Genomic DNA, 142,657 nt, shown 5'->3' on the forward strand with positions numbered 1-142,657 from the left:
TGCAAGTATAAAACAAACAGAAATGGAAATTCTTGACCTTAAGGTGAAGAAAAGGGTTGTGGTTAAAATCGGCAGCTTGAAAGCTGTTGGAATGGAACGGAGTGGATCCTAAGTTGTAATGCTGGAGGAGGAGGAGAGCCCATGGTTGAAGAGAATACTCTGCGACGGAACTGGTCACACTGAAACTAGTTGGGCTTGGGCCACAACAGGAGGACCCCACAACGATGATGGTATCGGGTGGAGAGTCTGATGAGGACATTGACAGAAACAGCCTTCAGATTCCAAAAACAAATAAATTAATAAAAAGCGGAGGAGGGACAGCTGTGAGAAAGAGGAAGGGTAGGAATAGAGGAGGAGAAATACTACACGATACTTTCTTCTGTCCCTCTTCCGTCTTTTCGTCGGGATAATGTTTTCATCTATATTCGATTATAAATTTATTCTTTTAAAATGCACGTGCCTGAGGTGCCTCTGGTATGAATGTTTAATAGAGTAAGTGATTCTCAAGTATTAAAAATATATTTGATAATTATATGTATTTGAAATGCGTGTCAATTTAAAATATTGAATTTGATTTGTTCAAAAAATAAATATTGAATTTGGAAAAAAAAAATTCAACCAATTTAACGAGAAAAAAAAATAGTCTTATTTAATAACGGTTGTAATTGATATTGAAATTGAATCATTTTTTTTTTTTTTTTGTATAGATATATTGAAATTGAATCATCTATTTTGAGGAAAGGATTTCTTTTCTTTTCTTTTTTTAAAAAAAGAGTGAGAATGGACAACACATCTAACATATGGAAATTGGAACCTATACACCATGTCAACCTTGGCCACGTCATTCATTTGGGTGTCTAGGTAATTACTTGCTTGTGAGAGCCCAAGAAGAAGAAGAGGCGAAAATTTTTTGAGGTTCATTTTTTTTTCTTTTTCTTTTTATTATTATTATTATTTTTATTTTTCGATATTACTTCAATAACTCTTTCAGTGGCCCTTGCTTATTTGCTTACTATTTATTTGTATTTTTTATATGTAATTTTCGTTTTAAATTTGCCGTTGAGAAGTCTCCTTTTTGGGTCTTCTAATTCTTTATTCTTGTATCCATTCATAATTTGCTTAGAAAAAAAGAAAGAGTTTGGCCCACGGTAATTGCCCCGAAGTTTGCTACTGGAATTCCCTTACGTGAAATTACGATTGCTGGAGCCCACAGCATCGGTAACGCCTCTCTTATCAAACAGCCGTCAGCGCTCGTTCCAGTCAACATTACCCCCCATGCCCCATGTGACCCTCGCTCACGCCTAATTCTCATCCAACGGCCATTTCCTCTCAAATCCCAGCACCAACGGCTGAGATCTCACCTCCCGAGGATCCAAAGGGTTCGCAAAATCCAAGCCCCATTTCCCACCGTTGATCATACCCCCACCCTTCCAAAAATCACATCCAACGGCCCGATCGCCTAGTACCGCATATCAGAAAGCGGTTGGCAAAATCAAAGGCTTGCGAGAGAGAGAGAGAGAAGACTGAATAGAGAGTTGCGCAGAGAGAGAGAGAGAGAGAGAGAGAGGCGATGGAGAAGGAGAGAGAGCAACAGGTTTACTTGGCGAGACTTGCAGAGCAAGCCGAGAGATACGATGGTATGATATCTGTGGATCTCTGTCGGTTTTCTTTTTGTTCTTGATGAGGAGTTTTGGTAATTATTTATTCATTTCGATTATTATTTGTCCGATCGGTGTTGTTTAATCATGTAAATAGTTCTGATGTGTTTTACGAAGTGTTTCCCTAATGGATTTTTTACTACCGAATCCAACATAAACTAAAATTTAAAAACTAAGATATTTGGTGAAATCTGATTAAATCCTTAAGCAAAAATCTCTGAGAAGACGACTTGTAGCTTAGTTCATCGTAGCTCATTTTTCGAGATAGCAGATGAGAAACAACTCTTCGGTAAAGTGAGCATTATGGTTTCATTTCCGTTTGGAATTTGAGCAATAATAGGTTAGGAGAATACTACTACTATAAATGTTTGAAGACAGCTGAAGAAAAGGAAGGTATCGTCTATGAGTGTTTTTCCTCTCCCTTGTCTTTTTCCAGAACAAAAAGAAGCGTTGGTTATGATTTGTGATTTACTTAGCATTTGACATGAGTTGATGTAGATGTTGGCGAGTCGCACCCAGTGAAATGAGTCTGTTCATCATACTTCACCTCCTTAGAGAATTGTTTTGAGTATGGTTTTGTGAAATCTTTCCTTTTCGTATTTTGGCGCGGTGTTGTTTGTGGCACAAATATAGCTATTGTTTGTGTTGATAGTTTTTATCTTTTTCTCAGTGATTACATCTATGAAAAACGAAGTTGGGTCTTCCAATATACTTATCAAAAAAAACGAAGTTGGGTCTTTATGTTATTTGGGGCAATAGCGGGCGTTGCCTAATTCTCTGACTGTTGATTTTATTGTATGTTAGATGTGATGGTCTATTTGTTTGTATTTTATTGTTGCAGAGATGGTTGAAGCGATGAAAACAGTTGCTAAATTGGACGTGGAGTTGACAGTGGAGGAGAGGAACCTGGTGTCTGTTGGGTATAAGAATGTTATTGGGGCAAGAAGGGCATCATGGCGGATATTGTCTTCCATTGAACAGAAGGAGGAGGCCAGAGGGAACGAACTGAATGCGAAGAGGATAAAGGAGTACAGGCAGAGGGTTGAAGATGAGCTTGCAAAGATCTGCAATGACATATTATCAGTCATTGATAAGCACCTCCTTCCATCTTCCTCAACAGGGGAATCAACTGTTTTTTACTATAAGATGTGAGAATTCTTTTACTGTTCTTCTACTTATTTTAGGTGGCAGAGGTACTTTGAAATAATGACCTATTGATTATCAAAATAATAGCATTTTTGAGTGGAGATTAATGGTTTCAAACCATTGAACACTAATTCATGCAGCACTTAATACAGTTTGATTCTTGGGCAATGATGAGGATGAAGAATTTACTTGCCTTTTTGTGTATACATTTTCCATATTGAAGGGGATATTGGTTTTGGAAGTGCTTTATCTTGATATTCTATATTTCTTTCTTCCACATATTCTGTGATTTATGCAGTTTTGGTTTGTATATGAAACATGTGTATTTGTTCGTGTCTGAAAAATACATCTGCACTGTGATCCTTATATTTCCCTGTCACAGGAAAGGAGATTACTATCGATATTTAGCTGAGTTTAAAGGGACTGATGATCGTAAGGAAGCTGCAGATCAGTCACTGAAGGCCTATGAGGTGTGTTTAGTTTGCTTCTCTTGCTGAAGCTCCTTTGATCTCCCAGTATTTCACTTTTTTCCCCCTTTTATGTTTCCATTATAGTTATACATTGCTATCTGGGTTTCCTCTTATGCTGCAGGCTGCTACAAGTACTGCTTCTTCTGATTTGCCTCCAACTCATCCCATCAGACTTGGCTTGGCTCTGAACTTTTCTGTTTTTTACTACGAGATTTTGAACTCCCCTGAGAGGTTGACATGCATCTCTCTCGATTTCTCGTCTTTTACTAAAAGTAGTAGTGCCACTTCTGAGTTTGTTTAACTGTGTCTGGATTGCGCAGGGCCTGCCACCTGGCTAAGCAAGCTTTTGATGAGGCTATTGCTGAACTTGACAGTCTCAATGAAGAATCCTACAAGGATAGTACCCTTATTATGCAGCTACTTAGGGATAATCTCACGTTGTGGACTTCAGATCTGCCAGATGAGGGAGGTAATTGTCTCTAATCTCTCTCTCCCTCTCTCTCTCTCTCTCTATCTTTATCTCTGTGTGTGTTTGGGTGGGGCGGATTTTGAGCCTTGTCTTAACTTAAGCATATTTTCAAATTTGTTGATTCTTTTTTGTCATAGTTTCTGTTATTGATAATTTTAAGGTTTGATGGAAGGAAACTTTACCAGCATTCAGCCGAATATGGGTTCTAGCATTACTTATGTTTGTTGTACTCCAATTCACCTAAATATGATGCTAAAATCCTTGTTGGCTTTTGGCTGGCATTCTGACAACCTTTGGTTTAAAGTGAAGGGAATCTGGGAGAAAATTAGTCTGGGTGCAAAAGAAGGAAAAAGATAAAGAGCCATCTTGTAGTTGTATGGTTCAGACTTCTTATGGGGTTTCAATTTTTTTGAGCAAGGTCTCATGTAAGAAGTAGGCTATAAAGATTGGATGAGGGTCATATTGGAATCCCTCTTCTGCTTGGTTGAGCTATCAGACTATAGAATGATTTGGATTTACTTGGTATTTCACAATTCATCTTTCTCAGTGTTTTTACGATGAAGTATACACAAAATGGGATCCGAAAGTATTTTGTTGTGGTTAATCTTTGCAGTGGACACGCTCATAATTCAAATTTTGATTTTCAATATGATAATTCATATAGAACCTTTTAGGATTGTTTTTGTCATAGTTATGTGGCGGCATGTGAGGCATTTGTTTCAAGATTAGCCTTGAAACTATTTCCAGGCCTGGTGCCTTGGTATGCAATTCATAGGATTGGATTTCATGTGCCTAATGGAGTGTTATCTTTAGTCGTGTTGGGCTGTCTTGAGTTATGCCTAGATGAATAGTAGACTTGTTTGCTTGTTGGAGGGGGTTATTTGGTAGCCATCAGAGTGCAACTGTATGGAAGATGGTGTCTTCATGCCTTTTGTGGTGTCTTTGGAGGGAAATAAATATTAAAAGTCTTGAGAACTGCAAGAAGACGGTGATGAAGCTTAAGTCTCTCTACTTCATTACTCTTTACCTTTGACAGTTGTGTTTGTCTTTCCTAATTTGCTTAGTTTTCATGACTTTGTTGTTTTTTTTCTTTCTAGCTAAGTGTTGCTCTTGTATACTTTCTGTGTATCTGAAATGTGCTTTTTACTTTTTAATGATATTTCAATTACTTACAAAAATAAAATAAAAAAGATTGGATTTCATTAGGTTTTTGCTTTTGTAGAGATAAACTTGAGGGGCATGCACTTTACGGCCTAATGTTCATTCCAAAAGAAGGGACTACCATCAAATAATTGAATAAATTTATTTTGTTTGAATTGTCCAAAATGTCAACTTAGTTTCATTATTATTATTATTATTGTTGTTGTTGTTGTTGTTGTTGTTGTTGTTGTTGTTGTTAAATTTGATTGTATTATCTATTATCTCTCATTTTGTAACAACTTAGAGAAAGCACTAACCTCATCGGCACTTTCACTCCAAAATGATTAATCACAATTGAAGTTGTCTAGAATCACTTATAAAACCTAGTCTCACCTAGTAATGAAGAAATGTAGGACTTAGCACCCATGAGTGCCTTTATAATTCACACACTCTGTGTGGCTTATTCATCTTCTCAATGTGAGACTGCGATGTTACAATCTCCATCCTTAAATCCCTAATGTTCTCGTCAATGCCACATAGCGTTACTAGGTTGCTCTGATATCATTTGTAACGATCCAAGGATAGCGTTAGCTACATTTGTGTTATCACTCAAAAAAGACTAGTCAAATTGCAATTGGAACTCCCTAAAATCACTTATAAAGCTCAGCCTTACACATTAAGAAACTAATGTAACACCTATGAGCTTTTTAATAATTCACTCTATATGGGCTATTTATTTTTCCAATGTGGGACTAGAGTGTTGCATTCTCTCCTCCCCTCCCCCCCCTTAAATCCTTGATGTTCTCGTCAAGGCTATGTCATGCAGTGTTCCAGTACCATATGGCGCGACTAGGTTGCTCTGATACTATTTGTAACAACTTAGGGAAAAATTGGTTGCTTTGATAACATTTGGAACGACTAGGAAAAGCTCTGACCACATCTGCACTATCAATACAAAAGGGCTAGTCAAGCTACAATTGGAGCTCCCTAGAATCATTTATAAAGTCCAATCTTACCCAATTAGAAACCAATGTTAGACTTAGCACCCATGAGCTCTTTAATAATCCGCACATTCTATGTGAGACTAGAGCGTTCCAATCCCCCCCCCCCCCCCCCCCCCCCTCTCCCTCTCTAAATCCTTGATGTTCTCGCCAGGGCCATGTCGTGCAGTGTTTCAGTACCACATAACGTTATTAGATTGCTTTGATACTATTTGTAACGACGTCAAGAAAGAACTAACTACATATGCACTATCATTCAAAAAGACTAGTCACAATTGGAGCTCCCTACTTCCTAGAATCGCTTATAAAGCTGTCTCATATAGTAATGAACTATTGTGAGACTTAGCACCCATGAATACTTTCATAATCCATACACTATGTAGGCTATTCATCTTCTCAATGTGAGACGGAATTGTTACAAATGTATTAGTTCCACACATATCTATGCCAATGCTTTGATACTATTTGTGATGGTTGAACTACCCCGTATACAGCATTTGATATAGGTTTCCGGATATGGAAATCAATCATTTTGCTAGTTGTTTTCTTTGAAAAATGGAGTGATGCCTAAGTTATGCACCTAGAAGTTTTAATACTTGTCTAGTTTTGCTTTCAAGCTATCAGTCTTTGTTTTTTATCACTTACCTAAGAAAAATGTCAGTAGGCATCTATTGTTGTTGTGGAATATAAAAATGCCACTAAAAGAGGGAGAGGGGAAAAATCATTCTAAAGATCTTCAATTTTTTATTAAAAGAATTTAAGAAGTTAGAACAGGATATTTTATTGACTTTCTTTACTACACCTTGACTGTGGCAAACCTAGTCATCAATCAGCAGAAGTATTTTCTCAGAAAAGGGACAGACAATTCATTCTTCAGAAAGTTTTAAATGTATAAATGTTTTTCTCCTAAGCATGCTCTACCCAGATTGATTCTTGAGATTATCGGGCCTGCACGGACTCAGCTTTCTGCAATATGCAATCTAGTCCCGTTATAAAACAATGATAGCTTTGGAAAACTTAAGTCTTTTCGAACCTTCAGCAACTTGAATTTGTGCTTTTCTTGATATGTTAGGTTATTCATAGGCATCTTCATCTTCCATAATTGCATTGTGTCCATCAAGTGTTACGAAGCTTATGCTAGGAAACTGATGACAAACATGTTTAATATTGTGTTGCCTGTTTATTTGAAGAAGCTTATTCCCTTTTGATTATGTTCTTGTAATATTGTGTTGCCACTTGGTAATATAATTTCCTGGAGTTTTTGGTTCTATGAATTTTACATTCTGAATCCTTTTATTTTGATTTGCTAAACTTGCAGGTGAGCAATCGAAAACTGATGAAACTCAAGCGGAGGTGAGATATATTTGATTTCTATGCAACTTGAGAAAGAAAAGGCAATTGTTTTTAGTTGACAAAAGAAAATAACCTTCGTGAGGCATAAAATAGTGTACTCTTTTTATTTGCGTAAATCATTTTTCGCTGCTCTTACACACTCTCGGGCAAACAATTGTGAGACGGCCCCTTATGGGATCTACTTGCCCAAGCAAGTCTCAGGTTTTCCGAACACCTGTTTGGGCAAGTGGGCCCCACGATGTGCTTTTTCCTATGCAATTTTTGTTACGGGAAAGGTGGTTATGATTTTTTTATTTAGGCATTCTAAGAACTTATATGGCACAACATGAATCTGCATCGTAAATCACAAGCACTTGATACTAAGTACACAATGTGGAAATCTATAAAGTTTTTGTTAAATAACTAGAAAACTAGTTCCAGCACTACTTATTGCATTTGTATTATTTTAATGTTGATTGATGATTGTGGTACCATATTTGAGATGATTTGTCACATTTGCATGGACGATGACGATTTGTTTGGAGTTTGTAATATATATATATATATATATATATATATATATATATATATATATATATCATTATTGTTAGTCAATATGTGTATATTTTAATTAAACATAATTTTTAGGTTGATTTTTCTAGTTGTTTTATATTAATATTTTTATGTTGTGAATAAAAGTTGAAATTTATAGGTTATATGTGATTGAATGAAAATTTAAAAAATATTTGTTGATTTTCCGTACAAGCCAAATGCCGGAGAATGTTTTCAACTGAAAGCATTTTATTGAAAAACAATTTTAGTTGGGGGCCTTAGTTTCTTTTTCAAATTGATTTTGTTTTCATTTTTGTCCCTTGGATTTTGTTGTTTTCTTTTTGGATCAAAATTACTCACAAGCATTAACTTTGCAGAGTTAGTTGGGAAAGATTAATTCTTTGAACCTGGGTTCGACGAGGGAGGAATGATAGGGTGTCTGCCGGACTCATCTCCTCACTAGTAGGACAGAATTGTGACTATTGGCTTGTATTATTATCTGGTATTCTAAATATTACCATATCTGCTACATTTGTGATTGTGATGGATATTTCTATTGGCATGATTTACCTTGTTAAAGTTGCCCATTATGAACTTGAGCTGCACGATGTTAGGCTGCCTCTTACCTTTTCCGCTTATCTGTTGCAACTGATTGCTTCCCCTTGTTAATTGGATGCTTGGTACATGGACCTGAATGGTGTTATTTTTGTTCTTTGAAGTAGCCAACTTGGTTTCTGTTCAACATCCAAACACATAAATCTGATATTTTTTAATTTAATTTGCCATTTTACAAGAGAACATTGATTACTAATAAGCAGCTGATTCTAATTGTAGGATCTCTCTGCAACTGATCTTGATTGTAGGAAATTAAAATTGCCTCTTAAGGTTTTTTAGGTCATCTACGGTGAATATAGTTGATCTGGACTGATGGTAGCCAAGTATGCAAGTGCTCCCAGGTGGAAGCATACGACATTATATTTATGGGAAACTAGATAATTTATTAATTTCTGATATTAATGTTGCTGAAAATGAGGTATCCAATAGGACCAATGCCTGTGCTTAGTGCGTCACAAAGTTATTTCCGGGAAAATAAGAGCAAAAATACATGACTGTAAGTGAAAAATTACACGTCAAGCCCTCGGACATAGAATGAACTCCCAAAGGTTAATAACATATCTTTGTTTATGCTCCCTTGTATGTTTAAGTCAGTTGGGGCTTTGATGCTTTGGGGGCGGGGTTAATGGAGGCTGCTGCCGCCGGTAAATCTACCAGAAAGGATGTCAAGTGCTTGCAGAAATCCTTGGGTTTCTCGACATTAAAGGCGTGTCCTGCATTCTTGATGACTACCAGGTGAGCATTATCCCCCAAGTGCCTGCATTTCGGTAATACCCGGTTCAGGAAAAAAATAGAGTACCTAAAGTTCATACAGTCGATCAATCAAGCTTCGAAATCAAAATTAGGGGTCAAACTTAGGGTGGACCTTTTTAATCTGTAAGCCAGTTCCAATGGGAATACTTGATCATGCTCTCCCCATATTATCAACGTGGGCTGCGTGAAGTGAAAGAAAAATTATCAGCCAATAGACCTTTGTGGGAGAATAAGAAGAAAACAGAGAGAAAAAAATGTCGAACCTGCGGAATTTTGTGAAGGTCTGAAAGTTTTCGATCTTTTGGAATAGCTCGGATCAAGTCTCTCTTCTCCTCTACATAGTCCGTGCACATTGCCTGCCCATATCATTATATAGCACTGAGAGCAACTCCATGCGAAACTTTGCTCAAACTCAATGCGAAACTTGGCCACGCCATGACCCCAAACGTTCAACTATTTTCTAGACTTAACAAATCCCTCGTCAAAGGATCGGTTTGAATTTACTGTTTTAAAACGTGTAATTTATAAAAATAACAGTTTAATTTTTATCTAAAATCGCATTTTCATTTTTCACTGGCAAAAAATCAAACAACCCAACTTTAATAATACCCACGTGTCACCAAGTTAGCGTTAGAGTTAGAATAGAATACAAGTTTCTAGATGTGTCATGTGAGTGCGATTCCAAGTTTTTCATGCTGACTTGGTGAAATGTGATTGGTCCAAAAAGATGCAACCAACGTGCGATTCCAAGTTTTTAATGCTGACTTGGTGAAATGTGATTGGACCAAAAAGATGCAACGTTTTCCACGCACAAGTTTCGGAGGGTCAGATTCAATCAAAGATCAAAATAGAAGATAAGAATTAGAAGATGGCTTACGTCAATGAAATCGGCGAGCAAGCAAGAGGGCAGCAATCCCACTGGAGGAGGCCTGAAAAACGTGTAGCCAGTCAACTCCCTAAGCTTTTCGGGGGTCTGCGGCACCAAAATCTTGGCCGCCTCCTCCAAGTTGGAGACCTTAAAAACTCCTCCCCTCAGGTCCTTCTCCTCCATGCACACCCCGGCGCAGCATATAACCACTTTCTCCACCATCTCCTTATACTGCCACGCTATGCTGTACCCGACGAACCCGCCGTAGCTGAGGCCCACTAGGCTCAGCCTCCGCACCGAGTGGGCCTCCATGACCCGCATCACGCACTGGGCTTGGAACGACTCGGTTCGTTCCGGCCGAGTCGTGACCGAGTCCCCGAAGAAGACGAGGTCGGGGACGTAGACGTTGAAGAAGGGGATGACGTGGCGGAGGACATCGACCCACTGCCATAATGCGTTGGCTCCGAGGCCGTGGATGAGGAGAAGGTTGGGCTTGCTCTCTCTGCGGGCCTTGGGGACCCAGCAGTGCATGACGGTGCCGTCTTTGAGGTCCGTCACGGTGGATTGGAGTCCCCATTTCGTGAAAGCGGATCGATGGCACCAGTTCTTATACTCCGTGAAGCTGAAACACTTGGTCATTTGGAAACTATTTGTGTAGTAGAAACTAGAAACGCGTGCACAGATAGATAGGACAAGAGGGTGATCGGGATTTGCTCATTTTTTTTCTTGTGGTGTCCAATCACTGATGCGATGGACTTTTGTTTTACTCTTTCTGTGTGAAAAAGAAAGAAGAGGGTTGAAGATAAGAATTGAGGCGGATCTGGGTTTTGGGTCCAGGGATCGAGCTGAATTTTGCGCGTGGTGGGGGGAGTAAAGGATCAAAGCCAGGTTTGGTACGAAATTGATAGAAGAAGAGTAGTGTAGTCAGTAGAGTATGGCAGGAACAATAAATTAGGTGAAGTAAATAAGCCTAGCTACTCCAATGGAGGCCGAATTCTGATGGTCCGTGCTTTTTTTATTATTAATATTTAATATAATGATAAACTCGGAAGTTTTTCTTTTCTTTTCTTTTTTTTTTCAAAGGCAAGCTTTGTCACATCACGTGTTCTATTGTTTATCATTGAACGTGGGCTCGTGGTTCAATACAAGGACGGGGTTACTTACGAATTGTCAGTCTGAGTTTTTAATTAACTCAGACTGCTAAAATCCAATATAGATATAAAACCGAGGCTGTGCTGGGAAACTTTAACGTGTTATTCATGTGATGTGACAAAAAAGCTTGGACTTTTATCACAACTCAAGGCAAATCAACCATTTTTATGCTTGGCTCAATGGCTTTGGTGTTTTCGAAAAATTATAAATATTTTTTATATTCTCATTTAATTATATTAGTAGGATTGTAAATATAAATGCGGAAGGAATTATTATTAATATTACATAATATAGTTATCTTCAGGGGTGGAGTTAAAAAATTTTGGTGAGAGTAAGGTTAATTAAGAAAGTTAAATATGATTAAGATAATTAAACATGATTTAAAAAGTAAGTATGTAAAATAGACAACAAAATGTGATAAGGAGGCAAGGTAATCAACTGGTAATCCGCTTTACTAGAATGTAGTGCAGAAAAATTTAAGAATATGTGCACAATTTTGAAGCGTACAACAGAGTATAAAATAATAATTTTAATAATTGCAAATGTATTATTTTAACAGTAGAATACACTTACAGAAATTAGTAACAGCAGAACATATGAACAGATTACAAGTAGGAGCTCGAGAGCATAACAAATTACAATAGCAAAGGGAGGAGTAGGAGAGACTTTAAAGAAAACTTGCCTATAAAAGCTTCTACCTCACCCCAAGAGGCTTGATCCTTTTTATAGGCCAAATACATAGGGTAAAAAGTAATTTTCACCAAAAAATAATGCTATGAACAACGAATAATGTTATGAGACTAATAAAGCTGTCGGAACAGTCAATAGTGCTGTGTTAGAATATTGTAGCCATGTGAACTTCGCAACGGTTATCAAATTGTAGAGCAATAAAACTGTTCGGGGCAACCAATAATATCATTTGAGTGGTCTTGGAATCACAAATCATCGAGTCCAATAATAGATCTTGGGAATTAAGAGGGTCATGTCCAAACAAATTAGGATCATGACTTTAGGAGATTAAAGCTTCAAAATAAGCATAGTCCTCATCATCATCGTCACTATTGCTGATATGTTTTAAGAACAATTTAAACATTTCCAAATCCTTTTTTGAAGGTCCTGTCTTTTTATTGGACTTTGAAGAATTGGAGGAAGTAGCAGCAGTAGACTTCTTGTCCATAGTAGAGGGAAGAAAGACGCCTGGAGTTATCACTTTGGTGGCGGCAGGGGGGCATAGTAGGAGATGCATCAAAGAGAGCTGTTTTCTTATGAGCAAACTCCTTGTTAACAGTTTCAACAATTATATATATATATATTCCATCTATATGTACGCGCGTGTAAAATAAAAGCAAATAAGTCTTAAATTTAACTTCATACTAAGTTATAAGTACTGTATACAAAAGTTACATGTCTGTAAAATCATCTTTAAAAATAATTTTCTTACGAATACAAAAGTGTTATAGTTTGCTATAGACATATACAAGAAAAAAAAAATCCAAAAAATAACTTTGTATCTCATTCAAATTGTGCTCAACGACGGTTTTTCATAGAATAAAATTAATTTATTATCATTTTTGTAGTGAAATCTTTAGATATTTCTTTCTTAATATAAACTAGCAAATAATATATTAGAAACTCATATTTCATTCTACTACGTAATCTAAGTTTTATTAGTAGAGTGATTTTTTTTAAAGGGTTGAATTTCATTTTTGTCAGGACCATCGTATGATTAACCCTTAAAAAACATTTTTTTTTAAAAAAAAAGTTCTAAATTTTTTTGGAGGGGCCATGCACGGGTGAGGGAGGGGGGTCGAGAAGGGTCAAATACCCCCTCTCACATCCCAAAAAATCCTCTTACCCCTATAGAATTTTTCCGAATTTCATATTTGCCCACCTTCAACCAATCAACCATTTAATGATAAGGGGCAAATATTTTATAAGAGAATAGGGATACATGGCTCATTTCGATGAATTTGTCATTGTTTCAGATATTCAGTGTTTTGGAATTAAGTTAGACTAATAAGGTTGAAAGATGATGATTTTACTTTTAAAAAAACGCATCATTTTAAACTTTGTTTAACCCAAAACGCACCGTTCAAATAAGCAAGAGCCAAGAAATATAGCTGACAAACGAAAAATGTCTAGTTTGGTAAGTAATTGTGTTGTGGAATATTTGTTTGAATAATAATAAAAAATGATTGATGTGATATAAAATTTGAGAATGTTTTATAGAAAAGTGAAAAAAAAATTATTTTGTAGTGAATTTTTTTATTTGAATAATATTAAAAAATTATTGATGTGATATAAAAAGTATAAAAAAATTAAAATACTTTGTATTTAATATTTTTAAAAGAAGTGAAAAAAAATAGAAAAAAAATGAAGGCACTTTGCCAAACTAGCCCGTCATTTGTGTGGCTCAGCTTTTTGCTTCCCTCTTAGTTGACCCTTCCAACACGCAACATCATAGTCTTCGGCCTCTTTTGATCTCCGCTGTTGAACTGCGTGGAGTTTCTTTTGATGATGTGTACCCCCCTAGTCTCCACCGTTGGATTACCCAAGGTCGTAATATTGACTATAGATATATAGCCCTACTTTTGACGTGTCCTATGTCATAATCTTGATGGGTGTAGGCCTGCTTTGGTGGTGCGACGCTATTTATACTGACATAGAATGGAATGGCATTTTATTTTTCTTCTCTTTTCAAACGTAATTGACAATCTGATTTACGTTGCTATTTTGGAGTACCCAAATGTCAAAGGGACCAAGTCTAAGGTTTGGGTTCATCAAGCAACGTATATAAATAATAGGCTAGAATCCTCCCCTTGTGTTCACGTACGCTCCAAACAGTAATAATTTTTTTATTTTCTTTTTAATTTTGACCCCTCTGACCCAAAATTTTAGTTCCACCACCGGGGCCATGGACCCCCCCTCTAAGTGCCTCTGCCCAATTGCCCTTGGTTATCATTTATAGGTATCTACCTTTGCAACATGCGATTACTATTCGTATTTGAGTAGTTATGGTAATTATTATTCGTTATTTGCATGTGTGATAATTAATCTTCTGAGACTTATTTGTGTCTTTATTATGACTTTTTAAAATATTTTGGACCTGCCTTTAGTGTTTTTTATTTTTGGATGTTTTAGTGTTTTTAAAAGCCCTAATGTTTTAGATGAAATCCATGTCTATTTTGTCTTCCAACTTCAAAATAACAAACCTAAACATATGAGATTAAAAAAAAAAAAAAAAAAAAAAAAAAACCGGCCGTACAAAATCCAAAACAACTTCAATTTGGTATGAAACACCAAAACAATGTTGTTGTGGTGAACTTATAAAATATATACACATACATTCGGTTGGTCAAACCTTAGTTAGTTCATTGTCGACGTTTGCAAACGCATAGGGGTAAAACCGTATAAGAAGCCATTCCACAAATGCCATTGAGGTGGGCATCCCACGACATACCTTAAACCAGTTATACCATTGAACGGCTTCACCTTCATGATAGATTGATGCAATGTCGACTCCAAAAGCTTATGGCATCCCATGGAAACGAAAAAAAAAAAAAAAAAATACTCCACTCTTGACACCCAATATGGAGAAAAGTCCATCTTCATGCGCATAAAGTTGTGGTCATGATCATGATGACATGTTAAAGGTGGAGTTCGAGGTAGAGACGGTCTCGCACTAAGCTCCTCCCAAATGACTTACGTAATAAGCTCCTTCAACAAAAACCAAGTCAAACTGTCTTTAAGTGAAGCTGCCTCCTTGTGTGGGGGATTGCTACCGGAGACGATTGTATAAGTTGTTAAATTATAAATTTATAACACTCAGCTTTTGACTATGCGTAGGGTGGGCGTACAATTTATTTAAATTTTTAATTTTTTGACCTTACACGGGATAATATGTGCTCAGAATACAAAAAACTGGAATAATGGCTATTCTATTCCTGCTACCAAACAACTACATTCCTATACCAAAACAGGAATAAGAGAGTACCTGTACGGGAAGTAAGGTATCCATAAACTGGAATAGCAATACCCACCAAGATGTGCAACCAAACGGCACTCTTCTTCCACCAAATAACCCAACGCACGAGTCGCACGACATATTCGCAAAACAAAGAGAGACTTGCAGCGCCAACGGCTGTTTCCCACGGCTGCACACCTCCGCTTCCAGCCTTCGCCACTACTGGAGAGAACGCCGTATGCCACCGACTGCCGTTACCGCACTCAGCCCAGCGACACTGCTCCGACGTTTCAGCCCCGGCTACAGCGTTACCCACTGTGACAGCAATCACAAACACCCACGCACAGCGGAAAAAACCCAGACTTTGCACGACTTCTGCACAGGTAATCCACTTGTCTCTAGAAAGAATTGATTGATGGTTGATTCTACACGCTAATGTGCACGTAGAATGTGTAATGAACATCAGTAGGATGACAATGTTATACACTTGAGGTGTGGGAATCCCAACTGGGAGCATAATTAATTCGTTTTTGTCCTTGATGTTGCCCGAACAGTGCTCAGGTTTGAGATTTAAGACCTAACTTGAATTGTTAGATGTATCTTTATATTCATTATTTTCCCTCTTTACTTTTGTTTGATGGGTATTCTAATTGATTGATCCCCTGACATCAATTTCAAGATGTTAAACCTCTCTTCCCCCCCACCCCCCCAAAAAAAAAGAAAAAAAAAAAGAGAAGATAATAACAAATAATTGTCCTTTGAGGTCTTAATGATCAGTTGCGTCGTTATGGATTTTTGCTGCAGGATGGCTAGTGCTGGAGAAGATTTTTCTCAGTTTGATATTTCAAAAGAGGTATAGTTTTGTGTCTCCTTCACTTGATTATTCTCACGTTTTTGGGTTAGAAAATATGTTCCTTCTAATGCACAAACAATATTCTTCCCAGGAAAAGGACAAGCTTGTTGCAGAAGTAATCCGTTATGTCCTTTTCAAAACCCACCAAAATTTAGGGTGCCCAATTAAGAGGGATGAGCTTACTCAACTGGTTACTAAAAACTATCGTCAGCGTGCTCTTCCGTCTCTTGTGATCAATGAGGCTAAAGAAAAGCTCTCAAGCATTTTTGGCTATGAGATGAGGGAACTTCAAAGATCTCGTCCTTCATCAGCAAATCAAGGGCGCTCTTCCCAGCAAAGTGAGAAGCTATTACCTTAAAATTTATGATGAAGGATATCATTTTGTATGGCAGGCGTGAGGTGTAAGCCTCCAAACTGCACTAAATAGGCTTATATTTCTTTCACATTGATAATAAGTCATCTGTCTTGCTAATTGCTACAACAGAAGTAGTGATCACATGTTTGCCAATATGTTCGCATGAGTACAAACCCATGGTTTGCTTGTTACAGAGGTGTGGCAGCTCTGAGGTTAAATGAGGTTTCCATGGTTAGGGACAACAGTAAAGGTGGTCCAATGTTTTTGCTTCATTTATTCAATTTTTTTTTTCCTTTCATTTTTTTGGTCCCTTGCCTTGTGTCCCTTGATTTGACCATTTTATTCGAAGGACAAACTTGTCTTTGACTTCGTTTACATTATTTTTAGGTTTTCATTACATAGCATGTCTAATCTATTTTTGTGATAAGTGTAGTGGATCGGCTCTGTGATCCAAATATCGGTTTCTCTTCTTCATATTTGTGGTATTCGCATTTGAATTCAATCCTAGATAGATAGATTATAAGAAATTACAGTTGCGTTCATGGGTTGGCAATAGAAATGATAGGGCCAGCAAGCCAGATGTCTTTAGTAATATATTGCGCAGTTTCATTCCATATCTGCATGCATATTCACGTATTAGGATAATTTGGTTCGTGCTCAAGTCACACATAGAAATATGAGTAGATATATGCACTGTTCATACACACATACACATATGAACTTATAAATATATGTGTGAGTGCGCGTGCGCGCTGAGTTTTGATACATTAGATCAACAAAGTACAGCTTGATCCACCCTTTGAAGCTTAGATTACAGAGTTGGATTATCAGATCGTAATTTATTTTTTTATTTTTTTATTTTTTTTCTGTTGCTGATTGCACCAATTAGTTGCTGCTCAGCTGATGATCCTATGGACTGTCACTTCTATTTCTTTTTCTCAAGGCAAGGCCACTTTGTGTCCTCACCCCTATAGGATAAACCCCAGACCCTTGTAACGCACCCCCACCACACAGATCGGTTAAATCTGGCTTTCACTAGGGGTGTGGCCCCAAGGAGTTATTTGAACCCTAGAGGATTCGAGCCTTAGACTTGATGGTTATGCCACCAAAGTCCAAGGCCTTCACCACTTGAGTCAACAACTTTGATGGTTATTTCTTATTTATTACTTGGTTTTAAGAACTTCCACCTCTGGCCACCCTGTAGCTGGCCTCTTCCATAAGAGGCTTCAGCTTCCTTTCCACCTCCATGTTTTTTTTCCAGTATCCCTGAGTCACCACGGTGATCACCACCTTGCTGCCGGAAGCTGCAACAACCACTGAGATTATAGTTTTATAATAGTAAAAAAAGAAGAATAATATTTGCTGAATACACCAAAAGCATATATTGACATGTTTTAATAAAGAAGAATAAGAATCTTGGAGTGTCTTGACATGTTCCCCACCTTCTGAAATGGCATGCAGTGCCGAGATATCTTTTCCCTTTTTAAAAAAAGAAAAAAAAGGTCTAATATAACTACATTAATCCATTGCTCCAGGTGTTGCAGATGCCAAATCCTACGTTCTCATAAGTCAGCTCCCTGCTGATGTGTACAGAAAGTATGTTGAGGATGCAAATACAACGCACCTGACTGGTTTCACTTTCGTCATGCTTAGTGTTGTATATTTAGCTGGTGGCAAAATTCCAGAAGGTATATTTGCTGGTTAAATTGTTTTATGTAGTGACACAGAAAGAAGGCAGAATATTTCTGTTGGAAAAAGGCCCATCTTTCTGCCAAATTCATGGTTAAAACTTTCATCTTTTGAAGACCCAGCCCATCTGCTTAGTGGACTCGCTCGCTTTATAGTGATCAGTGGGTTGTCTAGTAAAATGTGAAAGATCAGATTGTTACCATCACCTCATGAAGTTGGTGGCTTATGATTCTCACTTAAAATTTTGAGGGAAAAACTGCTATATGTTACTTCACTTCTTGTGATTTCCTAACATAATCGAGCTTACTCTTGTGGTGAAAGCATTGCAGAGAATCTTTGGCATCATTTGAGGCGAATGGGATTGTCTGATAGTGATGAAATCCATCCAGTTCTTGGAAACGTGAAACAGGCATTGGAGGCACTTGTCCAGCAAAGGTTAGAATTGTTTGATTGGGTGGATTTTTTATTTGGAAATCATGATAAGACCCCCTTATTTTAAACGATTTTAACATTTAGACCCTGGTTTTCAATTTGATAGATTTTTGAGGTCCGAGTTTGGGTTCAACATAAATGCAAAACTTCCAGCCACTTTTCTGTCAAATACAATTATGTCCTTAAAATAATAAAAGAAAAGAGAGAACTGTGGAAAACCGACCTTCCAGACTTTCACGACTGTGGATGACAGCCCGTGACTAGACTCCTCCATGGCCATGGAGGTCTGATCTCCAGGGCCTCCAAGGCTGTGGCTGGTGGCTGTGGAGGTCATCGACAGCCATGGAGTTACCCAGCTGTGTGCTGTTCTCCATGGCCATGGAGGCTGTGGGGGTCGACCTCCATGGCACCCAGCCCACAGCTTCCACGGAGGACCTCCGTGGTTCTTTTTTTTTTTTTTTAAAAAAAATATATATGTGATGATGATTGTACTTTCATACGATTTCTGTCTCCTATTTGATGAAAAAGTGGACAGAAGTCTCGCATTTACGCTGAGGCCAAACACGGGTATCAAATCTATTAAATTGGAAACTGGGGTCTTAATGTCAAAATCACCTAAAGCACATAGAGGACTTCTCCTGATTTTTCTTTAATTGGTCATTTATGGTGCCTTTAAATGATTCAGACCGACAGTTCACAGTTGTATTAATCCCAATTCTTGCTTTTATTTGCAGATATTTGCAAAAGGACAAGGTTAGTGGCCCTGAAGGTAATACCTTGTTCTATGAACTGGCTGAGAGAGCTTTAGATGGACCAGTCAATGAGAGGGTTAAAGAATACATATCTCAGGTATTGAAAGCATTAAGCAATCAAGAGTGTTTCACTAAGCAATGTTTATATTACATAATCAGTTCTGTTTGAAATGTATAAACTCTTTAATAAGTCATTGAGAATTTGGATTACTTCACAATTTTCGTTCAAAATTTGACATTTTTGGTAAACGGATGAATGTAGCTGCTAGTGGAGCTTTTCCACCTCATTGATATTCCAGAGTCTGCTCTTTACTGGACAAGGTTTTTGTGCCCATGTTCATCTGATCAGAAGTATCGGTGTGTAAAAAATATCTCCTGTTGAACCCCCGTTTGATAGTGGGGATGTTGTTGCATATTTGCAATTTGCATGGCTCTAGGTTGTAGTGGATATTGGACATGGGGACTAATCAATAGTTTCATAGGGTTGGTATAAAAAGGAACAAAGGATACTTCTGATGCTTTAGAAAACTTTGGTCAGATTGGTAATAACAAAAAAGCATGGAATTTGTTGGCTGCGTAGTTTTGATTTTTATGAGTTATCATATAACTTGATAAAAAAAAATTTAGTCAGATGATGAAAGATGTTTTGAGGTACATGTTTGTGAAGCTGGCACATGATAAATTGATTACTCCCTTATATAACTTCTGAAAGAAGAAAAAGTGGATACTTATTTTGGGAAAAATCTCATCCAATGTCATTTATATTTTTGGTCAGGTATGGCTTTCTAAAGGTATTCTGTTTTGGCAGATTGTGAAGAAAGATGCCACCTCTGTGGATGTTGATTAGTGTTCTATCGCCCCGTCTTAGCTAATCCAATCGAGGTAGAATATGATTGTGTTTTTTCTTTTCTATTTTCTTTTTTTGACTCTACTTAGGGAAACATGATGCTCATGAAATATGCTTTTGCCTTGCAGACCAAGGATTCTGGAGCTTGGGAATTGTGGTGAGTTGACTGGTAAATAGTAATATGGTGGAGTCCCTGCTTGATGTATATGCTTAGGATATTAAGCTAACAGTTGGCATGAGTCATCCGGCTTTTCCAATTCTTGTCGGATCAGAATTCCTTCCATGGACTGTATCTGATTTATGGCCAATATTTTTCTTTTGCAAATCTAAGGCTCATATTTTCTCATGTCATTTTAAGGAAAAAAAGAGAAGAAAGAAAGAAAAAGAAAAATATTGATTCCTTTTGAAGATGAGAGCTCAAATTATTGGGTGAAATGTGTTTCCCCTTTAGCTAATCCTTGTTAAAGCATTTTCTAACAAAGCCATCAATCAAGCCTTGCCTCAGAATGTAGGCAAAAACGCATGGGATGCTCCAAGTAATTTGGTTAATTGGTCTACTGTTTATGTGGAAACACATTATTTATATTTATACTTATCTAATTGGACCTTACGTATTTTAGTTCTATTCCAGGCTTCCAGCTTTCATATAAGATCAAGCAGCTATAGAATGTTGCACAAATAAAGTCAAATGAATCATAGACCTATGCAGGACTTTGTAATATTACATTCTATATCGTTAATAATTAGAAGACAGTTAATAAATTGGTCGTTTGGGGTTTTAGGCTTGTATCGAATCGACTCTTAAAAGGACTAAAAATTATCTTAAAAAACTGAATAAGTTTTATTATCAAATTGATCATTTTATCGAACTTTTTACAAATTATCATTTTTTTTTATGTAGTCTACAAAATATAAAAAATAAAAAATGAAAGCAAAATAATAATAAAAAAAAAAAAAAAAAACGAAAGACTACTCCTCCCAAATAAGAGGAAATAATCGCCCACCCCTGCATGCAAACGGATCCGCTCCATTTCAAATGAAATGGAGAGGATCCGTTTCCGCCACCACTTTGAAGTAGATTTATAATTTTGTAAAAATGCCATAAAAAAATGGACAAAATCTGTACAAATTGAATAGAATGATCAATTTGATAACAAAACTTCCCACAGTGAGATTTAAGATAATTTTTGTATAATTTGGTACAAACCTAAACCTCAAGGACCAATTTAATAATTTTTCCAAAATATAAAGAATGATAAGCTTTCCCACAATTAGAGGATATAAAATTAGGACTTTGGTCTATTAATAAGGAACTATTCACAAATGGATCGTCTAAGCTTTTCCAATGACAAATAAATTGTACTCTAAATCAATATAGACTAACCAGAAATGGATAACTACAGGATAGAGTAACATACTTCAGCTTCATCACAAGACATTCAACCCAACGAGCTCTTAATCAAGGGTGTGATGATTATCTGAAACAAAAAGAACTGGCACAGTAGATTCTGAAGAAAAATGTTTTATGGGAAAATTCAGCGCTAACGAAGAAAAGTTAGCGACATTCACTTCCGGGCAAACCCCGACTGGTGCTTGCATCCCCAATAGAGACTGTGGCGAGGGACTTGGAAGCCCATGCCCTGGCATTCATTGCTCCTTCCTGCAAATTGCTTCTCTTGCAAGGCTCCTTCAGAGAATTGAATAACTGTATTGCTCGCCTCAGATAGGCCAAAGGATGTTCCCACAAACTCCCTAATCTCACATTTCTAATGTGTCTTTGAGCACGTAAAAGTAGAGTTGGGAAAATGAAATATAACAATCTCAGAAGCACAAATGTGGTGGCCAAAGCCAAATACGTCTCCTGCCGAAGCAACTTCTCTGGAGATCTTGCCCATGAGAATGGGCAGCTTTCCTGCTCGGTGTTATCGTTCTTCTCAAGATTTGATGTACACCCAACTTTGTCCACAGGCAGTTGATCCAATGATGCAATCTTAATGCCTAAACACAACCATTCAATTCAATAAATATGGAAAAGAAGAAACTTGAATATGATTGTGCAATAAAACACATGGTTAGAAATGTAGGTATTCATTAAAAAGAACAGCAGAGTAAAAAATTTAGTGATGCATTACTCTGCACACTGATACAAATCAATAGTAGTAACAATCAAAGCATCCATGCCTACTCCTTCTACATGCAAGACTCCTATCTCCTTCTTATCCTCTCAAAGGTGTTGTGGTTTTTAAAACTACCATTGAATTTGGGATTGATCACTATTGAATTTTGATCCAATGGTGATTTAAAAACCACATCACATTTGGGGGATAAGAGGGGGACAGGAGTCTTGCATATAGCATTACTCCTTGATAACCCCCCTCCCCTGCTCAACTCTCTCTCCCATGCATGTGTGGATAAAATTTTTCCAACAAAGCAAGTGGGGTAATAAATAAGGAGAAACATTACAACTAATTGGCCAAATATAGAGGCACACCCAGCAACTTCATTACTGAAACGAAAAAACATCATAAGGAAAAATTTCAGAAAGGCAAGCAAAGCATGTCCAACAATCTATGAGATGCCAATTATTCTGAGTAAGGTGGACATATAAGAAATAACTTGTTTTTTTCCCCCTTCTTTTGGGTAAGGAAGTAACAATTTGTTTGCAAATGACAAACAAAAAAATCCCTTCTCTTCAATAACTATAAGAATCAGGAGCTCATTATTGTTTTAACTTGCTCTCATCTACAACTAGCTGCATTAATTCATCATAGACAAATAAATTGAGAATCCAAAACAGAAGCCCATAATAACTTCCAAACTGAAATGGCTTACCAGTCTCATCACTATAGAAAGAAACGAGAGAACCAAAGGTCCGGGAGCCTTGATAACGAACACGCATTGTGGAGTTCAAAAGAAAAAGGGTAGGAAACCCATGAACTCCATACTTAGAAAGTATGCTGCAGGCACTAAACCAATGTTATTTCCAACTATCAATAAGATATAATTGCAAAATGCAAACATAAAAGAAAGTTGGTGGTATACAAACCTTGGCCTGATGGTCGATTCCTCAATAGCAAAATGGGGGATGGAGGGATAAAAAGAAGACATGATGGAAAATCTTGGTCTAAAAATCCTGGAGAAAGGGCACCAAGATGCATAGAAGAGCACGGCTACATATTCATGACTTTTCGTGTGAACCATATTTAGTGCCCTTTGCAGTGAAACCTCATCTCCCTTCACAATAGCAAAGTGTAAATTCCCATTAGACTTATACTAAAACATTTGTGAGCAAAGCTAAAAGATTTATAAAAGCAAGGCAACTTCTCAGTTTGATTGTGCAATTTGCTCAGTTCCATTAGTACACCATGTCAGTGGCGATAAATCATGAAAACAAAATAAAAAAGATAAACCTTAGGGCCTTAGGCACTAGCCTAGGCGATGCTACCTTTATTGTGATAATCATAGTTAACCTTTCTATCACCCACAATAACTTGCTTTAAGACACAAATCGTTGCAATAATATTTAATTCTAAGGAACCTGCCTTAAAAATTTCAAAGAAAAATAGCAGAAGCTAGAGAGGGGTTCAACCACTAAAGCTATTGGGTTAGATACAGCTCAATTAGCACTGAAGAGCTATTTTCTTAGTATCTTAAGCAATAACGAAGCTGTATTTTTTTTCTTTTCAGAAGCAATAGCAATGCCTCCAAAATGCAGATCAAACACTTGTCATTCTTCACAATTCGGCAATCCTTCAACTCCCAGAAACATTACAAAATCCCCAGCATTATTTTACGAGTTCCTGATTCTAAAATCAATAATTAACAGCCTTATTTAACATTAAAAACCCGAACTTTAGAATAAACTAATTGGATTCCTAAACAGTACAAACAAAGCACAAATCAAATTTCAAGTTCCTATAATCCAGATACATACTGAACATAGCCACACCAAATGCTTAAATTCAACAAACCAAACACTTCTCCCCCCCCACCCCCCACAAAAAAAAAAAAAAAAAAACCCACCAGGAAAAACAGAAAACAAGACCAGAAATGTCAATAAATGAAATCCAGAAGACTAAAAGGAAAAATTCGACAGATACCTCGGTTACAGCAACGAGACCAAGGGATTCAGAATCACCGTCTAAGGGACAACTCCAATCCCGAAACCGAAACCCTAGGATCGAATCGGCTACGGACTCCGCGGGACAAACAGTGCTCGGCGATGAAGCCCTAGAATGTTCGGCGGCGCATGTTAGCCTCACCCACATCAACACCACGACGATCCCCGTTCCCCAACCCCTCATCCCCATGAACCACAATAACCCCCTTGATATCAACCGAAATCGCAAAAATTTATCCTCAAAAGTCAAGGTCTGGACCAGAGGGAAGAGAAATTAGCAAATTTGAGCGTTACAAAAGATGTTTTCGAGAAATTAGTTGAAATTTCAATTAAAAACAAACGGGTTTTCGGGAATTTTAATTAATTAATTTCGTCTGGGGAATCAGAGGAGGAGGGGATCAGGGGAAGGCTGGTTGGGTCTGGGATAACGAAGGGCGAGCACGGTGGCTTTGGTCAGACCCTCGTGTGTGCGTGTCACTATGACCACTTTTGCTATGTAATGTTTGGTTGGATTGTAGACAACCAGAAAAATAAATGGGAAACTCAACAGAAGGTAGCCAACCATCATGCTGATGATACATGTAGACCCTCCGAGTAATTCTATACGGCGATCATTCGTCCCTCAAATGTCCATCACCTGCTGACGTGGCACCACACCACGTCAGCCCTCATTTTTTTGAAAAAAAAAAAAAAAAAAAAAAAGTTCAAATCCAGCATTTGTTAAACACTTCAGCCATTTTCTTTCTTCCCCAAAATTTTTTCCCCCCATCTTTCCCTCCCTCTCTTCATCTCCTCCCTCAACCCCACCGACCGCGACCCACAAGCCCACCACCGTCGACAACCAGCTACCACCGCCACCGGTACGTCCAGCTCCATCTCTGGATCTCCGGCCAAAAGGTACCATGCGTTCTCCATCTCTGGTTCCGCTCCGACGAATCCGACTACCCAACCACCATACCGCCACGAGCAGGCCCAATCGAACCGCCACCGCCAACGAGCCCATCCACCGTAAGGTTTTCTTTTTCTTTTTCTTTTCTTTTCTTTTTTTCGATTTTTCCTTTTGATTTTCTCTCAAGATCCGGGTTTTTAGTTGGTTTTGGGTGAGATTTGGCTTCACAACCGCAACGACATCAATCGGATTCTGGGTCCCAAAGCTTCTTGCATTTCATTCAAGGACTCTGCCTGTCGGTGCTTCGGCTTCCTGGTTTCCAAGAATTATATTTTCACTATTGACGATGACTGCTTCGTAAGCTCTCCCTCTCTCTCTCCCTCTCTCTGATTTTGATGTTTTGTTCTTGGCCTAGTTCATTTTCTGTTTGGTGGCCGAGAAGTTGTTGAATTGTGTTTGAATAAGAGTAATGGTGTGTTGATAGCAAAATGGAGTTTTTGTTTGATGAGCTTGTGGCATTCGATCTTGAGGTTTTGGGGGGATATGGGGTTCTAGGTTTCGGTGGGTTTGGTTTGGGAGATGAATGTTGGGATTTTGATTGAGGGTTGGGTTTTCGGAGGGTTCTGGTTTTGGCGTGACCCTCCTTCCCTCCCTCTGATTTTGATGTTTTTTGTTTGATGAGCTTGTGGCATTTGATCTTGAGGTTTTGGGGGATATGGGGTTCTGGGTTTCGGTGGGTTTGGTTTAGGAGATGAGTGTCGGGATTTTGATTGAGGGTTGGGTTTTCGGAGGGTTCTGATTTTGGCGTGACCCTCCTTCCCTCCCTCCCTCCCTCTGATTTTGATGTTTTTTGTTTGATGAGCTTGTGGCATTTGATCTTGAGGTTTTTGGGATTTTGATTGAGGGTTGGGTTTTTGGAGGGTTCCGGTTTTGGCGTGAAAGTTATGGTTTTAATGTGATGTTGGTAAGTTTTTTTTCTTTTCTTCGTTTGTTGGTGATATTTTGTGGGTTTACGGTTGACTCATATATTTCTCTGTATAGGTGCTTGCAAAGCGTGAAATGAAATTTATGTCTTTTCTTTGATTTGCTTTTCTGAATTTGTGGTTTGTGGCCTTGGCAATTGGCATATCCCAAATGGCATTCACTTTGACACTAGTTTTTTCTCATTTGAAAAGAAGGCCTTGCTGTTGATGCAGCAAGCAAGGAATTTGACTTTTTCATATCCATTTAGATCTTGTTGAGGATTTAGCTTTACTTACGGATGAAGCAAAAACGCTATATTTTTTTTTATCTTTTAATGGTCAACTGAATATTAAGTGGATTTAAGCTTCTAAGTATGATTCAGCATTCTTGTTCCTTTATTTCATATGCAATTGTATGGAATTATCAGTATTGAAGATTTTTGTCTCTTTTGGGGAAATAGCGTTTGTTCTTCTTAATGAAGCTGATGTTATTGAAAATGCCTTCGCGAGAATTTCAGCATTCTTTGTTCTTGTTTAAATACTGAGAAATTAGCTATCAGAAAAGTACATATTGACACTTCAAAAAGTAGGAAAATTTTGCATTTATTGCTCATGGTGGTTAGTTTCTTGGTGGATTTAATTTAAAAAACTATGCCATTGTTGTATATAATTTTCTAGTAGCCTACAGTTTTGGTTCTATATGTCAGATTAATTGGCTTCTAGACTTTTGAATATAAATTAGCTTATACTTCCTAGAGTAGAGGAGTCTTACTAGTTTTTGGTAAGTATGTTATTAAAAAAATTCATACTCTTTATAACGTTTTTAATCAGCTTATGATTATATCGATGTACTCTTTCTACATTTCCTAAGCCAAAGTTATGGAATGACTATATTTGTTCTTTTCCTGTAATAGTATCTTGTTTCTGTTACACTTGTTTGCATCACATACCCCTTTTATTAGTTTTCTCAGTTGCTTGACATTTCCTTCAAAACTACTTACCCCCAGCCTCCTATAAAAGAAACATAGCCCTTTTATTAGTTTTCTCAGTTGCTTGATAATCCTTATGTTTAATTATGCTTATTTAAATATTTTTTAAATGCTTTTTTAACATGTTAATTGAAGACTTGTGAAGGAACGCAACAATACGCATTGGACAGTAATGAAGCTTCGTTGCCTTTCATAACTAATATTCAGCATGACAATGTAATCGGAACTCAAAATGGTGTAATTACTCAGGTATTACAGAATAAAACACAAGCTTCACATGATAACTGAGGAATTGTGTAAAATTATGTTGGTATTGTATATAATGTTTTGTCATAATTTGCAGGGATCTCAAATCCTGCAGAATCATGTTGTGCCCCCTTTTTCCAACAAAAGTTGAATTTCTAGTTCTCACTTTTGGTAAGTGTTATGTTTCCATGTGTATGAGTTTGTTATGCTCATTTTTATGGTTTCTAGGTTGCTTTTGTTCATTATGTTTAAGTATGCTTATTTGAATATTTTTTAAATGCTTTTGCTAACAAGTTTGTATGATTTTTTAATTGAAGACTTCCAGAGAAGACGCACAGGACACTAAGGGATCTCAAGATGGTGTAATTACTTTTGTTGTTGACATGTGCAGAGGGCATTCCGTTTGTTATATCTGTGTGGAGGGCATTGTGTTTGACAGTATTTTGTATAGTTCTTTTGCTTGTTTGACAGTATCATGGAGCATCACGATTTTGTCATTGCTTTCTATAATGTTGAGCAATTTCTTTACCATTTCTTTGGTTATTTGTAAACAAAGTTTTGTCATTTGAGAAATCTTGACCGAGTTAAAATACTAGTCAAATGGAACTTTCATACTACTTTCCTCATTGTCACTCACCCACTGACAAGCTGAATAAGTTTGGGTAATTGTTCATCTCATAAACGGTTAAATGCACTACACCAGTTAGCTACACTTTAGTAAAAATTTAAATGCACTATCTTGATGGATTGCAATCAAGTAACGCATCAACACATTAACTACCAATTCCAGTTGGATACAGCAACAAAAAGATGCTAAAATCATTACAACATATACATTAAAATAACAAAAAAAAAAAATAAATAACACAAAATACTTCCAAAATAGCAACTCAATCCATTGCAACGGTGCTTTGATATTCGATTAGATTTCTGCTTTGGTTCATCTTCATCTTGATGTAAATGTAGACGAACCTTTGATCCTTGACTAAGTTCTCGCTTCAGTTCATTTTCAAGAAGGTTATCTTCAATCTGAACAAGTTCATTTTCATCTTCTTCCTGAAGCAAATGTAGTGGGCCTAGTAGTTGTGATTAAAATGAAACCACCAAGCATGATACTATTAACTGTCATAAAGCTCTCCAATAACATCTTCTAATACTCCACTTCTGGACAGCAAGGGGAACTGCCGGACATGCCAAGGGAGAAAATGCAGTTTGATGGGTTAAAAAGAAATAAAAGTTAAATATCCCAGAACACCAAATATGCAAACAAGTCAATGCCTACTAAAGACTTAAGAAGCAAGGCCAGTTTTTTGACTTCCCAGAAGGCAAGACTATAATACAAGGCAATGATATCACCGTTGAATAAATAATAATAATAAACAAAAGAAGGAAAATAACAAGATTAGAGCTGCATGATCATAAGTTTTCATACATCCCCAATTACAAGTCTAAAAGAAAAGTCTCATTATTAAGCTTCCATTCAATGCACATTATTTTATCACTTCCTGTAAATAAATAATTAAAAATCAATATTTTTTCTCTTATTCTAGGATAACAAAGAAGAGGAAGACAATGAAGAATATCATATTTGTTCTTCAATTCTATATCATAAATTTAAATAGGAAATAACATATAGAGATCGAGCTCCATGTTCATATTTTTCATACATCCAAAATTACAAGTCTAAAAGAAAAGTCTCACTATTAAGCTTCCACTCAATACACAATACACATTACGTTTAACTCTTTCTGTCTAATTGACAATCTTGGTATTACAAAGAAGACGATATAATGATAAAGAATATCAGATTAATTCATTTATTTACATCACTAACTTTGACTCTCAAAAACAATTGGAAATAGTAGACCTGCCAAAATTTTGTCAGAAAATCCATTAAAGCAATCCATGGATTAAACTTATGAGGTAAGAGCTCTCTCTCTCTCTCTCTCTCTCTCTCTCTCTCTCTCTCTCTCTCTCTCTCTTTCTGAGTAATGCAAAATTTGAAATTACTAATATAGAACATTTAAACGCAGACAAGATTAAATCTCAGATTATAAGAACCAGCTACTTTTATTTGTTACTAGTTGTACATCTCATACATGGAGAACCTCAAGGCACAAAACATGCTGCCAAAGGGATAAGAGGCTTAAGGTTGCACATTAAGGTGCTTTCTTCAAGCCTCATCTTGGTGTAAGTTTTGATGCAAGCCTTGCATGCCTCTTAAACCATAGTGGTCAAGATACAAATGTATATCGTAAATAATAACAAATCAAGGCTTGCCTGGGATAAAAAAGAAAAAAAGCAGAGTAAAGGATTGATTGGCCAAGTAAAATATACCTTGTGGAGATGGAAGGTCCTCTCTCCAACTTCAATGATGACATCGGTAGTAAGCCCAGTTGAGCAAATCCTGCAAGCGAACATTTGGCTTAAGAGAAATCTAGCAGAAGAAACAAAATAGTTCTCAAAAGAGATGCAGTCAACACAACAGTGGTTGCAAAATTAGCATTAAGAAACAATTCAGAGCCAGGAACCATGCTTGTAAGATAACAGCAAGGAATTACTGTAGGAACCTTTGTAAGGCAAGTGTAGATTTATTTGACATGGAAACATAACAATGATTTCTTTCATCAACTTTTTGTTCTAGTCATTGCAGGAAGCATTACAAACACAATTATATTGATTATTTGAAAGAATTCTTTTAGTAATTTCATCTCACTTTCTCCTCTTGAATCTGTAAACCTTCTTCTTATATGTTTTTTAACACTAAATGCTACGACTAGACTAACCCTCTCCCAATATTGACATTTTTTATTTTTTTATGAATAAGATTTTTCATTCCAAACACAAAAGAAACAAAGAACACTCTGGCAGGCTAGAAACACCAAGCTAAAACCCATAATATTTACAACAACAAAAAACACAACCAAAAGCCCAACAATCCATACTCAGCCAAACCCCGCATCAAAAATCCTCAAACCTACACACTTAACAAACAAACAATACAAAAACCAGTAAACCGAAACTACACATTTAGCAAACCAACAATTTTTAGCAGAACAAAGCCAAAAAAACCCAACTTCCTAGCTACCAGCGCAGCAACCCTTCAGCCATTCAAATCCATAACACTAAAAGGAATACCCCAATTTTTACAAAGCTTGACAAAAAAAAGAAAAAAGAAAAAAAAAAACTAAGCACAGACTATAAGGGGTTTGAGGGATAAGAGATTCAGACCCACATTTCTTAACTCTAAATGTTCTATTGTTCTTAATTTGAGTCAAACATCCAACGTACTGAAGCTGTAAAGAAAAGGACGGCAGATTGTGGTTTGGATAAAAGATTAAAGAAGATGGTTTTGACGCGCTTGTTTGTACGATTCCAATGAACCGCGATAATCCGAAAACTCTATGAAGAACGTGGGCAATTTTTTTTTATTTCTTAAGCACAGACCAAGATTCTAGATAAAAAAAAAACAAGTGGAAAAACCAAATTCTTCTGACACTACTAGAGGAGAGGAAATCGAAAAAAAAGAAGAAGAAAAAACTTACCTCTTTTTACGGCTGGGCTCTTCGGAGTTGTACGGTTGTACGGTGGATGGAGATGGATGCAACTGGCGGCGGTGCTTGTGGGGTAGTTGGTGGGTGGCTATCGGTGGCGTTGAGGGAGGAGATGGAAGGAAGGAGGAGGGAAAGATTTGGGGGGAAAAACTTTTGGGAGAATATGGCAGCTGTTTCGTGTTTAACCTGGTTTTGAAAATTTTGATTTTTTTTTTTAAAAAGGGTCTGACATGGCGTGATGCCACGTCAGACGAGATAGACTCTTGAGGGACGTTGGAGCGCCGGCTAGAATTACTTTAGGGGGAGTGATCCTTACACTCACTACACAACACCAAGGCACAATGGAGTGAGGGGGATTTGATTCATACACAACACCATCACAACAACCACACAACAACCCCTCACATGAGGGTGGGCCCCAGTGTGTGGGGTCCACTCTCATGTGAGGGGTTGTTGTGTGATTGTTGTGTTGGTGTTGTAAATTTAACATTTTCCGGAGTGAGGTCCATGTGTGGGCCCCACTCCATTGTGCCTTGGTGTTGTGTCATTGTTATGGAGTGTGAGTGTTTTAATCATTTCTCTTACTCTAGAGCCTCCCTCCCGGTTTTAACTTTTTTTTTTTCGTCCCTTTTATGTGCATAATTTTTATGAAGAAAAAAATATAAATATATTCTTTTAGTGAGTAATATTTCAATTTACTCCTTAGATTTTAAATTTTTTTTACTTCTTCCATCTAAAACGGTCTTAAAAATGCTATGTCACATTACTTTAAAAAATAGTATTTTATTTAGAGAAATGATTCATGCACTCATTTCTCACAACCGCACAACAGCTGACGTGGAAAGGCTGTTTTAATTTGTTTTTTTTTTGTTGCTTGAAAACTGGTTGGAGGGAAATGAAATACTCCAAAGCAGCCCCCCTCTCTCTCTCTGAAATTTCTACTTCGTACAGTCCCCTCGTCCGATCGTCTCTTCGTCGGCTTCTCTCTCGGCGGTCGGCCTTTTCCGTCGTCCGGCGTCCCTCTCCAACATATTTCCTCTCTCTCTCCGGCTTATTTCCTCTCTCATCCGGTCGTCTCTTCGCTAGCTTCTCTCTCGGCGGTCGGCCTCCTCCGTTGTCCGACGACCCTCTCCGGCAGATTTCCTCTCTCTCTCTCTCTCTCTTAGGCATATTTCCTCTCCAGCAGATTTCCTCTCTCTCCAGCAGATTTCCTCTCTACATCGTCCGTAGCTCACTCACCGGTAGTCCCCGTCCCTCTCGGCGATTGGCCTCCTCCGTCATCCTGCGTCCCCTTCTGGCTAAAAAAAACAGGTTCTCTCTCTCTCTCTCTCTCTCTCTCTCTCTCTCTCCCTCTCTCTATGGCCGGATCTGTTGCTACAAAAAAAAAAAAAGGGGGGGAAATTTTTGGCTGCTTCACACAGTGGAGGCAGCCAATGCCTGATTTTATTTTTTTTTAATGCCAATCATTCACATTACTAGCGGTTAGACCACTGTGTTAAAGCTAATCTCAACTGCACTATATCTGTATTATCCTACACTGACCTTTCCTAATGCAGAAAAAAAAAAAAAAAAAAAAGAAGAAGAAGAAGAAGAAGAAGAAGAAGAAAGAAAGAAAAAAAGAAAAAAGAGAGCATATAATCCACAACAATGACATATCTAAAATGGTTTGGATTTGCATTGGCTACTTGAGTTGTATAATTAATGGCCATTGCTTTTGATCAGAAATGATGGCCAAGAGATCCTTATGACTTGTAAAAGTTAACGTGACTTGTGTCTTTTCTCATGTCTGGTACTGGTAGAGCTCCAACTTGGATTGAATTGCTTCGTCTTTGTACTAGAAACTACTTGTCTTTTGTCACGGTGTGGTTGCATGAATGAGGACATTTTTTTTTTTGTCTTTTTTAGATATCTTGTATATTATATTTTATGGAAATAACATAGACTTTTCAGAAGACGAATATCAGGTATTTGATGTACGTCTTAATTAGTTGTAGTATATGAATGATAACAACCAATTATTTTAGAAAAGAGAATCATAGATGAACCATCTCATCCATTTGTATTGTTTTTCCCCTATGATTAAGATGTTATATTCCTATGAACAGAACCTGTAATAATCTTCATATATGGGTTGTGATAATGATATTACAAACACTTGAGTCTCCTTAAGAACCAATGTCTAACAAATCAACTTTAGTTTGCTGTCCCATTTGGCCGGAAATTCAATCAAAACTGTTGAAATGGTGGGCAGAGTTCTTGTGAATCACTCCAAGAAATAATCCAAAATCATGTGTTTCAATTTAGGGTCAAGACAAATGATTTGGTTAATGTAAACACCAAAAACAATTTTAACACCTATACATGATGCAATTGGGGTCTAAATCTGATTTTTATTTCTTTCCTAGTTTTTATAGAATAAATAAATAAATTAAGAACTGAATTGGAAAAAGTGAGGAACCCTAATTCTAATTGGATGGCCAGCAAAAGTAAAATAAATTATGAGAGAGAGCTTCCAAACAAATTAGGTAAAAGTATAAAGCATGTAATGTAGTAGGTTATGAAAGACGTAGAATCTTTGTTATAGTATTATTAGTACGAATAAATCTCAAACTTATCCTAGGAAGGCTATGTAAGGACAACTTATTAGACTCGATCTTAATGTTGGTTAATTAATCCTCCTTCATTAATTGTTGGTTAATGGTTAATTAATACACCTTAATAAAGTGTTGGTTAATTAACTACGAAAAGTTAATGTTTCTTATTAATTAATTCTAACTTTGATGGGAAGTAGAATTAATGGTAATAAAAAACAAAGGAAACTGGCCCTCTCTCTACCCTATAAATATGTACAATATCCATCAGCTTTGTATATCTTAAGAGGGCCAAGTGAGAGAAACTATTTCCTAGTGTTTGAGCTTTGAAAAAGACTTTTATTGATATAGATTCTGGTATGTTTATTTTATTTTATTTATTGTGAAAATCATAATAGTTAAGATCTTGGAAGTTATAAATATTATGTACATTACATTTAACAAGCTAAACCAATCCTACAGTCATCCCTATTTAATATGTAGTCATGCTTGCTGCTTAGTTGTTTCTTTTGTAGTTTTGTTTGGTTGTTTGTCTAGAGACAATCTCTAGTTGTAAGGTATTCTGTTTCAGAGTTGTTTCTCTTTGTTTTTACAGTTGATTCTTTTGTCAATTAACCATAGGAGGACGATAATTATGCAAGTAGATTTCTATAATAAATTTGGCTATAATTGTCTAAATTAGAACCCCTCATCTTTAAGCAAGAGTAACATAGCATCGCTCTCACTATTCTTGTGTTATATATTCATGTCTAGTCTTACTCTTTCTACAATTCTCTAATGTGTAATGGAATTTTATTGTTATTGGTATCGATTATTAACAAATTCTTACATTTTCCCATTCAATTAACTTGTAGTACTTTTTAATATAGCACTTTCCTAAATGGACTCTTGAAGTTCACGATTGGATAACGAGGGTGAATTTGAAGATGCTTTAACCCATCAAGATGACCATCAAAGTGGTTAGTTTTTTCACTTTTGTTTGAGTTATAGTTTTGTTTTGACCCACTAAGATGGCTGCCCTTTTTTTTGTTTCTTTATTATTATTCTAGGCTTTTTTATAAACACACTTTGTATTCTTTTTTGGATAGATGTGGGTGAAAATTTTGAAGAACCAAAGGATTTAATGACGTTTATTTCAGATGAAGGTTGAATGATGATGAAGAAAATGTGGTACTACCTGTGGTGTTAAAGGATGATGAGAAAGTTGAAGAGCCAAAGGCATCATTGACATTTAGTTCAATAGAAGAAGTTCACTCTTATTATAGGAGGTATTCTAAGCAAGCTGGTTTTGATATAGCGCATAGAAGCTCGAGAAAAAAGAAGTGTATAAAAAGTTACGTAGTGCTTATATGTACTCGTGGAGGTCCAGAGCGACCTAGAACAAGTGATTGTGCGAAGCCAACTCCAGCAACTAATAGAACAGGGTGTAGTGCCAGGATTTATGCGAATTTATGTGATGATGGAACGTGGTTTTTGAGTAAAGTTGAGCTAACGCATAATCATTCATTAAGCCCGGGCAAAGCAAGATTTTTTAGAAGCAATAAGAAAATTAATGATGCTGCAAAAAGAAGGCTTGAGCTAAATGATAGAGCAAGAATACATTTGAGTAAGAATTTTAATTCATTAGTTATTGAAAGTGGGGGGTTTGAGAGTCTTTCCTTTGGAGGGAGAGATTGCTGGAATTATATTAACAAGGCAAGAGAATTCCGTCTTGGTAAAGGAGGTGCTCAAGCACTTAGTGATTATTTCAGAAGAATGCAAAAGTAGAATAGTGGCTTTTACTTTGTGATGGATATGGACGATGACTGTAGGTTATGAAATGTTTTTTGAGCTGATGCATGGAGTAGGGCAGCGTATGATTTCTTTGGAGAAGTTATTACGTTTGATACAACGTATTTGACCAATAGATATGACATGTCATTTGCTCCTTTTGTAGGAGTGAATCATCATGGCCAATCTATACTTTTAGGGGCAGGACTAATTTCAAGCGAGGATACAGACTAGTACGTCGCTCAACACGACGATACGTGGATTTTAAGTTTATAAGTTTTACCACTCGCAATAGTACGAATCAATTGTACTATAGTAAGGGTTATCAAACCATAGAGATTGAGGGTTGTTTTGCGTAATGGGATACTTAAAGAGCGTATTTAACTTAACTTAAAAATAAAAACAAAGTAAAGGTTGTAGAATTGAAGCTACAATAAATAAGGTAATAAAGATGGAAAATGAAACAAACTTAAAAGAAACTTAGGGTATTGATCTCATCTAATCCCCAACCAATGAAATGCTTAAAGTCTACATGGATCTTCCTAACATGCATGATATGAGCGCGTAATGGGCGTCAACCATTACGACGACTTCGACATGAAAAAACTTTCGTTAGGACGTAGTTATAAAGCACCTAGTTTCACATCAAACACTTACCACGTAAAAATTAATCTATAATTGAAAAACGTTTATACTACCAAAGGTGTGGGGGATTGATGCTCTCTAGCTTACTACTTTATAAAACATCCTAATAAGCATACACGATACATGAAAACTCTAATTAGGCCACAATGATAAGGTATCTAGTTTCACACCGATCTATTCCATGTAAAGATTAAACTACAATGGAAAGATGTTTTACATTACCAAATGTATGAAATGATCGGTGCTCTCTGGCATACCCTATAAGGTAACTCTAATAAGTAAACACATATCATGTCAAATAGAACCATTGCAAAAGACATCGTTCCCTTTCAAGAACATTGGTTTTACTCAAGGATCCAAGAAAACTTATAGACAAGCAAATCTCTTTTTCATGAATAATTAGATTGGAATATTGATAACAAAACCTTTTAGCATGATTTTTGATATCCTCTAGTCTTTATACAATCATCAAATATATCAAGAAAAACTCAAGAACATCAAGAACACTTCATGGTTTTTGGAAAAGATTTTGATCAAATCCTAAGAACTAATTTAGCTAGACATGAAGTAAACTAATCTAAGTATGAAATAAAAGAAAACAGTAAAGAAAACAAGATTTAAATAAACTAATAACACTATATTGAAAGTATGGAATTCGGATTACACAAGGAAATGAAAAACACTAAAATTAACTAAGAAGATACACCTGAGAAAATGGAACCCCCAAAAGATGCATGCCTATCTCTCTCACCCATGCCTCATATATATAGATGATGAGATTACAAAATAATATCTCAAGAAGAGATAAGATAAGATAAGATAAGTTATGATAGGATAAGATAGGATAAAATAAGATAAGATAAGATAGGATAGGATAAGATATGATAAGATAAGAGATATTTAGAAATATCTAAGATATTTTGGGAATATCTAAGAATATCTAAGGAATATCTAAAAAATATCTAGGATATTTAAAATATCAAGGAAGAGTGACATGTCAACATTGTTCCAGATTGTTCCGAAAATATCCAATTCGATCGATCGATTATAAAGTCGATCGATCGTATTTCGCTCGATCGCATTCCGCTCGATCGCATTCGTGGTTGCCCTGTCTCGATCGATCGCATTTCACACGATCGATTTTTCTTCGACCGATGATTCGATTGATCAATTATAAAGTCAATCGATCGATTTGCCGTAGCGGGATCTTCACTTGGTAGGAGCAACTTTGAACTCTGGAAATGACCAAATCGCCTTTGATGTATTTTCAGGTCTAATTCAGGTGTTTGCACTAGATTTCAATTAAGACCTTAAAATAAGACAAAACACAAAACTACAAGAAAACGTTATATTTACAACACAAACTAGGCATAACAAATGTAAATGAAGTGGTCTTGAATATAATATTTCAAGACATATCACACCCCCAAACTTACATAATGCTAGTCCCTAGCATTACAATTAGAAATTAAAATATAAACAACAATCTACATCCTCTTTCGTGGGAAACGCGATTGCATTTAGCACATGCAACAAGCCTTTTAAACCCCTGGGCTACCCTAGTGGACGAGTGAAGTCTCGTAAAGGTTTAGCAGAAATGCTACCTACAAATATTATCTTTACAAAATATACATGTTACCTAATAGAAAGAAGTATCATCAAAACAATGGTTCATAATTCATGAACAACTTTAAACTAATAAACTCCATCTTCACACAATTTAAGAAAATCATAGTCTACTTATTCACAAATGGCTGGCTAAGATCTCACATGTTAAAAATGATGCAGTTTAATATTAACATATAATTATGGAGCTTTCAAAGAATATAACCTACATACATGCTCCAATGTCTCAAAATTATTTATATCTCTCGCTAGATGGAATAACTAAGGCATAAGCATACTTTAATATTATTTACATTATTTATTATGGTTGTGCAATGCTTAACTCCTTTAAGCTTCTAAATGACTTATGTATCAAGTGTTAGGCCAGTGACTCCCAAACCAGATGGCTTTAAGGCACTAGATGTAAAACATCCCTAAGGGCTTAATAACTCAAGTAAAAAAGAACTACGAAGTCAAACTAACCATTTTTTTTTATTTACTAACATCTTTTAACGCGAACACTCAATGCTTAATGAGGCAAGAGGTCCGGTTACTCAATGAAGTTTTTTTTTTTTTTTTTTTTTTTTTTAACTATGCCTACGTCATCCATCTAACAAGTAATCTTGGTTTTCTGAGACACTAAAAACCATATGCAAGGTATTAACTTAAACACAAACCCCACAAACAATATGCCAACGTATGTCACGATTTTCAAATTCCTACATGTGAAAAAATTGTCAATGAAAAGCAAATCACAATTATAAATCAACTAATTTCTACAAAACAACATAGACATTCACAAAGAAATTTGAAAATTTTTTGTACAAAATTCAAACTAAGTGTACTTCTATACCCCCAAACTTAAAATAACACATTGTCCCCAATGTGTACAAAACGAAAGCATGGTTAAGGGATAAAGAAAACCTGAATGGGGAGGTATGTCTCATAGCATACCCAAAAACTTAGAGGTAAAAACACTTAACCTGAAAAACAAAACTAAAAAGAAAGTGAAAGATAACAAATATTAACAAGCATGATATATAAACAATGAAACAAAATGAATGGGATGCCTCCCAGGAGAGCTAAGTTTAACGTCTTCAGCCAGACCCATCAAAACTCACTGCTAATGAATGGATTTGTGTTTGGCAGTGGTTGGGCAAAATTTATCGTTTCGTGCCAATTCCAATTAGGATCATTGAGACTTAGGGGATATGGCACTTCAGCTTTAAAATGTGCCTCAATGAATTTTGTTGTGGAGTGTGGTGCTTCAATTTGCACTCCCTTGCCCTCGGCAAGTTTTAACTTTTCTGATTGCCCTATCGGTTTAGTCTTCGTCTCTCCCACCTATGGGTTAATGACTATCCCTCAACTCCTAGGATTAGTAATAGGGTGACTAGAACACTTCCCTATCTCTTTCTCATTAAATGACTTAGCTAGTTGTCCAAGTTGGACTTCTAACTTTGCTATAGACTGAGAATGAGAATTCAGAATTTGAGTCTGTGACTCAAATTTACTGAGACTGGTTAACACCTTTTCCTCAAATGTAGAATTTCTAGGAGGTGGAAGGGTTGATTGCTATTGTGGGTTGGGAGGATGACTATAAGGTGGCGGCTGATAAAATTGATTGTTGGACTGCTGATAAGCTTGGTTTTGCAGTCCATTGTATTGTGGAATATTAGGCCACCACATATTACTATTGTTTCTCAAACCTGGGTTATAAGAATTATTAAAATGATCACCACCCGATCTAGAGAAAGCTGCGTTCATCTGCTCAATAGGAGGCTTAGGAAACTGTCCAACAATAGGACAATTTTCAGCCTGATGTGATAGGTCGGAGCAAAATGAATATGCATCATGTGGTGTGTGTATTTGAGATGCGGTCGCAGGAACAAAACCATATGCAAGTAATTGATCTAACTTTCTAGATAAAGCATCCACTTTGGCATTCAAGTCCAAAGGTTGGGATACCTCATAGAGAGTTTGGCTCTTAGCATTTGTCCTACGACCGGATGATGAATGGTGTAAAGAGTTTTTAGATAGATTTTCAAAAAGTGTCCACGCATCATCCTCACTCTTCAACATAAACGTACCCCCACATGAGGCATCTACCATCTGTCTATGCGGCTCAGTCAAGCCATCATAGAAGCATTGTACTAACTGCCACTTGGGAACATCATGATGTGGACACGTACCTTCGTAAAAGGTCTTTCATCCTCTCCCAAGTCTCATGAAATGATTCTCTCTCTATTTGTGAAAAACCAGTTATGGCTTTTCGTATTTGGTTTGTTTTCCCTATGGTAAAGTACTTATTAAGGAACTCGTATTGCATCTGAGCCCAAGAAGTAATGGAGTTAGTCTCTAGGGAATTCAACCAATACTTAGATTTATCTTTCAGAGAGAATGGAAATAGGCGTATCCTTAAAGCATCCTTTGAAAAATTCTGCAACCTTATGGTGGAGCAGATTTCAATAAATTCATCTAAATGCTTATAAGGGTCCTCGGTACTAAGTCCGTAAAATAATGGAAGCATTTGAATGAATTCGGACTTAATTTCAAAATGAGCTGCCGTAATGTCCGGCAACTGAAGGCTTGAAGTAGGTGTGTATGTCGAGGGAACATAGTGGTCCCTCAATAGCACAGGCTTTGGTTCTTCTGCCATAGGTGATTTAGAATGGGCTCTTAGACGTGAGTTCCGTTTGGATCCACTTCGTCTAGAAATCCTCTCTAAGTTTGGGTCGTATGGAAAAATAGGCAATGATAATGAACGACGACCAAACATGCACCAACAAAAATTATTCTATATATACAAGGTACATAAAAAGAAATAAAAGGAAAAAGGCAGAAAAACTAACCGGTTCTGCAGTGAGGCAGTGCAGCAGCAGCTGGAGTGCTACTGCAGGAAAAGTTGCTCGATCAACTTTTTGGGTCAATCGATCGAAACTTCGATCGATCACTTTTATAGTTGATCGATCGATTCTCTGCATAAAAGAAAAATGCAAGAAAAATGCAGAAAAATAAATCTAAAACAAAATTAAAGTCTAAATATGCAAAGGACAGTAAGAAATTAAATGTAGGTTCGGTCTAGAGATGGCAAAAAAAAACAATGCTTCTCAAAAACAGAAGTCGATTGATTGGATTGTATGTCGATCGATCGACTTATTTTAGTTCACAAAAATCGATCGATTGAATTTTCTGCAGAAAACAGACAGAACCGAATTGAAACACTAAAAACAATAAAAACAGCTTTTATACAGAACCAAAAATAGCTTATGAACAGAATCTACAATATGTACTAAATCAAACTAAATACAATCCTAAATATCTCATAACCAACCGTTACAATCCCCGGCAACGACGTCAAAAATTTGTACGTCGCTCAACGCGACGATAAGTGGATTTTAAATTTATAAATTTTACCACTCGCAATAGTACGAATCAATTGTACTATAGTAAGGGTTATCGAACCACAGAGATTGGGGGTTGTTTTGCATAATGGGATACTTAAAGAGCGTATTTAACTTAACTTAAAAATAAAAACAAAGTAAATGTTGTAGAATTGAAGCTATAACAAATAAGGTAATAAAGACGGAAAATGAAACAAACTTAAAAGAAACTTAGGGTATTGATCTCATCTAATCCTCAACTAATGAAATGCTTAAAGTCTACATGGATCTTCTTAACATGCATGATATGAGCGCGTAATGGGCGTCAACCATTACGACGACATCGACATGAAATTTTTTTGTTAGGACGTAGTTATAAAGCTCCTAGTTTCACATCAAACACTTACCACGTAAAAATTAATCTATAATTGAAAAACGTTTATACTACCAAAGGTGTGGGGGATTGATGCTCCCTAGCTTACTACTTTATAAAATATCCTAATAAGTATACACGATACATGAAAACTCTAATTAGGCCACAATGATAAGGTATCTAGTTTCACACCGATCTATTCCATGTAAAGATTAAATTACAATGGAAAGATGTTTTACACTACCAAAGGTATGAAATGATCGGTGCTCCCTAACATACCTTATAAGGTAACTCTAATAAGTAAACACATATCATGTCAAATAGAACCATTGTAAAAGACATCGTTCCCTTTCAAGAACGTTAGTTTTACTCAAGGATCCAAGAAAACTCATAGACAAGCAAATCTCTTTTTCATGAATAATTAGATTGGAATATTGATAACAAAACCTTTTAGCATGATTTTTGATATCCTCTAGTCTTTATACAATCATCAAACATATCAAGAAAAACTCAAGAACATCAAGAACACTTCATGGTTTTTGGAAAAGATTTTGATCAAACCCTAAGAACTAATTTAGCTAGACATGAAGTAAACTAATCTAAGCATGAAATAAAAGAAAATAGTAAAGAAAACAAGATTTAAATAAACTAATAACACTATATTGAAAGTATGGAATTCGGATTACACAAGGAAATGAAAAGCACTAAAATTAACTAAGAAGATACACCTGAGAAAATGGAACCCCCAAAAGATGCATGCCTATCTCTCTTACCCATGCCTCATATATATAGAGGATGAGATTACAAAATATTATCTAAAGAAGAGATAAGATAAGATAAGATAAGATAGGATAGGATAGGATATGATAGGATATGATAAGATAATATAAGATAGGATAGGATATGATAAGATAATATAAGATAGGATAGGATATAATAGGATAAGATAAGAGATATTTAAAAATATCTAAGATATTTTGGGAATATCTAAAAATATCTAAGGAATATCTAAAAATATCTAGAAAATATCTAGGATATTTAAAATATCAAGGAAGAGTGACATGTCAACATTGTTCCAGATTGTTCCGAAAATATCCAATTCGATCAATCGATTATAAAGTCGATCGATTGCATTTCGCTCGATCGCATGCGTGGTTGCCCTGTCTCGATCGATCGCATTTCGCACGATCTATTTTTCTTCAACTGATGATTTGATTGATTGATTATAAAATCGATCGATCAATTTGCCTTAGCTGAATCTTCACTTGGCAGGAGCAACTTTGAACTCTGGAAATGACCAAATCGCCATTGATGTATTTTCAGGTCTAATTCAGGTGTTTTGCACTAGATTTCAATTAAGACTTGAAAATAAGACAAAACACAAAGGGAAATGCTAGAATATCTCCCAGTGTTCTCCTTGAATGGCATAGATGTAATTAAAAAATTACATCTATGTCCTTTTGAAAAATTACATCTATGTCATTCCAGAAGAACACAAGGAGATGCTCTAGCATTCCTCAAACACAAAACTACAACAAAACGTTATATTTACAACACAAACTAGGCATAACAAATGTAAATTAAGGGGTCTTGAATATAATATTTCAAGACTTATCACAGACACATTTGTGTGGTTGTTTAAATCTTGGTTAAAGTGCATGAACGGCCAAGCCCCTAAAGCAATTATGACAAACCAGGATAAAGCTATGAAAAATGCAATCGCTATTGTTTTCCTTGAAAGTCGACATAGATATTGTATGTGGCACATTATAAAAAAAAATTTCTGAAAAGTTTGGATCACATGCTAATTTTGATGGCATTATGAGTGCCATAAATAAATGTTTGTATGACTCTCAAACATGTGAAAAATATGAGGAAAATTGGAAAGATCTATTGGAGAGGCATAATCTTCATGATAATGCATGGTTAAGTGGGTTATATATGGAGAAGACATTTTGGGTACCGGCATACATGAAATATACGTTTTGAGCTGGAATGATTACTACACAGCGAAGTGAAAGTATGAATGCATTTTTTGATGGTTACGTGCACTCACAAACCACATTGAAAGAATTTGTTGATGAATATGATGATGCTTTAAGGAGAATGGTCGAGAGTGAGACACATTCTGATTTCGATTCTTTCAATTGTACAATCCCATGTATAAGCGCCTTGCAGTTAGAGAAACAGTTTCAAGTTGTTTACACAAATGCGAAGTTCAAAGAAGTACATGGGCAGTTTGTGAAAATGATGTCTTGTAATAACTCTATTCTCAAAAGTGAAGGTGCGATTTCTACCTTTGAAGTTATTGACTATGTTGCCGTTGAAGACCACTTAATAGAAAAGACATTTCTTGTTTACTTCAATGAAGATGAATTGGAAGTGAAGTGCACATGTGCATTGTTTGAAGTAAGAGGCATCTTATGCAGGCATTCACTTTCCGTGTTACGGACAAAGAAAGCGACAACTTTGCCGCAAAGATATTTTCTTGACAAATGGAGGAAGGATATTAAGGGAGAGTACTCGAAGCATAAGAGTAGTTATGATGCCATTGGTGATAATCCTAATGCCCAAATACATGACAAGTTGAGAAACAATTTTAAAGAATTACTATCGCTCACATCAGTAAACACGGAGAAACGTTGTATGGAACTAATGAAAAGAATGGATCAGTTAAAGGAGTTGTGGCGTTGCGAAAATCAATCTTCTCCTGGCATTCCAGCTACTGTCGCATCTTCTAGTTGTAAAAATGTGCTTTGTCCTGTGAAGGTTACATGTAAAGGGAGGCCACAAACAAAGAGAAAGGTGACTGATATAGAAACAGTGGTGAAGAAATTCAAAGTATCGAGCAAGCTACCAAGAAATAACAATACTAAAACGAAGAGACGAAAAATTCAAGTTAGTTATTTTTTTTTGTCCACATTTTACTCACTTAAAAACATGTGTACTTCCCCACATTGCATAAACCATTTTTTAATTGTAGGCCTCCAAATCAACGGAAAATCAAGACAACACTTGTCAATCTCCATTGCCTTCTGCAGCTCACGATCATAGTACTCAGGTGATTAGCCAACATCTCTTTATTTATTAATTGATTTTTGACAATTATTTGATATTTCACGTACTTATTTAGTGTTTGTTTTTGCAAGATTCCATCGCTTCATCATCGAGAGTTGCTCACACCTTGGGTGGTCACCATGATTCTATTCTTTTTCAGGTATAATTTGTGTTTTTTAAATTCATTGTGTTGGCATTCCTTTTATATAGTTTCTCGATTGGAATTTATATGCTTACAATAAAGGAAACGAATCATTTGTGCATTAGGTGAATTTGTCGATTGACCCTATAAATTTGTTATCCACATTGGTAAGCCAACACAAATACCAAGAGGCTTTCAATACAGCCTTACAAATGCATGATGTGTCAATTGTGAATTGGCTATGCTCCAAGATAAATTTTTAGAATGAATTGATAGTATTGTGTTATTAAATGCATCCATTTTAGATGTCTGAATATTAAAGTTGATATTTTCAAGTTGATATATGGTGGGTCTTGACTATGGATCCTCTCCCGTTGAGCCAAGAAGTATTGCTTCAGTTGTTGTTGCTTTTACCCTATTGTATCAATACCAACCTAGCCGAAATAATTGCTTGGATGACAGACGTTTTTAATTCCATAATCCCAACTAATCCAGCAATTGAAATGCATGTGCGGCCCATCTTCAATGAAGTCTATGCCGCACTCAACCATCTATGTCCTGCCCACAATTACCGATGTTGTGCGATCAATTATCTGTCTTCTGATGAAGTCTTTACTTCCACCTTGAGACTAATATGATAATTAATGGTATTTGTGTACATTTTGATTGTCGTTATGTTTTCTTGAGACCAATATAATAGTCATGTTTTATAATATGTATGTGTTTTCTTACAGAGCTAAAATGAATATTTTGTGTGGGAGTTGTAATGGAGCTGGCTTTCAAATGGACTCCTGGATGTACTGGAAAAGATTGACTCCATTCCCTTTTCATTTCTTTTTTTTTTTTTTTTTTTTTTTTTTTTTTTGTGGTTCTTATATGATGTTCATACTTGAAGGAATTATGAACTATCCTTATCAAAATGATGTCTAAAACAACTTTCACCAGTAATATTGTGATAAACGTATTGTGGATGTTGTATATGGTTCTTCACAAACATGCTTAGCTTTCTATATAAACCTCATACAGGTTTTGTGCAAAATCATTCCTATTTCGGTAATTTTGGGCACCCTTTTGATGCATTTGGTTGAGTGATTAATCAATTTTTGTGCTTGTTCTATCTCTTCAAAGAAGGGCATAAGTTAATTGAAACAGTAGTGACTAAATGGATTGTTAGCTAATGCAGGTGAGTATTCTATGTTTTGAGATGTTCAAGGTTTCACATTGAAGGTTTCACCTTAATATTATTGCTTGATGTTAAGTATTCTATGTTTTGCAACCTTAAGAATCTGATTTCTGTCTTTGAGAATCTGTTTGCTGGGATTTTGTGAAGTTCAAAATTTTGTGCTTACAATACAAACTTCTGGTTTTGTCCATCTACTCTGGCCCCTTCTATAAGATTGCACCTGATGCTCTCATGTAAAAGTCTTGGTTTTGAATCTGCCTGAGCCAAATTGTGTTGGAATTTCCCTTTCATGTTTCATTTTTAACCTTTTTTAACCTTTTTGTTTCCAACCTTTCATTCTAACATCAAGTAGCTAACTTCAGTACCACTATAACCACTGAGATAAATTACGAGGCCCAAAATGATTACGACTACTGCTGCCCAAAACATCTTTCTATTACTTTGACATAGACCCAACTCCAACCGAAGTCTAGCATATTGTTCCTTGTTTTTTCTTTCAATCAGTTTCTTAAGTCTGTCAATATTGGCCATTGTCATCTTCTCAACTTTCTCAATATCGGCCCGTCTCCCTTCCTCCATGTCTCTCATATGTTCATCTCTTCTCATAAGAAGTCATTTGGTTATCAGCCCACTTAAAAAAATCAAAATCCCCAGCTTCCTGCATGAAAACATAAGAATAAATGTCATAAACTACTAACGAAACAATAAATCACAATTAATTAATTTTAAAATTACCTTATATTTTATACAGCCATACCACTTTCTTCCGGAGTTGTCATTAATCCATGAGTACCTTAGACGTGCACGCACTCCACAATAACATAACGGAGGGGGTATTGACGCATCATTATTTACCGACATTTTTTCGGGCCTACGCAAAAAAATAAATAAATAATAATAATAATAATAATAATAATAATAATAATAATAATCATGTCAATAGGGTAAACTTTTCAATAGTGCATAAAAAGAATTGTAAATGCTTCATACGACTGCTCATTGTTTGCAATCCTTCCATTAAACTTTTAATTTTGGCACTTTACTCCTTAATTTTGGCACAAATTATGAAATGCAACTATCCATTTATTAGTGTAATCCTATGAGCTATATATAATACAAGCAGGATATTTGATAAAAATAAAGGTCCACACACTACATGCATGTATTAGGAACATAATATAGACAAGCAAGGACAAAATCCCCAACAAATGGAGTCATTATTAAAGTTATTTCTCACAATTTCATTTCATAGGCAATTACTTTAATTACCCATATTATTCTAGAGATAATAGCTAGGCAGATAAGAAAGAGTTTTTGATAAATCAACTAGTTTAATTATTTGAAACAAAATATGGAACTTCCTTGAATGGTATTTTTTGAAACAAAAGAGTTGCTGCAAGCACTGTTAAGCATAGTCAATTTCAACAATGTTGTCCATATTTCTTTAACACACATATATATTAAAAGATAAATGGGCAAGTTTAAGTCAAGATGAGAATCATAAACTAACCAGAAGAGTCTAGCAGAGATTGGGCAGGCAGATGATTGTTGCCTTAAGTTGACACTTCTCAAGAGCCTATAGATGAAAATGTTAAAACATATATATTTTTTTAAAGAATAAGTAGATCTATATATTAACAAAAGAATCAAGTGTAAAGACAAAGGAAAACTACTCTGAAACAGAACACCTTACAACCAGAGATTGTCTCTAGACAAACAACCAAACAAAACTACAAAAGAAACAACTAAGCAGCAAGCATGACTACATATTAAATAGGGATGATAGTAGGACTAGTTTAGAATTCATAGGATAAGTTTGAGATTTTTTAAGAGATTTGTTCGTACTAATAATACCATAACAAAGATTCTAGGTCTTTCATAACCTACTCCATTACATGCTTTATACTTTCACCTAATTTGTTTGGAAGCTCTCTCTCATAATTTATTTTACTTTTGCTAGCCATCCAATCAGAATTAGGGTTCCTCACTTTTTCCAATTCAGTTCTTAATTTATTTATTCTATAAAAACTAGGAAAGAAATAAAAATCAGATTTAGACCCCAATTGCATCATGTATAGGTGTAAAATTTTTTTTTGGTGTTTACATTAACCAAATCATTTGTCTTGACCCTAAATTGAAACACATGATTTTGGATTATTTCTTGGAGTGATTCACAAGAACTCTGGCCACCATTTCAACAGTTTTGATTGAATTTCCGGCTGGGATAGCAAACTAAAGTTGATTTGTTAGACATTGGTTCTTAAGGAGACTCAAGTGTTTATAATATCATTATCACAACCCATATATGAAGATTATTACAGGTTCTGTTCATAGGAATATAACATCTTAATCATAGGGGAAAAACAATACAAATGGATGAGATGGTTCATCTATGATTCTCTTTTCTAAAATAATTGGTTGTTATCATTCATATACTACAACTAATTAAGACGTACATCAAATACCTGATATTCGTCTTCTGAAAAGTCCATGTTATTTCCATAAAATATGATATACAAGATATCTACAAAAGACAAAAAATGTCCTCATTCATGCAACCGCACCATGACAAAAGACAAGTAGTTTCTAGTACAAAGACGAAGCAATTCAATCCAAGTTGGAGCTCTACCAGTACCAGACATGAGAAATGACACAAGTCACCTTAACTTTTACAAGTCATAAGGATCTCTTGGCCTTCATTTCTGATCAGAAGCAATGGCCATTAATTATACAACTCAAGTAGCCAATGCAAATCCAAACCATTTTAGATATGTCATTGTTGTGAATTATATGCTCTCTCTTTTTCTTTTTTCTGCATTAGGAAAGGTCAGTGTAGGATAATACAAAGATAGTGCAGTTGAGATTAGCTTTAACACAATGGTCTAATCACTAGTAATGTGAATGATTGGCATTAAAAAACAAAAAACCAAAAAAAACCAAAAAAACAAAAAATTAAAATAAAATAAAATAAAATCAGGCATTGGCTGCCTCCACTGTGTGAAGTAGCCAAAAATTTCTCACCTTTTTTTTTTTGTAGCAACAGATCCAGCCACAGAGAGAGAGAGAGAGAGAGAGAGAGAACCTGTTTTTTTTAGCCGAAGAGGGACGCCAGACGACGGAGGAGGCCGACCGTCGAGAGGGACGGGGACTACCGGCCAGTGAGCTACGGACAATGCACATAGAGAGAGAGAGAGAGAGAGAGAGAGAGAGAGAGGAAATCTGCCAGAGAGGGACGCAGGACGTCGAGAGGGACGAGGACTGTACGGAGGAGAAATTTCAGAGAGAGAGAGGGGGGGGGGGGGGGGGGGCTGCAATTTCATTTCCCTTCCAACCGGTTTTCAAGCAACAAAAAGAAAATGAAAAATAAAATAAAATTAAAACAGCCTTTCCACGTCAGCTGTTGTGCGGTTGTTATGAGAAATGAGTGCAGGATTCATTTCTCTTTTATTTAAAAAAAGAAAAAAGAAAAAAAAGAATGGGAGGAGTGGCGACCATCCCTTTATTTGGGTTGACTGTGAGGGACCACCCTCCATTAAGCGACTAACCTAAATAAAGGGCCAAAGGGGTGTCTTGCTTGGTCATCTCAAGTAGTCTAAAGTAGAGGAGTGGTCTACCCATATTTCTTACTCGGTGCAATCCCCTCAAAATATACTTGATATTAACACTCGGATTGCTGACCTCATAAACACTAAGTTGAAATCTTGGAATACAAACTTGCTTCAGGAGGTATTCAATGCAGATGAGGTAAAGGTGATTTCTACCACAAGACCGACTTTTTTGGGTTGGGACCAATGATGGGGTATTCACGGTTCGACCGTTGCAGAGGAACCACTTCTACAGGAGTTTATGGATCGGATGTTTGGAAAGGTATTTGGAATCTTCAAGTACCAAATCCTGTGAAACTTTTTCTGTGGCGGGCTCGTAACAATCTCCTTCCCACAAAGGAAAACCTACATCGTCGAAAAATTGTTGATGATAACAAATATTGTTCATGCTGTACAAGGGAAGCAGAATTTGTAATCCATGCTCTCTGGAGCAGTCCGGCAGTACAAGATGTATGGGGGGAGGCTCTATTGTTTTCCAAAAGTGCAGCTCTGATGGGGTGTCTTTCACCAAAGTCTTAGAGGAAAGCTTCCACAAATTTAGCAAGGAAAATATGGGACTTATGGCCGTTACTTGTCGACGGATTTGGCTAAGGAGAAATAAGGTGGTTTTTGATAAGGTATTCACTCACCCCCACTGAAATTGTTAAAGAGGCTGTTAGTTCACTTGAAGAATTCAGAAGATGCAACTCTGCAGAAGGGCAGGAACTCCATCCTCGGGAGGCAACAGTATCTTTTAACCAACCTCTACGACGGCAGGCCCCTCCTTGTGGAAAAATTAAAGTTATTAAAGTTAATTGGAATGCTTCCATCAATAAAGAAGGAAACTGTATAGGGATTGGGGTTATTGCCTGTGATATGGGTGGTTGTTTTTTGGGAGCCCGTAGTTTCACAAAACAGATGCTTGTTGATCCGTTAATGGCTGAAGTCATGGCTGCTCTTCAGACAGTCATTTTTAGCTGGGAGACAGGTTTTTTGGAAGCTATCTTTGAAGGGGATGCACTGCAAAATTGTCAAAGTTGTCAAAGCCACTATCCTTAATCCGTCCAAGATAGGTCTCTTTGTAGAGAGTATCAAAACCGAATTGAGTTTTTTAAGATGTGCTTCATTTGTCCACAGTCCACGTATCTAGAAAATGTAATGAGGCTGCTCATGTTCTTGCCAAAGAAGTTTCTAGTATTTTGATGAATTCGATTTGGTTAGAGGAGATTCCAAGTAGTATTGCTAGTATTGTACTTAGGGAACAAGTTGGTCCCTAGATCCTTTGTATTAGGGTCAGTTTTTCTATATCAATGAAATGCAGTTATGTTCAATAAAACAAAGAAAAAAAAGTAGAGGGGTGGCAATGTAGGCCACTAGCCACCCCAATCAAATGGGGGTGGCCACTCCTTAAATTTTTTTTATTTTTTTATTTTTTGTAGATTAAAATAAAAATTTATTTTGTAAGCGACGTGACAAAATTGTTTATGTGGTATTAACTAGGTTTGCCATGTAAGCAGTTTTAGACGGTTTTGGATTAAATTAGTAAAATAAAAAATATGAAAAACTTCAAAAAGTTAAAAGTAAGATTTAAAAAACTCAAGGATAAATTGAAATCATGCAATTATTATGTATATTTTTTTTCTTTTATAAATTATTTAGAGAGAGAACAACAAACAATCGTGCACACTTGCAATTGTTAGTTTGTAGAATGGCACGAAATCTTTCACTGACAGACAATATGAATATGTACTTATAACAAGCAGCTGCCTACAGTGTAGTCGGGACTTGCAGTTTGAGCTTTATCATCCTGACTTGAACCCTAGGCTCTCATGCCTATGCTTTCCAACCTAGGTGGTTGAGCATATATCTTTCTATCAGTTACCTCTCATTCTCATGTCTGACCTATCCACCTGGTTGGATATTTGGAGTATAGTAGTTCCTGCATCTAAAGTTGCAAGGACGCATTTATTATGAATGTCAGGTAACAATTGTTACGCTGTGTACAATGTCTTAATTGCTTCGCTTGCTGAGCCACCTGAATAGATATAGACCATTCATTCTCTCAAATCTTAATAATTGTAACACCCCAAACCCAAAAGGTTAAGTTCCTTAACTAAGGAGCCTCAAAGGCGTAAATGTCATAATTATAGGATGTATAGAGCACAATTAACGCAATAAATGATAACATATGAAAAACATCTTTATTTAAGTCAGTTGTACAGGCCCTCTTGTCCCTCACTGCTAGAATCCGTGTGCCCATTGACTGGGTTGGAACCTTGCAAGCCTTGTTACTTTTTCTTTTTTTTTTTCTTCTTACATGTCCACACAAGAGGAGGGGGAGGGGAAGATTCAAACTGATGACCTTCGTTTCATGAGGCGTGGTTCTCAGCCGATTGAACTCCCTCTTGAGAGTAATGGGTTTGGGTAGCCGTCAATCTATCAGATCAATTGAGTAAAATGGGTTTCACTCTCTCATCTCATTAGGGATTCTGGCTTGAATCCAAAATGGCCCCCAACAGAGCTTTATCACTCTGACTTGAACCTAGCTAGGCTCGCATGCATGTTTTCTCAACCCAGGTTGAACAAGCGTATACCTAGTCCTTCAATCATTATAAATTAACAACGGCGATAATTAGAATAGTAAACGTTGTACAATAATTTTCCACTTTTATGAAGCTTAGATAAATAAAATCTAGGAAAATTCCCAAAATATTTCCTTAAGTTTTAGGCAGATCTCAAATGGATGTGTGGATTGTCCCACCCCCATGCATCCATATGGGGGCTTCGACCTCTTTTAACTTTTCGTTTTTCGTTTTTTGCATTTGTTCTTTATTTATTGGTAATTTTTTTAGGGTATTTTCACAAATTTTGTAAAAAAAAAAATCGCTACAAAATATAGGCAAAGGAATCCATTTGAGATCGCAAAAATTAACCCAATCAATGATTTGACACCAACCAATAACTCATATTATATATAGTGTCAACTTGTGCTTTGAAATCCAACAGACCTTATTTGTTAAGTACTTCCTCTTCATCACAAATATATTAAAATGATTAATTAACTCATATTATATAAAAAGAAATGAACAAAACCATCTTTTTATTTCTATGGCTAACAAACAATTCATTGCTATTATATATAAGCTTTTTGTTTAAACAAGGAAAAAAAAAATGCTTATGGTAAAGGATACAATCAAAACTCAAGCTGTACCCTCAAGCCCTAGATATGCTCTACTGTCAACCACAAGTAAACTGGCATTCAATTTCTGGCAACATGAAATTAAGTTTCCTGACAAAACCTCGCCTCCAAAGAGCTCCTGTGAAAATATTGGTCGGGTTTTCAAATCATTCTCTCGGATTTCCCTCATGTCGTATACCTAAATGACTTTTCAAAACTTGATTAATGCCTCGTAGCCATTGCAATTTCAAAATTTTCCATACCCCAAACTGAACTGTGCCTAAGGTCAGAAAAAAAAAATTCAAATTTTCTTGGAAACCATTTTAAGATCTCCTGCAGAGAGTTCAACACACTTCTCCCTTCACTATTTGCGAACAAAACTAAAAATTGAGCCTGTGGCATCTCTAGAAGAAAAGTATCTTATTTTCTTGGAAAACCAGAAGTCATCCAAGTCAAATTTCCCCAGATCTGTTCCTCTCTCCGACACTATGAAGATCATATATGATCTTGAAGATTACAGAGGTAGTAGTGAGTTGGAAAGTCGCAATGTCTGCAAGCGAAGGAACCATGGCAAATGCTCAGGATAAAAAAAGAAAAAAAAGAAGTCCTGTAAGTAGCTAGTTTGGAGAGCTCACTTTAAGAGCAAAAAGGTTATGCAAGTACTTTTCCCCAGGTCAGCCAAAAAAATCATTCACCATACAGTTGGCAATCCTATTTCTTTCTTGTGAGGGGTAAAAGATGGGTCCTCAAATTAAAAGGAGCCCCATAAATCTGTCGTCAGTATTCTGATAAACAATCATTTGGACCCAATGGGGAAAGCAGAAAAATGAATTATGCGTTGAGTGATCTCCAGCAAGAAACAAAAGAGAGCACCATACCGGAATAGCAAAATCAAGCTCTTGCATAGGACCACCATGTGTAAACTGACAAGTCTATCAATATACCATTGTTATCTTCCAACCAGTGTCTGCCATTGCCTGGAAAATATAAAATCATTAACATCAATATTAATTGTATCTTTCTTCTTATTGGGAGGGGGGAGTATCAAAAACCTTTTAAAGGATCAACCTATCCTGAACATAGAACAGATGCATCCATGCAATTACGCGTAGCAATTACCTCGTAGCTAAAATCTTATTCTTCACAGGAAGTTGGGTATATGAGAAGCACATCCTTACGGAAGTAAAGAGGTCTCGTTGACAACTACTGTAGATTGGCTTGCCTGGAGTACTTAGCATTGCAGGTTGTGCACATAAAACCCACTGAACCTGATTGCATTTCAGAGTTGACAGATTCTAGGTAAAATTCATTTCTGCACCAGACACACACAGTCCTGACTTGTTGTCTGCTCGCTAACTTTGGCAACAAAGGCAAAGCTTCCTTTGTAAGCCAATAAGGGGAATCTAAACCCCCCATCTCTACATCATATGACAAAACCTTTGATTCCTCAGTATGAGAGCTTCCATGCAATGTCAGGAAATTGTGTTCCAGATTTCCTGTCCGACTTGATCTTAGCCCTTCCAAACCTGATTTTCTGTCAAATCTCTCATTAGCACAGAAAAATTTGTCTCCACCCTGTTCATTAACATACAAAGGTAGAGTGTGATTATTGCTTTCAACCAATACCAATACAACACAAAAGAACCTTTTCAGCCTTTAAAGCAAATGTTAACAAGTGAAGATCAAATCTTTACCACCGAGAAAGGGGATGATAAGGATTGGATCCATGTAGCACAGTCAGGGATGCAAAATTCTCTCTAGGCAAGCAATCTAATTTGTGCTTGCGAGTGTTTGTGTGGGTGTGCATGTCTTAAGATATGCAACCAAAAGTTAACAGGGAAACCATAATATCCTTGCTGTAGGAGGGATAGATCACCATAAAATCAAAGGTTAATAGATGCTTTTGGTGCTCAAAGTTTCTGACAGATTTAAATTGTATCCTATAATTCTAATTGTGTCAATTATGTCCTTTAATTTTTTAAGATCCTTCAATTTATCTATAAAACAGGATGTTAGATCAACTAACAGAAACTGCTCACCTGGCGACATAAAATTTTTTTTTTAAAAAAAAATGTCACCATATTGGTTGCCACACTAAAATTTGTCTTGGTATAGATGCAATTGAATCATTTTAAAAATTTAAGGATTTAATTGACACAATTAGAATTATAGGGGATGCAATTGAAATCTATCAGAAACTTTGAAGACCAAGGCCATATTTCAAACTAATTTCAAATAATTAAAAAAAAAACAACCAAACTAGAAATTGAATTTCGGATATAAACTGAAAGCCTATGAGTAATCCTATGGCATGTTCATAAGGGAATCCAGGACACACACACACACAAAAAGAAAAAAAAAATAGGTAAAAAGAAACTTACTGAAGAAAAAATATTTAGTGGTTTAATCTCATCAAGTATCTAACATTTCCATATTTATCCCCATCGACAACCAGTTGCTTCAAAAATAGCTATGCTTCATACCTTGCTTGACATTACATCAAAGAGCGGAAAACATCCAGATGATTGCACCAGTGGAGATGAAGTATTGGCTAAACCACTCTGTTGGATATTTTGTTCAGTAGTTCTCCACATAGGCTCTGCCATGGAATCCTCATTTGATTGGGCAAGATCCCCAAAATCAATCATTAACTCATCCTCCCTAGGCTTCTCCATGTCTTCTGTCCTGTGCCACTCCCACACTCTGTTCATATAGACCCTATTCAACTTATTTTCAATTTGGTCAAAAGCAGATGGACAAGGAAAGCTGTTTTTAGAACCTCTTTCATGTTTAAGCTCCCCCACTGTGCTTCTATAAACATCAGTTACCTTATTATCAGCGGAAAATGTTTGTTCATTCCCAGAAAGAACAAGGGAACAACCTTCAGAACTTTGTCCCTGCATAGTGCATGGCACATCTGCATCCATTCCTTCCTGGGTGCCAAGAGCAAGAAAAACTTCAGTGTCCCAAATGCTCTTAACTTTCTTATGTCTAGCCTCCTCTATTGAGCTACAGGAAACCCTATTCACATTATTTATATTATCATGGTTTTGTTCGTAACCAGACTGTCCAAGTAAACCCCTTTCAGACGCTCCTCTTACCTGTTTAAGCTCGCCCATTGTACTATTGCAGATGTCATAATCTTTTAAAACATATCTATGCTCATCTGCAGATGAAACAAGTAAAGAGCCTTTGAGACATCTTTCCTGCTGACTGCAAGCAGTAATATCCGCATCTACTCCAGTTTCATTCCTGTCAAAAGCAATATTTAACTCGTGATTCTTATGGCTACTGACTTCATCAAGCTTAAGCCCCTCCACTGCACCACTAGAAGCTTTATTCCTATTATTGTAAAAACCAGATTTTTGCTCATTAACAGATGAAGCAAACATATGGCTTTCAAATGTTTTTCCTCGAAAAGGTCCATCCAGTGTCGAAGTTGGATTCTTATTTGCACTATTTTCAACAACACATTGTTCATTGCAAGATGAAATGAGTAAACAGCTTCCAGAACTCCCTTCTTGCTCACTGCTAGTCACAGCTTTATCATTTTGTGAAGCATGATTACTCCCAAAACCAACTGTAATTGCATTGTTCCCAGAGATATTTACTTCGTCAAATCTAGGCTCATCCAATGCGCTAGTAAAAACAGAATTCAGATTACCTCTAACAACACTTGTTTTCTCATCAGCAGATGAATTACATAAACCACTTCCAAAACCTCTTTCCTGCACAGACTCCAACATGGAGGAACTCAAAATTCCACTCCAATTATTTACTAAAGTTGATCTGTGTTCATTCTTAAATGGAAAAAGTGAACAGCCTTCAGACCTACATTGCTGCTTGACATTAGGACAAAGATCCTTGAGCCCACTGTCATGATTTCCAAAAGCAGATACTGACTCATTATTCTCAAATGTATGACCGTCAATATCTTCACCACTTTCAGAACCTATCTGTGGCTTTGGATCCTCTACTGACGGGAAGGATACCTTGATCACATTGTTTTCAACAGCAAAAGTTCTCTCGTTTCCAGGTGGAGCAAGCGACCTGCTTTCAGAACTACTTTCTGCGACATTACAATTAATTCCACTATGAATGCACTTATGGAGGTTTCTTTCATAAGAAGATTCACAAATACTTCTATTCTCATTAACAGAAGCAGTTTCATTTACTGAGCGAGCATTCCATCTATCAACAACAACAGTATCCACATCTACCTTCCCCAAGTTATCATTATTCATGTTACAAATTTTATCCTGCTTATCACTATGTTCCCCAGCTAAAGCTTGGTCATATTTGTCAGCCTTTATGGTTTCCTTGTCATGAGATGAAAGAATAAGTGCATGACTATCCATATCACCACAAGTTTTGATGACAGCATCTGCTTTTATTAAATCATGAGAAAAACCAGAACTCAGATCGTCAATGGCTTCAATGGAAGTTTTTGCCCTTGAGGTGTCAACGGTCTTCACATAGTTCTGCACATGGACCCCAAAATGGCCATTGTATTGTTGCCTCTCATCAAATATTTTATGGCAGAGCTTGCATTCATATTTTCCATCTTTAATTATTACACCATTTGCAGCATTATTGGGAGCTGATATCAGATGGTGTGCTAAATCATTCTTCTCATCAAATGTTATGGTGCATTTGTGGCATTTTAAAATTTCCCCAGTTTGAACCCCCGGATCCCCTGTCTTCAAGGTGTCCTGCTTTGCAGAATCAGTTAATATAGAAGTCATGGGTGGTGGTGAACAGCTAACAAGATCATCAGCATTCTTTCCATCTTCAAGTTTAAGAGCTGCATCCTGTAGCAAACCTTGTAAATACAAATATAAACGAAATAATATGGGTAAGACGAAGATCCCAGACACTGACTTACATCTCCGAGATCCATTTTCCTGGCCAACTGAAAATTTTCATCAATATGACCAGATCTTGGTTGGCTTGCATCTTGGATTCCAAAAAAGGTAAGCAAGTATGAAGAAACTTCCTTGCACGACACAAACTGGCGTCCATTAGGGCTGGATGGTTCCGAAGTAAGGAAAATTGTGTAAGAATAACACAACCATTAAAACTAAGAAAGCAAGAATAAGCACCATAATTCGATGAAACTAGCTTTGCATTTCTATTCAGCATGCACTCTTCTAGCCATTATAAACTAGAAAAAACAGAAGAGAAGATACATAGCTATCTCAACAGATTTCTTGATATCTAAATTAAAACATGCAAGGTTCAGTCACTATTATTACCATATCTGCCACAGTATAATGAAACAACACATCAAATAAAACAAAACACACACACACACACACACACATTTCAAGGTGAGATTGGTGCTACAGCTTTCCAAAAATCCATTCACTTCATAAGTTTATGTGCCCTAAGTTCAGCAAGTAGAATCAACTTACTTGTGTTATACGTGCAGTGGTGGATCTGGAAAATTTTCCATGGGGTGGGGCAAAGACTAATTAACACTGTATACAAGTAGATTGAGTGGTGATTGACCAAGTCACGAACACCTCATATTGATTCATAAAGTAGTTTTATATTTATTAATTGTTGAGTCAAACTAAGTACATACAATTGATCCTCCTATAAATTAATGATCACAGTGGATAAAAAATTATTTCATTTTAGAATTATTAATTAGTTAAAATTCTTTAAAACTTATATAAACCAAGCAAATTTTCAAATTTAGAGTACTTCTCATATAAAAATAAGGTTACTAGATACTTTTAAAGTCTTATGTACCTTTCTGTGAAATAACACAAAATTCAGAATCTATGTGCCGGTTTGGCAAACTTCTTGGAAAGTTTTTCCCTTTTCAAACAATAGTGTTACCAAATGCATTTTCAGATGTACCCCCAATTAACACACTTTTCAAAAAAGAAAAAAACAAAAACAAAAAACACTTTTCAAAAAACTTCCACCCTTCATATAGGAATGTTTTAAAAATACATGCCCATTTTTTCAGATGTAGAGTCTAGTCTTTTACTTAAAATAAAAAATAAATAAATAAGTGGAGGCTGGCCTCCATGGGTGAAGGCCGCCGGATATGTCTGGCAGCCACTGCTGAAGGCCGTCGGCTATATCTGGAGGTTCCACGACTGCCTCCAAATCTACGTGGCAGCTCCACAGTGGTGGCTGTTCCCAAATCTGTGTGGCGACCATGGTCTAGCGCCCCACAATGGCCGCTGCTAGATCTACGTGGCAGCCTCTAGCAGGCTCAAAATTTGTTTTGGCTTCTTTTTTTTAAAAAAAAAATAATAAAAAAAAAAATAGTTTCTTGCTTTTAACAAACACTTCTTAGTTTACCAACAAACAAAAAAAAAATTCTTTTATGGACCCCACAGGCAGCATTTTTCAAATATGGCCCCCACCGAAAACACTCAGTTTTTACTATTTCAAAAGCTCTTTTCAAAATCTAAACCCAAAACACTTTTTGAAAACTTTACCAAACAGAATCAAGTTTTAGAAAAAACTCATACTTTTGCACTAGATAAGGTTCAACTTGTTTTGTTTCTTCATGTCTTAACTTGCTTTGTAAATTATGCATGTATAAAACTCATAGTTGTGGTAATGTCTTCCTGATAATGTGGCTGAGTTGGCTGGAATTCTGGGTTGTGGGGTTGCGTCTCTGCCCTTGAAGTATCTTGGTCTTCCTTAAACGGGGCCTCTCATAAGGCCAAGCATATATGCGATGGTATTATTGAGAAGATAGAATGTCGATTGGCTACTTGTAAAAGGTTGTATTTGTCTAAGGGTGGTAGAGTTACCCTTATTAAAAGCACTCTTTCCAATTTACCTAAGCACTTATGTCCCTCTTTCCTCTCCCTACGGGTGTTGCAAGCCATATTGAGAAGCTTCAACGTAATTTCTTATGGGGTGGACTATGTGAAGAATTCAAATATCACCTGGTGAGTTAGTCCATGGTTTGTACGCCAATCTTTGAGGAAGGGTTGGAAATTAGGAACTTGTTGAGATTCAAGCATGCTCTCTTAGGTATATAGCTTTGAAATTGGTGCTAAAGGCTTGACAGAGAGGCTTGGTGGAGAGTGGTGGTGGACGCCAAAAATGATAGTTCATGGGGAGGGTGGTGCTCTAGTGAGCCTGTTGTGGCGTATGGGGTGGGGTTATGGAAGAATATTATGAGGGGTTAAGAGAAGTTTTCAAGACATACCAGATTTGAAGTGGGAGATGGCTCCAAGGCTAGATCCTGGCATAATCTATGGAGTGAGGATATGGCCCTTAAGGAAGCCTTTCCAAGTTAAATTGGTATTGCGTGTGCAACGGATGCTTCTATTGCAGATCACACCAAACTTTCTAAAGGTTTCATTAAGTGGAAGGTGAGCTTTGCTAAATCGGCTCATGATTGGCAGGTGAATGTCATTGCCTCATTCTTCAAGGTATTGTATTTAGGGATAGTGAGACGGGAAGGTAAGGACAAGTTGTGGTGGACTGGTGGGTCCCTTCCAAAAGAAGGTTGTTTGCTGTTAAATTTTTTTACAGTGTCACAAGTTGTAATGATGGTTTCCATTTTCCTTGGAAAAGTGTTTGGCGGACCAAGGTTCCGTTGAGGGTGGCCTTTTTTGCTTGGTCGGCAGCCCTAGGAAAGATCCTCAACATGGACAAACTTCGAAAGTGGCGTGTCATTGTGGTCCCTAGGTGTTGCATGCGTAAAAGAGATGAGGAGTCCATATAACACCCAGAAAAATTTAGCATTTTCTTTTATATGAGAACCCAAGGAAAATTGTTATAATATTAAGTATTATTAAAAGAGATTAAAAGAGACTAAAAATTATGCATTGCATAATATTAAGTACTTTATAAAAAAATTTGTATAATTTCTGTAGAATATTCTTTATACAATATTAGGTAAAATATATATATATATATATATATATATATATATATATATATATATATATATATATATATATATATATATATATATATATATATATATAATATATGAACTTTCTGGAAGGGAGCTAGTGAGCTACTTTTCAAAAAAAAAATTTTAAAACTCTCTCCTGAGTATTAGTCCTAAAACAAATAACACATGAATTTCAAAGCCTTAAATGTGGCTCAAGAGAATTTCTGCTACCGCCACTTTGCAATTCCTCACCGACACGTTGCAACTCACCCCCATCCTTTTTTTTTTTTTTTTTGATAAGTAAGAAGACTTTATAAAAGAAAGCGTAAGGTGCTCCTAAGTACACAGGAAGTATACACAGGAACAACCAAAGCTAACCCGCAAAAATCCACAACACCAAGGCCCCAGAACGAAAAAACCAAAAAAAACTACATAAGGACCCAACTAAGAACAAGACTACCCGCCAAGGCACAACAAGCCTACAACATGTGTGCCTTGCATTTCCTACGCCTAGAGTGATTTTTCACGTCACTGTAATTGATGGAGCTATGCAAATTCAGAAACTCCCTTTTTCCTTTAGACTTCTGGCGCACAATCAACTGGAACTCCTCTTCCATGGCATCCCGAATAGCCATGGCCTCATCCCCAAAATCCCCATCCATCGCCTAATCTAAGGGCAAACCATCCCAATAATCATCTTCTTCCTCCTCCCACACCACAATCTCCCCATTATGATCAAAATCAATTAGCCAATTCCGGGATTGGAAGAAACCATTTAAGCAACCATTCGGAGGGGAGCAACTCACCCCCAATCTTCACTTCTCAGTTTACCCTATTACACGTTGCAAACATGCCCATTGTTCCTAGAGATACACAGCCACGCAGAGGCCTTCTCCTTCCTTCATATGCTCAATCGAAACCCTCTCTTCTCTGCACGTTTCAAAAGCCAACGAACAATCGTATAAAATCCCGAAAAAAAAAAAAAAAAAAAAAAAAAAAAAAAAAAAGGCACAAGTACCTTCCGGAAGCTTTTCCTCTTCATTACTTTAATTTCACTTTGTTTGTGAGTTTTTTTATTTTATTTTTTTTATTGTGGTTATAGATGCACGTTTTTCCCCCTCCTTTTCTTCATTCTCTCTTCTTTTTCTTTTCTTCTTTCTCCCCTGCCCTTCCTTCTTCTCGTTCTTTTCTTTTCTTTTCCATTGAGAGACCGAGAGAGATGGAGAGAATCAAAGAGAACTTGAGGGAGACATGCGGTGGGCTAGCCACCATTTGGGGCGAACGACAGCGGGTCAAGGCCCGACGCCGGTGAAGCCAAAAAGCTTGGAGTTCTGGCTTTTTCTCGGTACCCAAACAAGTAGGAATTCGTTTTTGGGTAAGTTAAGTTCTTAGGCCTTAAATTCCATTGTTGGGTTTGTTTTCTAAAGAATATTTTTTGGAGAAACCGTATGGGTATTGAAGAATCTTGTGGGTTTTGTTTTGTGTAGATTTCGATGGCAACATAATGGGTTTTTGAAAACTTGATTTGTTTCCGCTGTTTTGGTGATTGAAGGATTGATTGGGTAAAAATTTTGGGTTGTTTGTGAAGTTTTTCGGTGAAGAACCGAATGGGTATTGTCAAAAAGATTGAGTGATTTGGGTTGTTTTGGGTTTTCTCTTTCTCTGATTAATGGCTGAATGGGTGTGAAATCTGTTGTGAAAATTCTGGGATTGTTGAAACTGAAACTGGGTGGGGTGTTTTTGATTTTTTTTCTTGTTGATGGCCGAATAGGTACTGTGGAGATTTGGGTATGATTGTGGAGTATATTCTGTAGAAAACTGAATGGGAATGAGAGTTTCTGGGATTGAAGTTTTATGGGGTTGTTTTGGCTGAAATACCGAATGGGTGGTTTGATTACTTACTTTTAGTCATTAAGCTTTTAAAAAGTTGTTCATCAGAAATAAGAATCTTAAAAAAAAAAAAAAAAAAATAGTTTTCTCTTTCCTCTGAATCTGGGGTTGTGTATAGATTATCTTATAAAAAGCTTGCAATGTATGGTTTATGTGGAATGTGCATGGTGTAGTTACTGAAACTTTGATGGGATATTGATAGCATGAAACTTGATTTTCTTTAAGATATTCTTGGAATCTCTAAGCTTATTTTTGCAATTTATTTAGGTAGAAGGTCAAACCAACGCCATTGTCAAATTCAGGTAAGTAGACACAAGACCAAAAACCCCAACAAATTTTATTATAAATCTTTTGAAAAGTGTTGGAGATTTTATAAATCATTCACTTACATGATTTGAAATTGTTTTTAATGCCAAGTTTTAATCATTCATATGTCATTATTTAAGAATTTCACGTGTTATAATTACCTTATTTTTATGATTTATGCATGACTACAATTATGAATGAAAAGAGCTCTAAAAATTTTATAGTATATTATCCAATCATAGAAGAGCTTACAAAATTAAATGAAATGTACATGTGCACCCATGTTTATTAAATGTTTTAACCCTGAGGCACTACTATAGTCACGAACGGTACGGGATCGGGGTAGCGTGGCAAGCACACCAAAAGACGATTACGAAAAATGTGTGAGCTATCGGCCGAGTGGCCTTCACCTAGGGAAGTTCCCAACCCGATAGCTCTCCCCTGTGACAACCAGATGAGCTTATAGGTCCATTGGGACAAGCCAACGTGCACCGCTCATGGTAAAATTGTGGAGTTGGGTCAAAGGGTGAAACAATTATTTTACAAAAAGAAAGAAATAAAAGGAATTACTTAATTCATTTTATAATGTACTTACTTTTTTTTTTGATAAGTAAGAAGAAAATTTTATTAGAAAAACGAAAAGCGAAATCAAGTATACAGGGGGTATACAAGAGAGACAATTAAGAAGAAGAAGAAGAAGAAGAAAGCAATACAAGGAAATCGTTATAACTAATCTCTAGAGGTACTAAATACGCAGCCGTCCAGGAGTACAAAGAATGAAGAAAAAAGGAAGTGAGCTCCTCTATGGTTCTTTCTCTGTCCTCAAACTGTTTATCGTTGCGTTCCGTCCACAAGCACCACATAAGACAACAAGGAGCCATCTTCCACACGACCGCACTACGGGACCGTCCCCCCGACCACCAACATGCAAATAAGTCTATCACCCGAGAAGGCATCACCCAATACAGACCGAACCGACTAAGGATGACATACCAAAGAGCGCGTGCAACCTCGCAATGAAGAAGAAGATGATCCACAATCTCCCCGGTCGTTTTACACATGCAGCATCTATCAATCACAATGACACGCTTCTTTCTGAGATTGTCCAAGGTGAGGATTTTCCCTAACGCTGCCGTCCAAGCGAAGAAGGCCACTTTCAATGGGGCCTTGGTCCGCCAAATACTTTTCCAGGGGAAAAAAGAAGCTTCTTTGCAGGCAAGAGCCTTATAGAATGATCTAACATCAAAAAACCCTTTGCGAGAGAGGGTCCACCAAAGCCTGTCCCCCCCATCTTGAGTCACCTTGGATGCATACAGTAAGGAGAAAAAGGAAGCCATAACGTCCACCTCCCAATCGTGAACATCACGGAAAAATCTGACATCCCACTGATAGGAGCCACTTACCACTACCAAATGGTCTTCTACCAAAGAATCCTTGACACAAGCTATATCATATAGAACTGGAAAGGCTTCCTTGAGGGACATCTCTCCACACCAAACATCATCCCAAAAACGAATTCTCGACCCATTACCCAAGATAAGTCTGGTATATCTACAAAACAAGCTCCACCCCTTCCTAATGTTCTTCCAACTCCCCACACCGTGAGACCCAAGGGGATCTAAGGAACACCAACCAGCCCTAGTAGAGCCGTACTTCGCATCCACCACGGATTTCCACAGAGCTTCTCTCTCATAAGCATAACGCCACAACCACTTCCCTAACAGCGCCTTGTTGAAAATTCTCAAGTTTCTTATGCCCAAACCACCTTCAGAAATAGGATGACAAACCTTGGACCAACTGACCAAGTGGTATTTGAATTCGTCGCCTATGCCACCCCACAAAAAGTCACGATGCAGCTTCTCAATGCGACTAGCAACACTGGAGGGAATAGGGAATAGAGAGAGAAAATATGTAGGAAGGTTGGAGAGAGTACTCTTTAAAAGGGTAACCCTACCCCCCTTCGACAAATACAACCGCTTCCAGCTAGCCAACCGCCTCTCAATCTTCCCTACAACTTCATCCCAACAAGACTTAGCCTTGAAAGGAGCTCCCAACGGAAGACCAAGATACTTTATAGGAAGAGAGGACACTCCACAACCCAATATGTTAGCCAGACCGTCCATATTATCCACCTCACCCACAGGAACCATCACAGATTTGGCCAGATTAATCTTCAATCCTGACACAGCTTCAAAAGAAATAAGAAGCATACGAAGATAATGAAGATGATCAGAATTAGCCCCACAAAAGACTAAAGTATCGTTTGCGAACAATAGGTGAGAAATGTTAACAGCTTCGCTGTTGCCAGAACCCACAGAGAACCCTGAAAGGTAGCCCTTTTGAACAGTAGCGAAGAAGAACTTACTAAGAGCCTCCATCACAATGACGAACAATAGTGGTGACAGAGGATCACCCTGTCTAAGTCCACGAGAGCTACTGAAAAAACCGGTTGGGGAGCCATTCACCAGCACAGAGAATCGCACCGTAGATATGCAGTGCGCTATCCAAGAGCACCATCTCTCCCCAAAGCCACATCTTTTCAACATATACAGTAAGAAATCCCAGTTAACGTGGTCGTAGGCCTTCTCAACATCCAACTTACAAAGTAACCCTGGTTCGCTGGATTTGATTCGACTATCCAAGCACTCATTGGCAATAAGAACTGAATCAAGAATTTGCCTGCCTTTCACAAAAGCATTTTGAGGGGATGATATAATCTTCTCCACCACCTTTTTGAGTCTATTTGCAAGGACTTTTGCAATGATCTTGTACACACCACAAACAAGACTGATAGGACGAAAGTCCTTTAGATCCACAGCCCCAGACTTCTTCGGAATTAAGGCAATAAAAGTGGCGTTAACACTTTTAACAAACTTGCTTTGAGAGTGAAAGTCCCAGAAAACCCTCATAAGATCTGTCTTGATCACATCCCAGCAGTCTTGGAAAAACGCAAGAGAAAACCCATCTGGACCAGGTGCCTTGTCTCGATTCATGCTTTTCACCACCTCTAAGACCTCCACCTCCTCGAAAGGAAGTTCTAAAGAAGAGGCCTCAGCTGCATCCAAGGTGTCGAAAGCAATATTATCCATTCTAGGTCTCCATGGGAAGGGTTCTGTAAAGAGAGACTCATAGAATTGAGCCACATGTTCTCTGATAACCTGCTGGTCGGATGAAACAGAGCCATTGATGGAGAGCGACTCTATGGAATTAGACCTCCTGTTCGAGTTAGCAATCCGGTGGAAGAATTTAGTGCATTTATCACCCTCTTTCAGCCACAGAACCCTAGACTTCTGTCTCCAACTAATCTCTTCCTGCAAGGTAGAGTTCTCCAGATCTCTGATGACCTCACATTTCCTCTCCTTTTCTTCAGAAGATAAACCTTGTTGTTCCTCCAACCTATCAAGAGTACATAACTCTTCCATGTGCAATTTTTTGCGAAACTCCACATTGCCAAACTCCTGTTCATTCCATCTCTTGAGATCAACCTTTAAGGCCTTAAGCTTTTGAGTGAAGATGAAGCTAGGAGAACCCTGGAAGCGATAAGATTCCCACCAAAGCCGAACCCTATCCACAAACCCTTCAGCCTTCAACCACATATTCTCAAACTTGAACGGTCTGGAACCCCATTGAATGCCACTACAATCCAGAAGGATAGGGAAATGATCAGAACACAATCTAGGAAGCCTTTTCTGAATAGACCCTGGAAACTTGACCTCCCAATCTGGAGAGACAAGAAATCTGTCAATACGAGACCATGAGGGGTTCTCCTGATTGTTGGACCACGTGAAAGTCCCTCCAGCGAGAGGAAAGTCCATGAGGCCCTGCTCGAAAATAAAGTCTGAGAACTCCATCATAGTAGCGTTAAGGCGACCTTCCCTAGACCTTTCAGCAGGAAAACGAATGACATTGAAATCACCCCCAATGCACCAAGGCATCTCCCACCAAGAAGCAAGGCCAGCCAGCTCGTCCCAGAGCAATCTTCTAACAGAGTCAAGGTTAGGACCGTAAACCCCCGCGAAAGCCCAAGCAAAGTCATCGGCAACGCTCCTAAAAGAACAAGCGACAACAAACTCCCCCACATACACATCTAATTTCTCAACAACCCTTCTATCCCACATGATAAGAATACCACTAGAAGCCCCGCATGAGGGTAAGTAACACCAATCAACGAAGTGACATCCCCAAAGGCGCCTCACTAAGCTGTTGGAGATGAACTCCAATTTGGTTTCTTGCAAGCAAATAATGTCTGCCTTCCATTGTCCAATTAGGTTTTTAACTTTCAATCGCTTGCTACCCTCATTTAAGCCCCTGACATTCCACGAGAGAATTTTGGGCTTCATAAAATACCTCCAATCGCCCTCCCTTTACACCTACTCTGAGAGCTGCTTCTGCTTCTCGCATCATAATTAATAGAACAAGATAATCTATTAAGTTCTCTATTGAACTTATTGCCCGCTTTCAGAGAAGAACCCGTCTCCTTCTTGTCATTTTCAGCAAGGATAGCCTCGAACACGGCTGAAAGCTGACCTTCATAGCCATCACACGTGACCCCCACCGACTGGCTATACTCCATAATCGCCTTCAAGAAGTCCATTGGAGATATTTTACCGGATAAACCCCTGAAATTATCACCCGGACAGCAGCACAAAGGAGCCGGCTCTTCCTCCGGGGGCTCAATAAGCTTCATTCCATTCGTGGGCCCCAAACCGGAAGGGGAGAAGAGAGTAATAGAGGCATCTTCAGCTTCTAACTCCGAGGGATAAAAGCCCGAAGGCATCAAAGGATCCAACGAACTCCGACCAGCCCAGACAACCATCACTGAGTCTGAACCCATCCGAACTGTGGCAGGGACTTCCAGAATTTTAGGTACAACCTCCAACCTAGAACCGGGTAGCTTAGACCCAATATTAAGAACCGGCTGGGAGGTTAAACTTTCCAAGGCAGGGACAACAGTCAGCCCTCCAGCGCAGAGCCGAGGTGGGCATATGCCGGTGTCCACCACGTTGATGAGTTGCCCGGGATCTAACTCCAACAGCTTGGAGTAGCATGCTGGAGTTTGGATATCGAGAGGAGCAGAACCACCACCGTCAGTCTCTGTGCATCCCGCAGACTGCATCGCACTCCTGGCTATACCCTTTTCTTCCTTTTCTTCCCTTGTATCCGCATCTATGATAACAGGACGAGACCCCCGCTCTGGCCTGGAAGCAGACTCGACGCATGTGATCTCCAAAGACGTGATCGTCGTAGGAGGAAGACAGAACCCGCCAGAAGTCGACGCTCCCTCCGGAACACTCCCACCGGAACCCGACACTGCCAGCGGTTCTGTTACTGTAGGCGTTACTATAGGCGTAGCCCGATCAGCTGTAGAAACACTTGGGTTGGGCTTAGATTTCGGAACCCAACAAGTCCTCTGCTTTTTCTTCTTTCTGTTCTTTTTTCTCTTCCGCCTGTCACCATTGGGCTTGAAGCCCGGCCCAACCAACAACAGCCCTTCACGCACACTACTCAGTGCTCGGTCCACCTCATTTTTCAACTTCTCCAGCTGGCTCTGCCAGAGCAGCAGGGAAGGTAGCGTGTCTTTCCCTCCAAACTTCTGAAAACCGTCGCTTTTTTCACCAAAGGAGTAGTCTGACTTGCCTCGGAAAACAGCATGGGACTTTGCTTCCGATATAGGAAAACTCCTGTCCCCCTGCACAGTGTCGAAGGCATAACGGTCATGATGGTCTTTACCCAAGAGTTGCTCCGGCTGAACCTTCTTCAACCCTTCCTCCTCCGGTCGGCGAGGACCTGTGCATAGCACTTCAGCGTAAGATGGTGCTTTGTCTGTGGTTGAACCAGTAGCAGCATCAGTGCCGGCTCCATTAACTTGAACCCGCTCCATCGCAGGCGGAGGTCCAGTCCGTACCAGAACTTTCCCTGCTGAGTCTGAGAGGAAGTCCCTGGTCTTACCCAGCTCAGCCAAGAAACTGCTCCATCCCCACCCATTCCGTCCTTCAGGAATGTAAATAATCCCTTTCAAACCTCCCAAGGCATAGGCTGCTACTTCGATAAAACTTCCAGCTGTGTTGCCTCCTCTCCTAACAATGAAGACCTTGGACCCCTCCCTGAAAGACCTTACAAAATCCTTCCCTGTAAACCTCAGCACACTCTCCAGGGTCGAGAGCAACCATCCACAGCTCTGGGCACCAAGCAGTACGAGCCCTGAAAATCTCCTCCTCCTTTCCTCCACTCTTACCACCGAAGCACCTTCTATCACCGAGAAGACAAACGTCTTGGATTCCACACAGCACCACCTCTCCATTCCTAATCTACTCTAAAGATCCTCAATTAAAATTAACTAATCAAAAGAAAACCATTTCATCCAACAGCTTTTTACTCCACCTGGGAATCTTACTTGAAAGCAGATTAACAAGAACTGTCAAAAAGATAAATCAAACAGCATCTTATGACATCCAAGCAGTGAGGACATATCCAGTGAGATTGGGAACTCCCAGTAACCTTATCTTGGAAATGGTTTTATAATGTACTTACTATTCTTGCTTTAATTGTTAATTCTGTTATTCTGCATAAATTATTGCTGTGCATGACAGAGATTATAATATAAAATCTGTATAGCATGTTTTATAACATCTGGTGTTGTGGTTACTTACTAAGTTGTTAAACTCACCCCTTCTTATAATTTTCTTTTCAAATGGCTTTGTTTATAATTGTTGAGGGCAAGGATACCGGTAGGCCTCTTAGTAATTAAGGACCCATTCATCTGGCCCTTTGACTGGGACACTTGGACTTATTGCTTTGTGGACTAGCAGAAGTAGTAGCAGTAGTAGTACCTGGGACTCCATTATAGACTGGATCGCTTGGAAAAAGCCTAAATAGTGCAGCTTTTGTTTATGTAAATTGTACATCTTCTGATATTTTGTATACCTTATAGTCTTATGTATAGGGGGACTCAGAAAACTGTGGTAACAAGGATATGACCTTCCTATAGTAGTTTACTTTTGTTTATACCTCTTTTGAAAGACTCGTAATGGATTATGGATTCCCAATTTATATGTTATGGATGATGTTCTAACTCTTTCGCACCAATTGCCTCTCCCATTTTTCCCTTGGGCTTCATTGTATTTGTTTATTTATCATAAGTAGTAATAAAATATATTACGAATTCATTTAGTTCGTGTTTCCCCTTTTCACCTTAAAACGGGGGTATGACAGTCCGTGGACCATCTTCTTCATTGTAATGTTGCTTGTGCCATGTGGAATGTTTTCTTTAGTCGTTTTAGGCTGTTTCAGGTTATGCCTGGACAAGTAGTCGACTTATATGCTTGTTGGCGGACTGCCGACAACACTCGAAGTGCTGTTGTGTGGAAGATGATGCTTTCGAGCCTTTTGTGGTGTCTATGGAGGGAAAAGAATTACAAAAGTTTTGAAAACCGTGAGAAAGACTTTAGAGAAAATTAAGTCTTTATTTTTCAACACCCTATATCTTTGGACATCTGCTTTTGCTTCTCCTTTGGTAATTAGTTATCATGATTTTCTTGTTCATTTTGCTTCTACTAGTTAGGTGGCTTCTCTCGTATAACTCTGTGTACCTGAGAGCGCCTTATACTTTTAATGACATCTCGATTAAAAAGAAAAAAGAAAAAAGAAAAAAAAAGGATGTTATGGATGAAAAACCAAGAAAAGGCATTTTAAATTGTAGGATCAACGAGAGATTAAATGTCACTGTGAAGAGATTTAAAAAATACAGAGGAGGACATGTGAATAATGGTGGTAAAACCATTGAATATGCATCACTATTAAGGCAAGGTACAAAAACCTAAAAGTACCTCCCACTGTAACTGTATACATATTAGACCAATTCACATGAGAAAGAAGTCAAATGATTCATGTATACTCCCAGTATACTAAAGGGCGTCTCACGCTTTTAATGAGATTGGCTTATTACTTATCAAAAAAACAAAAATTGAGAACAATCCTTGATATGGCTGCATCACAATCTGCTTGGGTCAAATTGGTTCAGGTCAAATACAGAAAATCCAACAGGCCACAACAATCATCCAAATCCATAAAATAAAGGCTAGTTCAGGTTCTAGCTCATTTTAAGCTAATTAACTGCCTTATGCTAATAGTTTCTTCAATATGACGAGACAACCAAGGTTCTCTCTCTTCATCTCCCCCGCTCTCTTTTTCCTCCCCCTGCTAGCAATGGCGCGTGTAGGCGCGTCCCGCTAGAGCTTGGTTCTGGTTCGTTTTTGCTGGGTGCGACAAACTGGTTTTCTCTGATTTCTCCTTTTCCAAGCTCGCTTGGTGCTAGTTTTTGGCTAGTGGTGTTGAGGGGCTGTTTCATGGGTATGTCTCCATGGTGTTTCTTCTTGTAGCTCTTCAGACTTGGCAAAGATGGAGCGTTGTTTCTCTATGGAAGCTAAATGTTTCTCCTTTTCGGCGAAGGCAGAAGCGTTTGAACTTCATGGAGGAGAGGAGGAAGGGGGTTTTGTTTTTTTGGGTCTCCAAGGTTCAGCATGGTTGATGGCCACTATTGAGGAGGCTTTGAAGGCTTCAGTGAAGGACTTTGTCAAATATTTCCGAGAGGATGTAAAAGCCTTGATGGTCCGAGGGGGTGGTAACAAGACCGGCAGCTACCAAGAGGTGGTAGCCTACGTTGAGGGTGATCGAAAAGGGGCTATTTGGCTCGTTGAAGGCAGTGAAGGTTGGGGCTGGTCTCGGGTTGTGGGTGAGTTGCCGAAGATGCTTACTTTTCTCGGATCAAAGGCTCGGTCACTAGTTTCTGAGGCATCTACATCGGAGGGGATACAGAAGGGGGGTGTTTCATCCCGTCATCTGAGTGGGGTTTCTCCATCCTTTGCAGAAGTGGTTCGGGGGGAAGCCGCTTTTCATGTCAAGCATCCTGGGCAGCGGGGTTCAGAGTTAGAGCTGCGTGGGTTGGATCTGCTTTCGGAGGCGTGATGTAGGGTGGTCGAAGACGGGAGAATGGTGGTGAATTGCCATGATTTGGAGGAGCAACTGCACGGGTTGATGGAGAAGAATTTGATTCCAGTCTGCTTCCATGGTGGCGACGAGGCTAGGGAGAAGAAGAAGCTAGGGCTTTATCGTTCATGGAAGAAGCTTCTTGAGTGGCTTTGGGCTGCTTTGGACCGGGTTTCAATTTCCGGGTTCAAGAGTGCTGGGCTAGGATTAAGGCCATGGTGAAGAATATTTCTGCAGTCCTTGGGTCTTCTTCAATAGATGCTACTCTTAGGCTTCTCTGCTGGTTCAGAACCCGGTTACATTCCTTCCCAGCCTGAGACGTCTTCAGTGGCTTTCCTAGCCATCTCCAGGGACTCTGCAATTCAGCAGTTGGGGTCTTCTCAGAGTGTGATGAGTCCTATTGATTCTGGGTTCTCTTCCCCCACCCACCCCCCACCCCTCCCCCCCCCCCGGGGAGGTCACCAAAAGTACTATCTTCGGCGCTGGTAAGTAATGTTGTTGGGTCTTTTTCTTTGGGTGCATCTTCTTTGGCTGTTGCTTGCTCAATTATTTAGTCCTCCGACATACAGCCTCTGCAAGTATCCTCTTCTTCTCAGTCTTGCATCACCTCCTCTCAGTCTTTTTCAGGGACGGCTGAGTTGGGAAAGAGGTTGTGTCCACTTCTCCTGTGTTGTCGAACTCTAAGCCGCTCCAGAAATATTACTGAAAGGCTAGGGAAGCCAGAGAATTGCAGCATATGGACGAGAATTTTTTGCTGATTCTATGGAAGCTTTGAGGCCAGCTCAAGGGCTGGGGTTTCTATCTTTGCTTCCGAGTGATCCAATCGAGAAAGTAGCTGTTGTGCTTCCAGTGCAAGATAAGGGTAAGTCTCCCTCTCCGGTGAGGGATTTTCTTCGGCATGGTTTCTCAACCCGAGCCCGGTTGTCACTCATAAAGTGTCGGTCGTATCTGGGTCGACTTCGGTTGTTAAGGGAGGTGCGTCGACTTCAGGTTCTCCTACTGCCATTAAGAGAGAGGATTTCAAGGTGAATGGTTTGACCGAATCTCAAAAGTGGTCAGTAGGTTTTGGTCCGTCTAGGGAAGTGGTTGCGTGGGAACAGGGCAACGAGGTTTGGGGTGGGGAGGATGGCAACTCTCCTTACCCTTTGGGTGTTTTACCTCTCGATTTGGCCTTGGATTAGGAGTTGGATTGTGATGAGGATATCGATCTGTCATTGGCAATTTCAGAAGCCATTGAAAAGGACTTCCATCGATGAGTTAAGGCAGCGCGTCCAAAGACCAAAGGTAGGAGGAAAGTTTTGAATCTGGTAAGCTCCATCAACTACAGTAATTCTAACACGTCCTCCCAGTGTAGGAAAAGCAAGGCGCACATGGTGTAGGGTTGGGGTCTTCCGATGGTTTTGGGTTTGAGGGCTTGGGTTTTTTAGGGTTATTGGGTTTTCTTTCTTGTTGTAAACTGCTTTGGTAGTTCCTGTGTATACTTCATGTATACTTAGGAATGTCTTACGCTTTTTTAATAAAACCTTTATTACTTATCAGAGAAAAAAAAAAAAAAACCTGCCTTATTCAAACATAACAAGCTAAACCAAACCTTCCCAATCAACAGAACATAAAATCTGCACACAAGCATGTCAATAAGAGGCAGGACCTGGATAATAATAAGCTGTGCACATTTTCCAAAAAAATAATCTGCTTGAGACTTATGGCTTACAACTACACAAGGGAAAATTTTCAAAGGTAATAGTCACGTTCCATAAATGCCAAACATTGCACTAGTAATGAATAGCTTGGAATCAATGGAAGGGAAAGAAGAACATAGACTAAGGCAGTCAAAAAAAATACACCACGACTGTGAGATAGAGCTGGGTGGCAAAATGGTTTGAGTAATCACCCACAAGTTAGTTTAAATTTTTATTGAGTTGGGTGGGGGAAAAGGCAAATGAATTCAAGGAAGAAATTGCCTTTAACAGTGGAATGTAAAATAAGTCCAAAAATACAAAAACATTAATTCTAACAAGTAAAATAGATAAATTGTTATGGGCCAAATCATGGTTAATGTATTTAATTAGTAGTTGTAGAATTAATATGTTTAGTAGTTGTAATTTACGTAATTGGGGGTAATTGTTAATGGGTACTTGTCTTAGGGGAAGTTAAGTGTTAGTGAGTCTCAACCATAGAAGTTATCATATGTTGTGGGTAGTGAGTAGTTATTTCCAGCATTCTTGTGGGTAGTTATTTGAATCATTAGTATTTAAATTCAGTATCATTAATAGAATGGGTATCAAGAGTATTATTATCAAAAAACCTGTGAGGTTATAGTCGTGTGCTAGAGGAAGAATTGGCCCCTTGAAGTGCCAAACTATCTTTTATTACTTTTTATTGTTATTTCATTACAAATTTCATCACCAAATATCCAAGCCCATAACAAGTGGTATTAGAGCCGCGTTCCTGCGACAATGGCAAAAGGTACACGAATTTCTAAGTTAGTAGAAGCAATGATTACGCTCAGAGAAGAAAGTGCCTTTGATGACCCTGTTAGAGCTCTCATCAATCTTAAACAAACATCAACAACTGAGAAGTACCGATCACAGTTCGAAATACTATTCGAGGTGCTATCCATCGGAATCTTCAGAAGTTCGACTGAGGAGTTTTGGCTGCGTATGTTCATCGGTGGTCTGAAGGAGGTGTTAAGAATTATTGTTGCCATGCTGAAACCTACCTCACTAGGAGCAGCATTTGGGCTGGCCAGATTGCAAGAAGATGAGATTCTAAAAGAAACCTTGAGTCACATGCACAAAGAAATGATAGAAGTGGAGAGCCAAGAAATTGATGAAGTGCATGAAGAACACCCCACACAAGTTCAGCCGCAAGGGACGATCCTTGTTGGAATGTCTTCTTCCAATTCCGATTCATCATCAGTAATAGTTGTTGCATCTAATACAATCATTGTTCTTGGCAGTCAAAGAGATGATCTAGCTATTGCAGATGACAAAAAGCTCAAGGATGAAGAGAAGTTTGTCCAACCAACCAGTGAATACAATGAAGTTGATGATGAGCAAGGATCGACTTCTCAATCACTTGAAAGGGCACACATATTGAATGGCTAATAGCTTGGGCTAAGCTGAATTTAGTTAGAAATAGGTCCATTCACACTACACCTTGTGGGCAAGGTGCTTTGAAGGGGTGGAGTTTGTTATGGGCGAAATCATGGTTAACATATTCAATTAGTAGTTGTAGAATTAATATGTCTAGTAGTTGTAATTTACGTAATTGGGGGTAATTGTTAATGGGTAATAATTGTTAGTGGGTACTTGTCTTAGGGGAAGTTAAGTGTTAGTGGGTCTCAACCATAGAAATTATCCTATGTTGTGGGTACGTTGTGGGTAGCGGGTAGTTATTTCCAGCATTCTTGTGGGTAGTTATTTGAATCATTTGTATTTAAATTCAGCATCATTAATAGAATTGGTATCAAGAGTATTATTATCAGAAAACCGTGAGGTTATAGCCGTGCGCTAGAGGAGGAATTGGCCCCTTGAAGTGCCAAACTATCTTTTATTACTTTTTATTGTTATTTCATTACAAATTCCATCACCAAATATCCAGGCCCATAACATAAATTGTGTGAAAAATCATGATACGCAGCACAAGAACTCCCATAAGGTACTTAAATTCAAATTACTCTAACGTTCTACTTCTATAAATTTTCTTCTCCTTTTCATCATCAGAAATATTTTACCAAATCAAAATCCAATTTCAGATAAATAAAAAGCAAAGATAAATTGGTAGAGTAAGAAAAATCATCATAAAAACCTTATATATCGGCGACAATGCAGCCATACACGGCTGGCTCTCTTCTTGACAGTAAGCATAAGCTTCCACCCCTCAGGCAATGCGTCGCCAAAATCGCTAGCCAGCACAATCCTCCTCCTCCTACTCCTATTCATCGACTGACCAGGCAACGCACTCAAAAATCCTAACAACTCCGCCTCGGTCTGCAACCCTTCTGTCCTCCTCTTCAACTCCTCGCCATACGGATCTTTCACATTTGCCAATGCAGCCACGTCCGCCACATCCCCTTTCTTGTTCACCATCTCCTTCTCTTCCGCCACAGCCACCTCTCTCTCTGACTGACGGCTCTCGATCATTGGATTCTCCTCCTTTCGCGGTCGCCCGCGCTTTCGCTTGTTCTCCCCCCCGCTGACAAAGATAGCGACTGGAACATTTGGCTCGGCCTTACGCTCCGTCTTTGGCTCAATCCTCCAATTCTCATTCTTCCGTGGCCTCCCCCGCTTCCGCTTCTGCTCTCCAGCAGCACCATGAACAACGTCAATCGGCACATTTTGCAAGCCCGCACTGGACCAATCCGGAAGGGCATCTTCAAAATCGACTGGGACCGTAACTAGGTTATCGTCGTCATCGGTGGTGGCGGGATTTTCGGCAGTGGGAGCTTGGGCGGCGAAGAGTTGTTTGAGAAGGGAAATGATCTGGGAGTTTTCTTCGTAGAGCGGTTCGGGTATTTGGCGCGTAGTTGAAAAGAATGGGGTAGGGGTGGGGGTGGGGGTGGGGGTGAGGGTGAGGGTGAGGGTGCGGGTAGAGGCAGGGGTAGGCGTGGATTGGGGCTTGCGAGGAGCGAGGCGGAGCCTAGAGTAGGTCTGCTTGCGGCTACCGGCGGATTCGTTGAAGACGGAGCGGTCGATTTTCGGGATTAAAACGTCGTCGTTATCGTTGGAGGAGTAAGAAGAGGAGGAGCAGAGGGAGAGCGAGTAGAGCTCGGACTGAGAGAGGAGGCGGAGGTCGATCAGAGGGAGGGCTTCGAGGTGTAGGTGGTCCACGACGGCAGCGGAGGCCATCACATCGGGTCGCGTGTGAGAGAGAGAGAGAGAGAGAGAGAGAGGTGTAACTGTTCGGGAAAAGAAGCAAGTGGATGAATGAGTGATTTAATTGGAGGGGACGAGACGGGATTACGCGACCTGAGGTGTGGAGGCGCCACGTCGACTTCCGCCAATCTATTTTCAAGATTTCGTTTAGATTAAAAGGGATAATTACACTTAACTCCATGATTTATTCACGGTGTGGCGATTTATCCCCAATGTACCAAAATTGGTACATGATCCCTCGAACTTGCCAACATGTGACAAAATCAAGCTTCCGTCCAATCGACCATTCGTTTGGACGAAAAATCGGTCACGTGCAAGTCCGTTTAAGACAGAGACCCTCCTCAAGTCATGTGACTTGTACGTGACCGACTTTCCGTCCAAACGAACGGTCGATTGGACGGAAGGTTGATTTTGCCACACGTTGGCAAGTTCGGAAGGTCATGTACCAATTTTAGTACATTGAAAAATAAATCGCCACACCATGGATAAATCAGGAAGGTTAAATATAATTATCCCATATTAAAATGATCAATCAGGATTTTGGAGATTAAATATTTGCCTCTGCAATTGAATAGAGCCGCCGACAAATAGGTCTGGAATTTATTTGGATTAGTTCGGTTGGAGATTAGTTCATTTATTAACGAATTGACTTTGAATAAATTTTAAAGCTAATTAACTAAACAGGTCCTACTCGTATAATTTTATTTTTATTTTTATTTTAATATTATTTTTAATTTATAATAAAAACGTATTAAGTATTTAAAAATATTAAAAAAAATATCTTCATAAAATAATAAATATAATTTGAATTATTGTAATTGTGAATCTTAATATAGAAATGTATGTTTATATATAAAGTAATGCTAAACCTAAGACTCATGTCTCTTTAAAATTGATGTAATTTTTAAAATCACCATTAAATTTGTATAATATCTCTATTAGTTTTTGATATGGTGATTTTAAAAGTCTCATCAATTTTGAAAAACATGAATCTTACATTTAGCATTACTCGTGCATATAAGTGGGTTTGGCTTATAGTGTATATATATGCATACAATAAGACAAACATATAGACTCAAGATTATATTGTTTAAAATTCGTGTTAATTTATCTAATTTTTTGAAGGAAAGATAAATCTTTCATTAACCAAGAGAAATGCATATAACATCACCACCATATAGGTGTACAGAATACCACCATCAAGGTGTGTACCACGCCTGAGCCAAAAAGACTCCAACCATAATAGACAGAATGTTACAAATAAAACATAGCCAAACAGAATGATGCATTTGTATTGACATAAAACTTTTTTTGAACAAGGACTCGGTCACACATTATGTTTAAAAAGTAATGACTAGGTTAATAAGCACAAAGTAAACTGCCAACAAACACAGGAAAACTCAATATAGAAATTGCCTTTCAGGAGATCCGTCACCCGAAGTGGCGCGTGTGCCACCCATGCCGCCGCCAAAAGACTCCCTACAGCCATCGTTCACCATAATCCTCCGATCACCACTAGACACAGCCAAAAAAAGGGTTCGTGACCATCACATGCTACCCAAAATAGAAAACCACCCAAGCGTGTGATGACCACGCGCCGGCCACAGAGTCTACGCACGGCCGTGAGAAACGACTGTCACGCCAAAAAACGATGGTGAACAAGGCTGGAGGGCGCATGTCCAACAGAAGACAACGGAAAAGCGCAAATCTGGCCTCCAAGAAAACGACAGTTGAAGCTTGGACAATATCTCTGTTGTTGACACGCACAGGACGGCGACTCGCCTCCGGCACCTTCTCCAGTGAGCTTACCTGCCAAAACAAACTAAAAAAATAGAAAAATAAGCCACCATATTCCAAAAGGACTAGGAGGAGAACACCAACCACCGAATCCACACCGGGGAGACAAAAAGAAGGATTTTAGATAGAGAAGCTCTTAATTTATCTAATTAACTCAAATAGTAAAATCTTCACAATAATTAATATAGATTATGAAAAAAAAAATTAAATAAGTACAACATTTACTTTATATATATATATATAATGAATTAATTAATTAATTGAGTAGCTCGTAAACAAGTTTGAGTTCATTCAAAAAATAAATGAACAAAGTTTGAACATATTATTTAACTCGGTGATAAACTCAAGTTCGGCTCGTGTTTGAAAAAAAAAATTAAACAAACCGAACTTGAACATTTAATATCCAGCTCAATTCGACTCGATTAGAGCTCTAGTGCTAATTCAAGGTGTATTTTCAATTAGAGCCCAAATTATCTTGACCCAGCCCAATCACAAACAAAATTCCTTTGCCCCTTTATTATTTTTCCATTTTTTTTTTATTGGGCATGTTTCTCTTATCATTTTTATTATTGTTAGTATTATATTATTATTGTCGTTATGAAAATTATCATTTGTGTTATTATTATTATTAACATTTTACGAAATTCATGACATGTTTGAGAAAAAAATATTTCTTGCTGAAATATTGTGTCAATTACTTAAAAAAAATTAGAATTGAGATGTTGTTGTCCATTGACTAACTGCACACTCGTGAGATTTTTGTTTTTATGTAGATGGATTTATAATTTATAAATAAACAATTCAAGCTCGATTATATATGCTCAACTCAATTTCAATTTATTCATTAAACAAATCAAACTTAAACAATATTATTAACAAAATCAAACTCATATAGGTTCGACTTGATTCAATTTAAGCTAGTGAGTAGTTTGTATAATAAGGTTATTCGCATCTGCTTTTCTAATTTTTTTAATCTAAAATGACTAATTAAAGCTATGTTTTTTATTTTAACTAATGGCTTTTTTAGTGCACTCACACATGATTATTTATTATTTTTCTATAATATTTAAATATTTATTATTTACCTCCTTTTCCGAGGGTATGGGCATAGCCAAAAGCAAGCATCCATTCACACATTAACTTGAGGAGCAAAGATTAATCTTTCAGATCAAACATATGCCGAGGGTTTGACAAAATCCATACGAAAAGAATCATGGACATAGCCAAAAGCAAGCATACATTCACCTAGTGACTTTAGGAACAAAGATTTCATATCGAAAGCTGAAACTCAAATTGGAAATCATTTTAATTTTGTGTTTGGGTGTTCGATTTTTAAAATTAGAATTTGATTCATATTTGATGCGCGAATTTCAATGTTTGATTTTGTGAAATAAAATTAAAAAAAGTTTAATAAAATATGTTTTTTTTTTTTATAAAAAAACACTGTAACAAGTAGAAAACATTTTCTACTTGTATTCAAACAGACCATAGCGTCTCTTCCGATTTGAACCCAAGCCCACCGGTTCTCCTTGCTCCAATCCACCAAAAGCACCTCCAAATCAAAACTAGAGAAATATGTAATACAAATAAATCTAGTCAATAAACTCACGAGGAAAGTCTTTCAGACTCAACCACCTCAAAATTTTGTGTTATCTTTTCTCTTCTTCTTTTTTTTCTTTTTATGTTGGGGAGGTTGAGTGCATACGTGAAGAAGAGTATTAAAATATTAATTAAATAATTAAATTCACTTCTTAATATTAACTAAAGCTAATTTATTGAGGAGAAAGTCACAAGTATATGAAGCTTGGCAATAAGCCCCCACCAACAAAAAGATTACTTAGTATGGGTTGGTACGTCAAATGGAGAGTTTTGTGCCAAAAGTGCTTATCATCTTGAGAAGGAAAGGAGTGTGCTGTGTAAAGGAGGAAGTTCAATTACTATTGTGGATGGGGATCATGAGGATTAGCATCTCGAGGGTGGTTTAAGATGTTATGGAATGCTTGTAATAATTTGTTGCCAACCAAATAAGATTTGTATAAGAGAAGAATATTCGATCCACCCAACCTCACTATAGGGTAGAAATCAATAGTTGTTTAAATTTAATGAATTTTTTTGTAACTTTTGCTTTCTTTCTTTCATTATTAATTACTATACATATTTATTTTTGCTACTCTTTTTTTTTTTAAAGAATGAGTAAAACTACATATTGACAAAAAGAATCAACTGTACAACAAAAAGTTTACAATCCAAACAACAAAAACAGAAAAACCAGATAAAACACTCTAGGAATATCCACGCTACACTCAATGACCTAAATTAAAACACCCAAAAAAAAGCCCTGCCCACAATGGAACAACTAACTCAAAATACAAGCATCAATGTTCCATTTGTGACAAAGAATAACATCCTCCATAGTTTTTGGGAATTTGCCATTTCCAGAAACTCTACACCGAATTGTCCAAAAAATTTGCTTCAAAACTTATTCTCCAGTGAGAGGTTGTCCACCAACTTTTAACTCATTTCGAGCTCGCCATAACCAATACACAACAGAGCTCAAGATAAATCTACAAATTGTCCCCATCAAACTCTTACTATTCCAGATTTTGCATCCTTCATCAATCAGTTCACTCTAACTGGTATAACAATTTAACAAGCCACATTGCTGCAAGCAAGTTTTCCAAACCCGGGAGCTAAAACCACAAGAAAATAAAAGGTGATCTCGGCTCTCAATTCCAGCCCTGCAGAAACCACAATTGACATATCCTTTAAAACCCCAAGCAAGCAACCGATCCCTAGTAGTTAGCCTATTATGTATAGCTAACTATAAGATAAAAGCTTGTTTGGAAATAGCAAAAGAATGCCAAACCAGCGGCCACCACCTCACAGCCACCTTTTTCTTCCTTAGGTGATTCCAAGTTTCTGCACAAGTGAACACACCAGACTTGACAAGAGTCCAAACAAGTTTGTCAATTCCACCAATCGGCACATCCATCAATCTACTTTGAATAGCAACAAGATCTTCAGAGCGCGTTGGCCTCCAACACCAATCACCCTGCTTAAGGACAGTATTTAGCTTAGCATCCAATCTACTATTGGAGTCATAGATAACTCTAAAGCAAAATCTGTCAAAGAGAGCTCCAAATGGGTGCCAATTATCCACCCATAAGTGAATATTGGAACCATTCCCAACATCAAATCTAAGAAAACCCCGAGCTAAGCTCTTGATTTTTAGTAACTTCCTCCAACACCAAGAGCTGTTGTTAAGGATGCTCACATTCCAAAAGCTTCTCCCTTTCAGCAGGTACTCATGAACCCAAGCTACCCATATGGATCCAGATTTAGCAAAAATACTCCAAATGAAAAGATATTCCAAATATCAACATCTTTTAGCCCCAAACCCCCTTCCTTTTTAGGGAAACAAATATCATTCCAAGAAATTTTTGAATTGGCAATATTACCATCACTACCATTCCATAGAAAACGGCTAAATTTTTTTACTAATATCTTTAAGAATGCTCTTAGGAAGAATGAAGGTGCTAGACAAATAAACCTGAATGCTATAGAGGATAGAAGAAAGAAGTTGCAACCTCCCTGCAAAAGACAACATTTTGGAGGACCAAGAATTAATGCGGCCTACAATTTTTTCTACCAAAACTCTGCAATCCCCAGCAGACAATTTTGAAAAAATGAGAGAGACCCCAAGGTATCGAACAGACAACTTCCCCTCCAGCATCTGTAATTCCTGCAGCAAGGAAGCCTTCAGCCTATTCGAGACTCTAGAGCAGAAAAATGAGCTCCTAAAAGGATTGGCTCTTAACCCCGACAATCCCTCAAATTCCAATAATGCTGCCATAATGACTGAGATGGAAGATAAGTTGGCATCTGAGATGGAAGATAAGTTGGCATCAGAAAACAACAACAAATCATCTGCAAAGTAGAGGTGAGTGATATTCATCCTGGAGCACCTAGGATGATATTTAAACCCTGACCCCTCTCTAGTATACTCTTGCATCAATCTAGAGAAAACCTCCATGGCTAGAACAAACAAATAAGGGGATAAAGGGTCACCCTGCCTTAGACCTTTTTCACCTCTAAAATACCCCACCGGAGTCCCATTAATAGAGATAGAAAACCTTGGGGAAGTAATGCACACCTTGATCCATTTAGTGAATTGAGCAGGGAACCCGAAACAGGAAAGACAATGCACCAAGAAATCCCAATTCACAGAGTCATACGCCTTCATAAGATCTACCTTCATTGTACATCTAGGATTACCCCAGGCCGATGATAGATTCGGACCAATTCTTAAGCCAAAAGAACATTCTCAGATATGCTTCTCCCCGGGATGAAAGCAGATTGAGATCTACTTATCAAAGGATCCAGAAATGGCAGCATCCTGTTTGAGAAGAAGGCCGGTACTAAAAATTAAATTATAATGAAAGTATAGGCTAGCTAGTTCATGCATGATTATAGCCAATAGACTTCACAAAACTTCAACCAAAAGCACTATTATATATATATTAAAAAAAAACCTTCAACCAAATGTCACTAAAACGGCACCAATTAGCATTTGGCAAAGTCACCTCAAAAGAACCTTTCATTTAAATCAAATCTCTGTTCTTTTTCGTTTTCTTATTTTCCATCCTGGATAAAAAAAAAAAAAAAAAAAAAAAAAAAAAAAAAAAAAAAAAAAAAAAAAAAAAATTAATACTAATTTTCTTCTTTTTCGTTTTCTTATTTTCCATCTTGGATAAAAAATATTTTTTAATACTAATTTTTGCTTTTCCACATGCATGCATGGCAAAAGGTTTAGACCATGCAACGTATATATATATATGGCTTGTATTCAACATCCAAATGATAATTAATTAACGTACAACTTTAAGAGAGCGAATTAAGGAGGCCATATGGATGGTTATGGTAGGAGGAGACTTGTATTGGTTATGATGATAATTAATGTTAATCATGGCCATGTTAGTTATAGTTCAGGCGGATGATGAGCTAAGTCCTCCATCCTCTCTCCTTCCTGCCCCTCTCTTCCCTTCCGAGTGATGCTTTATTTGCTTTATATTCAAAACAAGCATGTTATTTCTACTGCATGTGTTCGAAAACACACACAACTTCGATGAAGTGGCCTTTTATATATATATAACAATATAAAAAATTAGCAATTTATTGACGTGGGTACAGTAACCCACTTTATGTCACGTTACTAATTAGTGAGGTTTCATTTTATGAAACTTATTTAGTGACGTGCTGAATATGCCACCTCATGAGTTAGTAACGTGCTGAATATGCCACGTCACTAAATAGTAGCGCGGTACATTCAGCACGTCACTAATTTATTTAAAAAATCCAAATTATTGTATATTTAAAATAAATAGTGGCGTGTTACTCTAACACTAACACGCCACTAAATTAGTGGCATGTTAATACTAACACGCCATTATTTGGTGGTGTATCATATTGACACGCCACTAAATTAGTGGTGTGGTATCCACTAATTTTTTCGTTTTGCCCCATTTTTTTCCTCCTTTTTTTTTTCTCTACTCTTGCTCACCCCCTATTTATTTTCGTTTTTGTCTTCCTTTTCCTTTTGTCTGACCAAACTGAGACCACAGAAATCCACTCCCTCTGCTTCAGAAAAACATATATAGGTACTCCTTTCTTCCTTTCCTCTTTCTTGTCTTCCTTTCTTCTTTTTTGTCTTCGGGGTTTTTTTTTTTTAATAGATAATCTTTGTTTCTTTTATTATATATATTATATGTGTGGTGGCCTCTTCTTTTTCTTTTTCTTTTTTTCTTTTTTAAGTTGTGTGGTGGTCTTTCAGCAAGGCAATTCCCTTCTCGATCTCTTTTGTCTTTGAATCTTTTAGAAAATTTCGGTTCTTTGAACTGATTGGGTTATGCACATATGGGTGTTGACCGAAAATGAATGGGTAGAGAAGTTTGGGTTCTCCTTTTCTTGGGTGCTTTAGTCAAATGGGTAATTTTCTATGTTTCAATAGTATGGGTTTGATTTTTGTTTCATGGAAGAAATGTTTTGGTGAAGAAGGAAGAAAAAGGAACCAAGATATATATGAGAAGAAAAATTAATCTTTTTTTTTTTTTTTTTTCAACCGTTGAATTTAATATTATTTTTTGCATTAAATTGCAGGTTATCTACTGCACAAGCTTGAACTGGAGTGCCGATTGAAGCACACAATTTAGTGGTTACATCGATGGTGTCGTAAGAGTGTGGGGGATTGGGCGTTATCAGTTACTCTTCTTAATTGTAGCAGATCTTAAAGTTTTAGGATTTTGTTGGTTTTATATTTATGATGGACATGGCTTTGAGGCCACCGATGTTTTGGTTTGCCTTCTTGCATGCCTTTGTTTTGTTGCAGATGATTCAGCATGATCAAAGGGGCTTGAATTCATTTGTTAGTACTGCATGAATGATTTTTTATTTGTTGCCATGCCATAATTAATGGTGTGGCTGTTCCTAACACACACCACTAATTTAGTGGCATGGCAGTTAAACACGCTACTAAATAAAAATTTGTAACGAATTGATTAGTGGCGTGACAAAAACGCCACTAATCATAGGTCACTAATATTTAGTGACGTGTCAAACAATAAAAAACACCACTAAATTTAGGTCACTAAAAACTAGCTTTTTTGTAGTGATATATATATATATATATATATATATTTATTTAGTCTGTACTTTATTTTGCTACGTACGCTTCACATATGGGTGAAACTATAAAAATGTAGGAGTAACTTTACTTAACTTTCCTGAATTGTCATCGCTTTTGTAATTACGTACTCTCATAAAATTTTAAAACCCTCAATTTAGTGTATCAACCTTCTAATTTTTTGCAATGTCACCTGTTAGGATTTTCCGTTAACTCCTAACCGGAGGGTGTCAAAGTTCCCAAAATACTCTCATTTTTTTTAGGACAAAAAAAATTGCAAATATTTAGGCATTGGTCAAGATTTAACGATATTTGCAAAAATACTCACGCCTCAATCTTTGCTTTTTTTTTTTTTTTTTTTTTTTTGTTTTATAATTAAAAAATGTATTTTGAGAATTTTGAAAGGATTTAAGGAAAATTTAAATGGAATGATGACATTGCAAATTGTTTAAAGTTGGATATAATAAATTGAGAGTTTTTGAACTTTAAAAGGCAATCGTAAAAGCGGTGACAATTTAAAAAAATTAAATGAAGTTTCCCCCAAAAATTTATCGACTAGCACTTTATAGCCTCTGACTTTGAAGTTGTTCTTAATTTTTAATGGAGTATATGTGGCTAAGACCAAAATACTCTAACGTGGAAGCATTTAACTAGGCTATAATTTATTTATTTTTCCTTTGAAACAGATTCACATATAAACAATCAAATAATTGATCGAGTGATTAAATCTCATACAAGAAATTCTGCGCAAGAAATTCTCAAACTTCACATTTATTCCCCCACTTTTCCAAAATATTTATGGACTCATACTCCATCGGGGAAATTTACAATTGGTTAGCTTACCACTCTATCCTAGCTATAATTCATCCCGAGTTGGCTTCTACCTCATCTCAACCCTTTTAGAAGAGCCTCTGAAAACTGAACTTTAATGACAGGCTAAGACTATTCTTGTGAAAAATTGCTTGGGACATCCTTCCTACAACTTCTAGAATCAACTTTATATTACCATCCTCAAATAGATTGCCGATATGCTCGCTTTGCAAATTAGGTGATGATTCACTTCATCATATTTTTTTCAATTGCATTTTTGCGAAATTTGTTTGGAGGCACTCATTTTGGCCCCTGGATTCATCGGCCTTTAACATTATCTCATTGACAAATTGGATACAAAAGATTATTTCACCACGAGCATTTCTTAATATCCCTTCACCTAATGACAAGTTCCAAATCTTTGCTGCAGTGGCTTGTGACCTCCTCTGGTTCTATAGGAATAAATCTCATCATGAAGGAACCAGCGTTAATATCCACCACATCTCCAAACACATAAATCTGATTGCTATGGAGCATTACAATAATTGACATATGTCTCTCCCCGCTGTCATAGAGATGGAGAAATGGATATCTCATAAACCACCATGAGTTACAATCAATTTTGATACTGCTATCAGAGATTCTTTCTCGATTCAAGCTGTGGTCTATAGAAATTCTCAAGGCCGCATTCTTCGTATGACATCTCAACTCTCTCCTTCTTGTCATCCAAACTATGGAGAAGCACTTGCTACCAATTTAGCGGTTTCACTGGCGTCATCACTACAACTAGATCACTTTATTCTGGAAGGTGATTCACAAGTTGTACTCTTAGCTCTCCAAAATCCTTCTGTTACTCAAGGTTGGAGGATTTCTTCCCTAATTATGAGAACATTAGGATCTATCCTAGCCTCTTCCTCTTGAAAAGCTCACAAAATCTTAAGAATTGCAAACTTCTGCACCCATCATGTGGCACATTGAGCCGCAACTATATTATTTTTTGATAGCATTTCCATTTATCCTTCACCATTCTCTTAAGTTCCAATTGTAAGTGGTAAAGACCCCCTCTAGAGGTGGCAAACATCATTCCACCTAATTTTTCTTGTTTTCTGTTGTTGTTTATTTCAAAGTATATATATAATGATTAATATAATATTATCATCATGGGAATTTGCTAATTCAATTTTTTTTAATTAAATAGTAGTTCGGAATATTATATATCAATACTCATATGAAGAATTATAGATGTTAAATTTCTAATATAATATTATCATCATTGGAATTTGCTAATTCAATTTTTTTTTAATTAAATAGTAGTTCGGAATATTATATATCAATACTCATATGAAGAATTATAGATGTTAAATTTCTAACATTTCAAATTATTCAATGAGATTCTAATTAAAGACAACCTGTTTTTATGTGGCAAGTGTGTATGACAAAGTGAATGCCTATACGAGGAAACCTGTAGGTAGGGATGTAATCGAGCCGAGTCGAGTAGAGTTTTAAGATTTTAAGACTGGCTCGTTTATGAGTTGAGCACGAATTCGAGCCGAGCTATATAATGCGTGTTCAAGTTTGGCTCGTTTAAAACTCGGGCGAGCTCGAGCTCGAGCTCATTGAGAATGACATTCGAGCGAGCCGAGCCGGATTACTCGACAAGCTCGGCTCAACTGAGCTCGAGGTAGGCTATTAAATTTTTCAATGTATAATTAAAATGAAGTTCAAATCCGAGTTTGTGAATAACCTCCATACTAACTATTAATAACTTAATATATTAGTTTAACATACTAAATACTTTTATCAAAATATTATAATTAATATGTAATACAATATTTACTTAGCTAGTATACTATATGCTTATTTAGTATACATATAAAAATAATAATATCGAGTAACATATAATTAATTACATTTACTTAGTATATGTTAATAAACTATAAATAATATGTTAGTTTATGAACTAACTAGTTAGTATGTTAACTAATACACACACATATAAATATTAAGTAACATCTATAACATACATGCTTAAATGTATATAACTCATTTTTAGTAATATATAAGAGATATGAACGAGCTAACGAGTCGGACTAATGAGCTGGGCAAGCGATCTGGTATAGCTTTAAACAAGCTGAACTCGCGAGCCCCTATCGAGCTTTGTCAAGCGAGTCAGGTATGTATCACTTACTAATCGAGCAGATTTGTACAGTAACGAGCGAGTTTCTACAGTATCGAGCTTGAGTTTGGATCAGGTTAAACCGAGCGGGTTGTCGAATGGACCGATTTATTTACATCCCTATCTACGGGCTACTATCTCATCAAATTACTACTCAATTGTCAATGTTTTTTCAAACTACCAATTGTGTACATCCATGTCCCACCTTAAACTACCAAAAAAAATGTCAATGTCCTCCATAAGACCAACAAAAAGACAAAATATTTTTTCAATAAGACAAAAATGTCTTTATAAATTCAAAAAACAAAAAAAAAAAAAAAAAAAAAAAAAACCAAATTTTTTTTTTTATAAAAAAAATCGTTTATTATTTTTTTTTAAAAAAAAAAAGAAAAGAAACTGAAAATTATAAAAACAAATTTTTTTAATTTCTTTTTTAAAAAAACAAATGAAAAAAAGAAGAAGAAAAACCAGTTTTTATTTTTTTTACTTTTTGTTATTTTAGATTTTTATAATAATTTTTTATTTTTTTTTTTTAAAAAAATTAATAATTTTATAAAGGCTTTTTTTATCATAATGGGGGAAATTGATATTTTTTGGTAGTTTAGGAGGGACATTGACACAATTGATAGTTTGTAGAGGGCATTGACAATGAAGTGGTAGTTTGAAAAAATTATCTATATATATAAATATATATTTATAGCTATTTAATTCGATCTCATCAGTTTCTAGTATTATTCTATTGAATAAATTAAAAATGGGTTGCAAGTGTGTTGGAATAAACCAAAGCCAACGAGGTGTACTATGCTTTGTATTAATGAATACTACAGAAATTAGCAATTTCACGCTTTGTGGAGATGCAATTTTCTTTAAGAATTTCAGGTTATATATTTTTAAGGATTTATAGTAAATGACTATTTCCCTAGTGACACATTTCTGAGAATATGAACGACCGAGATTTGCTGTCTGGTAGCAATGGCCTCAAACTATACACGTTAATTAAGCTCAAGTTTAAAATCCTTAAAACAAATTAATTAATGGTTGATTCCTTAAACTATGCATGCAGATTTGCAGGTTTGGCATGGGGGAAAGCAAATTTGCTATGGGTGGATGCAGATTTGGAGGAGAATGAGGTTCGAACACTGTTCCAATAGATGGCACCAATTGTTGATAGTCAGATTGGACTAGGGTGGGCAATTCCGGTTAGTGCGTCGGGTTTGGGTCAATCTACTTGACCCGTCAATTCGATTAGGCTAACCCGAAACCAACACGATTATTAATTGGGTTGAAACCCGTAACCCAAACATAACAAGACCAACCCATCGAGTTACGCGACTCAACCTGATTAAACAAGTGGGCAATATTAACCCGACACGACCCGAATTTTGTAAAGACTATGACACTTTTATTATTTTGATTTTGATTTATTATTATCATTATTTTTTAAAGTAAACGGGTTGAACTCGTCAACCTGCGAGTTGGCGGATAAACCGATTACTAAACGTGTCATAAACGGGTTGGTGGATCAACATGCAGGTTGACCCGTCAACCCGTTTATAATCGTGTCAGTAAACAGGCCAACCTGCCAATTTGTTTAACCTAAATCCTAATCCTGTAATTTCGTGTCGTGTTTGTGTCGGGGTTGCGGGTCCAACTCAAATTGCCGACCATAGTCATTGGACGATGGGCTCTTGCAAAACAGAGAAAAAGTTACGAAAAAAACGCCATGCTCAGAAGGAATTGGATAGCCTCCAATACTTAAGTCAATAAAGTATTGTAAGAGAAAAGTGGGATGAATCGAGAGAGTTCAAGAAAAAAGAGACAATATATGTCTTGCGAGGATGGTGACCCGTTTAATGTGAAGCTCCGTGTGGTGTGGTGGAGTTGCCTCACTGTATGCCACGTGATAGGCTTGCACTTGTGGACTAACTATCTGATTCTATGCCATGTGGTGGGGTTGTTTGAGTGAGCCCCATGATGATTTATGTCCATATCAAAATGCACCAACAGATCGATGACATAGAAGGCTAGCTAGAGGCATATTTAATCTGGCTCTTATGTTGGTCTAGGCTAATCGCAGACAATAATGCTAACAAATTACCAAAAAAAAAGAAAGGTGCGAACAGTATAAGCTTCAGCTTTCAGAATGGCTCTTCATTTCTAAGAGAAGCTGTTTTGCGTTTATTCGCTTGTATAAAGTGCATTAGAGAATAGCGTCAACAAGATGCATCTTCATCATCATTAATTTGATGGTTTTTTTGTAGGTTATGTCATTATCTAATTTATTTGCCTCTTTTTTTACTTTTTTTTTTTATCGGGAGTTTGGATAGGGTTAAAGGGTCTTCCGACCGTCATGCTCCTGTCTGCGTCTTGTTTAACCACCTTAAATAGTGGTTACTTTTCTTAGTGTTCGTGCCAAGAATGATTTATTTGATACATTAATCCCTTTTAATTTATATTTACTCTATTAGTTTTTTGGATCATTGTTGGATTGTCCGGCCTTTGTTTATTGTTCTCTGTTGTAGTTATTCTTTGATGTATTAAAAAAAAAACAAAAAAAATAGAGCATCTCCGGAAGATGCTCCAAAATCTCCTAATTGTATATATTTAATTAATATGAGGTAAAAATCAAGTTCAACAGTTTATTTAAAACGTATATATTATTTTTTTTGATTAGCTACTTTTAAGCCAGCACTATAATTTATGTACGTATTCGTTTTTAATCATTTATATATCTTTTTTCTCTTTTTGCTATAATCATTTCTCTGGACGGTTTAAGAAAACAATAAAAAATATTGAGAAATAATATTAAATTGAAAATCCATTGAAATTTGCATTGAAAAAATAGTGAATAAGGTAAAAAAAAAGTTTTTTAATTAGCTACAATGCATAAAATAAGGTTGATTATAATATATGAATGAGTCTTTTATATTATAAAACGGTCAAGTGAATAAGAGCATAATATAGCTCTTTAAATTTTATCATATAGATGTAAGTTATATACCAAAACACGTAAAATTTTTAATTTTTTTATATTATATTTTCTTTCAATAATGTGAAAAAGGTGCATTGCCCATCTGCATCTTTGATCACCAAAGTGAAAAAAATCATTGAAAAAAATAAAAAATCTAGATCGTCCCATTTTCAACCCACAACTACATGGCTAAAAAAGTTGGGACGTGGCTACTCTTAATATCTATAAGATGTCGCTGAGGTCTAGATCTGTGGTCCATGTGCGAGATGTCTACATTTTCTTCTTATACATAATAATAAAAATTTGTCTATTTTGGTGGACCACTACAAACAAATAAATGGCGTGCAAATCTTTGCAATGGATACATTAATTGAGTGAGCATTCATCCGGGTGCGGCAGTTACTTCAAATCCCATTGGACTTCAAAATAAAACATTATTTACAAATTCCCACAGCATGGTTCGTACTAATTCGGCATGTGATTGTGAAAGATCACTTATGAGACTTATCCGACCAAATAAAAATTAGGCTGATTAATCATTTATCCAGTTATGTAGGTTTCATAAGTAGTCTCTAACTTTTTTTTCCCACTCACTTGGGATTGCAGAACTTTTTACCTTATCGTTCCGTACCTTTGGATTTATTTTCCTTATCTTTAATTAGACACCATTTTATTGGTAGCCACTAGCATATGTCTCCCCCTTTTCAAGGAGGATTATATTTCTCTTATATCATTATAGAAATGAAGGCTTCTTCTCTTTATTATTTATTAAGGAGGGAAAAGAAGGTGAGTTAAAGCCCAAATCCCTCTCAAAAAAAAAAAAAAAAAAAAAAAGTCCCTAAATCCCAATGGGACTAGTACATTCTGCTGTAAAAATAATTTCGACGGGCTAAAAATAAAAATAAATAAATGTTTCTATCACACGTAAACTACAAATATAGGCACTATAAAAATCAAATTGACTCTATAATTCAATTAAATAAAGTATTGGACTCATTTGATAATGTCTGTTAGACTTTTCAATAATTGATGGATTAATAGTAATGCCAATTCTAAATTATGAAATAATTTTTAGATTTAGAGTCCGTTTGGATTTACGATTTGAAAAAATAATTTTTAAAAACGCAGTTAAGCGTTTGACAAAATCACAATTTGACATTTAAAATTGCAGACTAACCTTTATTTTATCTATGATTTAAAAAAACAAATTTTATGAGTTTTCAAATTATAATTTTTTAAAAATTTATTTTCTATAATTTAATTTAAAATAATTTTTATTTTTTTATCTATGAAATCCTAATCTCAAATAGTACTTTAACCAGTTAAGTGCATAATTGATTATATATTTAGGGAGGGGAGACTTGGTGTAGGTGGAAGCTTTGGAAGGGAAAAGAATGGAAAAGAGAAAGAGAAATAAAGAAAAGAAGATGAACACGTAAGGGGTGACTTCAGTGAGTGAGATAAAAAAGGTGACAACTTGCGAGTATTGCACGCATGACGTGGCACGCATTAGTCTCGTATCGTATGCATGCGAAAAAGAACACGACAGATTCTGTCATATGCTCATTTTGCCATGTGCGCCACTAGGATTGGATAGATAAGCTTTTGAAATAAAGAAATAATATTTGCCACTAAAAAACATAATAATTGACCTTTTTTTTTTTATAAAAATAAAAAATAAAAAATTATATTATGTAAAGCAATAATTTTAAATAAGATATATTTTTTAAAATATTTAAAAATTAATTAAATAATATCTCTTTAAGGTTTTCTATTATGATAATTCATTCTTCTCGTTTTACTAATTAAGTTTTTTTTTTTTTTTTTTTTTTTTTTTTTTTTTTTGTATAAATTACTAATTAAGTTTTTGTTTGGTTTTATTATTGTATACTCTAGATCTCTCAGACACGTAAAAATAAGGATGAAAATACAGACTTTCACAGGAAAGAAAATACATAGAAGTAAAAAGTGTTGAAACTTTTACACGAAAAAAAAAGACAAAATACACTCGTAATTCTTATCGACTAATAATATATAAGAAAAACTTTACTTATAACTCTGGATATTTCATTACTTTTATAATTAAGTACTCTAATTTTAAAAAGTGATATTTTAGGATATTTATCTTTTAATTTTTTTAATTTTTAATTTTTTTTTTCAATTTCAACTCTCCTTTATAATTTTTCGTTAAATCTTGTTAAAATTCTCAAAATACCAGTAATTTTTTTTTTAAAAAAAAAAAAGAAAAAAATTACAAAGATTTAGGTATTAGTCAAAATTTAACAAAATTTATAAAAATACTCGTGCGTGAATCTTTAAAAATATATATATATATATATATATATATATTAAAAAAAAAACACGGGTATTTTGAGACTTTATAGGATTTAATAAAAAATTATAACAGAGGGTTGAAATTAAAAAAAAAAAAAAAAAATTAGAAGTTGGATACCCTAAATTGTCACTTTTTAAAGTTTGAGTACTTAATTACAAAAGTAATGAAAGATCGAGTTATAAGTGAAGTTGTCCTAATATATAAGAATTTTTTTTGGATTAGAATCCTCTACATCTATTGGCTTTGAATTTGAGTAGGTGATTGTGAGAGACTACTTTTAAGACCCACCTGACCAAATATAAATTGGGCTGCCCAACCACTTATCCGATCAGATGAGTCTTATAAATAATCTCTCACAATCACATATCAAAATTATCTCAAATTTAAATAAACAATTATAGAAAATCCTTATCCAATTTGTTGCCTCTTTTATTTGGGACCTATTGAGATTGAGCCGGCATGGGTGGCGCCGCTCTGGTGCGGACATAATGGTGTGTGGGGCCATTAACTCTCACCGAAATTTATAATTTATCAGAATATACATTAAATATTTAAACATTTGAATTTTTATTCTTAACTCATTACTATTTGGAAAAAAGAAAAGGTAATGTAGAAAGTATCTATCCAGAAACATAGAAGATAATCTAGCGGTGGTTGTACTACCCTCCGTATGTGGACAAAAGCTTAAAATCAATAAAGTGGTGGGGCCAAAACTTGGGAGAACGTAAATGAACCAATCAATTTCCAATTTTGTTACGAAAATGGGCCCGGATTCACAGTTAAGCATGAGTCGTGGTGTAGCAAACCTTCGACAAGATTGTTATAGAAGGTAAGTTAGGTAACAGTAGTCTGTAACTGAAACACAGAAGAGAATTAATAATTGTTTACTACAAATAAATAAAATAAAACAATTGTTGTTTATTATATATTGTATTTGGACACCGCGTTACATGCGCGTACGTGTTTCACTATATTACATACTCCTACTGATCATCCATTCCAATTCCAACTCCTGAACTCCCAAAAATAAATAAAAACGTCAAAAAAGCAAAAGAATAATAAGACCTAACAAGCACCACCAGATCTCTCTCTCTCTCTCTCTCGTCGTGTTGGTGGTCCTCTGTCTGCTTCTCCGTGATCCGGCACGTTTTTGCACCTGAGTCAATTCTGCTGGAGGGAGGAAAATAATTACAGGGGACAATCTGGCGGAGTCCAGCTTCAAAAGGTACGACTAATTTCAAACCATACAGGGAAGGCTTGTATTTTCTTTCTTTTTTATAGATCTTTTTGCATGTTTCCTTCCTCTTTCTAATAACCCTGATATTTTGGTCCTTTCACAAGATCATTATATCAAAGTTAATTTTTCCAAAACAAAGGATTCAGCTACTCGATCGTGTTGCATGGTGTTGGTTTTGGAATTCTCTCAATGATGAGGATGATATTTTGATTTGATGCGAATTTGGAGTCTTCTTGACATGGGTTCACATGTTTGCAAACTCAAAGTTTGATATTATTGGGCGTGTTTTGTTTATTAGGGTTCTGCCATTCTGGAATTTTCTTATATGGGGTTTGCTTGTTTTTTGTTTTTCTTTTTTTTGGATGTAATCAGGGAAGTTTTTGAAGAAACGCTGTTTGGTGAAGCTTCCGGAGAGAAGCTGCTGCGCATACAACTCTGGCCGACACGCTAGAGACATCCTCTCAATCCAGAGCTAGCGCTGGTTCTTTCTTTTCCAATCTCTGTTCGTGCTTGAGTTGGGCTCTGTCACTGGTTTCACGACTTCCCATTGATTATGGCTAACTTTTTCTTCAAAGGGAAAAAAAATTACAATGTGATCTTAACCTGCCTGCCGTAGTTTAAAATAAATCATTAGCGCCATTACAGATGTGAGCAGCAAGAGTATAAAAGAAGAAGAGGAAGACGAAGAAGATCGGAGAAAGACAAAAAAAAAAAAAAAAAAAAGTGCATTACTTCAGTTTTCCTTAAGAATTTAAGCAAGCCCATCTGCTGAAATGGCGAACTTCAATTGTTTCTCTTTACGAGTTGGAAGGAAGAAGAAAGATAAGGTTAGAATCAGTTGAATTCTAAATTAAGATACATATATATATATATATATATATATTTTTTTTAATTGTTTTTTGGATTCATGTACCTTTGTGATTTTCTAACTCCATCATGTTTCCTTTGTTTACTTTAGGGGGATGAGGAGCCTCTGAAAAACAGTGAATTCAAGAACTTGCAAACCCTGCAAGTCAAGATTGAACATCCTGTGAAATCGTCTTTGACTGAAGAGCTGAAATTGACGACTTTCAGTGTTGAGGTACCTTATACTGTCCACAACACCTCTCAGTGCAGCGTCAAGGTTATGAGCCATGAGAGTCCTGTTGGGGTTGAAGCAGCGGAGATAGCTTATGAAGGGGAAGATGAGCATGAAGACAACTCCTCGATCAAGAGGGACTTCACTGACTTCGATCCCACAGCTCATGAAACTATTTCTAGTGATAAAGATCTTTATTCTGAAAACAAAAACATGGATTTCTCCGATGCATTTGATACTCAGGTGAAAGAACATTTTGATGACAAAGCTGAGAAGAATAGTGAAAGGGGTGTCAATTTGATTCAAAGCGGACATCTTAGTGATCCTGGGATTGGGAAGGCCGAGTTCTGGACTTCCCCAGTGCTTAAGCGCTCCTGTTCCAATGTGGAAATGAGGAACATGCTTTGGAAGATAGCTGATCAGTTGCCTCTTTCCAAGTCACAGTCTTTTGAAGAATTGCAGGAGTTATCTGAAAAGGTGAGGGAGAATGTTGATCCTGGCAGCCCCAGGTCTGTAATGTCCCACTTCAGTGCAGACAAAGTGATGTTGAAGAAGCATTCTTCAAGCCAAGTTCTCCCCTCTAGGAGTAGAAGATTGTGGTGGAAATTGTTCCTCTGGAGCCACAGAAACTTGCACAATGCGCAGACCCTGAAATCACGCTCACTTCCTGCTCGTGCTGCTCTGAATCCACAAGGCGGATACTCTTCAGATACGCTAGAACCAAACCTAGCTAGGGAATCGAGCAAGATGGCATCACCTGGATCTTTCACTGGTGAATCCTTGAACAAAGGCCACAATAACAACAATAATGGCTACCAAAGCTGGTATGCTTTTCAGAATGGAGTTTCCGGTTTGTGGCAGCAGAACCAATGGGTTGCTTTCCCTTCAGAATCATCCCCCTTTGCAAGAGTGGATAAGTGGGTGAAAGATCTTGAAATCCAATATCCACTTTCACTAACTGATAACCATGAAAATGATAAGGGCATTCTCTTCCCAGCTTCTCCCGAGACTGATAGATCCCCAGCAAGAAGCCCAACCCACTTCACCCCGCGGCATGATACCAAGCTTTCAGAGGAGATTTTGCATGCCAATAGTATCATCCAGTCTCTGAATTCATCCTCCACTGTGGCTCACATCTCGGGTATTGGCTTAAAAGTTATACCCACCATTTCAAGCTTCTCCAGTCTCCGATCTGTCAACTTGTCAAATAACCACATAGGTAATGCTCCAAGCAGAAAAGGAAATATTTTCAGAGGTTATAGATATCCTAAGTCATAATTGAGCTGATTGATTTTTGCTCTTTCTCAAATTGCAGTCCAAATAACTCCAGGATCTCTCCCAAAGGGCCTTCACACACTCAATTTGTCAAGAAACAAGATTAGCACCGGTGAAGGACTCAGAGAACTAACCCGATTACGGGTGCTTGATCTCAGTTACAACCGAATCTCTAGAATTGGACACGGTACTTATCCTAATTTTGCCTGTTTATGACTTTGCATGTAACTTTTAGAACAATATTCTAAATGTTCACTCTCAATTGTAATAATCAGGGTTGTCGAACTGTACATTAATTAAGGAGCTCTATCTTGCTGGCAACAAGATTAGCGATGTGGAGGGCCTACATAGGCTATTGAAGCTAACAGTCCTGGACCTGAGCTTCAACAAGATAACAACAACAAAAGCACTGGGCCAGCTCGTAGCCAACTACAACACTCTGCAGGCTCTCAATCTGTTGGGGAATTCAATCCAGAGCAACATCAGCGATGAGCAGCTGCGCAAAGCAGTTTGTGATCTCCTTCCAAAGCTAGTGTACCTGAACAAGCAGCCAATTAAACCTCAGAGGGCAAGAGAGGTACTGACAGATAGTGTTGCCAAAGCCGCGCTTGGGAACAGCAGTTGGAGCTCTTCTAGAAGAGCAGGAAAGAGAGTAGCGAGCCAGGGCAGATCAGTTTCTGCCGCTGGGCATAAGAGCAGTGCAAGTGTTGCGCAAAAAAGCAAGAACAGATCAGTTTCCCGTTCTTCCAGAGTCTAATCTATATTTTGGTTTTCTGAAGTGGGGTTTCTTTTTCTCCATTCATTCCTATCTTGAAAGACGGTTTGCAGGCGAAATTTGTGTTTCTTAAGTTTTTGTTTGCTCTGATATGAGCATCATATTTGGACATAATATCTCATGTTTTATCAAAATATTTGGATATGTTGTGGAGTTAACAACTTGCACTTGCATTAGCATCCATGTTAATTTAACTTGTAAAACATCTTTCTATTACCATGTCCTTTGTGAGGTTGCTTATCATCGCAAGCCCGTCTAAGCCCCTCTTCACTGGCATTCCAACGGCTAAGATGATATTATAGTTATATCCTGTTAGAAAGTTTCAAGTTCTAGCTGCCGTCACCCCTTACTTTTTATTGCCTAGAAAAAAAAAAAATCCATATGAACACGTTATAGTTTCCTCTCCATTAATGAAAACTACACAGTTAGCAGTTTGCAAGCTACCATTAAGTTCATGAGTAACTAGAAAGAGGAGTCCTCCTTGTGTTCTCTCAAATGTTATGTAGCTTTTAAAATTACCATTAAATTAAAATTCAATAATAATTATTTCACATTTAATAATAATTTTAAAAGCCACACGACATATGAGAGGATATAGCATTACTATTATCAAATTACATGTCAGCTACCTCCAATTAAGATATTCCCAAAAAGGCACGAATTGCATGTGAACTACTAATTATTGACAAAACATTCCATAGTAGGTGAAATATGCACAAGGAAAGAGCAATAGACTAGTCACCAAATATCATCTCATTGAGATAAAGACAAGCCAAGTGGGTCAGCTCCAATCTCACGACTGGTACCCCTAAATATTCTCATGTAAGAAGATTAGTGAAAATATTTTCTTACCTTCTATTAGTATATGACATTATGCTTTAAAAAGAAAATTAACTCATTTTGAGGGGAACTACGGCATTCCAAGCAGTGCCTAGTCATGTGCCAGTGTACGAAAAAAATGCTTCTAGAATGCACTGACTGCTGCAGACTACAAGACTTTGCTTTAAAAACCAGTTCTCTAGATCTATAAAAAAAAAAAAAAAAAAAAACCAGTTCTCTAGTACTCGGCTTATAAAAAGGTTTGAACTTAACAAGTTGTTAAATAATTTTGACGCTTGCAATCGGAGGACATTGACTACAGATAAAAAATTCTATACAATCATGAAAGGCTTTGAGTGGAACATATCAACTACAAAACGACACAGTAAGCAAACCATATACATGTGGTCCTTGTAGGGTGAATCCTCAAGCTGTAGTTCACTGAGCCTTCCTAATACAACTTTTCATTTGCCAGTGTTTAATTCTGTCAACTGTTGTGTGTTAAATGTCAATCAGTACTTCTTTTTTTTTTGGGGGGGGGGGGGGCGGGGGGGGGGTGCATATTTTCAACCGCATAATATTAGTAGAAGTACAGGTTTTAGCAGAAGACACAGAAAGTTACAAGCATCTTTTTTGGATATTAGTAGAGATTCATACATAATTTGATTCCCCAGCTCATAAGCAACATAATGAACTCGAACTTGAGAAAATGTTAACAGTGTGTTAAAAGTTATACATCAGGAAAAGGTTAGTTAAACTCAGCTCCAAGCAACAACAAGTTATTGCATTCCATTAGTGGGCATAATTAAGAAAATGGCAAAAATTATGATGACGATTGATACAAAAAAACATGAGACAGAGATGGCAGGGATCAATAGGTAATACCTTATATATATATATATCTACAATGTAAACCACCTTAATCTTTTGTGTTCAAGAGTGCTACTCCACCAGTAAAAAGCACCTAACAATGGATCCTTGACAACCTCCTCAAACCCCATTACCGATTCACCAAAAGAAACCCAAATAGTCCATCTCTAAATCATTTCTTGTCAATGCCAAAACCCGGCTTCATTTCCCGCATTTGTGCGAATTTAAACAGCTTCTCGTTGAAAACCACCAGTGGATCCTTGTGTTTCAAAACCCCATTTTCATCATAAGCATCTTTCAAGAATACAGCCCAGTTCATCTCTGTCCCCGCCAAATAAAACGTCCTAGGCTGCTTCAAAAGCATCTGGTAAGTATGCCTAGTCAAACTGAACTCCTCCTTGAACTCCACAATGTGATGTATAGAAGCCCTCTTCTCCAATGTCAAGTTCAAAAGCTCGTGCAAAACCCCAACCCTATACTTCTCCGCTTCCAATGTCCAAACATCCAATCTCGACCCATCGGAGTACGGCGACACCAATGGAAGCGTGTTCAACAAGTTGAGCTTCCTGGTGTCGTCCTCGTCCAAATCCAGATCCTTCCCATGCTTCATTGGAAACTTAAACGCCCTCTTAGCCTTGTCCTCATCCACCACGAACTCCCTCTCCAACGCACTCACCGCCAGCAACGGATCCCAATTCAACAATTCGAGCACTCTCTTCCCATCTTCTTCAACCACGATCCGAAAGTAATTCGGGTACTTGGCGACGCGGTCCCGAAAATCCTCAGGAATCCCAAACAAGGACCTGCAATGGTGAATCTTGCTCAAGGGAATGCGCTTATTCGCGGACATCATCAGCAACTTGCGCACCGTGGTGACCCGATCGGCCTCCATGGAGTCGGCGATGGCTCGCTCCTCGTCGAGCAGGTCCTCCATGAGCTCCGTGAAGCCGAACCACATTTTGCCGTCGGCGTGGCGGTAGGCCTGGAAGAGCAAGGGGTAGCGCTCTATGGAGCGGGAGACCTTGCGGCCTCGCGGGAAGCCGAGCTCGCGGTGGAGCTTGCCGGCGTCGTCGAGGCGGAGGACGTGTTCGGGCTGCTTGGAGAGGAAGTCCTTGGACTTGGTGACGAATCGTAAGAAGGCATCGCGCTCGACGATGTGCTCAAAGTGAGGGATGCGATTGGGCTCCGAGTTGACCAGTTTGGTGCGTGGGCTCTCTTTCTTTGTGCGTTTCTTCTTGAACTTTTTGGGGGTTTTGGTGACCAGGAAGGAGGTGGAAAATGGCGAGGTGAGGAAGGGCTTAGAGGGGTTGGGGTTAGGGTTTAAGGCTAGCGTTAGGGTTTTGGTCAGGAGGAAGCGCCAAGCCATGGAAGTTTTGGTGTTGATTACTTGTCAGGCTTATATATAGTAAAAAGTGATTATAAATGGTTGATTAGGTGCTCAGCGCCAAAAAGGGATACAATAAACTTCAAACAAAGAAAGACATCAGGCTAGCACTCAGAAGTGAAACAAAAAATCCGACCTGCCGGATTCGAACCAGCGACCTAAGGATTACTTTGACGGGTGTTTTTTCCCACTACAGTCCTCCGCTCTACCAACTGAGCTAAGGTCGGTTGTTGACACATTCACAAGTAACATTTTATTTAAACATCATCTAATTCCACTGTACTAATATCTTGTCTATGAATCCTTGTAATAACACACTTGGACTTCCCTAAAGAGTCTTCGTATTTAAAGTCAAAATTAAGCGGTTTAATTTAAAGAGTATCCATGAAAGGATATCTTTTATGGGAAGGGAACTTTTATGAAAAATTATATACAATGGTTGGTTTCTGAAAATAGAAAAAGAAAATAATATATATATATATATATATATATATATATATATATATAGAGAGAGAGAGAGAGAGAGAGAGAGAGAGAGAGAGAGACTCTTTGTTAAGGATGGACTGTAAAACTCAACTTTTACACACGATATTGACACATCATATAAACACACGATAAATATTAATCATGAAAACACCGGATTTTATACCAAAAAAAAAAAAAAACCAAAGACAAGATAGCACTTTTTGAATTTTCTATTTTACGAAGAAGACCCCACCGAATCTTACGTCTCTTTCTCTACGCCGAAACCTGCTGAATTTGCCGAAGGTTGGTCTGGGGAGTGGGTGGAGCTTTGAAGGTTTTAGAGTGACAGACAAAAAAAAATCTTGGCTTTTTGAAGGTCTGGGTGGAGCTTTGTGTTAAATAGGTATGCTTTTTAAATAAACCCTTTCTTGCTTTCTATTGTTTTCACGTGGACTAAAAGTTTTGGAGATTTAAACAGAGAGATTGGATAAAAGTTTGAAGTAATTGGAACTTTTCATCTGTTCCCAAGTTTAAAGTTTGAAGGACTCCGTCGAGCAAGGCCAATATGTTTCATAAGACAAAGCATGTGAGATTTATTTGTTTCAAATGATTGGGGGTATTCATGTTTATTTGTATTTTGTGGTTTTTGATGGCTTTACAACCCATCCTTATAGAAGGTATTCTCATATATATATATATATATAAGAGGCCTAATTTCTTATTCATACTTAAAAGAGTTATCTTTCTCTCTAGAATCATATGTTCTCTTTGCTTAATTTTTTTTTGCTGCAAATTTCTTCATCAAGAGTTATAAATTCCATGAGATAAGGTAAGTACACTATCTTCGATCCGTTCATTATTATGAATTCTTACAGTTTGATCAGTGTCCAATTATGAATCACATTGTCTGCTAGCTATATGTATGAGAGCAACAATTCATGGTTGCAACAAAGAGCTGTAAATAACCTCTACTCTTCATCAATGCTTTCAAGTGCTTCATCCAACATATCAACCCTCGCTGTTGTTCGCTCAATATATGATGAGAGTGACTGAGTGAGAGGCTTCTCTATGCGGATCCCCAGATTTTTGGAGTGGATGATTATTATTTATTAAGCTTTTCGAATGAAAATATCACATTAATTCCAACGGTTAATTCTTCTGCCTTCCCCCACTGGTTTTGGAACAAGGTTCCATTTGCCTTTCTGTGTCAACTTTTGCCATTCAGAGCATGCGGCCCAATAATTCTTTGTAAGCTTCACTGCTAAACCTTATATTCATCCATATGGACCGAATTTCTGTCTAAGAAAATGATAAAAAGATAGTTCTTTGTTCAGCGAAAGGCCACACTGATGGCTTCAGACGTATACAATTGAACCAAAAAAGAAAAGAAAAGATTTGTTGTGAATGTTACAAACATGAACAATAATTGACCTTTAACGATGGATGCTTATCTCAGATGAACACAAAGACACAACATGAAGAAACAGCCAATTTCTTCACAACAATGCACTGCCAAGCATTTTATATACTAGAGCAAACAGCAGCAGATTATTCTGTAATTATCTTGACAATCTTAATCATGTGGGGTATTGTTATAATGTGACATCACATGGAAAATTAAATCAAATCTCATCCTATGTAATTAATTACATCTCCCTATGTAGGCCTTACGGCTACATAGCTTTTGTGGTTGGTTCCACCAACATTCTTTTCTCTTTATCTCTCTGTTTTCTGGTTTCTTCTGTTCAAAAATTCTCAATCCCCCTTTCATGGCGGAGCCTTTTGATGATTAATTAACATCCAGAAAATGAATATGGATACTATGACGTAACTTCTTGGCCTCCCTCTGGAAACTCATAATTAATTTGCTTGTCTCTTCAACAAAGGCTTCTGGCAGATAAGAAGTCTCTCATCACTATTACTTTCCATCTCTACAACCCGTGCATCCCACTTTAGCCTTGCTGCTAGAGTTCTTGCTGATTCAATGAGGGGAGCTGCATCACGAATTATCACCCAACCCTGCAGCAACCAATGACGTCAGCATATTTAGCATGATAGAGCGAATGCAACGCCATCCAGCACAGTGACCATTACAAGCATATCGGGTTCTGGTGGTACTCAAAATAATCAACTAACAAGTAACAACACTCATTTTCAATACAACCACCTAGCTGTGCTATTTCTGATATATGATTTATTTATTTTTTCCTGCTATGCCTTTACACATGATTCTGAGTATTTATCACTCATATGACTGATTAGAAACACAGATATTGGTCAATAGAAAATGAACTTGTAATGTTTGTGCTCATAAAGTGATTACAACTAACAAGTGTTTACTGCAACAAGCAGCCTGAAAACATGTCCTTTTTTACATCAGTCAGTACGATGTCACTTTCCTTTTAGTATTAGTGTACTGCATTAATCCTACCTATCATTCTTATAATAACTAACCAACACATATATTTGCAAAAGATGTAATATGAGCTAACTCTATGAATCTAGACAAAGGAAGCTCAAGTATAAACACATGGCAGCGGTCAAATGATTTTGACATGTATTTCATAGAAGAAGAATATAAGGTTTTAAACACTTCGAACAAAAGGAATGCAACTTGCACAATTAAATGATGAGAAAGGCATGCAAGTTGCATCATGAGTTCATGACATGTCTATCAGAAATTATAAATACTCAGAAGGCCACTCAAGGAACGTAAAAGACAATACAAGGCCGCTATTCCCACATTCTAACATATGCCATAGACAAGTTCATAGCATCACATCATTCTTTTTTTTTAAAAAAAGAAAATAAACAATACCACCTTGTGTGGTCCTCAAAAAAGCTTCAATTTTTAATAATTCTCATTTTCTATGAATTTTAAGTAATTAGTCGGAAGTTTTTTAAAAGGTAACATATAAGCATGAAAATCATGTATTCATTCTACAATATGACATCAAAATGCAAATTACATAAATTTAGCTACACAAAAATGGTGGGGAAATTCCTCAATGCAAATATGTTAATGGCGTGCAATTTCTCATACTTTCACACAAATCAACTGCTTCAAGCCTGTCTAATCGATTATTCTGCTCCATCTTTGCCATTAAAAATCTATTTCAAGAATAAGGTGATCAATGCAAAATAACCATATATGCAACATAAAGAGAGAACTAAATAATTTGGTACCTCTGGACGAAGTAATCGATCAATCTCAGTGAACAGATCAAGCGAGGTGCACCTGTGCTGCTGACCAAGTTCAAGGGATAAAAGTCCTGCTGCATGTACCAAGTCATAAGTTCTAGGATATGTTGGAAAGGATTCACACCTGAAAGGAAAGTAACATATATCATAAATACAGGATGAAAATATAAGCAAACCTATATTATTTTCAATAATGAGAGATATACAATACAGTGGCTGAATTTTTCAGGAAGCAAATTACACCTAATTTATTCTGTATAAATCTATCTATGTTACTTAAAAGAATCATTCCACAACAATGCTAAGTTTTTCATGGGTTCCTTGAACTGTATTATATAATATTGGTTTGGTGGGCATATCCTTTAGCATGCATTACTTCTTTTCAAAGTTATTCTATAATTTTCAGAAACTTGTGCACCAATATTCCCGACTCACTCCAGAGCTCCAAATTATTTGAATGCTAAAATTCAAATACAAACATTGTTTCTGTTACTAAGCAGCCTCTGTTTCTCACCTATAACATATCCAAATTATAAAATTGGGAGGTAAACACTGACAAAATTAAATTAAATGCTAATTTTCCAATCAACACTTCCATCATTAGACATGTACGCAAGCCAAGTTCAATAACAGGATTGGAAGGTCAAGCCCCTTTACCAAGTTAGTGTTTCTGCATTCTGTTTAAGATGACCAACCAAATAAATTGCCAAAATTAAAACTCCTGAAAAATGCACAGCCAATTGAGAGATATCTGAAAGGGTTTGGTTGATGCACTTCCTCATGAATGTTTTACGTCTTCAGTGAGAAAGAAAACATGCAACTTGGATCAGTATATGACACAGTTGTGACATCAAAGATTCAGAGTTAACCAACCAAACTTATTAAGCTGTTACACTATCCTTGCATATATATGAAGCACTGAAGCAACATGATATTTGGTTGAGATTCCATGTAAGAACCAAGAACGCTAACATGTATGGGATATACTGAAAGAAAATGATAAGAAGAAGGCGGCATTACCAATCATGCAATACACCAACAAAGCCCCTGTCCATGATCAAGGGAAGGTAGTTGGGTCTGTTCGTAGGAACCACATTCATGACCCACACAGACTTCCCAGCATCCAATAATGCAGAATTGAAACCACCAAAATTAGCATTCATGTCTAGCACATTTCTAAGCATGTTATAAGGTGGTGAAGGATCCTCATCACCAGGTCTCTTTGGATGATCGGAGAATATTATCGGTGACAGAAGCGACCAATAATTACGGACTGCTGCTTTCCAGATGTCATTATCGTCAGCAAATTCTTCGGGTTGCAAACCTGATAAAACATTTAAATTGGAAAGGATATTATGGACAAATCCTCAATGGTTTTTTATTTTTTTTATTTGCATGCTGTTCCAACCTGTGAGCAAGAACAAAAGAATTACCATAGTACGCGAGTTCACTCTTGTTCAAGTTAGCCCTTGATGGCCATGTTTTCCTCTCTTCAATAGGAATCCATCTGCGGCTCTGGGTTCCCCCTATGCACGCTTGCAGTGATCGATAATATGGAGATTCAATATCGTGGCTTTTGCTACATATAGAAGGGCCCGAGCTAGACTTCCTATAAATACAAGTCGATCATATTATGAATCAGGATTATTACTTATGGACAAAACCACCCATATTTTATGATATAGAAATCCTCTTATATCTATCTAGACCTACATCCAAATCTGTGTGTGTGTGTGTGTGTCTGTCTTGTGGGTGGGGTTCTGGGGAGGGGCCAGTGGGTCAGGGTATCTTATGTTGGTAGCCTTACCTTAAACTATAGCAATTCCTTTTGCTAGTCTTTTTCCATACAATAGTTTCATCTTGTTGTGACAGCATCTCCCAGCAGAGATTTTCCGCAAAACCACGAACGAAATTCCCCATTTTTGGATTCTCTTTGGTACGGTATCTTCCTTGAACATTGGCAAGTGGTGATGTCCAGACGAAGTATCCACCGGGCTTTAAAACTCTATCAACTTCAATCAAGTAAATACCATCTGTAACACATGACATGACTATACAGTTACACAGGCAAACATAAAGAGGTATAATTTTTTATGAATAAACATAAAGAGCTAGTTTCACAGATCAAAAGGACTAGTTTTCAAAAGCAATATTTAAACAAGATACCCAGGATGATAATAGCACAATAAATGCTGTTAAAATAATGCACCTCCAATAAGGAACATCAAAAAGCCAGAATAATAAATTTCAGGCCATTAAAGTCGTCTAGCCTCCAGTTTATTGAGCTCCTTGGTGATAATTAGCTGGTTTTTATTTTTAAGTAGACCAGAATAATTTCTTTAATGAACAAATGAATCTATGAACAAGTTATCCCAATTTAGTATTAGATTACTAAAATAAGTAGGCTATTTATTCTCCTCTGCTATTCTACCTCCTCCCAACATACATTTAAAAGGAATTAAATTTTTGTTAACTTTACATTGTATATTCTAGATATTCTTCCAAGCAAATAAGGATATCATAAGCTACTGTACCAATTGCATTCAGAAATGAACTATCAAAAGGAAAATCAAGTCGATCAAGGTTTTCTTAAAAGTATATTAAATCAAAATTCAGAAAGCAAATAGTAGCAAATGAGTCAACCAGCCATTGAAAATATGCTCCTGGCTACAAAATTCGCAAGACGGCTTATCCTCTTCTTTTTCTTCTCTTCTCTCTCTTTCTCACAACAGCAACAAACGCACCAATCAGCACTCCATAAAATCATTTAGTAATCTGCAAGAATCTCTCTCTCTATCTCTCTCTCTCTCTCTCTCTCTCTATATATATATATATATATACACACACACGCACACGCACACACATACATATGCTGTTAATTCTCCGTAAATTGTATGGACACTCTCACTAAGTATATTCTTTCACTCTTTTTTTGAATCTCTCTCCTCTCTCAAGATTTCACCTCCCAGATGTGAAAACCTCCTCCATCCCACCAACACCCCAACCTTGACAAGAAAACTCCTCCCTCTCTGGAAATCAACAAAGCAGATCTCTTAAACTCTCCAAAAATCAGATAGCAAGCCTCGCTCCTTAAATTGTTGATCGGGATACCCCTCCGAGTACTTTGTTCAAACTCAATCTTTATGCAAGTCCCACGACATGGATCTGATAACAGTCAGATTTGCAAATTGTGGAATGGGCATTCTGATAATGCCCAGATTGCTTCTACCTTTGTAAATTGATGGAAAATGTTATTTATATGATTATAAAATGCTTCAAAAAATATTGATTTTCATTGCAAGCGAACAATAGAAAATAATTTCCCAAAAATTTGCTTAGTTCCAGCCAAACAATGGAGAGAAGACTTCATTTTTCTCAAAAACATTTTTTTTCATTTATGTCGAAGCAAAATAGTCTTAATGATTTAGCAATTCTAAGCTTTATGATATACTTTGGTATGTTCACCAGTTGAAGGATGTAAAAACATAAGATCCACTATTCATGCCCTAATACTTCCAGGAAAGAATATGAAAGCGGATATTTACGTATCTTGTTCGAATAGGGAAACAATATAAAAACAATTTTTTTTTAATACTTTCTAGTAACTTGGACACCAGTGATTTAGTACCCTATTGGAAACAAACTAAAATATACGGGAAAAAAGAAAGAAAGAGGAAGAAGTATGTTTGCCTTCGTGGATGAACATTTGCATGTACATTCAATTATGTCCTTCATGAATTTTTATCCAATTAGATCCTAAAATTTAGTATCACTTTGAAATTTAACTTTCAAGTTTCAAGTATTGATACCTTTTTGGTCCCAATCAATGCCGCATCGTGCACAATGCAACATGTCAAAAGAGAGAGATGGATATGGTAACTGTTTTGAAGTAAAAGAACCAATCATAGCAGGAAGACCCCTTTCAAGAGTCAGTTGAACTTGACTGCCCAGAGCCTCATAGTTTGCAATGCACATAGTTAAAAGCTGATTGGAAAAGAGATGTGCTCCAAAGCTACCATAACCACATCCTATATCCAGGATGGTCCTAACCTGCAAAATTTATGAGATCATCACATTCAGTCATCATTTCAGACAAGGGATGGCAATTTCCAAGCCAAGTCTTTGAAAAATTATTCAAGTTGAGTAGGGGCATAATCACACATCAGAAGGATACACATAAATACATCACGATATACAGAAATAAGGCTTCAATACATAGATTGGAGAAAGATACTTATGTTACTGTATGATTTTAACCTTCACGTCAAAAAAATGACAAAGTAACCATAAGATGATCTGCCATGTTTGGCAAATCAAGCAGTAGACAGCAACCTGGATTAAATGTTCCATAACACAGAAGAAACTGACAAAAGAAGTCAATAGGGTCATGAAATTGCTGCAGAATTACCAGTCTTGCTGGAATTTGCTCTATGGTTTATATGCCTGAAACATTTCAAACTTTATGCTTCCAGGTTTGCACTTTCAGGGAAAGGTGTCATTTGATACATTCATTAACAAGCTTCTCTATTCGATAGTAAGAGGGGTTCTTTCTTCCTTTACTTCTTTATGTTTTGTTTTTGTCCAACTGGATACCCTACAGAAAGGGCGGTATTTTGGCATGGAACCTACCAGTTTATTGTAATTAGGCAAATGGCAATAATTAAGCCAACCACCAGGCTGAAGAGCTGAAGTACAAGGGAATATGGCTGATGGACAATGGAGAAAGACAACCAAAACAATAAAACAAAAACCATGTTTAACATGTGGATCCTAACAAAAAGTAAATAATTACCTACCCCAGCGTGAATGAAGTTAGATTCATTTCTCAGCCCAATCATTTCTGCAATTTGATGTGAATAGTCCTCAATGCCATCAAACATGAGAGAAGCTGAACGGAAGGAGATCTGTTCTTCCTCCAACATCATCATCCTGCAACCCCAAGGAATGGAGAAATTAAAGAAAGATCTAGGGGAATGTTAAGCTCATAAAAGAGAGTTGGTTAATAAGAGACTCTGCTCACCTCTTGGTCAAGCTTCCGGAGGACATTACCTCCTGTGCGGTAATTTTAACATTTGCAAACCAGATGACATCTCTTCCAGTAGGCCACCTGAGAGGAATCTTGTAATTTACAGGTGGAAGAACCAAACAGTTTTGCCTCGGCTCGTACCCACAGAACCGGTCATATTCATTTCCATCAGAATAACCCAAAGCAAGATTCTTCGAAACATTGCAGCAAGGAACATAATTTTCAAACTCCTGAGGACAGAAATCCAACTCTTTCAGCTTTGAGGAACCAAGAGAAAGCTCCCCAATATCCCACAAGTCTGAAACAAGTTGCTCTTGGAGTCGCCTATAGCCATGGAATATGTGGCCTCTCGAGGTCGTTGAAATAGAAATCGTCCACCAAAAAGATCCAGTGAGAGCAAGAATTACAATCAATACTAAACTGAACTTTAAAAGCAGCATTGCTAATTTGTGCCGACTTCTCGGAGTTCCGACAACGAAGGAATCAGATGCAAAACCATTCTCGGTAATACCACATTTTGGAGAAGAATTATCTGGGAGAAGTAGCCTAAAAGGAAACCTCAAGGGTAAATAACTTTGATCAGAACCTCTTCTATCCAACTCTTCCTTTTCTGTTTTATCTTTCTTCTGAGAGTCCCACAAATCTTGGCTGCTTCCAGAGATCCGTGCCCCAGATACACCTCTATGCAGAGGCCTGGACATCCTCTGACCTGGAAACCCCACCACGTGAAATTACAAAAGAAAAAAATAAATTACGCCTTTTACAATTAAACTTAGTAATCCAGGAAAGTCTTCCACTCAAACAGAGTTAATAAAAAGAAACAGAGAAACCCTCCACTAAAAAAACTAATGAAAGCCTATGAATACAGATGCCCAGAAACGTTATTCACTCAAACGCGTCAAATCTTAAGAAACAAGCAAACCCAAAAGAGTGTTTCGTTCAAGCGAGCTAAAACATGGAATATAAGGAAATTGTATGATTGGATAGGCCCCCAATTTACGATACTAGATCCACAAACCGAATCACCAAGAAGAAACTCTCCCAACAAAGAAGTAAGCATGATCCCAGAAAAGGAAAAAAAAAAAAACGTAATTGAGATTCATAAAAAAAGAAGGGAAAGTAAAGCAGGTACATTTTTATATAACAAAACAACAAAATCACCATCAGCGAGTTCCGCAACCCAGAAGTCGCAAAAAGGCAACTCCATTTCCATTAAAGAAATTCACTTTGGTTCACTATCCCTTCTAAAATCCAAACCAGACCAAGATTAAACGAGCAGACCCCATTCAGATCAATTCAATGGGTATCAGAAACTAGCAATACATCATTTGAATATCAAATCAAGCAAAAGCTAGAGGAAGTAGTGGAAAAGCAAACAGTACCTTGCTCTACGGGAGGCAGAGCTGGAGAGAAAAAACAGAAAGGAGAGTAAGAGAGAAATCAAGAAGCCCCGAAATCAGCAAGAATTCATTCAAACAACTCAGTTGTTTTCTTTTAGCTCTTTCTCTCACTCTCTTTCACTGTGCTGAACGCTTAGAGAGAGAGAGAGAGAGAGAGAGAGGGAAGACAGGGAGAGAGTGGCAGAATGAGCGAGCAGCGGATTTTGTACCGATCCAATGATTCCAATCACGACAGAGCTCGTGAAAGCTAAAATTGTTTTTATTTTATAATATCTGTTTTCATTTACGAATCTATACAAAATTGTGCATCACTTTAATAAATGTGACGTAAAATTATTGCATTCCATACGGTTGTGTTAATTGTTATCGCCTGTATTAGCACTAATTTCAACTCCCCCCCCTCTCTTCTTAAATACGCTCTCTCCTACCAATGAAGCTGCAACCCCAACTGTTTATTCTCTCTTATTAATATATCCCTAATCCCCCCCCCATTAAAAAAAATCCCAAATCCCATTTCCAACTCATTAATAACACAGAGAGAGAGAGGAAGCTCACCCCGACCATCCAGCAGTAAATTGTTGTTTAATGAATCCAACATGTCAATGCATGAGCCTCTTTTGGGGGCGACGTATTGAAATGGAACGAGTTATTTTATATTCAGAATTTATTATTATTATTGTATTTAACGGTATAAAAATAATGTTCATCATTTATATTATTTTTAGTCACATGCCACGTGATATCATCGACACCGTTTGAAATGAAGAGCTTCCTATTTTCTCTCTTGGGATAGACCCTATGCCTCTCTCTCTCTCTAAAAGACTAGAAAACCTCTCTCTCTATCTATAGAATAAAAAACTTCCATAGTTTCTACTTTTTTTTTTTCTTTTTTTTTGGTATTTTTTATCTTTCTTCTATCATCTCATTTTAAAATTTAACCATTGAATTGAAGAAAGACCCAAATATACTAAGCATGTGTTTGAAATTGCGATTTTATAGATAAGCAGTGTGATTTTAAACTAAATCGTAGAAAATGAACCGTTTGAGAATTGTATTTTTAAAAAATGGCGATTTGAAAACGCAGAAAACTGTTTTTTCAAATCGCGGGTAACGATGTGCTTTTTTAAAAATACAGAATTTTAAAAGTTAACCTGCGATTTTAAAAGTCAAACTACAATTTTGTCAAACGCTTAACTACATTTTTAAAAATTATTTTTTAAATTACTACTTTTTGAAATCACAAATCTAAACGGACTCTAAATAGCATGTCTACTCACAAAGTACTTAAAAGTGTTTACTTTAAATAATATCAAAAACACTTAAACTAAAAACAAAAAGTATTATCTAAAACACGTTAACAAACATAGTCACAATTGGGACATTTTTCCTTGCTGGCTACCCGCCTACTCCATTATCTAGGTATGCATGTAAGGTAGATCTCTGTGAGAGACAGAGAGAGAGAATCATATAAAAGAAATGGTAATTAATTAGCATATGGAATATGGATCACATTTGACTTGTGCCTGATTTACCGGACTTGACCCATTTATTTATAATGTTAATTAATGCTACATTCACACTTGCATGAGCTAGCTCTCTCCATCCTGGCTCCACTCATTTAATTTCTCTCCCACGTGGACCCAAACCAATACCCATTATTTTTCCCTACTATATATCGAATTTACTTCTAAATTTATACACTGAGTTAATATTAAAAAGTAATTAACTTTTCATTTTTATTTTTACAATACTGATTTAAAGGCTTTATTTATGTGCTCGAGACAGATTTTCAACGGCGGTAATCACTCCGTCAGGTTTGCAGACCGTCCAAAAGCGCAAAAAGCTGACTATTTTAGATTCCTGCTTTGTATTTTTATTTTTATTTTTTTGAGATGGGTGATTTTGTTCAGGGAATCAGGAATGGAGCAATACAAATACTTCAATTCTTTGCCCTCGTATCTCTGACCCAACTGTGAGGTTCAAAGGGTAAGATCGTAACTCGGTTAGTTACTTTCATTTCGTGTACAGTGGTGTGAACGGCCTTCATTGGGTACAAACTACACCGCATAACACCTTACAAATTCTCTAAAACTTTTAAATTATAGTTTATAATAAAAGAAAAAAATACAATAAATATTGAATTTCTTTTTCTAAAAAAGTTACGGAATTATACGTTTTATTGAAAATTAAAGGAGAGAAATCACATGAGACGATGATGAAGAAGGTCAAATTGGCGAACTATAATTATTATTATTTTTTTAAGGTAGTGTGTGACCGAAGCGGGCCCACTCTGCCGCGTCGCTGTGTCGGTGAACGAGTTTTGTGAGGTGTCGGGGAAATATGGACCAGTGGGATGCGTGCGTGTCACGGAGGAGCAGTTACTCTCTCTCAATTGTCCGTTTGAAATGTTTAGCGGTGGTCTATACGCGGTATTTGAATTCCGCGGGGAAGAGTTGTCACGGGGATTTCAAGTTTCAGGTGGAGGAGGACGTGCTTTTTCGGTCACGGGGCATTAACGTGAGCTGGCTGGGTCCCAGGGCTAACGGATAAGAGGTTTCTTGCGTGGGTAAAATTTCCTTTGGTTTTTTACGTTTTCATATTTCATAATTAACTGCCAGGTAAGAATTTCACTTTGATACTGTACCTTTTTCTTTTTTTTTTAGGGATTTTTTTTTTTATCATTTTTCTATTTGAATTATTATAATTCGAACAATAATGTAAAAAAAATAATATAAAATTTATCACATGCTGGAACAGACAAAATTTATATCAACTCATTCGTATTTACTATTTAAATTACTAGTAATTTCAACAATAAATTATCAAAAAATCCGAAGAATTTCATAATGCACCAAAAGTAAGTTCCAAGGTTGTCTAGTGAAGTAGAATAATAATTATGGCACCCTCATCATCGACACCTTTAAGCTTACTTTTACCGTTAACATCATGATTGCGAATATTATTAAAGCCTCTTTTTTTTTTTTGGCATTTAAGGGATGGGGTGGGAGGTTGGGGAATGGAGAGTAGTTGGTTAGTATGTACATTCCTATGATACGACTTTGTATAATACTAGAAAAGTCAAAAAGGTAATATCCATATGAATATATTTTTAAAATATATTAAACAAATAAATTTTAGCTTGCAAAATAAATTTATCGACATTTAAGTCAGTATAAATCAAAAGAAATAGCCTTAGGAAAATGAACGTAGGGTTGGAAGGAATAAGACGAAAGTCTCATATTTTTTTTTTTTTTTTTTCCTGATGTATGCCATTTTTTATAACGAATCTTTCCATAACCATATGCCACGTATTACACCTTCATTAGAGATTTTTTTACTCCCAATATTTCCTACGCCTCACAACTAGCTCCTACCATGCATATTGCCTCGTACCGTGAATCATAGGGACGGTTATTGATGTGTGTTAGGAATAGATTCAGTGTACAGCTATTTATAAATTCTCAGGTAGGTTGGTTGGTAGATAGATCGGACATTATTTTCACGAAACCCAACTATGTATATATAGTTGAAATTTTATTGTTTGCGAGGAGAAAACAAAAATGAAGGTCCATAATGAATAGTCCAAATTACTAGCTTTGTAGTCAATTCCTTGTCTATAAAAGATTTCAACCCTAGGTTCAAGTTCAACCCATGCCTAACTTTTGAGAGCTATATATATTTTAGTTTTCTTGCGATTTCCTCGCTATAAAGACTTCAACCCATGCCTAACTTTTGAGTGCTCTAGCTATACTTGACGATTGATATCATTGATTTCATAATTTAATGTCTATTTAATGGTCAGTGCTAATCTTAGTGCATCCCATTTTAGGTCGGCTGGCTGTCTAGGAAAAATTATGGATTTACTGAACTATTGTACACAATCATTTTCAACTAATGAATATGGTTTATTAGTGTTTCAGCTTTTATGATCCATCCACAATTTGGGTTCTCCTTTTTTCTCATTAAATTTGATGTTTAAATAATTATGGCCTTTTTTTTTTTAGGCAAATTAATTAAGAGCCATGCAAGAAGATTCTTCCCCACTTGCCCCCTAATAGCTACAGAACAGGATTTTTATTTTTTATTTTATTTTTTTTTTTTTTCTGTAGGGAACTTTTATAATAGATAATGAATCAAGCGATCTGATATCCATGCACTGTATTAGATGCTCACATTTCCAGCTCATTGCGGGAAACGACCCCACCGGCCAGTTTCCGATCATATCATGACTCGAGTCCCACGTTTCTCAATTCACTACAGAATTGGGCGCACTTTTGCAGCCGACGGAGAGCATTTCAGCAGGCAATGGTACCAGAATTTCTACCCTACCAAGTCTTCAATATTTATTGAATGAATGAAATCCATTTTGACGGTGATCAGAGTGAAAGCCGATTCGGTGGGGTTGCTTTTCTGCCATTTAATCATTTTTTTGGCCCACTTCAACCGTAATTTGCTGTTTTACTCATCTAATAGTTAATCTTTTGACATGTCTTTGGGCCAATTTAGGGGAAAAAGAGCAACGACCTGGCAGTTAATTACATTATTGTAGTTTTTTTTAGATATAACTTTATAAAATGTATTGAATTATAGTCTATTTTGAGATAAGGGTAAACGTCTCAAACTGGAATATCCACGTTTTCAAACATCTCACTTAAGGATACTCCATTAGGATTTGCTGTTAAATCTTAACGAAGTACCAAAAATACCATTTTTTTTAGGGAAAAAAGAAAAGAAAAGAAAAAATGCTAGGATTTAAGTATTGGTCAGAATTTAACGGAATTTCTAAAAATACCCATGCCTGAATCTTTGAAAATTTTTATATATTTTTTTATTTAAAAAAAAAACACATGTATTTTGAAATTTTTTGCAGAATTTAACAGCAAATCCTAACGGAATACCCTCGAGTGAGACGTTTGGAAACGTAGATACCCCAGTTTGAAACGTTTGCTAGTTCAGTACTCTTATTTCAAAACGATATATAATTCGATACATTTTTGTGAAGTTAACCTTTTTTCTTTTAGGTAAATGAAGAAGAATTATAACTAAAAACAACAATTTAGGCTGGCAACCCAATACTAAGCGCTAGAGAAAGTAGAAATTAGGAAAAAATGCATCAAATGAATTACGCGGCCCTATTGATTATTGGCACGAATGCCAAGAATTGAGGCCGCCGATAAAAACAGTTAAACAAGGCTTGAATAGGGTCGTAACGAACCCGCCTTATCCAAACACCTATCGGGTAACAACTACATAAACATTTATTGTAGTGTTTTTTTATCCACCAGATTCCACTCTTGCCAAACACTAAGCGGATCGATCTTGATCCCATGTTTCCCATGTTTAAAAAAATAAGAATCCTAAGATGGGCACCGTAGTCAAAACATTTCATGTGAGGCGGATTGGGTTGAACATAATTCCACTGTCCACGCGTAATGTTGCATGATTAACGCCTAATACCAACCGGTCCGAGCCGACAAAGATAATAAGCCAAGGTAGGACCACCGTGGTCCTGAGGGCCCACCGTCTTTTTGGGTCTCAAGCCGGCAAACAGATACTCGAAGAGGGCGGGCTCCATACCTTTACAGCAAGCGGGAATCAAGTCAATCTAATTTCTGCATCGATCTTTTTCTCCTGTTCATTTCCTCTGAGAAAAAAGAAAAAGAAAGGTTACAGAGATTGACAGCAACAATAACAAAAGAATCAGCTAGAAAAAATGACTTTTTGGGTCTTAATCTGTCAGCCTGTAAAGCATTAAGATATCTATAGCAACCACCGCCCACCGGCATGATTTCTAGTCAAGGATGCGGCTTAAACTACTTCTCCACTAGTGTACTTCTTAGTTTACAAATCTTATGCGAATAGTATTTGTACTTTTTCGAGGGCATATATATCTTATAGTAGGATTAACCAATTATCTTTTTTATCAATAGATTTTTTTTTTTTTTTTTTGACATGTCTACATAAAAAGGGAGGAGAATTCGAACTAATGACCTCCGCTTCATGAGGCGTAGCTCCCAATCGATTGAGCTATCTGTCGAGGACTATCAATAGATTATTTGGGAGAATTAATTAGTGCAAATATAAAATTGGTCATCAACGGAATCTATCATAAAATCTTTAATTTGGGTTTTAGACTTTAAAATAGGGACGATAAAGCATATAATAAAAACAAAATAAAGAAGAATGGTAGAGGAAGAACACAAAGAATATTAGGCAGTGAGCTTAATTTATGTTAAAGCATTTTCAAAATTAATATGTATATATGTTTATTTTATTTTGCGTCTTGAGAATGTTTTAAAATGGAAGACGTTAAAGAGCATTAAATGAGGATAGTACCACATGAAAAAAATAAGAAACTGTAGTTGGCATTTATAAGGCCCAACACACTTTAAGCATTTTAAGTAATCCTTGGGTGTATAATCGTACATGTATACTCTAGATTAGTGTGAAGCACTGATGCACGCGCGTGTGGCAGTGGGCTGTAGAGCGCTAGTAGCGCTTTAATGGCGCACTTGGCACTTAGCTCGGAGCGATCTAATTATGACTTTCAATTTTGGATGGTCATGATCAATCGATGTGGTGATTTAATCTAAACCATATGATGTTTTTTAGGTAAATCCAGTGGTTGGATTTACTGGACCATCACTAAAATAAACTGTAAGGTCAAATCACATTTGATCTAACGGTTGAGATTAATTCATAACGATCTAATAGTTATTATTAAATAATCATTGACAGTTATTTGATCCGATAGTCAGTATTAAGTGTATGTTAAAATAACAGTTTATGATTGTTACTTAAATTATTATGGACGGATGGATTAGCAGTTATCAACATAATATAGAAGTAACTACTGTCCTCTTCTGTATTTTAAATTAGAAAGTCTCTATCTGTCTCCTGCTATAATAGAAAAATCTGAAAGCGACGTTGTAACGCACCTTAGGAGCATTTCGTTTTTCTGCTTTCTTTTACTTTTTCTAACAATTTAAACCTCTATATTTATAATGTGTAAAGCCCAATCGACTACATATTTTCTTAATAAACTTGTGAATCATGATTATAAAATCTAAGCATTAATATGTTTAAATAAGAAATGTATTGTACAAATGTCTTTATTAAAGTATTGTTAAATGATTAAATACAAGTGGTAATTTAACATAGTATCAGAGTAGAAGCTTTTAGAAGCTTTGAATTTGAACCTTGACTCCGTCATTTACCTCCAATTTCAATTAAATATTCCATGCGTTGGGTCTTACTTATTAAAAGGAGATTTGAGCCCACACGTGAGCTAGGAAAAATGTTAAAATATGATTAAATGATTAAATTTATCTATTCCTGTTAACTTAAGCTTTTGGGGTAATTACCTTTTCCCCCCATGAACTACCGGCCAATGTCATTTTGCCCCCACGAACTACCACTTCGACCAAAAGAGAGCATCAAACTACCATTTTTACACACTTTGCCCCCTTCTGTCAGTCTAATTCATGCAAAGACGAAAATGCCCTAACTCAATTTTGAAAATGACTGAAATACCCTCATTTTTTTTTTTAAAAAAAAAAAAGACTGAATGAAAGGGGTGGCTGCCGCCACCCCTGAGGTGGCCGGGTGGCCTGCGAGCCACCCCCAGAGGTGGCTCCGGCCACCTCTGGGGTGGCTTGCGGCCACCCCTTAGGTCGGGGTGGGCCGCGAGCCACCTCTGGGGTGGCTCGCGGCCCACCCCGAAAGCTGGGTGGCCGCGCGGCCCCCCAGGTTCTGGGGAGGCCGTGCGGCCACCCCTTAGGTCGGGGTGGGCCGCGAGCCACCCCAGAGGTGGCCGGAGCCACCTCTGGGGTGGCTCGCGGCCCACCCCGAAAGCTGGGTGGCCGCGCGGCCCCCCCAGGTTCTGGGGAGGCCGTGCGGCCACCCCTTAGGTCGGGGTGGGCCGCGAGCCACCCCAGAGGTGGCCGGAGCCACCTCTGGGGTGGCTCGCGGCCACCCTAGAAATGACCTAGGGTGGCCGCGCGGCCCCCCCAGGTTCTGGGGAGGCCGTGCGGCCACCCCTTAGGCCGGGGTGGGTCGCGAGCCACCCAGAGGTGGCCGGAGCCACCTCTGGGGGTGGCTCGCAGGCCACCCGGCCACCTAAAGGGGTGGCGGCAGCCACCCCTTTTCCTTCAGATTTTTGGTTTTTTTTTTTTAAAAAAATATATTAATTTTAATATTTTTTATTAATTACTGTAGAGGGTATTTTGGTCTTTAAGTCAAAATTAACGGTAAAAAATGGCATATTCCATCCAAAATTAACGGAATTCCTGACGGAAGGGGGCAACGTGTATAAAAATGGTAGTTTGATGCTCTCTTTTGGTCTAAGTGGTAGTTCATGGGGGCAAAATGACATTGACCGGTAGTTCATGGGGGGAAAAGGTAATTACCCCTAAGCTTTTGGAATAAGTGTTAGTTTAACGGTCTTAAAATACAGTTAAGATGAAAGTCAGAAAATCTATAAATTCTTGACAAAAAGGCCAAGGAAATTGGCTGTCATGTAAGTCGGTTTGTGGAGTCTTAATATTTATGGAGTCAAATTTCTCCCTGGTCTACTCTCTTTGGCGGCAGTAATCCGAAAGTTCTCGTTTTGTCATCTTATTTTGGTATACAACGACGAAGAAAAAAAGAAACAAACAAACAAAAAAGAGTTTTGTAAACAGAGTAGAGATGAGAAGGAGACATCCCAAAACAAAGATCGAAGAGACGGAATTACATTCCGGCTGAACATGAATCAAAAAGTCTGTACAATGGTTTGCGCAATCAACGGAAAATATTTTTAATATGACTGTTATTTTCGATCACATCAAATATTAAAAAAAATACAAAAAATAATATATATATTTTTTAAAATATTTTAAGCCAAAACAAATGAAGCCTTAAATTATAAATTTTATTAGCCCCGTGAGTTGCCTGAAATGGGCCGCTACGGCGCTACCACACTGCTTTCTTGAGACTCACAAATATTGATTTCAGTGTTGGACCACCAAAAAAAAGATTTGATAAAAAAAAAAGAAAATTTATGATTTTTGTACTTTGTACCTCCTGATTTGATCTGAAAATGAAGAATGCCCCATGTGCATTCATAGGAAATGAAAAACAGCCCGTCCTTTTGCCCAAGAATTTGGATGAAATGGAGATGATTCTCTTTCTTTAATGTAAAAGTGAAGATGTAGTTATTTTTTTTACATATTATAAAAATGTGAAAAGACAACTATATTATCATTGTTACCGGAGAGAATCCTTTTCATTTCAAATGGATAATGGAGAGGATCCTTGTCCTCTGCCCAATAGGATAAATATGCCGATGCTTCAAATACTCGGTCAAAATACTACAAGGTTCGAAAAGCTTACCATAAGAAATTGAAACTTTGTGCCCTAGACTTGGGTAAAATGAGTAAACAGAGTTCAAAGTTTGAAGATAATGTGCTCCTCAATCATGTTTCAAATTGAGAACTGAAATTAGAGTGTCTGAACAAAATATAACTATTAGGGATTCTCGAGATTAATTAGGTGCGATCTATTAAAAAGTAAAGAGAACAAAAAAAATACACTGAAAATTTATATAGTTTGATAATGTGCTTACGTCCACAAGAGTAAACAGCCAATTTTTTTTATATGTCAAAATAATAATAATTACAAAAATTCTCAATTAAAAAAAAATGATATTTTGCCACCTAAAGATATAATTATTAATTTTTTTTACAAAAAAACACAAAATTAGACCCCAACCTATTTACTTAGTTTTGTAATTTTTTATTTAATAAAAAAATCTATAATTATGTTATGAAATGGCAAGATATAATATCTCTTATCAATATTTCCATACAATATCGTGTCCACGTGGATTCGCTGGTGTCCCTTACCCTCTGCATGTGTAGCACCCCTCATATTTCTTTGTCATATTGACAGTACGAGATTTTGTCCAGAAGGAAGAGGGATAAAGTAACAGGTTGGTCAAAAAACAAAAAAGGACAAAGAGCAGTAGCATTCAGTGAACCTATGATTTTCGTGTCTTTTCTGGAAGGCCAGCCTTATAAACTGTAATACTAAATTTACGGCTCGTACTTTTGGGACAAATGAAATTGAGTTGGGAAATATAAGATTATATATGTCAATTATAATTCGAACTTATTTAATTAAATAAATTGTACCTTAAAATTTTAATTCATTAATTTCGTATTAAAATTTTGTAAAATATTATTAACCCTATCCAACAGTCTTATAACAATTATAGACTTTGTTGAGAATGATTTTACTCCAAGTTGAATTGGAGTAGTAGTCTCAATTTCGATCAAATAAGGACTCTTTAAAGAATCTGGTGAACAGTCCAACTCTCAGACCAAATCAAACTCGAGACACTCTTAATTTAGGTGGGAGTAGTAAACTCAAGTCAGGTTTGATTTCACCTCTTTGTTTATAAATAGACTCATATCCATGTATAAACAAAAGACTGAATATTAAGCATACTTTTATCTCAAAAATTGACTTAGATATCGAAGGTTGCTCATACCGTACCGAAAACTGTCCCATTAGACTTGATGTGTTATGTGTTAATTAATATGAATTCTTTAGCATAAGACAGAACATATTGACCTCAGAAAAATAAAAAAAATAAAAAAAATAAAAAAATCAAGGCCACATTTGATAGGACTCAAATTAGCCCATCTCGGAAACGATAAGCTGATTAGAAATCAATTCAAGCCAAATGCCACAAAACTCAATTTTGAATGGGGAACAACATGGGACAACCTTGGCCGCGCATACACATGAGGTGCTATCTTTCCAACAATTTAGATTGAAAAAACCTAACCCAGATGATTAGACAGTGAAGGAGCCCACCCCCCACAAGAACTTTGTGGAAAACTAGCTAAATGGTTTGGCTGATGACGACCACGACTACGATGTTTTTGGCAGTAAAGCATCATCATCTATGATTACAATACTCAGTGGTCTACCATGTTTACTAAAACGAAGCTGCAAGTCTCCCATTCAATGCAATAATAATAGCACAAGTTGCAGCCTTAGCACGTAAGTGTAAGCTCCACTCAGCCACAAGAACCTCAGGAGACCCCATTCCCATTGCATGTGATCAGTGTTAAAACTGAGGGAACTTTTTTTTCCATTCAAGGTGATTTACCAGAACCATCTACCCCATGCCCCATGCTTCTTTAGAATTGAGATTGACGTAGCGCCTAATAGAATTTGTCAAAATTTTTAATGGAATTTGACTCTAGGAAACGATTTGTAAATTAAGCCAACCACATGGATCTCTGAATTAATTTTGATATCAGAGGGAGTGGATTGTAATTTAGACTAACCACAGAGACCAATAATACAATTTTTTTTTTATAAATGGGCATTTCAAGCATATTTTGATGTTTTGGGCCTTCATTGATCTTCTTTTTAGGGTCTAATTTAGATGATTCTTTATAATTTTTTTTTGTTAGAAAAAAAACACGGGTATTTTGAGAATTTTGGCAGGATTTAACAGCAAATCCTAACGGAGTACCCTTAAGTGAGATGTTTGGAAACGTAGATACCACAGTTTGAGACATTTGCTAGTTCAGTACATTTATTTCAAAACAATGTATAATTCGATACCCTTTTTGTGAAGTTATCCTTTAAAATAATTTTTAGAATAAAGTTATTTTTGTTTTGCACAAATCAAATTTTATATAAAAATAATTATACATAGCTCAACACAAAATATTTGTTGAAATTAAATGACTTCTAACATAGATAAATTTTGCAAGTCGTTTCGAAAAAAATAATTAAATATAAAAAATAATCTACCTAAATTTGTAACCTTAGGCCTCAAAATAGATTAAGCTGGCCTGGCGTCCTCACAAATATACTCAACCTATCAAAATTCAAAGAGTGAGCAGCTCAGTGGTCATGAGATCTTGGCTCAAGGCATGGGTTAAATCCATTACCACTCCTGGTCCCCATAGCATTGAAAAGCAGCAGCTAGCTAGCATTAATAATAAAACCAGCCATATGATTACTTTTTCACCACGATGCCTGTCAATTCTTTTTTCATGACTAAGCTATATACGTACCAATCCTTGCCTTACATATCCTAATTAGGTAAGGTGATGTTCGTGATAAGGCTGGTGGGCCGTCGGCGGCGGCGGTGGCAGTAATGTTAATTTGTAGAGCCCATAACAAGATATCATGAATGAAGGAGTGGAAGTCACTTAATGCAGATCGATTCAATGATTCTGCACGGGCACTGTACCTAGTGCTCTTTTGACTTCCAGTACTATACCCCCAGTGGCCACTAGTACTGGTCATTCATTTGAGATCGAGGCCTTAACAAGGACAACCATGCTACCAAATTTGCCTTAATTTGTAGTTGTATCCCCCCCCCCCCTGCGACTACCCAATTCATCATCGTAGCAAACATTTCATGTTCACATAAAATTGGCATTGATTTGATGCTGCTACATGCACTTGTCCTAGCTAGCTTTCGTTGAGGCTAGCTAGCTTGATTCTGGGTTTTACTATACGTTTCAGGTTCGTTGTTGAGGAGCCAGCTGTTGGGTCAGTTCTTTTGTAAATATTAAGAAAGCATTGTCAAGAGAATAAGCATTAACTTAACTGATCATAGGCTCGACCAACCGGCCGGCAACCATGACATTAAATAATATTGCACCGACCACGTGCACTCATATGAATGCGAAACAGACCTCAGATAAGATAATTACACCAACATTCATTAGAGCTCTAAAGATAAATGCCATTACATTAATTCGTCCATAATCATATATATGCATCAAGTATGTAAATTTAGTATTAATACAAGTTTACATAGTTAAATACAAAACACAATCCATGTCTCAAAAAGGTCTCTGATTGCGGTCTAACTGTTCCCATCTCTTCTGCTAAACCAAATGTAGTAGAATCATAGGGACTCGAGTAGACAGTTTTTTTTTTTCTAGACGGTTCATTTCCAAACGGTTTTATAAAAACCGTCTATAAATTTATAGATGGTTTTTTTCAAAACTATCTGTAAATGTTATTTCCAGACGGTTTAGTTAAAACCGTCTGGAATTTTATGGACGGTTTTTACCAAACCGTCTAGAAATTTTTATTCCCACGCCATGTCATCAATCCTCGTGATGCCCCATAATTTCACCACATCCCTCCGATTTATTTTCTAGCCAAAATCAGAATCATCGATCTCTGTAATAATTAAAACCTTCTCTCTCTCTCTCTCTCTCTCTCTCTTCTCCCCAAAACTCTCTTCTCTCTCTTGCCTCTTTGATCCTTCTCACTATCTTTTGATCTTATTTTGTTGTTGTTGTTGTTGTTTTTTTTTTTTTTTTTCACAGGACGATTGACCACTCACCCCCACCGGCCCCGCCACACGACTCATCGCCACCACCCGGGGAGATCGGGCGACTCAGAGAAGTAGAGATCGAGAGAGGGAGGAGATCCCGCGATGGAGGAGGCCTCCTTTTTGGTGATTTTTGGTCCTTTTTTACGGTGATTTTTGCTCATTTTTGGTCCTTTTTGTTGGTCGCCAGAGTTGGTGATTTTTTGTCCTTTTTGTCGGTGACGGAGATGAAGGGATGAGGTCTCACCAGGGAGTCGGATTTTAATTTTGGGTTGGATTTCATGGGGGGAGGAAGGGGAAGATTTCGCTGGCCCTTGAAGAAGTTTCCGGCGAGGGAGAAAAAAAAAAAAAAAAAAGAAGTTTCTGGTAAGGGCAGAAACAGAGCATGCCGGCGATGGAAAAAAAAAAAAAAGCGACGAGAGAAATTTTGGATATTAATTAATGATATTAATATATAAAACAAAAGGAAATAAATCGAAACAGGAAAAAAAAAATTAAGACGGTTTTAAACCATCTAAAAAAAATCGTTTGGAATTGATTTCAGACAATTTTTCTGCATTTCTAGACGGTTTTAGACCGTCCAAATTTTTTTTTTTGTAATTTAATTTTCTTTTGTAGTGGCATACAGTTACATTTACTTCTGTCCTCCTATTTGCTCCTCTACTTATGTGCTCTCTGTAAAACAAGTTTTACGTACAGGTGAAAAGTAAATTATCGACTTATACTCTGTTTGTTTCGACGTAAAATGATTTTCTTGAAAATATTTTTCGGTGTTTGGTTCGCACAAAAAAATTACGAAATGCAAAAATCAGAGTTTGGCAAATGTCACCGGAATCCGGCAACGTCCAGTCGCCAACGTCGGATTCCGGCGAAAAGTTTGACCGGATCCGGCCTGATAAATGGCCGGATCAGGTCATATCCGGCCGGAAACCGGTAAATTCCGGCCGGAATTTGGTCATCCCGTGGCCGGATTCCGGCGCCGGTACAATTCCGGTGACCTGATTCCAGCGCCGGCAGGATTCCGGCGACCGGATGTTCTCGGACTCCGGCGCCGACTGGATTCCGACGACCGGATGTTGTCGGACTCCGACGCCGACCGAATTCCAACGACTGATAATTGTTAAATTCTGACGATCGGATATCAAACATGCATGTAAGGACGAAGAGTTTCATTTCGGAAAACGATTTACGGTTTTAAAAATCGTAAATCGTTTTCCGAAAATTAAAGAAACTTTTACGGTCAAACCGAAAATGATTTTCGCCCCTACCAAACACCGGAAAATACCGAAATCGTTTTCTAGAAATCATTTTACACCGAAACAAACGGAGCATTAATAAATAAACATAATTCGTGAGAAGGATATGAAATGAGCTCGCACTAAACCATGTAACCGCTGATTCATGAAAACATTCTTTTGTAATCATAACTTTTGTAAAACTATATATATATTACATAAAAGCTATCTTTTGCAAACATGTAACACATGTTATCATTTTTAACATGAGTTAAATGCTTTATTAGTACTTGTGGTAAGGTCATTTATCAAATTAATCTCTCGATTTCAAAAAGAATCGTAGATAGTATTAATTGTATTGACCTGAAAGACCCACATTGATCTTTCATAGTATTTCCGTCCAATGTTTTAACGAAGAGACACATCAAACCAATTAGAAATGGCCACATATAAGTTTATATATGTAACTTTTTTACTGAGTCTTTTTGTCAGTTGGGTCCTAGGCGCGCTATTTATTCCCACATCAAAGTTAAAACATTTCAAATTTTTTAATTTTAAACCTAGCTACTGTATCATGATAAATATAATCGTTTATTTTGTTTATATTTTGTTAAACCTAATTGTAATGTTATTTCATGTTTAACTTATAAAGTCTAGTTTTCCTTTTATGAACGAAAAAAAAAAAAAAAAAAAACCATCAATAATCTTCTATTTTAATTTTGTGTTTATTGTGAGGGTTCTGGTCAGTGGATTGGGCAAAGAGTGAGTTGTTTGAGTTCGTTTCCCCATAAAGCAGATTTGAGGAACCAAAGTTTAGGGATGCTAATTGAGAAGAATTAACGAAACCCGGCCCATTAAACATAATCCAAAAAATAAAATCATTTATTAAACCCATTAATATTTGTGATATTCTAATTCACAAATCTAACTGCTTTCGTGCGCTGTCCCTTTGGGGGACATCCAATTAAAAAAGAAAAAGAAAAAGAAAAAAAGAAAAAAAAGAAAAGAAAAAGCATTGGACGTGTCCGTTTTCATTTGGTCATGGAATAGTCTGGTTGAATTCTAAGGACCTCATTTCAGATGGGCCATTGTTAAGAAGCCATGAGGTCTTGGGCCTCGTACTCATAAGGCCCACTCCATATCAAAATGAGAGATGCCATGTTTTTGGCCCCTCCAGCTCCCTCAAAAAAATAAAAAAACTAAAAAAGCTAAAAAAGGTTTTTTTTTTTTTTTTTTTTTTTTTTTTTTTTTTTTTTAACTTTAAAATTTATTAAAAAGAAACATTTTAGATTTCTTATATATATATATATGTATATAACTTTGGACCATAAAATTTTTTAAATATAATTTGGCCCTCCTAAAGTAAATTTGTTACATGATGAATATAATGCTACATCATTTAAAATTTTTATATTATCTGATGCCATATACATATTTCAATATAATAAAATAAAATTTATACCATAAAATAAATCGTCTTCTTTTCACTTAATTTTGGCTTCAAATGGAGAAGTTCATTGTCCACACAAATAATCCCTCCCGAGGTTTAAGAAACTGACAATTAGTAAACCCATTTACTTCAAGGGTTCAACTTTCCAATATTATTAGTTCGTTTTCATATTGAATTGGAAAAAGAGTAATTTATTTTGGGTCCTAAAATTGAGATGGATTACCTAATAAGATGACGCCTTCCATTTAGGGGTGCAAATCTCAGTATACGAGCCTTTGATAATATATAATATTACTCTTATTTCACATTCATATCTATATTTTGTAGAGAGCTGATTTTAGTAATCACACATCTATTCAGGACAGACAAAACTTTTTCATAGCTACACACAATTGGACGTTTTTTTTTTTTAATGCTTTTAATGAGGTTTTCTTAGATTGATTTAATCCAATTTTTGAAAATAAATGAGATAAAGAAAATGAGGCATTAATGTTTTCTTTTGACTCATTTTTTTTTTTTTTTTTTTGGGTTCCATCTGCTTCATAACTAACCCAAAAACTCCATCTGCTCGAACTTTTGTGTTTTTGTTTTTTGTTTATATATATATATATATATATATATAAAGCCCGACTTCGGTGACCATACTCAAACTTTGGTAGAAGGGCTTTAAGGTCTATATGATGGCTTCGTTAAAGCCCATTGGCCCAACGCTTGCACAAACATGTTATTGCTTCCAAAAGGCAAAAACTCTGCCCAGGATGCTTATTTTCTTGGCTTCCTCCGTCCTTCGATCTCCATGGCCCAAAGAAAAAAAATATTGTTAAAGAGACATTGGGATTTGGGAGTATGTATACTATCCATTCATAAGAAGGGTGAAGTACGGCTTCAAATTTTAATTATGAAATTAAAGAAAAATATGAGTAACACCATCTACAAATAACATATATGGATGAGATAGATGACATCAATTTGCATAGAAATTTTGTAGGGATAACTTATTAAAAGGGTATCCAACTATATGCCGTTTCGAGAAAAATGTACTGAAGCTATCAAATGTCTTAAACTAGTGCATCCAAATTTCCAAACGTCTCATTTAAAGGTACTCCATTAGGATTTGCTGTACGTTAAATCCTGTTAAAATTCTCAAAATATCTCTGTGTCTATTTTTTTTTAAAAAAATTATTAAATTATAAAATATTTAAGTATGGGTATTTTTGTAAATTCTGATCGATATCTATTCTTAATAATTAGGATAGTATATAATTATTTATTCATTCGAATTTAAAAAGAATTTGGACAGGTAATTATAAGAGATCACTTATGAAATCCACTTGACCAAATAAAAATTGAGTTTCTCAACCACTTATCCGGTCACGTGAGTTTTATAAATGTTTTCTCACGATCACTCGCTTAAATTCTCTCAAATTTCGAAAAATAACTGAATACAGATCTTGATCCGCAACAAAACTGTTGAGTAATATTCGTATTTGGCAGAGTATATAGTTAAGTGGTAATTAGGTGTTAAGAGAGAGAGAGAGAGAGAGAGAGAGAAGACGGAGCATGCATAGATTCTGAAAAGCACTGAAAGGGAGAAAGCATTTGAGCTTTGTTGTACGTGAATGTGATGAGCAGATCAGCCTCACTATCGGAAAAAAGTAGAGAAACAGAACATGGGTGCCATAAGTGGGAACTTTTGAGAAAGAATCTCAGAGCCATTTTGGGGTTTGGAAAGGACTAGGTCTCCACTGAAACCGCAGCTTTAAATAGCAATTGTTCGGTGGTTGTAAGTTGACGGAGCCGGAAGCGGTAAGTAGTGGGTCACCCTAATTTCCAAAGTAAAAAGAGAGAGAGTCGTAGGTGTAAAATAATAAAAATAAAAGTAGATGGAAATCCAGCTCATAGTTCTCAAGGAGTGACAGGACCCCACGTGGAAGGGACTGCCAGTTCACGGACTTGTACAGTTTTAAACTGGATGTCCTTCTAGCTGTCTCCTCGTCCCTAACGCTGGCAACAAGCTTTACAATGACTGCTTCTTCTCCTTTCTCTCACCTACTTTTCGTATGTGCGTGTGCTTAGGGCTATGCAATTTTGACACCATTCATGGATTTGATACGATTTCAACGAAAAAAAATGAAAAAATGATTAGAATAGAGAAATTTAACATGTTGAGGGATGTTAATTTTTAAAACGACCGATGGATTTAACACAAAACTAACGAATTAGGATAGAAGAGTCTAATCCTTTAATTAAAGGCACTAGATTAGGGTCGATGGCTTATTTATTTATTGTCGAGAACCGAATATGACACATGATATAAGGAAGGACTGTCAAATTTTTACACATGACTCATAACTTGGCACGAAATTAGCGAGTTTGAGTTAATAGGTCTGACCTGTTTAATTAAACGGGTTAGATTAATATTCAGGGGTGGACCTATTAAGGGGCCAGGGGCGCCTGGCCCCACCAAGCCCCAAGACTTTCCAAAAATATAAATTAAAATTTTATTTATAATTTTTTTATTATTTTTAGTTTTGCCATGCACCTCTAAATTTTTTCTTTTTAATTTGGCTCTTCCAAATTGTCAAATCTTGGTCTGCCACCGTTAACATCGATATGTATAGTTGAATATTCATACATTAACGAGACGCGAAATTGAAATGCAAACACAACTTGACAACCCTACCTATAGCCCCGCGAGCTAAAAGTCATAAAGATCAAGAAAGCAATAATATGAAGATTTGAATTAAGATATTATTATTTACACGTTCTTTACCTTAGACTTTAAAGATAGATTACAACATGGAAATGACAAACATGCATGTATTTTCAAGGGAAATGCTTGAAAGTCATAGGCTGGGAGGCTCTGTGGTTCTCATTGTCATCCAGTTATATATGGACAAGATCGATAATGGTCTTCCACTAGCAATATTATATAATCTAAAATTAGGTTTTTTCTTTTTCTTGAATTGATTGACTAGGGAATGATGCGATGGAGATAGATATATAATTCTATAGTTCAGATTTTTGTTTCCATCGTAGCCGGCCGCCCGAGCCTCGAGTTGCACATGATTTTCTATCGATCTGCTCCAACTCGGTTTTAAAATACACTTTGATTTGCGATATTCTTAACTGTTTTATTCGTTTCTTCTGCTGTTCGGATCGAAGTTTGTTTTCAACCCCTTTTGATGATCTGAGGGTTTGGATTCTTAGGAACATGGGGTAATCTTTGGAGTACTGTATATATCGACAGAATTAATTAGCTGTTTTCTCCATTAGAATATATATTTCTTTTTTCTAGAGAAGCATACAAGTTTAATTAGCAGAAGAAAACTACCCAAAATTGAAAAGTAGTAGTTGTCCATTGATTCAATGAAATCAATACAAAAAATTTAATAACATATCTCTTCTGGAGCACCATGACAGATTGTTTTGAAGTATCATAAATACTGTCGTCCTATATATATATATATCAACCATTTTAAAAAGATGGTTTTGTAACTTTGTTAGTTTTAATATGAAACTACCGATGTAAATAGGTAATTTTCACGTCCATTAAAATTTAAATGGTCTTTTCACGGTTAATCTTTACGTGTCGCTGACACCACCAACGTGCGTGGGGGGCACATCTCTTGAATTCACAAACGTTGTGTTAGGAAAATGCTTTTCAACAATAAAAGAAAACAGAAGCAACTAACAACTGTACTAATTAAAAGATAACTCGCATGCTCTGTGGAATTGAAATTGACAACATGAGAGAGACAGAGAGAGAGAGAGAGCAAAAAAAAAAAAAAAAAAAACCATGGAGGAGAAGAGCACAAAAACAAGTAGAGAAAAGATGGAAGTGGAATATTGATTGGAGGGTGGTAGGGTATATTAATGCGGAGACAGAGAGGCAGGCTTGCAAGTGCGTTAGTCGCGCAGCTGTCATTCGGTTCTTCTTCTCCTTATAGCCAGCAAATTAGCGTTTGCAGCTGTCGGATATTTCTCTCTCTCTCTCTCACCTTTTTCTTTCCCCTCTTTCTCCTGTACTATTTCATGAAACAGCTCATCAAATAATAACGGCAGCAACAACAACAATAACAACATCATAAAATATATCCCACCTCTTCAATTCTTCTTCTGCTGTAAAGGAAGGGGGAGGGGAGGGGGGGAATGGAGGTGGAGGCACATATAGAGCTCGAAGCAAAGAAAATGAGGTGGAAAAGAAGATACAGCTTAGGCCGCTCTTGTCAAGGTTACGAGTGATCGGTCATAATATATAACCACAGCAGACGACCAAGCGATCGACACCCATTTGTGAATTTGATGATTTAGATGCCATATGGCTTACCCACATTACCGATCACAGTTCGGCGACACCACGTTTACCAAAGTGTTTGTTGGGGGCCTAGCTTGGGAGACACCCACCGAAGAAATGCGCAGATATTTCGACCAGTTTGGAGACATTCTTGAAGCTGTAATAATAACCGATAAGAGCACGGGGAAATCTAAGGGATACGGATTCGTAAGTATTCATGTTTTTCCCCGTATTCTATTCTCCTTCGTGGGCCAAATAATTTTGTACGCAGGTGTTGAAATTTTGTTCATATTATCGCTCTAGGTGACATTTCGTGACCCGGAATCGGCGAGGAGGGCTTGCGCTGAACCAAACCCGGTGATCGACGGGCGGAGAGCCAATTGTAATATCGCTTCGTTTGGAAGACCTCGACCGTCGCCCCCCCGAGGTTCTATTTTTTTTTTTTAAAAATTAATTTCTTTTAGTACATTAATACTATATATTCATATACATAGCTATGTACATATATAACACTTTGGATGTATTTGTTTGAAATACAGGAAGAACTCAAGGTGGTACTTCTTACCAAGGAGGTTCACCGTCGTCCTATAGTGGAGTCGTGGCAACCTCACCTGCGCCCCCACCACCCCCTCCTGTTATTTACCCACCTTACGGGTGAGTTGCTTCTTTTCCCTTTTTCCTTTTTAAATTTTATTCAGGTGAGTTGCTTTCTTTATATTTACTTGGGCCACTGATTAATGATAGTCCAAACTTCATCACATACGATGGGTCAAAACGTCATAGCAGTAAATTTTTATTTTTTATTTTTTCTCATAGCATTAAGAGAGGGAGTACTTGTGATGAATTGAGCAATTAATGGCGAGTGGCCCAATCTCCCCTGTAAAAAAGGGGCAATTTTAGGGAGAAATTAAACTACATTTGCAAGATAAATTGATAACAAGAGTTCATCGATCCTTCCATCCCCATAATAGTTCTGATCACTTTTCAATCGTTGACATGCATGGAGAGAGTTAGCACTATTACAGTTTGGTACAAGAAGAATATATAAACAACGTAAGATATATGCAAAGTCATATTTAACATATATTGACTATTGTAATAAGAAAGATCTCTTAAAGTATGAAATCTGGTGTATCTAGCTTTATGATATAGTTACATAAGATCAGTATGTTATTGGGTTACGTATTTTAATGTTGCATTCGTTGTTCTGGTCTTTGTTTGTACATGCATATGTAAAACTTGTGGTCGATCGATCTCTGGCATTTTATGCTCCTTAAATTTGTTTCTAGCTTGTATTTGTTTATATTTACAACCCCCGGCCACTATATATAACCGATGTTATTGGCTAAACCAGTCATTGAAAGAAATATTCAATATATGTACTGTGCGACCTTTCTGTACTCATCAATGAAACTACCCTTGCAGGTATCCAACTTACTCTCCTGATTATGGCTACCAGCAAGTTAGTCTCTCTCTCTCTCTCTCTCTCTAGCTCTTTTGAAAGAAGATAATATATAGTGCATGCCAGATGTTTGACATTATTCTTGAATGGGCAGGCTCTATATAACCCGCAAGTTCAACAGCCACAATACTACCAGCCTTTGTACGGAACATCGCCTTCTACAATGGGCTCTCCCTATTACTATGGCTACTCTTTCCAAGCCCCAAGGAGTACATATTCTTCCCCCCAGGGGCAACGCCTACCCGGATCCTCATATATATACTATCCCATGCACATGGACGGGTCCCTCTCCACTACTTATCTTCCTCCTTCACCTCTTCAACCCACAAGGCATCCCTTTCCCTCTTCTACCGGTAACTAATTTTTTTTTTCTCCTTTCTTTTTTGTTTCATATTACGTAGTCATAAAATACATATTTGTTAGGCTTTTGACAACATGCATGCGTCTGTGAGGAGCCACATGGATAAGCGCACCCAACCCATGTGAATGAGCTGTCAATGCTTATGCTACGACACATCACAACGTGTAAATGGGTCAAGGGGAAAAAGTCATGGCTTAGGGTAAACCAACAGTGTCTGCATGTGGTTTCCGCATCAAAGGTCATGGTTGATTCTGGAGATGCAGTCAAGTGGTCGACGAAAGAGGCCCCACATTGCATGTTAGATACTGTCGTCCTTTTAGGTTGTGTAGATTCAAAATAATAATAATAAAAGATATAGCTTCAGAAAGGGCTGTGGCAATAAAAAATGTAGCTGCTTCTCATCATTTTTACCATACAAACTCACTAAAAATAACTTTTTAATTTTATTTTTATAAATTAATTTAGTAAAAACATACAAAAATCACTATTACAGCTTTACTACTATAGCCAAAAAAATTTGGTGGAGCGAGAATACTCATCAACAATAGTAACTGCTGTTTACTCACTAAATTATTAAAAAACTATAAAAATTTGGTCATTTCTCTTTCTTCGCTTATTTTCTTTTTTCCTCACATACAACTCTATTTCATTTTGCAATGTTTTAGGCTAAAAGTGTATTTTTTTTTTTTTTTCTCTTAAACTACAATATTTATACACTTTAAACATCCAGTGCCGTACAAATTTATTGTTCACATATTTCAACAGGTTTTGTGGAATTGAAGGAGCATGTTTGGGTAACATTTTATTTTATATTATTTTTTAAAAACATGTTTGAGTAGGTTTTTTAAATTCAAATTCTACTCATCTTTTATCACATTTTTTTCAATTTTGTCCGGAGTTCTCTAAACCATCCAAACATAATTTTAAAATACAAAATTTTTCTCTGTTCACAATTTTAAATATAGTAAATAATAATATATTGCAAATTTTTAAAAATATGACCATTAGAATAAGACAAATATTCAAAAATATGATCGTTAGGAAAACACAAACATTAAAAAAAGATTAAATAGAGAAAGAATAAAAATCTTAAAAAATATTATTTAAATGAAATAATGATAGTGAATAGTTAAAATTGTGAGGTTACTGGGAGTGTATTAAAAAAGTGGCTCACCAGAATAGAAAAAAAATAGTTTTTAACTATTTTAGTTAGTAAAATTTGGTGAGACTACTAGGAATGCTCCAAAGTTAGCTCCTTTCAACGCTAAGTTAATTCATTTCAATATTTTTATAAGCGAGGAAAGGAGAGGAGCGGCGAAGAAGAGCCGAAGAGAAAGAGAGTTTGTGAGGATATAAAGCCTCCAGGAGTGAGATTGAAATCTAGTGTAATTTTCTATCTATGTTGCTTGCAGTTTGGATAAGCAATAATGAGTGGGCCCTTGTGGGGCGGGTAATATGAGACCTGCTTGGGTAGATAGGCCTCATAAATGGCCTTCTCACAATAGTTTACCCGGAGGTATGGGAGAGCAAGGAATATGGTTTAGCTAGATGAGAAGTGTAAAACCATTATATTCTTCGGGAATGTTATTTTTCTTAGTCAATTAAAAATATTTTTAAATTAACCAATATTTTATTGTGCACCAAATACTTAAAAATTATAAAAAATCTTTTCAATAAATATTTTATGCAAGACAAATGAGACTAAGGCAAAAATATGGTGGAAATTAGTGAGCCAATTAACCTCGTATAGATCGCTACAACAAAATGTTTGTAGTAACAGCCTACTTTTGGAAGAATTATGAACCATACTCCTTTTTTCACCCCCATAATGCCTGATCATTACCACCATATATATATAATCATTTATATTCCAAGATAGTACATGGAAAATGGAGCTTTTAATGCATATCCTGAAAAGCATTTTCTGCAAAATTTTGTTTTCACTGTATCACCATGTGAAGGGGGCAAATGATTATAACAGCACCACTCCACATCACACACCAATATGATTGAAGCAGTACTATAATGTGTATCAAAAAAATAGCAAAGATCCATGAAACTTTTGATCATAGGGCTAGAAATAATGTTGAATTTAATTTTACATCTCTCTCTCTCTCTCTCTAGCTCTCTCTCTCTCTCTCTCTCTCTCTCTCTCCTGCCTTTTTGTTGATTGCATGTGCTAATAAAAATTCTTGAAACTGTGATGATTTGCCTCAGATTCACAGATGGCACAGAGAATTTCCTCCACAACAGAAGCAGGAGTTGTTACTTCAGAAAGTCCAAATACCTAAAAGAACTGATGATCAATATATAGATGGTTCGGTTAAAAGCTTCAATTGTATAATATTGACAAGTTTATGTCCATCATCTCTTTTTCATTTCTGAAATTCTCGACGATTTATATAATTCTTTGGTCCAAAGTTGTAGCATCTTCACTAATGCTGCGAGAGATTACCTTGGTTCTTCTCAGCTATGGCAGGAAAAGATGGACCTATCAACAACCTTATGCAGATTTTTCCCCCGAAAAATAATTCTTCTTTCTTTTCTTTTGCTCCCTTTTTTTTTTTTTTTTTTTTTTTTTTTTTTTAAATTTTTTAAATTTTTTATAAGAGCTTAATATCTTTCACAAAATGTACGAACGAGAGAGAGGAGGGAAGTTCAGTCCCTCATCAAGAAGTTCTAGACTTTAAACATGCTTATCTCAAAATAGTTTGTTTCTCTCTCTTTAAGGGGAAATTAATCTGGAAATGAATGTGCATGATGTGGAATTTGTATAGAATTCATAATGACATCATTGACATGTATGGATCATGTGCATATATAGTCTTAATTCACAGCAGTAGATTAATACAAATAAGTTCACTGGAGATGCATACATTTAGATAAAGATGGAATTGTTCTTGCATATTAAAAATAAATCTTAAATTGAACGTACCCTCACAAGTATTCATCCCTAATTTGACTCGGCAGTACAATTTAAAACGGCTCTGTCTAAATGCTCTTGGGGACAAAATCTATCAACAAGAATCCATATATTTCCTATGAATACCGAAAAGTGCATGATATGACCGGCCCAAACAACACCTAGAGGGAGTGAATAAGTGTTTGCAAACAATCACATGCACCAATTAATTATAATTCTTACAACCACAACGTACAACAATTACCAAATCAAACAAAGCATAAGATAAATTCCAAAACATAGATTTTAGTAACGGAGTAGAAACTCTTGAAGAACTTAACCCAAGGAAATTTTCCATTATAGAAGAAAACAAATTATAATTAGGCTTTGTTCACAAAACCTTTGTAGTCTAGACATTGACTTGTTCCCCAACAAATGGCCCATATAATTTGTCTTCTGCCGTAGCAGCTTCATAACTCTAGCCGTTCTTCTATGAAATTTCCTCAGCAATCTGGAATTCTGGCAGTTGAAGGTCTTTCTATTGTTTAATGGGGACAATGGAGATCGAGGTTTGTGTTTTAGTTTAAGTTTAGGAAGATTTGGTATCTCCTCAGGAACAAAGAATGATTTTTCACTGTGTACGTATATTGAATGAATAGTAGCAGTACTATGAGGAAAATCTAAATGTTTTCCATTAAATGGCTTATATTTAGCTGGGGCGTTACAGGCAGCATGAATAAGACTTAAGACAGTGGAATACTAAATTAATCAATATGACCACAATGAAACTGATCAATAAGATGCTTGTGACACGTGGAATATGAACTTATCAAAGACACATGCATGCTCAAAAGTGCAGAGAATGATGGCAGCTATGATCAAAACTAAGCTCCCATTAAAACAACATGCATATGCCACTGTGTCTTACTGTTAGGACGAAATAGCCTATATTCTCATGCATGTCTAAATTAATGTATAATAAATGGAGATCAATCCTATATGTGTGTAGACTGAGAAATGAAGACATCAACACCGTACCTGTAAGTAACTGCAATGAACCCAAACAACAAAAAACTCACCAACACTGCAAGCCAGTTCGTTTAGGCATTTCAACAAGTATGTACATTGCATTGTTAAGGGCCATGTCACACAAATGGCGTGTAAACAACCAAAACTTCTTCCAAAAGACTTGAAAGCATGATACCAGCAGATGACACATTAAAACAGCAAAATAAACGGGAAATATTGGCCTTCAATTGATGGAGAATTGGGGCAAAACTAGCTCTCAAGTGAAACGATGCGTTTTTTAATTTTTATTTCGTTTGATCGAAATAAACTTCGTTCTAACGTACAAAATACTAAAATTCAGCATTAAAAAAAATCCAGCTCAAAGTCTTTCTCCCCCTTATACTTATAATTAATGTTTCACCAAACACTTTCAACCAACAAATTAAATGCATCATCCCCATAATTTAAACTATAATAAAAATGCAAGAATGCTTAAAATACAACGTATGAGTTACATGCTTGAGAAATTAAGAACAAATTTAAAACCAATTTTCACAATGGTGCAACCATAATGTAAGAAATTTAAATAACATTTGCACAATGAGTTTGTGAGTACTGATTGTCTATAACTGAGTTTAAGACATTAACTTTGTGAGGAGTTAAGGCTTAAACATGAAACCACAAGCATAGGTAAGCACACTTTTAAAGACCAACAAAAGTCAAACCTTATTTACTAGAATTTAACTGTCTAGGCATACTCATATGTTTACTTCCCCTTTCACCAAGCATCCCAATTATATTCTGAGTCCATTTAAAATGTTCGTCCTTTTCCGCAATGAGTGAATATTTGACTTTTTTTTTTGGACCCATAGATTTAATCACAAGGTGTGCAATATTCGATCAGGATCCTTTATAATTTCTTTAAAATTATAAAATTGTATATTATCAAATTATGTGAATTTAGTTCATTTCATGCATCGAGCGACGTAAGAAATACATGTTAATAATGAGATTTGAGTATATTTTTACCAAGTTCTTACACTTTATGTCATATAAAAGCTAACTTTAAGCAAAAAATTATTTTTTGGTTTAGTAAAGAAGAATGATATATTCAAAAGTGAAGAGAAAGTCTTTTGAAATGATTTTTTTTTTTTTATTGCCTCGATAACATGTCATATATTTAATATTTAGTATTTTTCACGCCGTTTGCTATAAAAAAGGGCATAAATTCACATAATTTGAGAATCTAAAATTTCTTTAAAATTATAGAGGATCGTAATTCTGCAATGCTCACCTCCTAGGCTCTTACCCTTTCTTATGAACATATGTACGTATATCGGTTTTTTAATTTTTACTATACTGCACATGTGCTTATGCGACTTGGGAGAGATAGACCATGAAATTCAAATCCTAGGTTCAACTAGCTTGTAGTCAATTTGGTCTACAAATATGTGCTTTCCTTTCTAATGATTAATGCCCATCAAACACTCACACATGCGATCAAACTCATGCTTAATACAATCAATGTGTGCATAGAATTTTTGCAGGCATTCTTAAAATTTTAATCACCATGCCACTTATGCAACATTTAGATAATCAATTGACAAGAAGGAAATCTTCTTGCATAATACTCACGTAATGCATTAGTAAGAGCGTACACGTACACTATTAAGCACATTAGAGGAAATAATACACTCACTGGGGACTCTCTACACATATTTTTTTTTAAAAAAAAATAAAAAAAAATAACAAACCCAGATGATATATCTGCATTGCATGAAAAGAAACAAAAACATGCACAGTGCAACATGCAACATTGCAACATGACATGCAAAATGCAAAAGTACACTCCCTAGTCCCTAGGATAATGAATATGATGACTCTTAAGTGCAATCCTAGGGTTGTGACCTAAAATCTTAAGTTTTTGTTCCTTCATCATGAGTGACTTTTAGAATATCGAATGCCTCTTTAGCAGTTCTGCACATTGAAATTCTCTTGTTGAAGTCATATGGTTAAACAACCATAGAGATGCACGTACTTCTTTACTGTTCCAGTTGCACACGTCCAATTCATCCTTAGACCATGCATCAATATTGGTAGTGGGTTTATCCCAACCCCTCTTAATAGAGATTCAAAGGTGTTTATCTAAAGATTTCAGAATGCTCTCATGCGAAACTTCCAGTAGGCATAATTATTACCATCGGAATTATAGGAATTGAAGAATAAGAGATTGGGATTAAGACATGATCATGGAGGGGTCAATGATCACACAACAAGATTAATCCAAACAAAAGTGAAAATCAAGTCTCTAATACCAATTGAAATTTCTAGTTTAGACCCCAAGTTGCAATTAATCTAAATTAATCAACCAAATGCATATCACCAAATCACAATATGCAGAAAAGTAAATAATACACAAATTTGCTGAAAAGTGAAAACCTATGTGAAGAATTTCATTGTATCCAATTTGAATTCGTTCAAACGAATTCTTTTATCTAATGATTTTTCTTCGTTTCAGCTCCGAAAATATATTGATATCACCCTAGATCTAAAACTTCTCTCCCAAAATACTTGTCACTGAACTAACCGATCGATATTAAAAAACCTAACAAAACGTACACGGAAAAGATATATATATGAAAGGTCCACATGCAAGTCACGAACACAAAAGCATGAATCATTTTCATCCTGCAATGCAATCTGTCTCTTTCTCTCTTTAATTCTTTCAAACAGTATTGTAGTCTAAGATTATGCTGGTGTTGAGTGTTGAGCGCTAACCAGAATAAATAAAACGCGCGTTGCCACAGATATTCAACCCTCTGCGGTGCATTCTTACTAAATCTGAAGCCATGGGCCACAGAAATTAAGTTGTTTAATTCCTTCACTACTGAAAACAGATCAAGAGTACAGGCAGGAGAGTATTATGACCCCCCCCACAACAAAGGTTCTTTTCATTCAACTCCAATATTCTCCCCGACCTTCTCTCTCTGATCTTAATATCACCCTTCAAGCAAGGCTACAAGCTTACGATCTCGTTATAAGAACCTCTTTCCACTAGTACTTGAGACACCCAACCTTAATTTAGTGCTTGTATTTCTCTTTACCATGAAGCTCCCCTTGGAAATTCCTTTCAGCTTTCGTCCGTTAGCTTCTTCTTCAGATCATACTGATCAGCCCCTCAATCTTTTTCCAACTATGGGCGCCCAGAATTCTCTTCATTCTCTACCATTTTCTACAACAGACGAAAACCCTCCAGCTTGGAGTAAAGATAAAGAGGATATCACCGTGGCCTTAAACATTGGCCTTCCTAATTATTCGAGTTGCTCAATTGATCGAGATAAAATGGGAAATGCAGATATGGCAGCTAATAATTATTGGATACCTACTACCGAAGAAATAGAAATTGGGTTCACTCATTTTTCTTGCCATCTCTGCTTCAAAACCTTCAACCGCTACAACAATCTTCAGGTGCAGTTGTTTAATTTACTTGCATGTAAAAGCTATTACGATTTTCTGGTTTTTTTTTTTAATAACCGGGGGGTATTTGGGCTTTGCCCCAACTAAATCTCGGAAACTGTGCAAAGTTCGGGCTTTCGCCCTTGGAAAATTTTTTGTACCAAAAGAGTCGTACCTTATCTTATGCTTGATGAGGCATCGGTGCCAAGTAACTTACCACTGAAGCTATTAAAAGCTAATAAAATTTTGACTTGAGAAACTTGCTAACATGCATCTCCATATCATAAAAATTTGATGGTAGATGCACATGTGGGGGCATGGGTCGCAGTATCGAAGGGGGCCGGAGTCGCTAAAGGGAGGAACCCAGCCGCCGCGACCGATGTTGGGTAATATTCCATGCTATTGTTGCGCTGAAGGGTGCAAGAACAACATAAGCCACCCGAGAGCAAAGCCTCTGAAAGACTTCCGAACGTTGCAGAACCATTACAAGAGGAAGCACGGGATGAAGCCGTTTTCGTGTCGCAAGTGCGGGAAGCTCTTGGCCGTGAAGGGTGACTGGCGAACCCACGAGAAGAATTGTGGCAAGCGCTGGCTTTGCACTTGTGGTTCTGATTTCAAGCACAAGAGATCGCTCAAAGACCACATTAAATCATTTGGTTCTTCTCACACTCCATTTCCTCCTGTATTCGAGGTTGTTGAGGCACTGAACCACACCTTAACGTTCCATCTAGTTTAGAATTGCGGAGGGCAACGGATCGGCATTCACAGAAATTAATTGTCAGAATTATTAGCAATTTATGCCTATAAGGTAAAAGATCTCATATGTATCCAGTTTACCCAAATTAATTTTAAGCTATCTGGCCACCAATATAGACAAGTAGATTTCATATAATTATATCTCTTATATTAATTATCGATTCAAATTAAGACAACAACTAGATGTAAGAAATTACATTAATATCCCTATGTCGTATTTAATTTGTTGTAATGATAACGGTTAAATAATTACTGTAACGGTAATTATTTAATAAATAGATTTAATATGATTTATTCTACATTATGTTACATGATAAAAACGGTTTTGTATTTATATTTTTGATTTGTTTTCTTTGATGGGAAGAGGATAATCAGCTAACCAATAAATGACGAGGGTCTTTGGTTTACCTATATAAAGAGCTCTATGCATCCATCTATTAGCACACTTATAAGCATAGGTAAAAAAAAGATATGGCTAGAAGTATTTATAATTTCGTTACTTATTTAATTTAATTAGCATTTTATTTATATTATGCTCACACCATAATCATCACTTAATGGGTTAACCATCGAATTTCAACTCGTTGATCGAGCAACTGCTATAGGATATTAATTGCATATTCTATTAATTAGTCTGGTATACGTACAGAAGTTGCACTTGAAAACATCAATTGTAACTCAAATTAGTCGATTTTCAGTAAGTACTCAGTGCCCATCGTTTTGCACACATCCTTTTGCAGTACTATACCCTTAATCTATATATATATATATACAAATACAAATTAAAGCAAGGACATGTAGTACGTCAATGTATTTGCCACCTGGGGCCGGTGTATATATAATATATGCACCCTGGACTTTATATGTTTATTCTGCCTTTTTCCACGGAAATTCCTTTACGCCTAAGAGAAAAAAAAACTAAAATGCCGTTTATATGAGTGGGTAACGGTGAAGCGTTTTTGTGAAAGAAAATCAGCCTGCTTTATTCATTTACGAAAAAAAAAAAAGAAAACTAAAATTAGGAACAGAAAAGGAATAATCATATAGTAGCTACTATAATTGTAAAAATTGCGACAGTTTGCACTCCTGGTCCAAGAAGAGAGACCTACCCCCGGGGGCAGAGGGGTGGCCCCCACTATGCGAGGGGGTGAATCGCCCACCGGGGGGGTATTGATGAAACATAATGCGGAAAGAGAGAAGAACTTGAGAGAAACTTGTAGAATTTTTCATTATGATCAAAAGATACAGAATTAGTTATTTATACAAAGAGCTTTACAGAGAAACAAATCTGATCTAACCAACTAAGCTAATAACAGAATTGACAGCTGTATTAACAATTTTTATTTAATTTACACACGTGAAAAACAAGTAAAAGAAAAAAACTTCTTTATTGTAATTACCCCCCCCCCCCCCCCCCCCCCTCTCTCAAGAGGAAGCTGCAAAAATGTTGAGCAAATTCATCTTGAAAATAATTGTAGTAAAGGAATGAAGCCCAAGAGGCTTAGTAAAAATGTCGGCCAACCTGATGTTCAGACTTAATATGCAGAGTCCGAATAGCTCCTTTTTGAATCTGATCCTGAACCAAATGGCAATCAATCTCTATGTGTTTTGTTCTCTCATGAAACACCGGATTTGCAGCGATATGAAGAGCTGCCTTAGAATCACAAAACAGTAAAGCAGAAGGAGGTAAAGAAACTCCAAAATCTTGAAGTAAAGAAGTAATCCACATGAGCTCACAACAAACAACAACCATGGCTCGATACTCGGCCTCAGCTAAAGATCGAGAAATGGTTTGTTGTTTCTTGGATTTCTA

General features: G+C 36.8%; 12 protein-coding genes, 1 long non-coding RNA gene and 1 other non-coding gene across 17 annotated transcripts; 7 read left to right on the top strand and 7 right to left on the bottom strand.

Annotated features, from left to right (window-relative positions):
• Window positions 1-1,296: 1,296 nt before the first annotated feature.
• On the top strand, window positions 1,297-8,486 carry LOC133871017 (14-3-3 protein 7). The gene is made up of 7 exons (XM_062308352.1): window positions 1,297-1,637; window positions 2,500-2,806; window positions 3,187-3,274; window positions 3,396-3,505; window positions 3,595-3,743; window positions 7,203-7,237; window positions 8,146-8,486. Exons 1-7 carry the CDS (start codon window positions 1,571-1,573, stop codon window positions 8,149-8,151), a joined length of 762 nt encoding a protein of 253 aa, XP_062164336.1. The 5' UTR covers window positions 1,297-1,570; the 3' UTR covers window positions 8,152-8,486.
• Window positions 8,487-8,802: 316 nt separating this feature from the next.
• Window positions 8,803-10,985, bottom strand: LOC133871016 (uncharacterized). Its single transcript, XM_062308351.1, has 4 exons — window positions 10,014-10,985; window positions 9,400-9,492; window positions 9,249-9,316; window positions 8,803-9,140 (listed from the first exon to the last, which is right to left on the bottom strand). The coding sequence occupies exons 1-4, from the start codon at window positions 10,641-10,643 to the stop codon at window positions 8,969-8,971; spliced, it is 963 nt and encodes a 320-aa protein (XP_062164335.1). The 5' UTR covers window positions 10,644-10,985; the 3' UTR covers window positions 8,803-8,968.
• Window positions 10,986-15,266: 4,281 nt separating this feature from the next.
• LOC133870211 (uncharacterized) lies at window positions 15,267-20,394 on the top strand. Its single transcript, XM_062307285.1, has 8 exons — window positions 15,267-15,503; window positions 15,925-15,973; window positions 16,065-16,311; window positions 17,864-18,016; window positions 18,347-18,452; window positions 19,184-19,298; window positions 20,010-20,083; window positions 20,177-20,394. The coding sequence occupies exons 2-7, from the start codon at window positions 15,926-15,928 to the stop codon at window positions 20,046-20,048; spliced, it is 708 nt and encodes a 235-aa protein (XP_062163269.1). The 5' UTR covers window positions 15,267-15,503; window position 15,925; the 3' UTR covers window positions 20,049-20,083; window positions 20,177-20,394.
• Window positions 20,395-21,319: 925 nt separating this feature from the next.
• On the bottom strand, window positions 21,320-24,712 carry LOC133871201 (5'-adenylylsulfate reductase-like 4). Its single transcript, XM_062308593.1, has 4 exons — window positions 24,149-24,712; window positions 23,095-23,282; window positions 22,881-23,005; window positions 21,320-22,046 (listed from the first exon to the last, which is right to left on the bottom strand). The coding sequence occupies exons 1-4, from the start codon at window positions 24,356-24,358 to the stop codon at window positions 21,604-21,606; spliced, it is 966 nt and encodes a 321-aa protein (XP_062164577.1). The 5' UTR covers window positions 24,359-24,712; the 3' UTR covers window positions 21,320-21,603.
• Window positions 24,713-24,903: 191 nt separating this feature from the next.
• LOC133871136 (uncharacterized) lies at window positions 24,904-27,864 on the top strand. Of its 2 annotated transcripts, none has more exons than XR_009900828.1 (5): window positions 24,904-25,176; window positions 25,259-25,414; window positions 27,144-27,257; window positions 27,352-27,425; window positions 27,572-27,864. XR_009900828.1 is itself a non-coding variant. In XM_062308512.1 (5 exons), exons 1-4 carry the CDS (start codon window positions 25,071-25,073, stop codon window positions 27,403-27,405), a joined length of 435 nt encoding a protein of 144 aa, XP_062164496.1. In that variant the 5' UTR covers window positions 24,904-25,070; the 3' UTR covers window positions 27,406-27,425; window positions 27,572-27,864. The 2 variants fall into 2 exon arrangements, 1 of the variants encoding a protein (XP_062164496.1); XM_062308512.1 differs by having other exon boundaries at window positions 24,904-25,181.
• A 16-nt stretch (window positions 27,865-27,880) lies between these two features.
• Window positions 27,881-30,987, bottom strand: LOC133871137 (uncharacterized). The gene is made up of 3 exons (XR_009900829.1): window positions 30,800-30,987; window positions 29,592-29,661; window positions 27,881-28,435 (listed from the first exon to the last, which is right to left on the bottom strand). It is a non-coding gene; the product is annotated as an uncharacterized LOC133871137 (long non-coding RNA).
• Window positions 30,988-43,170: 12,183 nt separating this feature from the next.
• On the top strand, window positions 43,171-45,114 carry LOC133871634 (protein FAR-RED IMPAIRED RESPONSE 1-like). Its single transcript, XM_062309063.1, has 4 exons — window positions 43,171-44,073; window positions 44,159-44,236; window positions 44,309-44,392; window positions 45,109-45,114. Exons 1-4 carry the CDS (start codon window positions 43,171-43,173, stop codon window positions 45,112-45,114), a joined length of 1,071 nt encoding a protein of 356 aa, XP_062165047.1.
• A 7,606-nt stretch (window positions 45,115-52,720) lies between these two features.
• Window positions 52,721-76,301, bottom strand: LOC133870910 (uncharacterized). 3 transcript variants are annotated; one of them, XM_062308186.1, is made up of 6 exons: window positions 75,193-76,301; window positions 57,205-57,346; window positions 54,803-57,130; window positions 53,439-53,894; window positions 52,955-53,296; window positions 52,721-52,869 (listed from the first exon to the last, which is right to left on the bottom strand). In XM_062308186.1, exons 1-4 carry the CDS (start codon window positions 76,230-76,232, stop codon window positions 53,523-53,525), a joined length of 3,882 nt encoding a protein of 1,293 aa, XP_062164170.1. In that variant the 5' UTR covers window positions 76,233-76,301; the 3' UTR covers window positions 52,721-52,869; window positions 52,955-53,296; window positions 53,439-53,522. The 3 variants fall into 3 exon arrangements, with proteins under 3 accessions (XP_062164170.1, XP_062164169.1, XP_062164171.1); XM_062308185.1 differs by having other exon boundaries at window positions 52,721-53,296; XM_062308187.1 differs by lacking the exons at window positions 52,721-52,869; window positions 52,955-53,296 and having other exon boundaries at window positions 53,757-53,894; window positions 54,701-57,130.
• A 17,722-nt stretch (window positions 76,302-94,023) lies between these two features.
• On the top strand, window positions 94,024-97,553 carry LOC133870378 (uncharacterized). The gene is made up of 5 exons (XM_062307487.1): window positions 94,024-94,252; window positions 94,637-95,091; window positions 95,223-96,561; window positions 96,658-96,804; window positions 96,893-97,553. The coding sequence occupies exons 2-5, from the start codon at window positions 95,038-95,040 to the stop codon at window positions 97,372-97,374; spliced, it is 2,022 nt and encodes a 673-aa protein (XP_062163471.1). The 5' UTR covers window positions 94,024-94,252; window positions 94,637-95,037; the 3' UTR covers window positions 97,375-97,553.
• A 1,429-nt stretch (window positions 97,554-98,982) lies between these two features.
• LOC133870991 (protein WHAT'S THIS FACTOR 1 homolog, chloroplastic) lies at window positions 98,983-100,549 on the bottom strand. The gene has a single exon (XM_062308314.1). It carries the CDS (start codon window positions 100,445-100,447, stop codon window positions 99,254-99,256), a length of 1,194 nt encoding a protein of 397 aa, XP_062164298.1. The 5' UTR covers window positions 100,448-100,549; the 3' UTR covers window positions 98,983-99,253.
• Window positions 100,550-100,595: 46 nt separating this feature from the next.
• TRNAY-GUA (transfer RNA tyrosine (anticodon GUA)) lies at window positions 100,596-100,692 on the bottom strand. Its single transcript has 2 exons — window positions 100,656-100,692; window positions 100,596-100,631 (listed from the first exon to the last, which is right to left on the bottom strand). It is a non-coding gene; the product is annotated as a tRNA-Tyr (tRNA).
• Window positions 100,693-102,478: 1,786 nt separating this feature from the next.
• On the bottom strand, window positions 102,479-110,748 carry LOC133870384 (probable pectin methyltransferase QUA2). The gene is made up of 9 exons (XM_062307494.1): window positions 110,540-110,748; window positions 109,152-109,866; window positions 108,928-109,060; window positions 107,941-108,181; window positions 105,939-106,164; window positions 105,565-105,740; window positions 105,152-105,455; window positions 104,117-104,255; window positions 102,479-102,949 (listed from the first exon to the last, which is right to left on the bottom strand). The coding sequence occupies exons 2-9, from the start codon at window positions 109,856-109,858 to the stop codon at window positions 102,791-102,793; spliced, it is 2,085 nt and encodes a 694-aa protein (XP_062163478.1). The 5' UTR covers window positions 109,859-109,866; window positions 110,540-110,748; the 3' UTR covers window positions 102,479-102,790.
• Window positions 110,749-130,513: 19,765 nt separating this feature from the next.
• Window positions 130,514-135,470, top strand: LOC133870183 (uncharacterized). Its single transcript, XM_062307247.1, has 6 exons — window positions 130,514-131,106; window positions 131,203-131,326; window positions 131,439-131,553; window positions 132,325-132,361; window positions 132,456-132,714; window positions 134,940-135,470. Exons 1-6 carry the CDS (start codon window positions 130,924-130,926, stop codon window positions 135,011-135,013), a joined length of 792 nt encoding a protein of 263 aa, XP_062163231.1. The 5' UTR covers window positions 130,514-130,923; the 3' UTR covers window positions 135,014-135,470.
• Window positions 135,471-139,737: 4,267 nt separating this feature from the next.
• On the top strand, window positions 139,738-140,824 carry LOC133871635 (protein TRANSPARENT TESTA 1). Its single transcript, XM_062309064.1, has 2 exons — window positions 139,738-140,100; window positions 140,390-140,824. Exons 1-2 carry the CDS (start codon window positions 139,738-139,740, stop codon window positions 140,822-140,824), a joined length of 798 nt encoding a protein of 265 aa, XP_062165048.1.
• The last annotated feature ends 1,833 nt before the right edge of the window (window positions 140,825-142,657 follow it).

The sequence above is a fragment of the Alnus glutinosa genome, chromosome 6 (assembly GCF_958979055.1).
Source record: "Alnus glutinosa chromosome 6, dhAlnGlut1.1, whole genome shotgun sequence".
NCBI classification, from domain to species: domain Eukaryota; kingdom Viridiplantae; phylum Streptophyta; class Magnoliopsida; order Fagales; family Betulaceae; genus Alnus; species Alnus glutinosa.

Coding starts and splice junctions, on each gene's coding strand:
- LOC133871017 (XM_062308352.1), top strand. CDS start 1,571: ATGGAGAAGGAGAGAGAGCAACAGGTTTACTTGGCGAGACTTGCAGAG. Junction 3,275..3,395: donor AGTCACTGAAGGCCTATGAG/GTGTGTTTAGTT, acceptor CTTATGCTGCAG/GCTGCTACAAGTACTGCTTC. Junction 3,506..3,594: donor ATTTTGAACTCCCCTGAGAG/GTTGACATGCAT, acceptor TGGATTGCGCAG/GGCCTGCCACCTGGCTAAGC.
- LOC133871016 (XM_062308351.1), bottom strand. CDS start 10,643: ATGACCAAGTGTTTCAGCTTCACGGAGTATAAGAACTGGTGCCATCGA. Junction 9,317..9,399: donor ACCTTCACAAAATTCCGCAG/GTTCGACATTTT, acceptor CACTTCACGCAG/CCCACGTTGATAATATGGGG. Junction 9,141..9,248: donor CTGGCTTACAGATTAAAAAG/GTCCACCCTAAG, acceptor ACCGAAATGCAG/GCACTTGGGGGATAATGCTC.
- LOC133870211 (XM_062307285.1), top strand. CDS start 15,926: ATGGCTAGTGCTGGAGAAGATTTTTCTCAGTTTGATATTTCAAAAGAG. Junction 18,017..18,346: donor TGGTGGCAAAATTCCAGAAG/GTATATTTGCTG, acceptor AAAGCATTGCAG/AGAATCTTTGGCATCATTTG. Junction 19,299..20,009: donor TTAAAGAATACATATCTCAG/GTATTGAAAGCA, acceptor CTGTTTTGGCAG/ATTGTGAAGAAAGATGCCAC.
- LOC133871201 (XM_062308593.1), bottom strand. CDS start 24,358: ATGGGGATGAGGGGTTGGGGAACGGGGATCGTCGTGGTGTTGATGTGG. Junction 23,283..24,148: donor GTCTCGTTGCTGTAACCGAG/GTATCTGTCGAA, acceptor GCTATTGTGAAG/GGAGATGAGGTTTCACTGCA. Junction 23,006..23,094: donor GAATCGACCATCAGGCCAAG/GTTTGTATACCA, acceptor TAGTGCCTGCAG/CATACTTTCTAAGTATGGAG.
- LOC133871136 (XM_062308512.1), top strand. CDS start 25,071: ATGCGTTCTCCATCTCTGGTTCCGCTCCGACGAATCCGACTACCCAAC. Junction 25,182..25,258: donor ACGAGCCCATCCACCGTAAG/GTTTTCTTTTTC, acceptor CCGGGTTTTTAG/TTGGTTTTGGGTGAGATTTG. Junction 25,415..27,143: donor CTATTGACGATGACTGCTTC/GTAAGCTCTCCC, acceptor TGTTAATTGAAG/ACTTGTGAAGGAACGCAACA.
- LOC133871634 (XM_062309063.1), top strand. CDS start 43,171: ATGATTACTACACAGCGAAGTGAAAGTATGAATGCATTTTTTGATGGT. Junction 44,074..44,158: donor CGAAGAGACGAAAAATTCAA/GTTAGTTATTTT, acceptor TTTTAATTGTAG/GCCTCCAAATCAACGGAAAA. Junction 44,237..44,308: donor CTCACGATCATAGTACTCAG/GTGATTAGCCAA, acceptor GTACTTATTTAG/TGTTTGTTTTTGCAAGATTC.
- LOC133870910 (XM_062308186.1), bottom strand. CDS start 76,232: ATGGCCTCCGCTGCCGTCGTGGACCACCTACACCTCGAAGCCCTCCCT. Junction 57,347..75,192: donor CATTGTCGCCGATATATAAG/GTTTTTATGATG, acceptor GGAACCATCCAG/CCCTAATGGACGCCAGTTTG. Junction 53,895..54,802: donor TTGATGTAATGTCAAGCAAG/GTATGAAGCATA, acceptor GTTAATGAACAG/GGTGGAGACAAATTTTTCTG.
- LOC133870378 (XM_062307487.1), top strand. CDS start 95,038: ATGGCGAACTTCAATTGTTTCTCTTTACGAGTTGGAAGGAAGAAGAAA. Junction 95,092..95,222: donor GAAGGAAGAAGAAAGATAAG/GTTAGAATCAGT, acceptor TGTTTACTTTAG/GGGGATGAGGAGCCTCTGAA. Junction 96,805..96,892: donor AATCTCTAGAATTGGACACG/GTACTTATCCTA, acceptor TGTAATAATCAG/GGTTGTCGAACTGTACATTA.
- LOC133870991 (XM_062308314.1), bottom strand. CDS start 100,447: ATGGCTTGGCGCTTCCTCCTGACCAAAACCCTAACGCTAGCCTTAAAC.
- LOC133870384 (XM_062307494.1), bottom strand. CDS start 109,858: ATGTCCAGGCCTCTGCATAGAGGTGTATCTGGGGCACGGATCTCTGGA. Junction 104,256..105,151: donor GTTGGTGTATTGCATGATTG/GTAATGCCGCCT, acceptor CTTTCCTTTCAG/GTGTGAATCCTTTCCAACAT. Junction 102,950..104,116: donor ATCGATTACTTCGTCCAGAG/GTACCAAATTAT, acceptor TGGTTGCTGCAG/GGTTGGGTGATAATTCGTGA.
- LOC133870183 (XM_062307247.1), top strand. CDS start 130,924: ATGGCTTACCCACATTACCGATCACAGTTCGGCGACACCACGTTTACC. Junction 131,107..131,202: donor AATCTAAGGGATACGGATTC/GTAAGTATTCAT, acceptor TTATCGCTCTAG/GTGACATTTCGTGACCCGGA. Junction 132,362..132,455: donor CTGATTATGGCTACCAGCAA/GTTAGTCTCTCT, acceptor TTGAATGGGCAG/GCTCTATATAACCCGCAAGT.
- LOC133871635 (XM_062309064.1), top strand. CDS start 139,738: ATGAAGCTCCCCTTGGAAATTCCTTTCAGCTTTCGTCCGTTAGCTTCT. Junction 140,101..140,389: donor ACCGCTACAACAATCTTCAG/GTGCAGTTGTTT, acceptor ATTTGATGGTAG/ATGCACATGTGGGGGCATGG.